Raw genomic sequence first — 105,368 nt, 5'->3', positions numbered from 1 at the left:
TTAAATCCGTGGTAGCTTATCTTAAATCCGATTTCTTTTAACCATCCTCTAACTTTTAACTGATTTCAGCAAAGCTTATCTCTTCATTTCAGCTACATCAGCAACATCTGTTGTTACCTGTAACCTGAGCTTTTCTCAAAGCTTCAAAATCAGTGTCTCACCCTGTCCCTTGTGTCGTGGGGACCGCAGGGGACATTCGCGGACATGGGTGCGACATCCCCCCTTCTCTTTTGGGGACCTCGTGTGGCACCCCCGCAGCCCACCCGGGCTCTGCGTGTCACCTGCGACCCACGGCACCTCTCACGGTGGCGCTCTGACCGCCAGTGACCCCAACCCCGGTGACACCGAGCCCTCGCCACCTCGGCATTGCGAAACCTCCGCCCCGAGCAAAGGGCGGCACCTGGCACGGAAAATAAAAAATAAAAAATAAAAAACAAACCCCGCGGTGCTGGGGGCGGTTTGGCAGCGGATCGGAGGCAGAGGTGAGGCCGTGCCCCACCTGCCGTGTTTGGAACGGGGACGAGGTGAACGACCCGCGCTCCAACACGCAGCTCGGCCCGGAGCTGGCACGGAGGGAAAGTCCCGTTCCTGCGGCCGGGGAGCGGCTCTGGGGCCGGGCCGGACCGGGGGAGCGGCCCCGGTGTCCCGGGAAACCGGAGAGGAAGGCTCGGAGCGGGGATTCCCCAGGAGAAGCAATAAAGGCCCAGGGGCTGATTCCCGGTGTTCTACCAAGGGGGATGTGCGGGGTCACCTGCGGGAATTTGGGGTCACCTGGGGGAATTTGGGGTCACCTGGGGAATTTGGGGTCACCTGCGGGAATTTGGGGTTCACTGGAGACATGAGGGGGGCCCAGCTGCCCCCGGGGGTGCCTGGAGCTGCTCCCAGAGCCCCCAGTGCCCCCAGCCCAGGAGGGACAGAGGGACGGATGGCAGTGGACAGACGGACAGAAGGATAAACGGACGCGGTGACAGATGAGCCGAGCGTGCCTGTGGGAGGATGGACACACAGCTGATGGGCACATGGACACACGGACACACACACAGACACAGGGATGTGCAGACAGACAGACAGAGCCTGGTTTGGCAGCTGTGCTGTCCTGCTGAGCAGCCAGAAGGATACGAGTGGCCAGGCCGGATGGCCGGACAGACAGACGGACAGCTGGGGTGGCAGAGGCTGGATGGCTGGACAGACAGACAGACAGCTGGGGTGGCAGAGGCTGGATGGCTGGACAGACAGACAGACAGGATGGCAGAGGCTGGATGGCTGGACAGACAGACAGACAGCCGGGGTGGCAGAGGCTGGATGGCCGGACAGACAGACAGACAGGATGGCAGAGGCTGGATGGCCGGACAGACAGACAGCCGGGCTGGCAGAGGCTGGATGGCTGGACAGACAGACAGACGGACAGCCGGGGTGGCAGAGGCTGGATGGCCGGACAGACAGACAGACAGCCAGGGTGGCAAGCCCTGCAGAAGCACTTGGCAGTGGGAGCCTCAGGTTGCCGAGCCACACCTTGGGGCGGGGAAGGGAGAACAAAAAAAAGGAAAGAAGAAGCTCCAGAGGGAAGGAAAGCAAACAAACAGCAGAGCCCCAAAGAACAGCGAACTCCGGACCCCGGCAACGCCGCAATCCCGGCACGGCCAGGCCAAAGGGCGGCCAGTGGACCTTGGTCACCGGCGCAGCGGGAGCCACCGGTGCCCCGTGGCCATGGCGGTGCTGGGGGCCGCGGCGGCGGCCGTGGCCGGGCTGCTGCTGCTGCTGGTGCTGGTGCCGGCGGCCGCAGCCCGGCTGGCTCCCCTCCTGTGGGCAGACGCTGCGCTTCCAGGACGAGGTTTACACCTTCGAGGACGTGGACCGGCGCAGCAACCGCGCTGCCTGGGCCCTGTGCCGGCGGCTGGGGCTGCAGAGCGGCCGCACGGTCGCCGTGTTCCTGCCCAACGAGCCGGCGTACCTGTGGACGTGGCTGGCGCTGGCCAAGCTGGGCTGCCCCATGGCCTGCCTCAACTGCAACGTGCGGGGCCGGGCGCTGCGGCACGCGCTGGACGCCGCCCAGGCCACCCTGGTGCTGGCCAGCCCCGGTGAGAGGGGACAGCAGGGTGTCAGGGGCCGTGGGGGACACAGGGAGTTGTGGTCACCAAGATCTCACTGTGGTCACCAAGGCCACTCTGGTGCTGGGCAGCCCCGGTGAGAGGGGACGAACAGAGCGTTCAGGGGGCTTTGGGAGCTTGGTGGGGTTGTGGTCACCAAGGCCACCCCAGTTGCCACCAGCCCCGGTGAGAGGGGACAGAGGGGTGTCAGGGGGCGTGGGGGACACAGGGAGTTGTGGTCACCAAGGCCACCTCGGTTGTCACCAGCCCCGGTGACAGGGGACAGCACAGTGTTGGAGGGCTTTGGGAACATGGGGAGTTGTGGTCCCCAAGGCCACCCTGGTTGTCACCAAGGCCACCCTGGTGCTGGCCAGCCCCGGTGAGAGGGGACAGCAGGACGTCAGGGGGCACAGAGGACATGGGGAGTTGTGGTCACAAAAGTCACCCCAGTTGTCACCAGCCCCAGTGAGAGGGGACGGCGGGGTGTCAGGGGGCATGGGGGACACGGGGAGTTGTGGTCACCAAGGTCACACTGTGGTCACCAAGGCCACCCCAGTTGCCACCAGCCCCGGTGAGAGGGGACAGCGGGGTGTCAGGGGGAGTGCGGGACACGGGGAGTTGTGGTCACCAAGGTCACCATGGTTGTCACCAAGGTCACCCCAGCTGTCACCAGCCCCGGTGAGAGGGGACAGCACAGCATTGGAGGACTTTGGGAGCTTGGCAGGGTTGTGGTCACCAAGGCCACCCTGGTGCTGGCCAGCCCTGGTGAGAGGGGACAGCAGGGCGTCAGGGGGCACAGAGGACATGGGGAGTTGTGGTCACAAAAGTCACCCCAGTTGTCACCAGCCCCAGTGAGAGGGGACGGCGGGGTGTCAGGGGGCGTGGGGGACACGGGAAGTTGTGGTCACCAAGGTCACTGTGGTTGTCACCAAGGCCATCCTGCTGCTGTCCAGCCCCGGTGAGAGGGGACAAACAGAGCGTCCAGGGGGCTTTGGGAGCTTGGTGGGGTTGTGATCACCAAGGCCACCCTCGTTGTCACCAGCCCTGGTTACAGGGGACAGCAGGGCATCAGTGGGGACTTTGGGAATGTGGGGAGTTGTGGTCCCCAAGGCCACCCCGGCTGTCACCAGCCCCGGTGACAGGGGACGAACGGAGCGTTCAGGGCACTGGGGAAACCTGCCCTGCACAGGGTGGTCAGGGGGGCTGTGGGGACAGGGGGGGCACAGCCACCAAGGCCACCCTTGTCCTTGCCAGCCCCGCTGAGTGCACGTGTGGTGGAGAGTTTGCATGTGTGTCACTGTCCCTCCATGTGTGTCACTGTCCCTTCATGTGTGTCCATGTGTGTCACTGTCCCTTCATGTGTGTCACTGTCCATTGTCCCTTCACGTGTGTCACTGTCCCTTCCCGTGTGTCCATGTGTGTCACTGTCCCTTCGTGTGTGTCACTGTCCCTTCCCATGTGTCCGTGTGTGTCATGGCCTGGATGTGCCTGTGCACATGTGTCACTGTCCATTGTCCCTTCACGTGTGTCACTGTCCATTCATGTGTGTCGCTGTCCCTTCCCATGTGCCTATATGTGTCACTGTCCCTTCATGTGTGTCACTGTCCCTTCACGTGTGTCACTGTCTCTTCCCGTGTGTCCATGCGTATTACTGTCCCTTCATGTGTGTCACTGTCCCTTCCCATGTGTCTGTGTGTGTCACGGCCTGCACGTGTGTCACTGTCCCTTCATGTGTGTCACTGTTCCTTCCCGTGTATCCATGTGTGTCACTGTCCCTTTGCGTGTGTCCGTGTGTGTCACTGTCCCTTCCCGTGTGTCACGTGTGTCACTCCCTGGGGCCCCCGTGGGATCGGGGCTCCCCTAGGGGTGATTGGGGCCCCCCTTTGGGGTTACCGTGGGGCCCTGACTGATCGGGACCCCCCTTTTGAGGTGCTCAGGGCACCCCTCGGGCAGGTTGGGGGGACCTGGGGAGCAGGGACCCCCTTGGGAGGCTCAGAGCGCCCCTGGGGGGGTGTGGGGTGGCTGGAGGGGATCACGGGACCCCCTCTGGGGTGCTCAGGGGGCTCCCCAAAGTGTGGGGGTGTCTGGGCAACCAGGGACCCCCACTGGGGCACACAGGGTGCGCCTGGGGAACCTCGGGGTGCCTGGGACCCTTGGGTTCCCCATCCTGGACCTTTGGGGTGCCCGGGACCCTTGGGTCCCCCATCCTGGACCTTTGGGGTGCCCGGGACCCTTGGGTGCTCCATCCTGGACCTTTGGGGTGCCCAGGACCTTGGGTCCCCCATCCTGGACCTTTGGGGTGCCTGAGACCCTTGGGTCCCCCATCCTGGACCTTTGGGGTGCCCGGGACCCTTGGGTCCCCCATCCTGGATCTTTGGGGGCCCACACGATCACAGCTCACACTTGTGACGTGTCTGGTGCCCACCTGGGGTGCTCTGGGTGCCCATTTGGGATGTCTGGGGCGCCCACCTGACCAGGTGCCCACCCGGGGCCCTCAATTCATGATTCTGAGGGTGCCCACCTGGCCGGGTGCCCATTTGGGGGCACCTTGGAGTGCCCACCTGGGGACGCCATCCACGATTCCCACAACGCCCACCCCACTGCCGTCCCTATTCAGGGCATGCGTCCCTATTCAGGGCATGCTGGGCGCCCGTTTGGGATACCTGGGGTGTTCACCTGGGCGCCTTGGCCCATCTGTGACTCCGAGGGTGCCCACCTGGCCGGGTGCCCGTTTGGGGCCCCCTTGGGTGCTCCCCTCTGTGTCCCCTCCCACACTCTCACCCCCGTGGGACCTCCCCCGTGTCCCGCAGAGCTCCACGAGGCCGTGGAGGAGGTGCTGCCGGACCTGCAGCGCGACGGCGTCCGCGTCTTCTACCTGAGCCGGGCGTCGCCCACGCCGGGCGTCGAGGCGCTGCTCCCCGCCATCGAGGCCGCGCCCGATGAGCCCCCGCCCGCCCGGCACCGCGCCGGCGTCACCGGCGACTCCAAGGCCATGTACATCTACACCTCCGGCACCACCGGTGAGCCGGGCGATCTCGCCGCGCCTGGGCTGGGAGGAGCTTGAGTGGGTGGGTGAGGATGGGCAGCTTGGAGGGGTCCTGGGGGGTCTTTCTCCAGCCCTGACCACCACGGGTGCACCTGGGCCAGGTGTGTGCCGGGTCCACAGGAGGGTCACTCATTGGGGTGGGGTGGGACATCCCTGGTCAACCCCCAAAGCCAACCAGACCCAACTCCCGGCCATGGTGGCTCCACCTGGGCCAGGTGTGTCCCGGCCGTGCCCACACAGGCCGGTCAGCACGGGCAGGTTGGAGGAGTCCTGGGGGGCTCTTCCTCCAGCCCTGACCATGGTGGCTCCACCTGGGCCAGGTGTGTGCCGTGTCCACAGGAGGGTTGGGCGTCACTCACTGGGTGACAACCACAGGGATGACAGTCCAGGAGGGGTGCGGGGAGCACCCAAGGGAGCCCTAAGTGGGCACCTGGACAGGTGGGCACCCTCGGAAGCGTGGATGGGTGGGCCCAGGTGTCCAGGTGACACTGGATGACCACCTGGATAAGGTTCCTCCGACGAGGGACAGACACCCCCAGCTGCAGAGGGCTTTGCCGCCCACTCCCCGCCCCGGAGCCCCCATCCCACCCGGGATTTGTCCCCCCAGGGCTGCCCAAGGCCGCGGTGATCACGGAGATGAGGCTGATGATGATGGCCAGCCTGGCCCGGATCTGCGGCCTGCGGCGCGACGACGTCGTCTACACCACGCTGCCGCTCTACCACTCTGCCGGGCTGCTGGTCGGGCTCGGGGGCTGCCTCGAGGTCGGTACGTAACACCGGGAACGGACGGGAACGGGAACGGGAACGGGAGCGGGAAGAGGAGTGGGAATGGGAACAGGAACGGCCGGGAGGGGAGGAGGGAACGGGAGGGATGGATGGGGAGGGATGGATGATGGATGGATGATGGATGATGGATGATGGATGATGGATGATGGATGGATGATGGATGATGGATGATGGATGGATGATGGATAGATGATGGATGATGGATGATGGATGATGGATGGATGATAGATGGATGATGGATGATGGATGATGGATGGATGATGGATGGATGGATGATGGATGATGGATGATGGATGGATGATGGATGGATGATGGATGATGGATGGATGATGGATGATGGATGATGGATGGATGATGGATGATGGATGGATGATGGATGGATGATGGATGATGGATGGATGATGGATGATGGATGGATGATGGATGGATGATGGATGGATGATGGATGATGGATGGATGATGGATGGATGATGGATGGATGATGGATGATGGATGATGGATGATGGATGATGGATGGATGATGGATGATGGATGGATGATGGATGATGGATGATGGATGATGGATGATGGATGATGGATGGATGATGGATGGATGATGGATGGATGATGGATGGATGATGGATGATGGATGGATGATGGATGATGGATGATGGATGATGGATGATGGATGGATGATGGATGATGGATGATGGATGGATGATGGATGATGGATGATGGATGGATGATGGATGGATGATGGATGGATGATGGATGATGGATGATGGATGGATGATGGATGGATGATGGATGGATGATGGTTGATGGATGATGGATGGATGATGGATGGATGATTGATGATGGATGATGGATGGATGATGGATGGATGATGGATGATGGATGATGGATGATGGATGATGGATGGATGATGGATGATGGATGGATGATGGATGATGGATGATGGATGGATGATGGATGATGGATGATGGATGGATGATGGATGATGGATGGATGATGGATGATGGATGATGGATGATGGATGATGGATGGATGATGGATGGATGGATGATGGATGGATGATGGATGGATGATGGATGGATGGATGATGGATGGATGATGGATGGATGATGGATGGATGGATGATGGATGGATGATGGATGGATGATGGATGATGGATGATGGATGATGGATGATGGATGGATGGATGATGGATGATGGATGATGGATGATGGATGATGGATGATGGATGATGGTGATGGATGATGGATGATGGATGGATGATGATGGATGATGGATGATGGATGATGGATGGATGATGGGATGGATGGATGATGGATGATGGATGGATGATGGATGATGGATGGATGATGGATGGTTGATGGATGATGGATGGATGTTGGATGGATGTGGATGGATGATGGATGATGGATGGATGGATGATGGATGATGGATGATGGATGATGGATGGATGATGGATGATGGATGGATGATGGATGATGGATGGATGTGGATGGATGATGGATGGTTGGATGATGGATGATGGATGATGGATGATGGATGATGGATGGATGGATGATGGATGATGGATGATGGATGATGGATGATGGATGGATGATGGATGATGATGGTTGGGATGATGGATGGATGGATGGATGGATGGATGATGGATGATGGATGGATGATGGATGATGGATGATGATGGATGATGGATGGATGATGGATGGATGATGGATGATGGATGATGGATGATGGATGATGGATGGATGATGGAGGATGGATGATGGATTGGATGTTGGATGATGGGATGATGGATGGATGATGGATGATGGATGGATGATGGATGATGGATGATGGATGGATGGATGGATGATGGATGGATGATGGATGATGGATGATGGATGATGGATGATGGATGGATGATGGATGATGGATGATGGATGATGGATGATGGATGATGGATGGATGATGGATGGATGGATGGATGGATGGATGGATGGATGGATGGATGATGGATGGATGGTTGGATGGAGACAAGGGTGAAAGGGAACAGTGGTGGGGTCACCGTCCCCCCGTGCCGTGTCCCCCAGGTGCCACCTGTGTCCTGCGGGCCAAGTTCTCGGCCTCGCAGTTCTGGGCCGACTGCCGGCGCTACAACGTCTCCGTCATCCAGTACGTGGGCGAGCTCATGCGTTACCTGTGCAACACGCCCAAGGTGAGACCCCGCCCGCCCCAAACCCCCCCGCGGGGGTCAGCGGCCCTCTGGTGACACCCCGGGGTGGCCCCTGTGCCCGTGTCACCCGCAGCGCGCCGATGACCGGGAGCACGGCGTGCGCATGGCCATGGGCAACGGCCTGAGGGCGGAGGTGTGGCGCGAGTTCCTGCGGCGCTTTGGGCCCGTGGCCGTCTGGGAGTTCTACGGCGCCACCGAGGGCAACGCCGGCTTCATCAACTACACCGGGAAGGTCGGGGCCGTGGGTAGGGCCAACAGGTTCCTCAAGGTGAGGCCGCACTCATCGGGGTGGGGCGCTGGGGACGGCGCCGGTGACGAGGGGACGATGCCTTGAGGGGCCCAAGGTGGCGCCTCAGGTTGGGTTTCAGCCAAGGAAAGGGGTCTTGGGTGCACCTCTTGGTGGTGGAGCCAACAGTGACACCCCTGGGGAAGTGAACGCCATCCTCAGGTTGGGCTGGCACAGAAGCAGAGTCCCCAGAACCCCCTTTTCACACCCAAAATGAGTCCTCTCCACCTGGCTGGCCAACGTTGACTCAACAGTGGTGATTTGCAGCCTGGTTTTGGGGTGTCCATGGGGCCTGGTCATCTTTGGTGCCTCTTTGGTGCCAGGTCTCAGCCCTCATTCACCTGTTGAACAAAAGCTGCAAAAAATCAGATTTTCTCCCCACTTTTTCCACATCATGTTGTCCCACAGCTCCTGAAGTTGGAAGATGCCACCATGAGCTCATTCACAGCTTGAATCAATCAGATTAACCCTAATTTAAACAGGGTCGAGATAAGATTTAACGATTCTAACTAAAAGGTTTAAAATTAAAAACAAATAAAACCAGATGGTTTTTAATCCCCAGAATGTTGGGGATGGGGGGGACACACCCAGGTGGGTTGGAACAAACCAATCACAGCAGACCAGTGGAAGGAAATCCTCCTCCCTGTTTTTAATCCCACGTTTCTCCCTCCCCTGCAGTTCTTCGCCCCCTTCGAGCTGGTCAGGTACAACGTGGAGGAGGACGAGCCCGTGCGCGACGAGCGGGGGCTCTGCATCCCCGTCAGGCCCGGTAAGGGACGCGCCTCGCCGGGGCTGACACACCCCAAAACCACCTCTCAGCCCTGGCCACCACCACCCTGCGGGCTGGAAGCCACCAGGAACCCCTGGGAGAAGCCAAAGCAGGGCTTGGGCAGTCTCCAACCCTCCTCTCCCTCCCCGAAGGCGAGACGGGGCTGCTGGTGATGAAAATCACCACCAACACCCCGTTCCACGGCTACGCCGGCGACTCGCAGAAGACGGAGAAGAAGATCCTGAGGAACGTCTTGGCCAAGGGCGACGTCTTCTTCAACAGCGGCGACCTGCTCATGATGGACGCCGAGAAGTTCATCTACTTCCAGGACCGCGTCGGGGACACCTTCCGGTAACTCCCGAAGCCTCCCCGAGCGATCGGGGACAGCCCAAATCCGCCCCGGTCACAGCCCCGTCCCTTCTCCTCCCCAGATGGAAAGGGGAGAACGTGGCCACGACAGAGGTGGAGGCCACGCTGGGCTTGGTGAGCTTCATCCAGGAGGTCAACGTCTACGGCGTGGCTGTGCCGGGTGAGTGCCGCCGAAATGAGGGACCGGGGGGTGTCTGAGGCAGGCGACGCGTCCCCGGCAAGGAGGTTCAAAAGGGACTTCAAACATCCAGAGCTGTTTTGAGCACAAAACCTCCCCCACAACGGCCCCAAGGATCCCCCTCCCAAAAAAAGTTACAACGGGACTTGGTTGCCCAAAGCAAGTGCCAGGTGCGGGGTCCGTGTGGCAGCAAAGGAGGCAAAAATAGGAAAGATTCACCCAAAATGAGCAGCCGGCATCGTTCTGGTGCCTCCACCACCATCACAGAGGCCTCTGCGGCACCAAAACTGGGACAGACCCACCCAAAACACGTTTGGCCACACAAGACCCCCCACAGCAGCGCAGGGCGCCCCGAGAAGGCTCCAGGGAGGTGGAGATGGTCACCTGCCCCAGGTGACCGCAGGCGGTGTCCGCAGGGTGCGAGGGCCGCTGTGGCATGGCCGCCGTGTGCCTCAAGGACGGGGCCACCTTCGACGGTGACAAACTCTACGCCTTCACGAGGGACACGCTGCCCGCCTACGCCGCGCCCCGCTTCGTCCGCATCCAGGTCAGCGGGACCCCCACCCTGTGGGGCGCCGGGGGGGCTTCGGGGGGCTGGGGTGGGGCTTTGGATGAGGATGGTCGAGCTCTGGAGGACCTGTCAGGCCAGGTGGAATCGTGGAATGGTTTGGGTTGGACTTTGGAGCTCTCCCAGTTGGGTCCTGGCAGGGTGGAATCACGGAATGGTTTGGGTTGGAAGGGACTTTGGAGCTCTTCCAGTTCCAATCACAGCCAAGTGGAATCATGGAATGGTTTGGGTTGGACTTTGGAGCTCTCCCAGTTGGGTCCTGGCAGGGTGCAATCATGGAATGGTTTGGGTTGGAGGGGATTTTGGAGCTCTCCCAGTTGGTTCCAGTCACGGCACTGGTGCCCCCTCAGTTTCCAGTGACGCCGGGGGTCACCCTGTGCCAGTAACGGTGCCCTGGGGACAGTGTGGGGGAGCCACCCCATTGTTGGTGGCACTGTCCGGTCATTCCTGGTGACGGTCACTTGGTCAGGGGTCACTCTGTGCCGATGACGGCGTCGTTCGGACGATGGCCTTGAGGTCCCCCCTTTCCCATGACAGTGGTGGTCACTGTGCCAACGGGGGTCACCCTGTGCCTACAGGGGTCACCTGGTGCCAATGGGGGTCACCTTGTGGCAACGTGGGTCACTCTGTGCCAACGGGGTTCACCCTGTGTCCATAAGGGCCACTCTGTTCCAACAAGCATCACCCTGTGCCAACGAGGGCCACCCTGTGCCAATGGGGGCCACTCTGTGCCAACGGGGGGCACCCTATGCCAAGGGGGTGTCACACTGTGCCAACAAGAGTCACCTTGTGCCTACAGGGGTCACCTGGTGCCAACAGGGGTCACCTGGTGCCAATGGGGGTCCTTGTGTGCCGATGGGCATCACCTGGTGCCAACAGGGCTCACCCTGTGCCAACGAGGGCCACCATGTGCCAATGGTGGTCACCTGGTGCCAATGGGGGGCACCCTATGCCAAGGGGGTGTCACACTGTGCCAACAAGAGTCACCGGGTGCCAATGGGGGTCCCCGTGTGCCAACGGGGGTCACCCTGTGCCAATGGGAGCCACCTGGTGCCAATGGGGGTCACCCTGTGCCAACGAGGGCCACCCTGTTCCAACGGTGGTCACCTTGTGCCAACAGGGGTCACCCTGTGCCAACGGGGGTCACCCTGTGCCAACCAGGGCCACCCTGTGCCAACAGGGGTCACCTCGTGCCAATGGGGGTCACCCTGTGTCCACAAGGGCCACCCTGTCTCAATGGTGGTCACCTTGTGCCAACAATGGTCACCTTGGGCCAATGGGGTTACCCTGTGCCAATGGGGGTGACTCTGTGCCAAAGGCGGTCACCCTCTGTCTACAATGTGCACCCTGTGCCAACGGTGGTCACCTTGTGCCAACAATGGTCACCTGATGCCAACGGGGGTCACCCCACACCAAAGACCCCCACACGTCCCCCAGTCCCGGCGCCCCCGCCTGCGGCTCCGCGCCAACGCCGCCGAGGTCGCCGCTGCCGCGGCCGCGGCGCTCCCCAACGCCGCCGTCCCTGTCCCCAGGACGCCCTGGAGATCACGGGCACCTTCAAGCAGTGCAAGAGCAACCTGGTCAAGGAGGGCTTCGACCCCGGCGTGGTGCAGGACCGCCTGTTCTTCCGCGACGACGCGCGCCGCTCCTACGTGCCGCTGACCCGCGACACCTTCGACGCCATCCGCGACATGAAGATCAGTCTGTAGCGGCTCTTCCGCGGCGGCCCCGGGGCGCTGATGGCCTCGGGGTGATTAGCAAAGGCTAATTTGGGGCTAATCAGGCACTTTGGGCTTCCTCCAGGGAGGTTTGGGCCGTGTCGGAGCAGGAGGAGGGCGGTGGATCGGCATCACCCCGCCCCGGTGCCTCCAGGCTGTGGAAATTAAACCTTTAATTCCCATTCCAGGCTGCTTTTGGGGGTTTTCCCCTCATTTTTCCCTTCCAGAAGGGGCAGATGATGCCCCCAACCCTTCCTTGACCTGCAGATCCCAAACCCTCGTCCTGTTCCTGCCCAGGGAATGAATCCCTGGGAATTCCAAGCCCACAGGGAGGAGTTTCTCCCAACCCCACAGGGAGGAGATTCTTCCAACCCCACAGGGAGGAGTTTCTCCCCAACACCGCACCCCAATCTCCCCATTTCCAGCACGACTCCATCCCACCCCTCACCGAGGGGCGACTCCCTAAAACCCCCTCTGCTCCCAGCTCCACCGGTCCCCACCTGTCCCGCGTTAGAAAAACCCGAAATCTCTTCTGTTTTTATTTACAAACCTCCCCCGAGGGTCTCCTCACTGCCCTGAGCTAACTCCACCCCAGCCCCTCACTGAGGGGCGCCTCCCTAAACCCCCCCAGCTCCCAACTCCACGCGTTCCGCATTAAAAAACCCAAAATCTCCTCTGGTTTTATTTACAAACCTCCCCGGGCTCTCCTCACCGCCCTGCACTAACTCCATCCCACCCCTCACTGAGGGGCGCCTCCCTAAACCCCCCAACCCCACCAATCCCCGCCCGTTCCGCGTTACAAAAAGCCGAAATCTCTTCTGTTTTTATTTACAAACCTCCCCGGGCTCTCCTCACCGCCCCGCTCCGTCCGGCGGCGGCTCGCGGGCGCTGCGGCGCGGCTCCGGCGGTGCCCTGCGCTCCCTCTGCAGCTCCGCCAGCCGCAGCCGCAGCCGCTGCTCGCGGCGCTTGCCGGCCTGCAGCTGCCGCTGCGCCTTGTCCAGCGCGTCCAGCGCGGCCTCGGCGCGGCGCTTCCAGAGCAGCGCGCTGCCCACCTGGTAGCTGTGCTCGCTCTGGATGTAGGAGCCGGCGCGCGGCGGCAGCCGCAGCATGAACAGCGACGGCGACGGCGGGCCCGGCGCTGCCGCCCTCGCCGCGGCGGCCGCGGCGGCCGGGGGAGCTCCCTCGGGCAGCGCCGGGGTGGTCGTGGCTTCCTCGTCGCCCGTGGCCACCAGGAGGGTCTCCGGGACGGAGCCCGAGGGGCCGGGCAGCGCCGGGACGCCGCCGGGGGCGCCGGCAGGGGCCGGGCCGGGGTCCTTGGTGTCCCGTGGGAAGCAGGAGGCGTCCGAGGGGAACGGGGGGTCCGGAGGGGTCGGGAGGGGCTCGCGCCTGGCGGGAGGGGAGAGGGGTTAGCCCGGAGAGACCCCCGGAACGGGCACGGGGAGAGCGGGCAGGGGGAGCTCAGGGGGGATGGGGGGTCCCAGGGGTGGGGGAGGTCAGGGGATGGGGGAGGTCAGGGGGGAATGGAGGGACCCAGGGGTGGGGGAGGTCGGGGGAAATGGAGGGTCAAGGGTGGGGGAATGGGGGTCTGGTGGGGAATGGGGGGTCCTGGGGAATGGGGGAGGTCAGGGGGGATGGGGGGGTCAAGGGTGGGGGGAATGGGGGGTCCCAGGGGTGGGGGAGGTGAGGGGAATGGGGCGTCTGGTGGAGAATGAGGGGGTCCCAGGGGTAGGGGGTCCCAGGGCATGGGAGAGATCAGGGAAGAAGAGGGGGTCCAGTGAGGAATGGGGGGTCCTGGGGGGTGGCGGGTCTTGGGGAATGGGGGGTCCCAGGGAATGGGGGGTCCCAGGGAATGGGGAGTCCTGGGGGATGGGGGGTCCTGGGGGATGGGGTGCTCTGGGGGATGGGCGGGTCCCATCCAGATGCAGAACACACTGGGGAGCCCCCTCACCCTGGGAGCCCCCAGAAGCCCCCCAGGACTGCCCAGATGCTGAGGAGGGGTCCGGGGGGAGGGGTCCCGGTGGGAGGGGAGGGGTCCTGGGGGAGGGGTCCCGGGGTGCCCCGGCAGGGCAGGGGGAGGGGAGCAGAGCGGGGAGCCCCCCCCAAAGCCCCCAGACTCACTTCCACCTGCGGGCGCTGCGCAGCGGCTTCGGGGGGTCACTGTCCAGAGGGGGGGGCCGGGGGGGCCGGGGGGGCCGGGGGGGGCCGGTGGCGAACACGGTGGGCACGGCGCCCTCCTTGAGGCGGTGGTAGCCACTGCGGGGGACACGGGGGACAGGGGGACACAGGGGTCAGGGGGGACCCCAGAACTGCGGGGGGACACGGGGGTCAGGGGGACATGGGGGTCAGGGGGGACACGGGGGGACAGGGGGGACCCCAAGGCTCGGGGGGGACCCCAGAACTGCGGGGGGACACAGGGGGTCAGGGGGAACCCTGGGGTCAGGGGGGACCTTGGGGTCAGGGGGCACCCCACAGCTCGGAGGGGACCCCGGGATCAGGGGGGACCCCAGAACTGCAGGGGGTCCTCCAACCCAGGGGAGTCAGGGGGGACCCCAGGGCTCAGGGGGACCCTGGGCTCGGGGGGGACCCCGGGGGTCAGGGGGAACCCCAGAACTGCAGGGGGTCCTCTAACCTAAGGAGGGGTCAGGGGGCACCCCGGGGCTCAGGGGGAGACCCCGGAACAGCGGGGGGTCCTATAACCCAAAGGAGGGGTCAGGGGGGACCCCAAGGCTCAGGGGGGACCCCGGGCTCGGGGAGGACCCTGGGGCTCAGGGAGTTCCTCCAACTCAGGGGGGTCGGGGGCAGCCCCTCTCCCCAAAGTCCTGGGGGGGCCTGAGCTCCAGGGAAGGTGCTGGGACACCTGGGAATACCTGGGGGGGGGGGGCTGAAATACCTGAGGGTACCTGAAATACCTGGGGGGTCCTGAAATACCTGGGGGGGGGCTGAAATACCTGAGGGTACCTGAAATACCTGGGGGATCCTGAAATACCTGGGGGGTGCTGAAATACCTGGGGGGGCCCCTGAAATATCGGGGGGGGAGGTTCCCTGAAATACCTGAGGGGGTCCTGAAATACCTGAGAAATCTCTGAAATACCTGGGGTGCCCCCTCAACTGCAGCCCCCAGTCTCACCTGGAGCCAAACCCAGGTCACACCTGGAGCACCCCAGATTCACCTGTAGCCCACCCCAGCTCACCTGCAGCCCCTGGTCTCACCTGTAGCCCCACCTGGAGCACCCCAGCCCCACCTTTGCCCACCCAAGCCCACGTGCACCCAGCTCAGCTCATCTGCAGCCCCTCCCTGACCCCTCCACCTGTCCCCAGTCTCACCTGTAGCCCACTAGCTCAAAGCAGGAGTCCTCGAAGTGCTGGGAACAGAAGTAGATACAGCCCCCCCAGTCTCGCCTGTCCCAGTCTCACCTGTCCCCACTCTCACCTGTCCCAGTCTCACCTGTCCCAGTCTCACCTGTATCCCACTAGCTCGAAGCAGGAGCGCTCGAAGTGCTGGGAACAGAAGTAGATACAGCCCCTCCAGTCTCACCTGTCCCCAGTCTCACCTGTCCCAGTCTCACCTGTCCCCACTCTCACCTGTCCCCAGTCTCACCTGTACCCCATTAGCTCGAAGCAGGAGCGCTCGAAGTGCTGGGAACAGAAGCTGGGAACAGCCCCCCCAGTCTCACCTGTCCCCAGTCTCACCTGTCCCACTCTCACCTGTCCCCAGTCTCACCTGTCCCACTCTCACCTGTAGCCCACCTGTTCTCACCTGTCCCCAGTCTCACCTGTAGCCCACTAGCTCAAAGCAGGAGTGCTCGAAGTGCTGGGAACAGAAGTAGATACAGCCCCCCCAGTCTCACCTGTCCCAGTCTCACCTGTCCCCACTCTCACCTGTCCCAGTCTCACCTGTAGCCCACCTGTCTCACCTGTAGCCCACTAGCTCGAAGCAGGAGCGCTCGAAGTGCTGGGAACAGAAGTAGATACAGCCCCCCCACTCTCACCTGTCCCAGTCTCACCTGTCCCAGTCTCACCTGTCTCCAGTCTCACCTGTCCCAGTCTCACCTGTCCCAGTCTCACCTGTGCCCAGTCTCACCTGTAGCCCACCTGTCTCACCTGTATCCCACTAGCTCGAAGCAGGAGCGCTCAAAGTGCTGGGAACAGAAGTAGATACAGCCCCTCCAGTCTCACCTGTCCCACTCTCACCTGTCCCACTTTCACCTGTCCCAGTCTCACCTGTCCCAGTCTCACCTGTCCCACTTTCACCTGTCCCAGTCTCACCTGTCCCAGTCTCACCTGTCCCCACTCTCACCTGTCCCAGTCTCACCTGTCCCCAGTCTCACCTGTCCCCAGTCTCACCTGTACCCCATTAGCTCGAAGCTGGAGCGCTCGAAGTGCTGCGAACAGAAGCTGGGAACAGCCCCCCCAGTCTCACCTGTCCCACTCTCACCTGTCCCCAGTCTCACCTGTAGCCCACCTGTTCTCACCTGTCCCCAGTCTCACCTGTACCCCAGTAGCTCGAAGCAGGAGCGCTCGAAGTGCTGGGAACAGAAGTAGATACAGCCCCCCCAGTCTCACCTGTCCCAGTCTCACCTGTCCCAGTCTCACCTGTCCCCAGTCTCACCTGTAGCCCCCCAGTCTCACCTGTAGCCCACCTGTCTCACCTGTCCCCCCAGTCTCACCTGTCCCAGTCTCACCTGCATCCCACTAGCTCGAAGCAGGAGCGCTCGAAGTGCTGGGAACAGAAGCTGGGAACAGCCCCCCCAGTCTCACCTGTCCCAGTCTCACCTGTCCCCAGTCTCACCTGTCCCCGGTCTCACCTGTCCCCACTCTCACCTGTCCCAGTCTCACCTGTAGCCCACTAGCTCGAAGCAGGAGCGCTCGAAGTGCTGGGAACAGAAGTAGATACAGCCCCCCCAGTCTCGCCTGTCCCAGTCTCACCTGTCCCCAGTCTCACCTGTCCCCAGTCTCACCTGTCCCAGTCTCACCTGTCCCAGTCTCACCTGTCCCCACTCTCACCTGTCCCAGTCTCACCTGTCCCAGTCTCACCTGTAGCCCACCTGTCTCACCTGTATCCCACTAGCTCGAAGCAGGAGCTCTCGAAGTGCTGGGAACAGAAGTAGATGTATTTGGAGCTGGGGTCCCAGCGCCCCCCGCCCGCCGGGTCGCGGCGCCGGCTGTTCTCCAGCCACTGCGCACGGCGGGGGTCGTCCCTGCGCGGCAGCCTGCGGGGACAGGGGACACAGGGGACACAGGGGACACAGGGGACACACGGGGACAGGGGACACAAGGGACAGGGACAGGGGACACAGGGGACACAGGGGGACAGGGACAAGGGGACACAGGGGGACCAGGAACAGGGACAGGGGACATAGGAACAGGGACAGGGGGACAGGGGTCAGGGGCCACAGGGGACACAGGGGACACAGGGGGACAGGGACAAGGGGACACAGGGGGACCAGGAACAGGGACAGGGGACATAGGAACAGGGACAGGGGGACAGGGGTCAGGGGACACAGGGGACACAGGGGGACAGGGGACAGGGGGACACAGGGGGACAGGGATAGGGACAGGGGCAGGGACAGGGAACAGGGGACAGGGACACAGGTGTCAGTGACAGGGACACAGGGACACGGGGACACCACAAACAGGGACAGGAACAGGGGACACAGGGACAACAGGGACAACAGGGACAACAGGGACAGGGGACACAGGGACACCAGGGACAGGGACAGGGGACACAGGGTACACGGGGACAGGGACAGAGGGAGATAGACAGGGACACAGACAAGGACAAGGACAAGAGAACACAAACAGGAACAGGGACACAGACAGGGACAGAGGGGACAGGAGAGACAGGGGACAGGAGGGACACAGACAGAGGAGAGGGACAGGGGGACAGGGGGACACAGGGGACAGGGACAGATAACAGGGACAGGGGGACAGGGACGGGGACAGGGGGACACAGGGGACAGGGACAGAGGACAGGGACAGGAGGACAGGGACAGGGGACAGGGGAACAGGGGGACATGGGGACAGCGGGACATAGTCAGGGGGACAGGAACAGGGACAACAAGGGAACAGGGAGACACAGGGGACAGGGACAGATAACAGGGACAGGGGGACAGGGACGGGGACGGGGGACACAGGGGACAGGGACGGATGACAGGGACAGGAGGACAGGGACAGGGGACAGGGGGACATGGGGACAGGGGGACATGGTCAGGGGGACAGGAACAGGGACAACAAGGGAACAGGGAGACACAGGGGACAGGGAGACATGGGGACAGGTGACAGGGATACAGACAGACAGGGAACAGGGACAGGTGTCAGGAGGACATGGGGACACAGGGACAGGGACATGGGGACATGGGGGGACAATGGCGGGGACAGAGGGACACAAGAACATGGACGGACACAGTGAGAACACAGAATGGGGGACACAGGTGACACAGGTGGCACAGGTAACACAGGTCACAAAGGTGACATAGGTGACACAGGGGGCAGAGGTCACACAGGTGGCACAGATGACACAGGTGACACAGGGGACACAAGGGACACAGGTCACACAGGGGGCACAGGTGAGACAGGTGACACAGGGGACACAGGTCACACAGGGGGCACAGGTGACAAAGGTGACACAGGTGAGCCACAAGGCTGCAATTCCCACCCTCCCAAATTCTGCCGGGCCGAATGACATCTTCCTCCCCCCGTGCACCTGGAAATGGAACAGTCCAACCTGGCCTGCTAAAGGGGGACAGGGCTGAGCCACCCCTCAAATGGGGGGGGACAGACACACCTGGGACAGCCCATTGCTAAGGGGGTGACACCTGTCCCAGCCCGTTGCTAAGGAGGTGACACCTGTCCCAGCCCATTGCTAAGGGGGTGACACCTGTCCCATCGCGTTGCTAAGGTAGGTGACACCTGTCCCAGCCCATTGCTAAGGGAGGTGACACCTGTCCCAGCCTGTTGCTAAGGTAGGTGACACCTGTCCCAGCCTGTTGCTAAGGGAGGTGACACCTGTCCCAGCCCGTAGCTAAGGTGGGTGACACCTGTCCCAGCCCATTGCTAAGGGGGTGACACCTGTCCCAGCCCGTTGCTAAGGGAGGGGTGACACCTGTCCCAGCCCGTTGCTAAGGGAGGTGACACCTGTCCCAGCCCATTGCTAAGGTGGGTGACACCTGTCCCAGCCTGTTGCTAAGGGAGGTGACACCTGTCCCAGCCCGTTGCTAAGGGAGGTGACACCTGTCCCAGCCCATTGCTAAGGGGGTGACACCTGTCCCAGCCCGTTGCTAAGGGAGGTGACACCTGTCCCAGCCCGTTGCTAAGGGAGGTGACACCTGTCCCAGCCCGTTGCTAAGGTAGGTGACACCTGTCCCAGCACATTGCTAAGGGAGGTGACCCCTGTCCCAGCCCGTTGCTAAGGGAGGTGACACCTGTCCCAGCCCGTTGCTAAGGGAGGTGACACCTGTCCCAGCCTGTTGCTAAGGGAGGTGACACCTGTCCCAGCCCGTTGCTAAGGTGGGTGACACCTGTCCCAGCCCGTTGCTAAGGTGGGTGACACCTGTCCCAGCCCATTGCTAAGGTGGTGACACCTGTCCCAGCCCATTGCTAAGGGAGGTGACACCTGTCCCAGCCCGTAGCTAAGGTGGGTGACACCTGTCCCAGCCCGTTGCTAAGGTGGGTGTCACCTGTCCCAGCCCGTTGCTAAGGGGGTGACCCCTGTCCCAGCCCGTTGCTAAGGGGGTGACCCCTGTCCCAGCCTGTTGCTAAGGTGGTGACCCCTGTCCCAGCCCGTTGCTAAGGTGGGTGTCACCTGTCCCAGCTCGTGTCCGAGGGCTGCCCGGGCCCAGGCCATGCCCTGGGGTCTCTCCCCTCCCGGGGGTCTCCCCATCCCTGGGGGTCTCTCCCCTCCGGGGGTGTCCCGGCTCTCACCGGTGGAAGGAGATGCCTCTGCCGCGGGTGTCTCGCGTGTCGCGGGTGCAGCAGCCGGCGGCGGAGCAGTGCCGGGGCATCTGCGGGGTCAGGGGGCTCCCCAAAATCCCGCCCGGGCTTCACCCACACCGCAAGCCCCCTTCCCACGGCCGGACCCCTCCCCACCATTCCCCATCTCAGCCGGACCCCTCCCCACCATTCCCCATCGCAGCCGGACCCTTCCCCACCATTCCCCATCTCACCCGGACCCCTCCCCACCATTCCCCCCTCACACCCGGACCCCTCCCCACCATTCCCCCCTCACACCCGGACCCTTCCCCACCATTCCCTTCACACCCGGACCCTTCCCCACCATTCCCCCCTCACGGCGGGACCCTTCCCCACCATTCCCCCCTCACACCCGGACCCTTCCCCACCATTCCCCCCTCACACCCGGACCCTTCCCCACCATTCCCCCCTCACACCCGGACCCTTCCCCACCATTCCCCCCTCACACCCGGACCCTTCCCCACCATTCCCCCCTCACACCCGGACCCTTCCCCACCATTCCCTTCACACCCGGACCCTTCCCCACCATTCCCCCCTCACACCCGGACCCCTCCCCACCATTCCCCCCTCACACCCGGACCCCTCCCCACCATTCCCCCCTCACACCCGGACCCTTCCCCACCATTCCCTTCACACCCGGACCCTTCCCCACCATTTCCCCTTCCCCACCATTCCCCCCTCGCCCCCATTCTCCCTCACCCGCGGCCTGCCCCGCTGCCCCCACCACCGCCCCTCCGCGGGCTGACATCTCCCCGCAATGGCCGGAGCCCCCTCCCCGTGTCCTCCCCGCACCCCGGAGCGCCTTTTTTCCCTCTTTTCCCCGCTTTTTCCCCGTTTTTTTCCCCCCGTTCCGGCCCCACCTCGGCGCTCCCATCCCGCCGCCGCCGCGGCCTCCCCGGAACTCTCGCGAGATTTCCGATATCCGCGAGAACAACCCCCCTACACCAGCTGGCCCCGCCTCTTATTCCTCATTGGCTGAGACTCCGAGGTGGGCGTTAAACCGCGCCCCCTGAGCCCGCGCTTAATTTGCATTCTGCGCTGTGATTGGCCGGCCGAGCCGCGCCCCGCCTCCTTCGCCGTCAAGCCCCGCCCCTCGCCGGGGGCGTTCTGCGGCCCCTTCCCGCGGCTTTGGGCGGATTTGGGGGGATTTGGGGGATTTGGGGGATTTTGGGGGGTTTTGGGGCGTTTTGGGGATTTCACCCCTTCAATTGAGGTTAAAAGGGTTTTGCGGACACCCCCGAGCAGACTGCGGGGGGTTTGCAGAGACTGTGCGGGTTTCTCGGTGGGGTTCAGCCCCCCCAATCAGGTTAAGACGCTTTTGGGGTGTCCCGGCGGGTTTTGGGGTGCCTTGGGGGGTTTGGGGGCTTTCAGCACCCCCAGGGGGTGTAGGGATGGTTCTGAGGTCCCTCCGGACGTGTTTTGGGGGATCTCGGGGCTTTCAGGACTCCGGAACGTTTTAAATTCCCCCAAACGCGGTGCGGGATCCCCCCAAAGGGGCCTGGGGAGGTTTTCGAACTCCCCCGTCCCCAAATTCATTTTTGGGGCACTTTTGGGGACCCCCCCGGGGCCTCCAGGGCCACTCACGAGCGAGACCCTCTCAAGGCACTTTAATGAGTTTGGGGACCCCCGCCCCAAAACCCCACAGGAGGGGTGGGGGGGGCCCGGGCGGGTTTTGGGGTCCCGGGGGGGTTTAGGGGGTGCCCCCGGCGCTGGGGGGGGCAGGGGCGGTCCCGCTGTCCCCGCTGTCCCCGCTGTCCCCGCTGTCCCCGCTGTCCCCGCTGTCCTCGGAGTCGTCCCCGTCCCGCAGCATCCTCCGGACGGTGCGGGACAGGTTCATGGGGTCACACCTGGGGGGCAAAGGGGCGGTGAGAGCCCGGCACCCCAGAGACCCCCGGGACCCCATAGAGACCCCCCCCAAAGCCCCCAAACCCCATAGAGACCCCCCAAACCTCATAGAGACCCCCCCAAACCCCATAGAGACCCCCGGGACCCCGCAGAGGCCCCCGGGACCCCATAGAGACCCCCCAAACCCCATAGAGACCCCCGACACCCCAGAAACCCCAGGGACCCCACGGAGACCCCCGGGACCCCATAGAGACCCCCCCAAACCCTATAGAGACCCCCGGGACCCCATAAACCCCCCCAGAGACCCCATAGAGACCCCATAAACCTCATAGACACCCCCAGCACCCCATAAACCCCGCAGAGACCCCCAGCACCCCATAGAGACCCGCAGCACCCCATAGAGACCCCCCAAACCCTATCGAGACCCCCCCACACCCCATAGAGACCCCCGAGACTCCAGAAACCCCAGGGACCCCACAGAGACCCCCCCAAACCCTATAGAGACCCCCATAAACTCCATAGAGACCCCCGGGACCCCACAGAGACCCCATAAACCCCATAGAGGCCCCCGAGACCCCATAAACCCCATAGAGACCCCCGGGACCCCACAGAGACCCCATAAACCCCATAGAGACCCCCGGGACCCCATAAACCCCATAGAGACCCCCGGGATCCCAGGAACTCCAAAGAGACCCCCAGCACCCCATAGAGGCCCCCAGGACCCCATAAACCCCATAGACGAGACCCCCAATACCCCATAAACCCCACAGTGACCCCATAGAGCCCCCCCATCCCATTGGGAGCCCACAGGGGATCTGTAGCGGTTCCATGGGGTCTATAAGGATCCATAGGGGTTCTATGGGGTCCATAGGGTCTGTAGGGGTCTGTGGGGTCCATAGAGGTTCCATAGGGGTCCTATGGGGTCTATGGGATCTATAGGGATTCTATGGGGCCCACAGGGGTTCTATGGAGTCCATAGGGGTTCCATAGGGTCTGTAGGGGTCCTGTGGGGTGTATGGGGTCCATAGGGGTTTTATGGAGTCTAAGGGGGGTCTATGGGGTCTAAAGGGGTTCTATGGGGTCTATAGGGGTTCCATGGGGCCCATAGAGTTCTATGGGGTCTATAGGGGTTCCATGGGGCCCATAGAGTTCTATGGGGTCTATAGGGGTTCCATGGGGCCCATAGAGTTCTATGGGGTCTATAGGGGTTCCATGGGGCCCATAGAGTTCTATGGGGTCTATAGGGGTTCCATGGGGCCCATAGAGTTCTATGGGGTCTATAGGGGTTCCATGGGGCCCATAGAGTTCTATGGGGTCTATAGGGGTTCCATGGGGTCTATAGGGTTCTATGGGGTCTATGGGGTCTATAGGGGTTTTATGGAGTCTAAAGGGGTTCTATAGGGTCTATAGGGGTTCTATGGGGTCCATAGGGGTTCCATGGGGCCCATAGGGTTCTATGGGGTCTATAGGGGTTCCATGGGGTCTATAGGGGTTCTATGGGGTCTATAGGGATTCCATGGGGTCTATAGGGGTTCTATGGAGCCTATAGGGATTCTATGGGGCCTATAGGGTTCTATGGAGTCCATAGGGGCCCATAGGGTTCCATGGGGTCTGTAGGGGTTCTATGGGGTCCATAGGGGTTCCATGGGGTCTATAGGATTCTATGGGGTCTATGGGGTCTATGGGGTCTATAGGGGTTTTATGGAGTCTAAAGGGGTTCTATAGGGTCTATGGGGATTCTATGGGGTCCACAGGGTTCTATGGGGTCCATAGGGTTCTATGGGGTCTATAGGGATTCTATGGGGTCCATAGGGTTCTATGGGGTCTATAGGGGTTCTATAGGGTCCATAGGGCCCACAGGACCTGTCCCCACCTGAGGCGCGCCCTCAGCACGGCCACGTGCCGGGCGGTGGCTGCGGCGCCGTCTCCGACGTCCTCGAGCTCCCGGCGCAGGAGGTGGCCCTGGGCCAGCGCCCGGGCCGTGCCCGCGGCCACCGCGGCCACCTGCTGAGCCAGGAGCCGGCCAGCGGCCTCGCTGGCACGGGCCTGGGGACAGCGACAGGGACACTGGGGACACTGGAGACTCTGGGGACATTGGGGACAGGGACAGGGGACATTGGGGACAGGGGGACAGCAGGGACATTGGGTACAGTGGGGACACTGGGGGATATTGGGGACATTAGGGGATTGGGGACATTGTGGACAGAGACAGGGGACATTGGGGACAGGGGGACAGCAGGGACAGAGAGGACAGTGGGGACAGGGGGACATTGGGGACAGTGGGGACTCTGGGGACATTGGGGGATATTGGGGACAGGGGGACAGTGGGGACAGTGGGGACATTGGGGACTCTGGGGACAGTGGGGACAGCGGGGGATATTGGGGACATTGGGGGATTGGGGACATTGGGGACAGGGACAGGGGACATTGGGGATACTGGGGACATTTGGGACAGGGGGATGGTGCCATCGGGCATTGGGACATGGGGACGTGGGGGCACAGAGAGGGCACATGGGGACACGGAGGCTCTAGGGTGACAGTGGGTGACAGTGGGTGACAGTGGGTGACAGACGACAGCAGGTGGCAGAGGTGACAGCGAGTGACAGCAAGTGAAAATGGGTGACAGGAGGTGACAGCGGGTGACAGCAGCTGACAGGAGGTGACAGGAGATGACAGCGGGTGACAGCAGGGGGCAGTAGGTGACAGAGGTGACAGGAAGTGACAAAGGTGACAGGCGATGACAGCAGGTGACAGCAGGTGACAGAGATGACAGCGTGACAGCAGGGGGCAGTAGGTGACAGCAGGTGACGGAGATGACTGGAGATGACAGCAGGGGGCAGCGAGTGACAGAGGTGACAGGAGGTGACAGCAGGTGACAGTAGGTGACCCAGGTGACCCAGGTGACCCAGGTCCCCGTGTCCCCGCACTGTCCCCACCTGCAGCCGGTGCCGCTCCCCCTGCAGCCGCTGCTCCTCGGCCTCGGCCGCCAGCGCGCGCAGGCGCCGGCCGGTGACACGGGCGGCCCGGGCCAGGGCCAGGCGCGCCCTGCGCGGGGACAGCCGTGTCACCCCCCGGTCACACCCCCTGGCACACCCCTGTCACCCCCCGTCACACCCCCTGGCACCCCCCGGTCACCCCGTGTCAACCCTGTCACCCCCCATCACCCCGTGTCACCCCCCATCACCCCCTGTCACCCACAGAGTGACACCCACACTGGTGACACCTCTGGGATGGGGCTGTCCTGGGACCCCCCTGTGCCACCCCGAGCCACCCTGGGACCACCTGGGACCACCTGGGGACCACCCGGGGACCACCCTGAGACCACCTGGAACCACCTGAGTACCCCCGGGGACCACCTGGGACCCCCCTGTGGCACCCTGGGGCCACACAAACCAATCTGGGACACCCTGGGACCACCCTGGGACCACCTGGGACCACCCGGGGACCATCAAGAACCACCTGGCACCACCAAAGACCACAAAGAAGCACCCTGGGACCACCTGGGACCACCCTGGGGCTACCCTGGGACAACCTGGGACCACCCTGGGACCACCTGGGGACCATCTGGGGACCCCCAGGGACTACCCGAGACCACCAAGAACCACCCGGGGACAACCCTAGCACCACCTGGGGAACATCTTGGGACCATCTGGGACCACCTTGGGACCACCTGAGACCACCTGAGACCACCTGGGACCACCAAGAAGCACCTTGGGACCACCCTGAGACAACCTGGGACCATCTGGGACCACCTGAGACCACCTGGGACGACCTTGGAACCACATGGGACAACCTGGGATCACCCTGGGCCACCCTGGGACCACCCAAAACGACTCGGGGTAACTCTGAGACCCTCATGGACCAGCCTGAGACCACCCGGGACCACCTGGGGACCACCTGGGGACCACTTGGGACCATCTGACACCACGAAGAACCACCCTGGGACCACCTGGGACCACCCTGGGGCTACCCTGGGACAACCTGGGACCACCCGGGGACTCCCGGGGACCACCAAGAACCACCCTGGGACCACCTGGGACCACCTTGGGACCACCTGGGACCACCTTGGGACCATCTGGGGACCCCCAGGGACCACCCGAGACCACCAAGAACCACCCTGGGACCACCTGGGACCACCAAGAACGACCCAAGGACCACCCTGTGTCCCCCCGGTCCCCCCCCGATCCCCCCCCCGGTCCCCCCCGTGTCCCCCCGGTGCTGACCCCGCCTCCCGCCGCAGCAGCTCCTGCAGGTGGGCGCAGCGGGCGCGCAGGGCGGGCTCGGGGGGCGCGGGTGGGTCCCGGGGGTCCCGGGGGTGCCGCAGCCGCTCCCGGAGCCGCCGCTGCTCCTGCGCCAGGCGCGCCCCCGCCGCCCCCGCGTCCCGAGCGCGCGCGCCCGCGGCCGCCAGCGCCCGCCGCAGCTCCTCCACCTGCGGGACGGACAGGTGAGGGGACGGGCACCCATGGGTGCACCCACGGCACCCACGGGTGCACCCACAGCACCCACAGCACCCACAGCACCCACACCTGTCCCCATAACCGCCAGCGCCCGCCGCAGCTCCTCCACCTGCGGGACGGACAGGTGAGGGGACGGGCACCCATGGGTGCACCCACAGCACCCACGGGTGCACCCACAGAACCCACAGCACCCACACCTGTCCCCATAACCGCCAGCGCCCGCCGCAGCTCCTCCACCTGCGGGACGGACAGGTGAGGGGACGGGCACCCATGGGTGCACCCACAGCACCCACGGGTGCACCCACAGCATCCACAGAACCCACAGAACCCACACCTGTCCCCATAACCGCCAGCGCCCGCCACAGCTCCTCCACCTGTAGGATGGACAGGTGAGGGGACAGGCACCCATGGGTGCACCCACGGCACCCACGGGTGCACCCACAGCACCCACAGCACCCACACCTGTCCCTGGGTCACCCACAGCACCCACATCTATCCCCATAACCGCCAGCGCCCGCCGCAGCTCCTCCACCTGCGGGACGGACAGGTGAGGGGACAGGCACCCATGGGTGCACCCACGGCACCCACGGGTGCACCCACAGCACCCACGGCACCCACGGGTGCACCCATGGCACCCACATCTATCCCCACCCACACCTGTCCCCATAACCACCAGCGCCCGCCGCAGCTCCTCCACCTGCGGGGGGAACAGGTGAGGGGAGGGGCACCCATGGGTGCACCCACGGCATCCACAGAACCCACACCTGTCCCTGGGTCACCCACACCTGTCCCTGTGGGACCCATGGCACCCACCCCTGTCCCCGTGGCACCCACGGCACCCACAGGTGCGCTCACACCTGTCCCTGTGGAGCCCCAGGTGCACCCACAGCCTCCTCACCCTCCCACCGCCACCCCCAGGGGTGTCCCACCTGTCCTGTCCCACCTGTCCCACCTGTCCTGTCCCACCTGTCCCCTGCATGTGTCACCAGCCCCCCAGACACCCCCACGGCCACCTCCTGTCACCCACCTGCCCCCCCGTGTCCCCCCATGTCCCCCCGGTGTCCCACTCCCACCTGTCCCCACCTGTCCCAGATGCTGGCTCAGGTGTCCCCCCGTGTCCCCCATTTCCCAGGTGTCCCCCCGCTGTCCCCAGTGTCCCCGGTGTCCCCAGTGTACCCCCATGTCCCCCCATGTCCCCCAGGTGTCCCTGGTACCTGTTCCAGCAGCTGGCTCAGGTGTCCCTGGTGTCCCCCCATGTCCCCCTGGTGTCCCCCGTGTCCCCACTTGTCCCAGCCGCTGGCTCAGGTGTCCCCCCTGTCCTTCCATGTCCCCAGTGTCCCCCGTGTCCCCAGTGTCCCCCCATGTCCCCAGGTGTCCCCATCTGTCCCAGGCGCTGGCTCAGGTGCTCCCCCCGTGTCCCCCCGTGTCCCCTCATGTCCCCAGGTGTCCCCGGTACCTGTCCCAGGCACTGGCTCAGGTGTCCCCCCATGTCCCCGGTGTCCCCCCCATGTCCCCAGGTGTCCCCAGGTGTCCCCACCTGTCCCAGGCGCTGGCTCAGGTGCTCCCCCCGTGTCCCCGGTGTCCCCCCGTGTCCCCAGGTGTCCCCACCTGTCCCAGGCGCTGGCTCAGGTGCTCCCCCCATGTCCCCCCGTGTCCCCAGGTGTCCCCAGGTGTCCCCAGGTGTCCCCACCTGTCCCAGGCGCTGGCTCAGGTGCTCCCCCCGTGTCCCCGGTGTCCCCCCGTGTCCCCAGGTGTCCCCACCTGTCCCAGGTGCTGGCTCAGGTGCTCCCCCCGTGTCCCCGGTGTCCCCCCGTGTCCCCAGGTGTCCCCACCTGTCCCAGGCGCTGGCTCAGGTGCTCCCGCAGGTCCCGGTTGTGCTCCCGCAGCTCCTCCAGTGCCGCCTGCAGCGCCGCGGGGTCCCCAGCGGGGGCGCTGGAGGGACACACGGGGACATGGGGACACCCAGGGGACACAGGGGACACATGGGACATGGGGACACCCAGGGGGACATGGGGACACACGGGGGACACCGAGGGGGACATGGGGGACACCCAGGGGACACGGGGACAACAGGGGACACACAGGGGACACACAGAGGACACACAGGGGACACACAGGGACATGGGGACACCCAGGGGACATGGGGACACAAGGGACACACAGGGGACACACAAGGGACATGGGGGCATGGGGGACACACAGGGCACACAAGGGACATGGGGGACACATGGGACTCAGGGGACACAGGGGACACATGGGACACACACGGGACACACAGGGACGCACAGGGGATATAGGGGACACAGGGGCTAGAGGAACACACAGGGGCTAGAGGGGCTATAGGGATCTATAGGGATCTATAGGGGCTACAGGGCTATAGGGGCTATGGGGGCTATGGGGGCTATGGGGGCTATAGGGGCTATGGGGGCTATGGGATCTATAGGGGCTATAGGAGCTATAGGGACACACAGGGGCTTTAGGGGCTATAGGGGCTATAGGGGCTATAGGGATCTATAGGGTTCTATAGGAATCTATAGGTGCTATAGGGGCTATAGGGGCTATGGGGACTATAGGGACTATAGGGTTATAGAGGCTATAGGGACACACGGGTTATAGGGGCTATAGGGGCTATAGGGGCTATAGGGGCTATGGGGTTATAGGGGCTATAGGGACACACGGGCTATAGGGGCTATGGGGTTATAGGGGCTATAGGGACTATGGGGTTATAGGGGCTATAGGGGCACACGGGCTATAGGGGCTATGGGGGCTATAGGGGCTATAGGGGCTATAGGGGCTATAGGGGCTATGGGGGCTATAGGGGCTATAGGGGCTATAGGGGCTATAGGGGCTATGGGGGCTATAGGGATCTATAGGGACTATAGGGGCCATAGGGGCTATAGGGGCTATAGGGACACACAGGGGCTTTAGGGGCTATAGGGACTATAGGGACTATGGGGGCTAGAGGGGCTATAGGGGCTATAGGGACTATAGGGATCTATAGGGGCTGTAGGAATCTATAGGGGTCTATAGGGTCTATGGGGGCACACAGGGGCTATAGGGGACACATCCATTGGGGACTCTAGGGACCTGTAGGTTCTATAGGGGCTATAGGGGTTATAGGGGATAGATGGGGGCTATAGGGGCTATAGGGGCTATAGGGGCTATAGGGGCTATAGGGGTTATAGGGGATAGATGGGGGCTATAGGGGCTATAGGGGCTATAGGGGCTATAGGGGCTATAGGGGTTATAGGGGATAGATGGGGGCTATAGGGGCTATAGGGGCTATGGGGGCTATAGGGGCTATAGGGGCTATAGGGGCTATAGGGGCTATAGGGGTTATAGGGGATAGATGGGGGCTATAGGGGCTATAGGGGCTATAGGGGCTATAGGGGCTGTAGAGGCTATAAGGATCTATAGGGGCTATAGGGGCTATAGGGGCTATAGGGGCTATAGGGGCTATGGGGGCTATAGGGGCTATAGGGGCTATAGGGGCTATAGGGGCTATAGGGGCTATGGGGGCTATAGGGGCTATAGGGGCTATAGGGGCTGTAGAGGCTATAAGGATCTATAGGGGCTATAGGGCCACACAGAGTCTATAGGGGCTATAGGGACTATAGGGACTATAGGGGCTATAGGGACTATAGGGGCTATAGGGGATGTGGGGACAAGAGGGACACACAGGGGCTATAGGGGACACATCCATTGGGGACTCTAGGGACCCGTAGGTTCTATAGGGGCTATAGGGGACAGATGGGGGTCACAAAGGACATGTCGGAGTTATAGCGGCTGTAGGGGACATTGGGACTATAGGGGACACACTGGGGGGACACGCGGCCAGCCAGGGGGCGTGGCCGTGCTCACCTGGGCCGGGGGGCGTGGCCCACCTTCGCAGCCACCTGGTCACGCTCCTGCTCCGCCCGGCGCCGGGAATGCTGGGCCACCTGCACAGCCTGTGGGCGTGGCCAGCATGGACACACCCCGAGCCACACCCACCTCCAGAGCCACGCCCACAGGCTGCTTTAGCCCTGCCCACTTTCCCACAGTCCCACCCAGCCGCAAAAGCCCCGCCCATTATTCTGTAGCCCCGCCTCCTGCCGAAATAGCCCCGCCCACTGACATTAGCCCCACCCCAGCTGCATTAGCCCCTCCCATTTGTCCTTAGCCACACCCATAGGCTGCTACAGCCCCGCCCACTGTCCATAGCCCCGCCCCTCCCCTTAGCCCCGCCCACCTGGCGCAGCCGCTCCAGCTCCGCCCCCCGGGCCTGGCACTGAGACTCCGCCTCCTGTGCCCGGAGCTCCGCCCCCGCCTTGGCAGCACGAGCGGCCTCCAGCTCCGCCCACAGCAGCTGCCCCGCCTCCTGCAGAGGGGCGGGGTCAGCGGCAGGCCACGCCCACGCACCTGGCCTCGCCCACTGCTCCACCACCCATTCACAGCCACATAACCTCAGACCACGCCCCCTTTAGCCCCACCATGGCCACACCCCCACCCTGACTCCACCCATGTCAGAGGCTCCACCCCCTCCGGCCACGACCCACCATGGCCCCACCCCCAATCTCGAGCCCTATAAGCCCCGCCTCCTTCACAGACCACACCCCCGGCCAGAGGCTCCTCCCCCACAGGCCACACCCCCTGAGCACCACCTCTCTCCCCCACACCTGTCAGAGGCTCCGCCCCCTCCACCCCTGGCCCCGCCCACCTGCTGCAGGCGCAGGCGCTCCTTGGCCCGGTCCAGGGCCCGACAGGCTCCGCCCACCCGGGCCTGGGCTCCGCCCACCGCGATCTCCAGCGCCCGCAGGGTCCCGCCCTCCATCAGGCTCCGCCCACGCTCTGCCGCCAGGCTCCGCCCCAGTGCTGCCACCTGATTGGTCAGGGGGTGATTGACAGCCCCAGGGCCCGCCCCGATGATTGACAGCTCCAAGATCCGCCCCCATAGTGATGGATGCTCCCATGCCCAGCCCACTTGGGTGATTGACAGCCACACGCCCCACCCCTCTCCTCAGTGAGAGGCGGGGCCAGGCTGTGACTGACAGCTGCCGGCCACGCCCCTCCCCGCAAGCCCCGCCCACCTGGTTGCTGAGGTCCCGCAGTTCCTCCTCCAGGTCCCGCCGGTGCTGGGCCTGTGGGGGGGGAATTTTGGGGGGACCCAAAATCCCGAGGGTCCCGGAGCAGCCCCAGGTGCTGCGGGGTGCTGGGGGCCCAGGGAGACCCCCAAAGTCTGGGGTGCCCCAAGAGCTGGAGGCTCCCAGGGGTCCGAGCGGTCCCAGGTGCCCCCAAATGCCCCGGGGGGTCCTGGGGGCCCAGAGGGTCCCGGGGGTCTGGGGGATCCCCCAGTGTCCTGGGGGTCCCAGAGGTCCGGAGAGTCCCAAATTCCCGCGGAGTCCCGAAGTGTGGAGGGTCCCAGCTCTTGGGGGGGTGCCAGGTTTTTGGGGTCTCAGGAGTCCGGGGGGGTCCCAAAGTCTGGGGGTCCCCAGGGTCCGGGGGCCCAGGAGGCTCCCAGGAGTCCGGGGGGGAGGGGGGGGTCCTGTCTGTTTGGGGGGGGTCCCAAAGTGCGGGGCGGGATGAGGTCCTTGGGGTGCCCAGGGGGGCCCGGGTCTGGACACCCCCAGAAGTTTGGGGGTCCCAGGAGTCCGGGGTGGGTGGGAGTCCCAAAATCTGGGGAGTCCCCGGAGTCCGGGGGTTCCCGGGAGTGCGGAGGGACCCGGATGTCCCGGGGGTCCCAGGAATCCGAACAGGGGGAGGAATTTGGGGGGGGTCGGGGGGGGCTGGGCCGGGATGGGGGGGATGTGCCCGTTCCCACGGGGGGGGAGGGGCGCCCAGGGCTCCCGGCCGCCGTGTCCCTGTCCCCGCCCCGTGTCCCAATTCCAGCCCGGGGGCTGGCGGGGGGCCAGGGGGGCCACGCAGAGGGCCCGGGGGTCCCCAGCCAAGCGGGGGGAGGGGCTGGGAGCCCCCGAATGTCGCCACCCCTGCGCTCCTCCACCCCCGGGGACCCCCTCGGTTGGGGTCGAGGCTTTCCCGGGTGCCTGGGGGTCCCCAGCATCACCTGAGTCCCCCCGCGCCATCACCTGGGGGTCCCCAGCATCACCTGAGTCCCCCCGCGCCATCACCTGGGGGTCCCCCCCACTCACCTGTGCCAGCCGGGGGGGGCTGCACCCTCTCCTGTCCCCCGTGTCCATCATGGAGCAAACTGGGGGGGCTCTGGGGCAGCAGAGACCCTGGAGGGACCCCTCCCCTAAATTAAACCGCATCAGCGCCGGGCTGGGACCCCCGACAGCTCCGAGCCCCTTTTCCGTGGGGGAAGGTCGGGGACGCCCGGACTCTGGGGTCCTCTGCCCACCCTGGGGGGTTTTGGGTCCCCCCTGCCCACCCTCGGGGGGTTTTGAGTCCCCTGCCCACCCTGGGGGGTTTTGGGTCCCCCCTGCCCACCCTGGGGGGGTTTTGAGTCCCCTGCCCACCCCGGGGTTGTTTTGGGTCCCCTGCCCACCCCGGGGTTGTTTTGGGTCCCCTGCCCACCCCGGGCTGAGTTTCGGGTCCCCTGCCCACACCGAGGTAATTTTGGGTCCCCTGCCCACCCCGGGGTTGTTTTGGGTCCCCTGCCTACCCTGGGCTGAATTTTGGGTCCCCTGCCCACCCCGGGGTTGTTTTGGGTCCCCTGCCTACCCTGGGCTGAATTTTGGGTCCCCTGCCCACCCTGGGGTAGTTTTGAGTCCCCTGCCCACCGCGGGGTGGGATTTTTGGGTCCCCTGCCCACCCCGGGGTGCTCCGGAGCCCGGTCCCTCACCTGTCGCTGCCGAGCCCGCGGGTCCGGGGCGCTGCCGGTGCCGCCCCCGCCGCGGGCACGGGAGGACCCGCGGGTGGCACCGCGTCCCTCCCCGGGGCTGTCCCCACGGGGAGGGGACAGCGCCCGCCCAGCGCCCCGGGCCGGTGTCCGGGCGGGCCCGCTCGGCTCCGAGCGCCGGTGCCGCCCTCGCCCGAGGGGCCGCGGGTTTCGGGGCGCCGCCCCGGGGCACCGGAATCGGGGTGGCGCCCCTGTTCTCGCCCAGGGCACTGAGGAATTCAGGTGGCAACCCCGCCCCAGGGGACGCGGGTGTCCCGGGACATCCCAGAATTTCGGTGTCATCCCTGTTGGGGACAGGTGTCCCTGGGCACTGCAGAATTCAGGTGTCACTCTCACCCAGGGGACACAGGTGTCCCAGGACACCCGAACTTGGGTGTCACCTCTGTCCTTGCCCAGGGAACAGGTGTCCCAGCACAGAGGAATTTGGGTGTCACCCTCCCCCAAGGGGATGCAGATGTCCTGGGACACCCCAAAATTCTAGGGTCACCCCTGCCTGGGGGGACACCCCGAGATTTGGGGGTCACCCCTACCCAGGGGGCACAGGTGTCCCAGGACACCCCAGAGTTTGGGTGTCACCCCTGCCTGACGGGGCACCCCAGATTTTGGTTGTCACCTCTGCCCAAGGGGACACAGGTGTCCCAGGACACCCCAGAATTTGGGTCTCACCCCTGCCCGAGAGGACATCCCTGGCCTTGGGGGTCACCCCTGCCTGGGGGTGTCCCAGGACACCCTGGGATTTGGGTGTCACCCCTGTCTGGGGGGACACAGGTGTCCCAGGACACCCTGGGATTTGGGTGTCACCCCTGCCTGGGGGGAGCACAGGTGTCCCAGGACACCCCAGGATTTGGTGTCACCCCTGCCTGGGGGGACACCCCAGAATTTGAGTGTCACTCCTGCCCAAGGGGATTCAGGTTTTGGGGCACCAACCCAGGGCACCCCAGAATTCGGGAGCCACCCAAGGGAGGAATGTTGGGTGGGTGGGAACCACAGTGGTGTCACCTGTGACGTCACCTGTGATGTCACGGTGCCGGCTGCGATGGGGGCGGGGCATGGCAGCACTGGTGACGTCACGGTGCTGGGTGTGACATCACGGTGCTGAGTGTGACGTCACAGTGGTGGGAGCACTGGTGATGTCACGTGAGTGACTGACCCTGTGCGTGGGCTGGGGCTGGGGGGGTCAGAGGGGACAGCAGTCACAGTTGGGGGTCACGGGGTCATACAAGGCGCCATTGCTGGGGTCACCTGTACAGTGGGGTCAACCTGGAGAGAGCAGAGTGGCACAGGACACCGTGGGTCACCACGGGTCACCACGGGTCACCATGGGTCACCCTGGGTCACCATGGGTCAACAGGGAGAGACACAGAGTGACACAGGACACCGTGGGTCACCACGGGTCACCCTGGGTCACCACGGGTCAACAGGGAGAGACACAGAGTGACACAGGACACCGTGGGTCACCATGGGTCACCACGGGTCAACAGGGAGAGACACAGAGTGACACAGGACACCGTGGGTCACCATGGGTCACCACGGGTCAACAGGGAGAGACACAGAGTGACACAGGACACCATGGGTCACCATGGGTCACTACGGGTCACCACAGGTCACCACTGGTCAATGCTGCTCAACAGGGAGAGACACAGAGTGACACAGGTCACTGTGGGTCACCATGGGTCACCGTGGGTCACCGTGGGTCAACAGGGAGAGACACAGAGTGACACAGGTCACTGTGGGTCACCATGGGTCACCGTGGGTCACCGTGGGTCAACAGGGAGAGACACAGAGTGACACAGGTCACTGTGGGTCACCATGGGTCACCCTGGGTCACCCTGGGTCAACAGGGAGAGACACAGAGTGACACAGGACACCGTGGGTCACCATGGGTCACCACAGGTCAACAGGGAGAGACACAGAGTGACACAGGACACTGTGGGTCACCATGGGTCACCGTGGGTCACCGTGGGTCAACAGGGAGAGACACAGAGTGACACAGGTCACTGTGGGTCACCATGGGTCACCGTGGGTCACTACGGGTCACCATGGGTCAACACTGGTCAGCATGGAGACACAGAGTGACACAGGTCACTGTGGGTCACTGTGGGTCACCACAGGTCACCATGAGTCACCACTGGTCAACACAGACCAAACTGGTGAGACACAGAGTGACACAGGTCACCACGGGTCAACACGAGCCAACATGGGCCAACATGGAGAGGCCTGGAGTGACACGGGTCAGTCCTGGTCAACACCGGACACCTGGGATCAACATGGGCCAGCATGGGTCAACATGGGTTAACACGGGTCACCATGGGCCAGCATGGGCCAGCATGGATCAACACGGGTTAACACGGGTCACCACGAGCCAACACAGCCCAGGAGCCTGGACCAGCAGAGTTCAGCGTGTGTCCGCACAGGTGAGTCCACGGTGATGTCGGTCACGTCAGGTCAACGGCGATGTGGGCCAGCATGGATTGGCCTGGGTCAATGTGGGTCAGTGTGGATCAACATGGATCAACGTGGGCCAACATGGATCGGCCTGGATCAATGTGGGTCAACGTGGGTCAACCTGCATCAACGTGGGTCAACCTGCATCAACGTGGGTCAATGTGGGTCAATGTGGTCAATGTGGACCAACATGGATCAACGTGGGTCAATGTGGGTCAGTGTGGTCAGTGTGGTCAGTGTGGTCAGTGTGGGTCAGTGTGGGTCAATGTGGGTCAGTGTGGTCAGTGTGGGTCAGTGTGGGTCAGTGTGGGTCAGTGTGGGTCAGTGTGGTCAGTGTGGGTCAGTGTGGTCAGTGTGGTCAGTGTGGTCAGTGTGGGTCAGTGTGGTCAGTGTGGTCAATGTGGGTCAGTGTGGGTCAGTAGAGGTCAGTGTGGGTCAGTGTGGGTCAGTGTGGGTCAGTGTGGGTCAGTGGGGTCAGTGTGGTCAGTGTGGGTCAGTGTGGTCAGTGTGGGTCAGTGTGGGTCAGTGTGGTCAGTGTGGGTCAGTGTGGGTCAATGTGGGTCAGTGTGGGTCAGTGTGGGTCAGTGTGGGTCAGTGTGGGTCAGTGTGGGTCAGTGTGGGTCAATGTGGGTCAGTGTGGGTCAGTGTGGTCAGTGTGGGTCAGTGTGGTCAGTGTGGTCAGTGTGGGTCAGTGTGGGTCAGTGTGGGTCAGTGTGGGTCAGTGTGGGTCAGTGTGGGTCAGTAGAGGTCAGTGTGGGTCAGTGTGGGTCAGTGTGGTCAGTGTGGTCAGTGTGGGTCAGTGTGGTCAGTGTGGTCAGTGTGGTCAGTGTGGGTCAGTGTGGGTCAGTGTGGGTCAGTGTGGTCAGTGTGGTCAGTGTGGTCAGTGTGGTCAGTGTGTGTCAATGTGGGTCAGTGTGGGTCAGTGTGGGTCAACCTGGATCAACATGGATCAACCTGGATCAATGTGGATCAGCATGGATGTGGATAATTGATCAATGTTGATCAATGTGGGTCAACATGGATCAATGTGGGTCAACATGGGTCAATGTGCATCAATGTGGATCAATGTGGGTCAGCACGGATGGACACGGACCGTCATGGGCCAAGAGGAGTCAACATGGATCAACATGTATGGACACGGATCAACACGGGCCAAGAGCAATCAGTGTGGGTCAACATGGATGGACACGGACTATCATGGGTCAACATGGATCAGTGTGGATCAACATGGATCACCACAGATCAACAGGAGTCAGCAGGAATCAACATGGATCAACACAGATGGATACGGATCATCATGGACCAAGAGAAGCCAACACGGATGGACATGGACCATCATGGGCCAAGAGGAGTCAAGGTGGGTGAACATGGATGGACACGGATCAACAGGAGTCAGCAGGAGTCAACGTGGGTTAGCATGGATGGACACGGACCAAGAGGAATCGGTGTGTGTCAACATGGATGGACACGGATCATCATGGGCCAGGAGTCAACGTGGCTCAACATGGATGGACACGGATCAACATGGGCCAAGAGGAGCCAACATGGATCACCACAGATCAACAGGGGTCAGCAGGAATCAACGTGGGTCAACATGGATGGACATGGGTCATCATGGGCCAAGAGGAGTCAACATGGGTCAACATGGATGGACACGGATCAACATGGACCAGGAAGAATCAGTTGGGTCAACATGGATGGACACGGATCATCATGGGCCAAGAGGAGCCAACACGGATGGACACGGATCAACAGAAGCCACCAGGGGTCACCGTGGGTCAGCACGGAGGGACATGGACCAACACGGACCAAGAGGAGTCAGTGTGGGTGAACATGGATGGACATGGACCAACACGGACCAAGAGGAGTCAGTGTGGGTGAACATGGATGGACATGGACCAACACGGACCAAGAGGAGTCAATGTGGGTGAACATGGATGGACATGGACCAACACGGACCAAGAGGAGTCAGTGTGGGTGAACATGGATGGACATGGACCAACACGGACCAAGAGGAGTCAATGTGGGTGAACATGGATGGACATGGACCGACATGGGCCAAGAGGAATCAGTGTGGGACAACATGGATGAACAGTGGACCACGAGGAGTCAACATGGGTCAAACGGATCACCACGGATCACCACGGATCACCACGGATCACCACGGATCACCACGGATCACCATGGATCACCATGGATCACCATGGATCACCACGGATCACCACAGATCAACAGGAGTCAGCAGGAATCAACTTGGGTCAGCATGGATGGACACGGACCAACACGGACCAAGAGGAATCGGTGTGGGTCAGCACAGATGGACACAGATAAACATGGACCAGGAGTCACCGTGGCTCAACACGGATGGACACGGATCAACATGGGCCAACATGGATCAGTGTGGATCAACATGGATGGACACGGATCAACACGGGCCAACATGGATCAGTGTGGATCAACACAGATGGACACGGATCAACATGGGCCAACATGGATCAGTGTGGGTCAGCATGGATGGACACGGATCAACATGGGCCAACATGGATCAGTGTGGATCAACACAGATGGACACGGATCAACATGGGCCAACATGGATCAGTGTGGATCAACACGGATGGACACGGATCAACATGGGCCAACATGGATCAGTGTGGATCAACACGGATGGACACGGATCAACATGGGCCAACGCGGGTCAAGGAACATGGGGGAGCACAGACTGACACAGGCCAAGAGGGGCCAGTTTGACCCTTTGGGGTCTTTAGGGGATCCCTGGTGGGTCTGGGGACACTCGGGGGTCTCCATGGGGGTCTCTGGGGACACTCGGGGGTCTCTGTCTCAAACCCGGGGGTCTTTGGGGACACTCGAGGGTCTCTGTCTCAAACCCGGGGGTCTTTGGGGACACTCGAGGGTCTCTGTCTCAATCCCGGGGGTCTTTGGGGACACTCGGGTGTCTCTGTCTCGGTCTCGGGGGTCTCTGGGGACACTCGGGGGTCTCTGTTCCCCTCCCCCTCCCCCGGTCCCTGTGGATGAGCCCTGAGGAGCCGCGGAACCCCCGCCCCGCCAGGTGGCGCCATCCCGCCGGCGGCCGCTCCTCCCCGTCTCTATGGCCGGGAGGGGGCGCGCTGTGCTCCTCTCTATGATCCACGATGGCTTCCGGTGCGGTCTGGCGGAAGTGACGTCAGAGCGCGGCGGCGGCGGGAGCAGGAGCGAGGTGTGGGGGAGGGGCCGGGGGTCCCGGGGGTTTTGGGGGTGCGGGGGGCCAAGGGTCGGGTCGGGAGGGCCCGAGGGGTGCCGGGAGGGGCAGGAACTGGCTCGGGTGCTTCCGTTTGTCGTGACAGGTCGGGGACATCCCGCCCGGTGTCCCCCGGGCCCCCGTGATGTCATCGGCGCCGTGCACGGCGCGCCGTGACGTCACACGGAGCGTCCGCGTCAACCCTGCCAGGCCCTGGTGACGTCACGCGGGGTGTCCCCAGCCCCCCGTGACACCGCGCAGAGCGTCCCCAAGCCCGTCTGTCCTTCCGCAGGGCCCGCCGGCCTCGCCGCTGTCCCGCTGTCCCCACCGGCCTCTGGCGCTGTGGGACCGCTGTGTCCCCGTGTCCCCGTGTCTCTGCTGTCCCCGTGTCACTGCTGTCCCCGTGTCCCTGTGTCCCCGTGACCCCGCCATCCCGGTGTCCCTGCTGTCCCCGTGTCCCCGCCATCCCGGTGTCCCTGTGTCCCCGTGACCCCGCCATCCCGGTGTCCCTGGGTCCCCGTGTCACTGCCATCCCGGTGTCCCCATTGTCCCCGCCATCCCGGTGTCCCTGTGTCCCCGCTGTCCCCGCCATCCCGGTGTCCCTGCTGTCCCGGTGTCCCTGTGTCCCCATTGTCACTGCCATCCCTGTGACCCCGCCATCCTGGTGTCCCCATTGTCGCTGCTGTCCCTGTGTCCCTGCTGTCCCTGCTGTCCCCACCACCTCCGTCTCTTGCCGTGTCACTGCCATCTCTGTGTCCCCCGTGTCCCCTCTATCCCCACAGTGTCCCCAGAGTCCCAGTGTCCCCTCCGTGTCCCCAGTGTCCCTGTGTCCCCAGTGTCCATCTCCCCAGTGTCCCCTCTATCTCCAGTGTCCCCAGTGTCCCCAGTGTCCCTGTATCCCCAGTGTCCATCTCCCCAGTGTCCCCTCTATCTCCAGTGTCCCAGTGTCCCCAGTGTCCCTGTATCCCCAGTGTCCATCTCCCCAGTGTCCCCTCTATCCCCACAGTGTCCCCAGTGTCTCCGTGCCCCCGTGTCCCCTCTAACTCCAGTGTCCCCGTGTTCCCTCTATCCCCCCAGTGTCCCCTCTAACTCCAGTGTCCCCGTGTCCCCCTGTGTCCCCCCGTGTCCCCAGTGTCCCCAGTGTCCCCCCGTGTCCCAGTGTCCCCGTGTCCCAAGTGTCCCCAGTGTCCCCCCGTGTCCCCGTGTCCCCCTGTGTCCCTGTGTCCCTGTGTCCCCGTGTGCCCCTGTGTCCCCGTGTGCCCCTGTGTCCCCGTGTCCCCGTGTCCCCAGTGTCCCCCCGTGTCCCCGTGTCCCAGTGTCCCCCCGTGTCCCCGTGTCCCCGTGTCCCTGTGTCCCCGTGTCCCCCCGTGTCCCTGTGTCCCCGTGTCCCCCCGTGTCCCCGTGTCCCCGTGTCCCCGTGTCCCCAGTGTCCCCAGTGTCCCCAGTGTCCCCAGTGTCCCCCCGTGTCCCCCTGTGTCCCGGTGTCCCCGCGGCCATGCCGGAGGCCGTGCACTACATCCACCTGCACAACTTCAGCCGCTCTCTGCTGGAGACGCTCAACGGGCAGCGCGCGGCGGGGCAGTTCTGCGACGTCACCGTGCGCATCCGCGAGGCGTCGCTGCGCGCCCACCGCTGCGTGCTGGCCGCCGGCAGCCCCTTCTTCCACGACAAGCTGCTGCTGGGCCACTCGGCCATCGAGGTGCCGCCCGTGGTGCCCTCGGCCGCCGTGCGCCAGCTCGTCGAGTTCCTCTACAGTGGCAGCCTGGTGGTGGCGCAGTCCGAGGCGCTGCACATCCTCACGGCCGCCTCGGTGCTGCAGATCAAGACCGTCATCGACGAGTGCACGCAGATCATCTCGCGGGGCCGCAAGGCGCCGGCACCGCCACCGGCACCGGCACCGGCACCGTCGCCGCCCGCCGGGCACAGCCGCAAGCAGCGGCAGCCGCTGCGCCTGGCGCCCGCGCTCAAGGAGGAGCGGCGCGGCGAGGATGAGGAGGAGCGGGCAGGGGATGAAGGCGTTGCCCCCCCGGCCGTGGCTCCCCCAGCCTTTGCCGCGCCGGAGCCGCCGTTTTTTCGGCGCCCCCGAGGTTTTCCACGACGCTTTCCTGCCGCCCTGGCCCGGTGATGACGGTGCCGCCTTCGGGGCGCAGCGCGGCCGGGACGCGCCGGGAGGGGACGGATTCGGCTTCGGGTCGCCCCCGCCATTGCCAGCGCCCTACGAGGGCGGCGTGGAGGGGGCTCCGGTGGCCATGGCCCCCCCGGCGCCGCCAGCCGCGCCGCCCCGCGGGCCCCAGCCCCCGTACCAGTGCGGGCACTGCCAGAAGAGCTTCAGCTCCCGCAAGAACTACACCAAGCACATGTTCATCCACTCAGGTGAGCGGGGACACGGCGGGGACGGTGACACGCGTGGGTGTCGCGTCGGGTCACGGTGGGGCCCTGTGTCCCCCTGAGCTGGCCTGGATCTGTCCCTGCTGGCCTGGCCTGGATCTGTCCCTGCTGGCCTGGCCTGGATCTGTCCCTGCTGGCCTGGTCTGGATCTGTCCCACGCTGGCCCGTGCTAATCCACCGGTCCATTTTGGATCCATGTTGACCTGTACTGATCCATGTTGGCCCACATTGGTCTGTATTGATACATGTTAACCCACATTGATCCATGTTGGCCCATGTTGACCTGTATCGATCCATGTTGACCCACGTTGATCCATTTTGGGCCCATGTTGATCTGTATTGATCCATGTTGGCCCGTGTTGACTGGTATTGATCCCCACTGATCCATTTTGGGCCCATGTTGACCGGTATTGATCCACGTTGACCCACATTGATCCATGTTGACCCACGTTGATCCATGTTGGCCCATGTTGACCTATATCGATCCATGTTGGCCCATGTTGATCCATTTTGGCCCACGTTGACCAGTACTGATCCACGTTGACCCACGTTGATCCATGTTGGCCCATGTTGACCTGTATTGATCCATGTTGGCCCATGTTGACCTGTATTGATCCATGTTGGCCCACACTGATCCATGTTGGCACATGTTGACCAGTATTGATCCATGTTGATCCATTTTGGGCCCATGTTGACCTGTATGAATCCACATTGATCCATTTTGGGCCCATGTTGACCCGTATCGATCCATGTTGGCCCATGTTGATCCATGTTGGCCCACACTGATCCATGTTGATCCACGTTGATCCATGTTGGCTCATGTTGACCTGTGTTGATCCATGTTGATCCATTTTGGGCCCGTGTTGATCTGTATGGATCCCTGTTGACCCATTTTGGCCCATATTGATCCATGTTGACCCACACTGACCCATGTTGGCCCATGTTGACCTTTATCAATCCATGTTGACCTGTGTTGATCCATGTTGGCCCATATTGATCCATGTTGGCCCATGTTGACCTGTATTGATCCATGTTGGCCCACACTGACCCGTTTTGGCCCGTGTTGACCTGTATTGATCCCCATTGATCCATTTTGGCCCGTGTTGACCTGTATTGATCCCCATTGATCCATGTTGGCCCGTGTTGACCTGTATTGATCCCCATTGATCCATTTTGGCCCGTGTTGACCTGTATTGATCCATGTTGACCCTTTTGACCCACATTGACCCATGACCCACACTGACCCACACTGACCTCTACTGACCCACACTGACCCACACTGACCTCTACTGACCCACACTGACTCACACTGACCACACTGACCACACTGACCCGCACTGACTCACACTGACCACACTGCCCACACTGACCCACACTGACCACACTGACCCACACTGACCCACACTGACCCGCACTGACCCACACTGACCACACTGACCCACACTGACCCACACTGACCCACACTGACCTCTACTGACCCACACTGACCTCTACTGACCCACACTGACTTCTACTGACCCACACTGACCCACACTGACCAATACTGACCCACACTGACCCACACTGACCACACTGACCCACACTGACCCACACTGACCCACACTGACCTCTACTGACCCACACTGACCTCTACTGACCCACACTGACCCACACTGACCCACACTGACCCACACTGACCTCTACTGACCCACACTGACCCACACTGACCCACACTGACCCACACTGACCTCTACTGACCCACACTGACCTCTACTGACCCACACTGACCCACACTGACCCACACTGACCCACACTGACCCACACTGACCCACACTGACCCACACTGACCCACACTGACCACACTGACCCACACTGACCCACACTGACCACACTGACCCACACTGACCCCCACTGACCCACACTGACCCACACTGACCACACTGACCCACACTGACCTCTACTGACCCACACTGACCCACACTGATCTTTACTGACCTGTACTGACCCACATTGACCAGTACCAAACCACACTGACCTGTACTGACCTGTACTGACCTACACTGAACTCTGCTGACCCACACTGACCAGAACCAATCTGCACTGACCCACACTGACCAGTACCAATCCATGCTGACCCACACTGACCCGCACTGACCCATATTGATCCCTACTGACCCACACTGACCCACACTGATCCACACTGATCTATATTGATCCCTACTGACTCACACTGACCCACACTGACCACACTGACCAGTACCAATCCACGCTGACCCCCACTGACCCCCGCTGTCCCCGTTTGCCTCCCCGCAGGCGAGAAGCCCCACCAGTGCTCGGTGTGCTGGCGCTCCTTCTCCCTGCGCGATTACCTGCTGAAGCACATGGTGACGCACACGGGCGTGCGCGCCTTCCAGTGCGGCGTGTGCTGCAAGCGCTTCACGCAGAAGAGCTCCCTCAACGTGCACATGCGCACGCACCGCCCCGAGCGCTTCCAGTGCCGCCTCTGCACCAAGGGCTTCTCGCACCGCACCCTGCTGGAGCGCCACGCCGCCACCCGCGCACCCCGCGCCCCCGCCGGGGCCGCCGGCAGGGCTGCCACCGGGGCCATCGACACCGGGGCCGTCGCCGGGGCTGACACCGGCGCTGACACCGGGGCCACCGCCACCACCAGGGCTGACAACGGGGCCAGTGCTGGGGCCACCTCCGGGGCCACCTCCAGGGCCACCACTGGGACTGCCACCAGAGCTGACACCGGGGCCACCTCCAGGGCCACCACCAGGGCCACCACCGGGGCTGCCACCAGGGCTGTCACCAGGGCTGACACCAGGGCTGACACCAGGGCTGACACCAGGGCCACCTGCAGGACCATCTCCAGGGCCACCACTGGGACTGCCACCAGGGCCACCACCGGGACTGCCACCAGGGCTGCCTCCAGGGCCACCTCTGGGGCCACCACCAGGGCCACCACCGGGACTGCCACCAGGGCCGCCTCCAGGGCCCCCTCTGGGGCCACCACTGGGGCTGCCACCTGGGCCACCACCGGGGCCACCACCAGGGCCGCCACCGGGGCTGCCACCAGGACTGTCACCAGGGCCACCAGTAGGGCTGCCACCAGGGCCACTGCCAGGGCCAGCGCCGGACCCCGGCCTGGGCACGTGGCCGGACGCCGCGGGCGCCGGCCCCGCTCACACGGCGTGAGGGGGTCCCTGCCCCTCGGAGGGCCTGGAGGGTGACCCGGGGGCTCCGGGGTGCCTGCGGGTCCGGCGGAGCGCCCGCGGTGAGGCCGGGGGAGGCGGCTGAGGCGCCGGCCGAGGATCCGGGAGGACGTCCCTGGTGACGGGAGGAGAGGAACGGAGCGCCCCGGTGGGGACGGGGGACGTGGGGAGTGCCCGGGGCCCCGAGCAGTGCCGGGATCACCGAACAAACCCCGCCGGGCACCGCGCCAAGGCAGCCAGGATCTGGGAGGAGGCTGAGGTGCTGTCTGTGGGATTCGGGAGGACGTTCCTGGCAACGGGAGGAGAGGAGCGGAGTGCCCAGGGCCCCGAGCGGCGCCGGGATCACCGAACAAACCCCGCCGGGCACCGCGCCAAGGCAGCCAGGATCTGGGAGGAGGCTGAGGTGCTGTCTGTGGGATTCGGGAGGACGTTCCTGGCAACGGGAGGAGAGGAACGGAGCGCCCCGGTGGGGACGGGGGACGTGGGGAGTGCCCGGGGCCCCGAGCGGCGCCGGGATCACCGAACAAACCCCGCTGGGCACCGCGCCGAGGCCGCCGGGACCCGGGAGGAAGCTGAGGTACTGTCTGTGGGATTCAGGAGGACATTCCCGGTGACAGGAGGAGAGGAACAGAGCGCCCCGGTGGGGATGGGGGGCGTGGGGAGCGCTTGGGACCCTGAGCAGGGCTGGGATCACCGAACAAACCCCGCCGGGCACCGCGCCGAGGCCGCCGGGACCCAGGAGTGTTGGAGTCCAGGGTATCCCTCTGGCCGCCCTGGAGGGTTTGGAGACTGTACAGGGTGGTCTGGGATCTGTCCAGGGGGGTCAGTCAGACCCACACAGATCCCAGGAGGACACTGCCTCTGATTCCTGTCCATGGGAGTGAACACTCACATGCAGGAAGAATCACAAATCCTAAGAATTTAAAATAAGTAGTGAATAAGGAGAATCTCAGGGAATCAACAACCCTGAGACAGGAGGAGACACCGAGGGTGCCTGGTGGCCCTGGCGGTGCAGAGTGGCGGCAGCATTGACCTGGTGCCACCTGTAGAACATTCTGGAACTGAGCTGGGCGCGGGGATTTGAGGCACACACCGCGCCGTGAGTCCGGAGCTCGGCGGGCTGGACAGGTGGAGCTGTCCCAGCTGGAGCGGGGCAGGACCCAGGGACACCTGAGGGCCGCTCCCGGTGCTCCAGGGGCTGCAGGGGGCTCGGGAGAGGGGCTCGGACACGGCAGCGGCTCCCCGTGGGAGATTTTGGGGGAAAGCCCTGCCTGGGGCGGCGTTCCCAGAGGAGCTGGCTCCACGGAGCTCCGTGGAGCTGTGACTGACCCCAGGGGACCTGCAGGGACACAGGGTCCCTCCCTTGTCCCCTCCCCGCCACGGTGACGATGGCCTCGGGCTGCATTGACCGTTTCGGTGCCGTTTTTGCTGTTTTTACACTAAAAGTCTCCAATGGTCCCGTGATGTGTCCCTGTGTCAGCTCTGGCAGGGCCGGGGCCGTCCTCGGCCAAACCCGTCCCTGCGGCCACCGGCCACGTCCTCGGCCACCGGTCCCAGTGCCACCAGTGTCCCCCCAGCATCCTCGGCAACCCTCCCAGTAACGCCCAGTGTCCCCAGTGACCCCCTTGCTGCACTCCCCAGTGCTCCCACTTCGACCCTGCAGCTCTCCCAGTCCCTTCTTAGTGTTCCCAGTCCCTCCCCAGTTCAGCGGCTCAGCACTCCCCGGCCCCTTCCAGTGCTCCCGGTGATTCCCAGTGATCCCAGTAGCCCCCCCCCAGTGCTGCCAGTGATTCCCAGTGATCCCAGTAACCCCCCCAGTGCTCCCTGAGCTCCCAGTGACCTGCAGTGATCCCAGTAACTCCCAGTGATCCCAGTAACCCCCAGTGATCCCAGTAACGCCCCTCCAGTGCTCCCTGAGCTCTCAGTGATCCCAGTAATTCCCAATGATGCAAATAATTCCCAGTGATCCCAGTGATTCCCAGTGATCCCAGTAACCCCCCCCCAGTGCTCCCTGAGCTCCCAGTGACCCGCAGTGATCCCAGTGATTCCCACTGATCCCAGTAACCCCCAGTGATCCCAGTAACGCCCCCCCAGTGCTCCCTGAGCTCGCAGTGATCCCAGTAATTCCCAATGATGCAAATAATTCCCAGTGATCCCAGTGATTCCCAGTGATCCCAGTAACCCCCCGTGCCTCCCCAGTGCTCCCTGAGCTCCCAGTGACCCGCAGTGATCCCAGTAATTCCCAGTGATCCCAGTAATTCGCAGTGATCCCAGTAACTCCCAGTGATCCCAGTAATCCCCCACGATCCCATTAATCCCCAGTGACCCCAGTAACGCCCAGTCCGTCCCCAGTGCTGCTTTCCATTGGTCTGCCCAGCTGTCAATCACAGCCTCGGCCCCGCCTCCCCATGGAACGCCGATGGCGATTGGCCAGTGTGTCCAAGAAGTCCCCGCCTTCCCCGGGGCTCTTCTGCCGCTGATTGGTTTAGCACCGGGCGCCGTGCGCGCTGATTGGTCTGTTCACGTCCACGTGCCAGAGGCGTCTTCCCGCCCTTTCCCACCTGCTCTTCTCCCGCTGCTCCCTGCCCTGTCAGTGTCCGCCTTTCAGTTCTTCTATTGGTTCTCCCCGCTGTCAATCTCGCGCAGCGGGCGGTGATTGGCTGCTCCCCGGGCGGGGGCGGGAGCAGACGGCTGTATGGCGGCTGAGGGGGACGCGGCAGCCATGGCGGCGGCGCTGCCGGCGGCGGTCGGGGACGGTCCCGGGGCGAAAGGAGCGGAGCCGCCGGAGCTGCTGGAGCTGCTGGAGCTCTGCGGGGCCTGCCGGGAGCGGCTCAGCCCCCAGCGGGAGCCGCGGCTGCTGCCCTGCCTGCACTCCGTGTGCCGGGGCTGCCTCGGGGCCGCGCCGGGAGCCGCCGGCGCCGACGGGCAGGGTGAGGGGAGGCGGGAGCACGAGGAGCTACCGGGGCTTACTGGGGCTTACTGGGAGCTCGGGGAACACTGGGGAGGCGCCGGGAATTATTGGGATCAGTGGGGGTCGGTGCGGTTTTAGGGTTTGCTGGGAATGCTGGGGATTACTGGGATCGCTGGGCTAAGGAGCACATTGAGGGTTACTGGGGAAGCACTGGGAATCACTGGGACCACTGGGAGTTACTGGGATCACTGGGAGTTACTGGGGAGGCACGGGGGTTACTGGGATCACTGGGAGTTACTGGGATCACTGGTGGGGCACTGGGAGTTACTGGGATCACTGGGAGTTACTGGGATCACTGGGGAGGCATGGGGAGTTACTGAGATCACTGGGAATCACTGGGATCACTGGGAGTTACTGGGATCACTGGGAGTTACTGAGATCACTGGGGAGGCACGGGGGTTACTGGGATCACTGGGAGTTACTGAGATCACTGGGGAGGCACGGGGGTTACTGGGATCACTGGGAGTTACTGAGATCACTGGGGAGGCACGGGGGTTACTGGGATCACTGGGGGTTACTGGGATCACTGGGGAGGCACGGGGGTTACTGGGATCACTGGGGGTTACTGGGATCACTGGGAATCACTGGGGAGGCACGGGGGTTACTGGGATCACTGGGGGTTACTGGGATCACTGGGGAGGCACGGGGGTTACTGGGATCACTGGGGGTTACTGGGATCACTGGGAATCACTGGGGAGGCACGGGGGTTACTGGGATCACTGGGGGTTACTGGGATCACTGGGGAGGCATGGGGAGTTACTGGGATCACTGGGAGTTACTGGGATCACTGGGAATCACTGGGGAGGCACGGGGAGTTACTGGGATCACTGGGAATTACTGGGATCACTGGGGAGGCACTGGGAGTTACTGGGATCACTGGGGGTTACTGGGATCACTGGGGAGGCATGGGGAGTTACTGGGATCACTGGGAGTTACTGGGATCACTGGGAGTTACTGGTGGGGCACTGGGAGTTACTGGGATCGCTGGGCTAAGGAGAACATTGAGGGTTACTGGGGAAGCACTAGGAGTTACTGGGATCACTGGGGAGGCACGGGGGTTACTGGGATCACTGGGGAAGCACTGGTGGGGCACTGGGAGTTACTGGGATCGCTGGGAATCACTGGGGAGGCACGGGGAGTTTCTGGGATCACTGGGAGTTACTGGGAGCACTGGGAATCACTGGGAGTTACTGTGGTCGCTGGGAATCACTGGGAGCACTGGGACTTACTGGGACTTACTGGGGGCTCTGCGGGGAGGGTGGGACCCCTCTGTCCGTCCCGGGGGACACTGTGACCCTGCCCCAGGGGACACTGTGACCCTGCCCCGGGGGACACTGGGCGCCACCCGTGGGTGGCTCCTTGTCCCTGTCCCTCTCCGGGGAGGTTTAGGGGACACTGTGACCCCGTGGGTGGCTCCTTGTCCCTGTCCCTCTCCGGGGAGGTTTAGGGGACACTGTGACCCCGTGGGTGGCTCCTTGTCCCCGTCCCTCTCCAGGCAGGTTCTGGGGACTCCAGGGACCTCTCTGAGGTGACATCAGTGGCCCTGGTGGCCCTTGGGCTCCGTGTTGGAGGTCCCCAGCCCCCACCCCGCTGATGAGCCGGCCCTTGGTGACAAGGGGAGGTGACAGAGGAGGACGGGGGGTGACTTTGTCCCCTCCCTGTCCCCGCAGTGTTCAACTGCCCCGTGTGCCACCAGCAGTGTCCCCTCGGGGACATCACGGACAACTTCTTCCTGCAGGACGGGCCGGCGCTGGGCCAGGCCGGCGGGCAGGTACTGCCTCGTTAGCGCTAATTAGCGTTGATTGGGGGGGAGGGAGGGCCCCCCAGCGTGTCCCTTGTCCCCAGAGCTGCACCAGCTGCGAGGACAACGCGGCGGCCACCAGCTTCTGCCAGGAGTGCGCGGAGCCGCTGTGCGGGACCTGCGTGGAGGCGCACCTGAGGGTCAGGTACACCCGGGAGCACACCGTCAGGGCACTGGGTGAGTCTGTGCCACCCTCCTGTCACCTCCCTGTCCCTTCTGTCACCTCCTGTCTGCTCCCTGCCACCTCCGCCCTGTCCCCATCACTGTGTGACACCTGTGTGAAAGCCCATCAGAGGGTCAGGTACACCCGGGAGCACACCGTCAGGGCACTGGGTGAGTCTGTGCCACCCTCCTGTCACCTCCCTGTCACCTCCCTGTCACCTCCCTGTCACCTCCTGCCACCTCTGCCCTGTCCCCATCACTGTGTGACACCTGTGTGGAGGCGCACCACAGGGTCAGGTACACCTGGGAGCACACCATGAGGGCACTGGGCGAGTCCCTGTCACCTGTGCCACCTTCCTGTCCCCTCTGTCCTCTCTCTCATCTCCTGTCCCTGCTGATGCTGTCAGTGGATCCGTCCCGGTGCCATTCTCGGTGCCATTTGGGGCCCTGTCCCAGTGCCATCCCAGCACTGTCCCGGTGCCCTCCCAGCCCCGTTCCCAGTGCCATCCCCTGTCACCATTCCCAGGCCCATTCCCAGTGCCATCCCCTGTCACCATTCCCAGTGCCATCCCCTGTCACCATTCCCAGGCCCATTCCCAGTGCCATCCCCTGTCACCATTCCCAGTGCCATCCCCTGTCACCATTCCCAGTGCCATCCCCTGTCACCATTCCCAGCTCCGTTCCCAGTGCCATCCCCTGTCACCATTCCCAGTGCCATCCCCTGTCACCATTCCCAGCTCCGTTCCCAGTGCCATCCCCTGTCACCATTCCCAGTGCCATCCCCTGTCACCATTCCCAGCTCCGTTCCCAGTGCCATCCCCTGTCACCATTCCCAGTGCCATCCCCTGTCACCATTCCCAGCTCCGTTCCCAGTGCCATCCCCTGTCACCATTCCCAGTGCCATCCCCTGTCACCATTCCCAGGCCCATTCCCAGTGCCATCCCCTGTCACCATTCCCAGTGCCATCCCCTGTCACCATTCCCAGTGCCATCCCCTGTCACCATTCCCAGCCCCGTTCCCAGTGCCATCCCCTGTCACCATTCCCAGTGCCATCCCCTGTCACCATTCCCAGTGCCATCCCCTGTCACCATTCCCAGCCCCGTTCCCAGTGCCATCCCCTGTCACCATTCCCAGTGCCATCCCCTGTCACCATTCCCAGGCCCATTCCCAGTGCTGCCCCATTCCCCCTCCCAGTGCTGTTCCTGGCCCTGTTTCAGTTCTATTCTCGGTGCTGTTCCCGCTGCCACCCAATCCCCATTCCCATCCCCATTCCCATCCCCATTCCCATCCCCATTCCCATCCCCATTCCCATCCCCATTCCCATCCCCATTCCCATCCCCATTCCCATTCCCATCCCCATTCCCATCCCCATTCCCATCCCCATTCCCATTCCCATTCCCATCCCCATTCCCATATCCCCATTCCCATATCCCCATTCCCATATCCCCATTCCCATATCCCCATTCCCATATCCCCATTCCCATATCCCCATTCCCATATCCCCATTCCCATATCCCCATTCCCATATCCCCATTCCCATATCCCCATTCCCATCCCCATCCCCATCCCCATCCCCATCCCCATCCCCATTCCCATCCCCATTCCCATCCCCATTCCCATTCCCATTCCCATCCCCATTCCCATCCCCATTCCCATCCCATTTCTGTTTGCTCGTTCCCATTTTCCCGTTCGCATTCCTGTTCATGTTCCTATTCCCCCATTCCTGTTCCCATTTTCCCATTTCCATTCCCATTCCCCCATTCCTGTTCTCATTTTCCCATTTCCATTCCACTGTTCCCTTTCCCATTCCCCCATTTTCCCTTTTTCCCATTTTCCCTTTTTCCCATTTTCCCTTTTTCCCATTTTCCCTTTTTCTCATTTCTCCTTTTTCTCCCATTTTCCCCTTTTCCCATTCTCATTCCCCCATTCCCCTTTTCCCCTTTTCCCCTTTTCCCTTTTTCCCTTTTTCCCTTTTTCCCTTTTTCCCTTTTTCCCTTTTTCCCTTTTTCCCGTTCCCCTTTTCTCGTTCCCCTTTTCCCGTTCACTTTTCCCCCCTTTTCCCCCTTTTCCCTCCATTTTCCCATTCCCCCATTTCCCCCCATTTTCCCTCCTTTCCCCATTTCCCCTATTCCCATTTTCCCATTTTCCTCTTTTCCCATTTTCCCGTTCCCCCATCCCCATTCCCCTTTTTCCCCGTTTTCCCCCATTTCCCCCATTCCCATCCCCATTCCCTGTTTTCCCCCATTTTCCGCCATTTGCCCCTGATTTTTCCCCCATTTGCCCCCCATTTCCCCCATTTCCCATTCCCTTTTCCCCCATTTCCCCCATTTTTCCCTGCTTTCCCCTATTTCCCCCCATTTTCCCCCCATTTTCCCCCCATTCTTCCCCATTTTCCCCCCATTTTCCCCCCATTCTCCCCCATTTTTCCCCCATTCTCCCCCATTTTCCCCCCATTCTCCCCCATTTTCCCCCATTTTTCCCCTTTTTCCCCCATTCCCATTTTCCCGTCCCCGTTCCCATTTTCCCATCCCCTTTTTCCCATCCCCATTTCCCCCCCATTCCCCCATCCCCATTCCCATTCTTCCCCCATTTCCCATTCCCATTCCCCCCCCTTTCCCCCCCTTTTTCCCCACTTCCCCCCATTTTCCCCCATTTCCCCCCATTTTCCCTGTTTTCCCCCCCTTTCCCCCATTTTTCCCCCCATTTTGCCCCCATTTTGCCCCCATTTTCCCCCATTTCCTCTCCCCATTTCCCCTCCCCATTTCCCCCATTTTCCCATCCCCTTTTCCCCCCTTTTCCCCCATTTCCCCCATTTTCCCCCATTTTCCCCCATTTTCCCCCCTTTTCCCCCATTTCCCCCTTTTCCCCCATTTTCCCATTTCCCCCATTTTCCCATCCCCTTTTCCCCCATTTCCCCCATTTCCCCCATTTTCCCCCATTTTCCCATTTTCCCCCATTTCCCCCATTTTCCCCATTTCCCCATTTCCCCCATTTCCCCCATTTTCCCCCCTTTTCCCATTTTCCCCCATTTCCCCATTTTCCCCCATTTTCCCCCATTTCCCCTCCCCATTTCCCCCATTTCCCCCATTTTCCCATTTTCCCATTTTCCCCCATTTTCCCATTTTCCCCCATTTTTCCCATTTCCCCTCTCCATTCTCCCCGTGCTCTCTCGGCAGCCGCCCCGTGCCCGGCGCCGTGCCCGGCGCACCCGGCGCTGCCTCTGGCGCTGTTCTGTGGCACCTGCGACGCCCTCACCTGCCACGAGTGCCACCACCGGGGCACCCACCGCCACCACCCGTGAGTGCCGCCCCCCGCGGGGCTAATTACCGCTAATTAACGCTAATTACCGCCGCAATCGCCGGGGCGGGAGAGCGGGAATGGGTCTGGGTGGGGGAAGGGGCCAGCCCACCCTTAAAGGTGGATTTAATTAATTAATTAAGCTAATTGATTACTGAAAAACACCCGGAGTTGGCCTGCAGGTTAATTACCCGTGCTAATTAATTAGTGATTTTATAAACAAAGTCATTAGCTGGGCAATCTGCCAGCCTGGGAAAGGGAATGGGTCTGGGTGAGGGAAGGGGCACTTGCTCGGCCAGCCCACTTTTGAAGGTGCTTTAATTAATTAATCAAGCTAATTGATTACTCCAAAACACCCGGAATTGGCCTGCAGGTTAATTACTCCTGGTAATTAATTACTGATTTTATAAACAAAGCTCGTTAGCGCAGCAATCTGCCAGCCCAGGAAAGGGAATGGGTCTGGGTGAGGGAAGGGGCGCCTGCTCAGCCAGGTAAAGCACCCTTGAAGGGGCTTTAATTAATTAATTAAGCTAATTGATTACTCCAAAACACCCGGAGTTGGCCTGCAGGTTAATTACTGCTGCTAATTAATTACTGATTTTATAAACAAAGCTCGTTAGCTGGGCTGGTTCTGAAGGGTTAAAATGAGAATTCATGAGCAGAGGGGGTGGCTGGAACTGGAGAGAGCTGATTAGTGACTGTTCAATTAGTGATGTTATTGATTGTTCCAATTAATTGCGTTTTTAATCAGTCTTAGTTGAGCTTTGTTTATGATTTTGCCGGGTTTTGCTCAGTTTTTTTCAGTTTTGCTCTCAGAGTGGTCAAACTTTTGGGGGAATCAATAATAGTTCGATTACTTAGCTGAAAATATATTTAATTATCTGCTTATTTCACTAATTAATTTACTTGATCGTTAATGGTATTAAACACATTTTTGTTAGGCAGGATCTTAAAGTAACTAAGGATTAAATGATAGAATCTGTAATCTGAGGCATCTTGTTAACTAAAACTTCTTAGTGCACTAACCTAATTAATTAGATAATCGATGCCTAATGAGGGCTAATTAGCTTATTAATGGTTAATGAGTTTATAAGATTAATTGTTCTTTTTTCTTTCTCTTTTCTCCTGTCTTTTCCTCCCTTTTTCCGCCCCTTTTTCCCCATTTTCCCCTTTTTCCATTTCCCCCTTTTTCCATTTTCTCCTTTCCCGCCTTTCCCCCCTTTTTCCATTTTCCCCTTTTTCCATTTTCCCCTTTTTCCTTTTTCCCCTTTTTCCTTTTTCCCCTTTTTCCATTTTCTCCTTTCCCACCTTTCCCCCCTTTTTTCTCTCCCCTGCTTTTCCCTTTTTTATTTTCTCCCTTTCTCCCTGGTTTTGTGCTCCCTGTCCTGTCCCTTTTCCCTCTTCCCTTCTCTTTTCCTTCTCTTTTCCACCTCTTTTTCCTCTCCCATTTTTTCCATTTCCCCTCTCTTTCCCCGTTTTTTCCCCATTTTCCCCCTGTTTTTCCCCCGTTTCTCCCCGTTTCTCTGTTTTTTCCATTTTCTCCTCGGTTTCTCCCCACTTCTCCCTGGTTTCTCTCTGGTTTTGCCCCATTTCTTTGTTTATCGCCATTTTCTCCCCATTTCTCCCTGGTTTTCCTGTTATTTCCCCTCGTTTCTCCCCATTTCTCCCTGGTTTGCCCCCCTTTCTTCCCATTTTTCCCGCCATTTTTCCCGCCATTTTTCCCGCCATTTTTCCCGCCATTTTTCCCGCCATTTCCCTCCCCATTCCCTCCCCATTTTCCTCCCCATTTTCCCCCCCATTCCCTCCCCATTCCCTCCCCATTGCCCCCCCATTCCCCCCCATTCTGCCCCCATTCTCCCCCCGTTTTCCCCCCATTTTCCTCCATTTCCCCCCATTTCCCCCCATTTCCCTCCCCATTTCCCTCCCTATTTCCTTCCCCATTTTCTTCCTCATTTTCCTCCCATTTTCACCTCCCATTTTTCCCCTCCCATTTTTCCCCTCCCATTTTCCTTCCCCATTTTCCTTCCCCATTTTCCTTCCCCATTTCCCTCCCCATTTCCTTCCCCATTTCCTTCCCCATTTCCTTCCCCATTTCCCTCCCCATTTTCTTCTCCATTTTCTTCCTCATTTTCCTCCCATTTTCCCACCATTTCCCCCCATTTTCCCCCATTCTCTCTCCGTTTCCCCCCCATTTCCCTCCCCATTTCCTTCCCCATTTCCCTCCCCATTTCCTTCCCCATTTTCCCCCCATTTCCCCCCCTTTTCCCCCCCTACCCCCCCATTTTCCCCCATTTTCCCCCCTTTCCCCCCCATTTCTCCCCATTTCCCCCATTTCCCTCCCCATTTTCCTTCCCCATTTCCTTCCTCATTTTCCTCCCATTTCCCACCCCTTTCCCCTCCCATTTTTCCCCCCCATTTTCCTTCCCATTTCCTTCCCCATTTCCTTCCCCATTTCCTTCCCCATTTCCTTCCCCATTTCCTTCCCCATTTCCTTCCCCATTTCCTTCCCCATTTCCTTCCCCATTTCCCTCCCCATTTTCCTTCCCCATTTTCTTCCTCATTTTCCTCCCATTTTCCCACCATTTTCTCTCCCATTTTTCCTCCCCTTTTCCCTCCCGTTTTCCCCCATTTCCCCCCTTCCCCCCCATTTCTCCCCGTTTTCCCCCATTTCCCTCCCCATTTTCCTTCCCCATTTCCTTCCTCATTTTCCTCCCATTTTCCCACCATTTTCCCCTCCCATTTTTCCCCCCCATTTTCCTTCCCATTTTCCTTCCCCATTTCCTTCCCCATTTCCTTCCCCATTTCCCTCCCCATTTCCCTCCCCATTTTCCCTCCCATTTTCCCTCCCATTTTCCCCCCGTTTTCCCCCATTTTCCCCCCATTTTTCCCCCATTTCCCCTCCCATTCCCCCCATTCCCCCCCAGTTCGCAGCCCCTGGACGACGCCGTTCTCCAGCAGCGCTCGGTGCTGGCGGCGCTGCTGCAGCGCCTGGGGGAGCGGCACGGGGCGCTGCAGCGCTCTGCACGGGAGCTGCGCAACTCGTGGGTGTCCCAGTGCTCCCCAGTGCCCCCCAGTGCCCCCCCAGTGCCCCCCCAGTGCTCCCCAGTGTCCCCAGTGTCCCCCAGTGCCTGGGGGAGCGGCACGGGGCGCTGCAGCGCTCTGCACGGGAGCTGCGCAACTCGTGGGTGTCCCAGTGTCCCCCAGTACCCCCCAGTGCCCCCCAGTGCCCCCCCAGTGTCCCCAGTGCCCCCCAGTGCCTGGGGGAGCCGCACGGGGCGCTGCAGCGCTCTGCACGGGAGCTGCGCAACTCGTGGGTGTCCCCCAGTGCCCCCCCAGTGTCCCCCAGTGCCCTCCCAGTGCCCTCCCAGTGCCCCCCAGTGTCCCCCAGTGCCTCCCAGTGTCCCCCCAGTGTCCCCAGTGTCCCCCAGTGCCTGGGGGAGCGGCACGGGGCGCTGCAGCGCTCTGCATGGGAGCTGCGCAACTCGTGGGTGTCCCAGTGCTCCCAGTGCCCCCCAGTGCCCCCCAGTGCCCCCCCAGTGTCACCCAGTGCTCCCCAGTGTCCCCAGTGCCCCCCAGTGCCTGGGGGAGCGGCACGGGGCGCTGCAGCGCTCTGCACGGGAGCTGCGCGCCTCGTGGGTGTCCCCCAGTGCCCCCCAGTGCTCCCCCAGTGTCCCCAGTGCCCCCAGTGCCCCCCCAGTGCCCCCCCAGTGCCCCCCAGTGTCCCCAGTGCCCCCCAGTGCCCCCCCAGTGCCCCCCAGTGCCTGGGGGAGCGGCACGGGGCGCTGCAGCGCTCTGCACGGGAGCTGCGCGCCTCGTGGGTGTCCCCCAGTGTCCCCCCAGTGTCCCCCAGTGCCCTCCCAGTGTCCCCAGTGTCCCCAGTGTCCCCCAGTGCCTGGGGGAGCGGCACGGGGCGCTGCAGCGCTCTGCACGGGAGCTGCGCAACTCGTGGGTGTCCCAGTGCTCCCAGTGCCCCCCAGTGCCCCCCCAGTGTCCCCCCAGTGCCCCCCAGTGTCCCCAGTGCCCCCCAGTGCTCCCCAGTGTCCCCAGTGCCCCCCAGTGCTCCCCAGTGCCCCCAGTGCCCCCCCAGTGCCCCCAGTGCCCCCCCAGTGCCCCCCCAGTGCCCCCCAGTGCCCCCAGTGCCCCACCAGTGTCCCCAGTGCCCCCCAGTGCCCCCCAGTGTCCCCAGTGCTCCCAGTGCGCCCCCAGTGCCCCCCAGTGGCCCCCACAGCCCTGAACCGCTGTGTCCCCAGTGTCCCCCAGTACCCCCCCAGTGTCCCCCAGTGTCCCCCCAGTGCCCCCCAGTGTCACCCCAGTGCCCCCCGCGCCCCCCAGTGCCCTCAGTGTCCCGCCAGTGTCCCGCCAGTGTCCCCCCAGTGCCCCCCGCCATGCCCCCCCAGTGCCCCCCCAGTGTCCCCAGTGTCCCCCAGTGCCTCCCAGTGCCCCCCAGTGCCCCCCAGCGCCTGGGGGAGCCGCACGGGGCGCTGCAGCGCTCTGCACGGGAGCTGCGCAACTCGTGGGTGTCCCAGTGCTCCCAGTGCCCCCCAGTGCCCCCCAGTGTCCCCCCAGTGCCCCCCAGTGCCCCCCAGTGCCCCCCCAGTGTCCCCAGTGTCCCCCAGTGCCTGGGGGAGCGGCACGGGGCGCTGCAGCGCTCTGCACGGGAGCTGCGCAACTCGTGGGTGTCCCAGTGCCCCCCAGTGTCCCCAGTGCCCCCCAGTGCGCCCCCAGTGCCCTCCCAGTGCCCCCCAGTGCCCTCCCAGTGTCCCCAGTGTCCCCCAGTGCCTGGGGGAGCGGCACAGGGCGCTGCAGCGCTCTGCACGGGAGCTGCGCAACTCGTGGGTGTCCCAGTGCTCCCAGTGCCCCCCCAGTGCCCCCCCAGTGCCCCCCCAGTGCCCCCAGTGCCCCCCAGTGCCCCCCAGTGCCCCCCCAGTGCCCCCTGCCATGCCCCCAGTGCCTCCCAATACCCCCCAATACCCCCAGTGCCTCCCAGTGACCCCCCAGTGCCCCTGACCCACGGTCTCCGCAGTGTCCCCAGTCCCCCCAGTTCCCCCAGTGTCCCTGACCCGCGGTGTCCCCAGTGCCCCCCAGTGCCCCCCCAGTATTCCCCAGTGCCCCTGACCCGCGGTGTCCCCAGTGCCCCCAGTGTCCCCCAGTATTCCCCAGTGTCCCTGACCCGCGGTGTCCCCCAGTGCCCCCCAGTGCCCCCCCAGTATTCCCCAGTGCCCCTGACCCGCGGTGTCCCCAGTGCCCCCAGTGTCCCCCAGTATTCCCCAGTGCCCCTGGCCCGCGGTGTCCCCAGTGCCCCCAGTGTCCCCCAGTGTCCCCCAGTGCCCCTGACCCGCGGTCTCCGCAGTGTCCCCAGTCCCCCCAGTCCCCCCAGTCCCCCCAGTGCCCTGAGCCCGGTCTCGGCAGGCTCCGGCGCGCGGCGGACGCGCAGCAGCGCGTGCAGGTGCAGGTGAAGACGGCCATCCTGCAGGTGATGCGCGAGCTCAACCGGCGCGGCCGCGCGCTGCTCGGCGACGCCCAGGTGAGCCCGGGGACACCGCGGTGACGCCACCATCGCCACGGTGACGTCACGGCGGTGACGCGGCGGCGTTGTCCCCGCAGAGGGCGACGGAGCGGCGGCAGCAGCGGCTGCAGCGGCAGCAGCGCGCGCTGGGCCGGGCGCAGCGGCTGCAGGAGCACGTGCTGCGCTTCACCGCCCGCGCCCTGCGCCGCCCCCACGGCGCCGCCATGCTGCGCTGCAGGAGCCTGGTGAGGGCTGCACCCCGGAACGCCCGCGGGGAACCCCGGGGAGACCCCAAAATACCCACGGGGAGCCCCGGGGAGACCCCAAAATATCCACAGGGACCCTCGGGGAGACCCCAAAATACCCACAGGGACCCCCAAAATACCCGCGGGGAGCCCTGGGGAGACCCCAAAAACACCCGCGGGGAGCCCCGGGGAGACCCCAAAATACCCATGGGGAACTCCAAAATACCCACGGGGAGCCCCGGGGAGACCCCAAAATACCCATGGGGAACCCCAAAATACCTACGGGGAACCCCAAAATACCCGCGGGGAGCCCCGGGGAGACCCCAAAAACACCCGCGGGGAACCCCGGGGAGACCCCAAAATATCCACGGGGAACCCCGGGGAGACCCCAAAATATCCACAGGGACCCCCAAAATACCCACAGGGACCCCCAAAATACCCGCGGGGAGCCCCGGGGAGACCCCTGGGACCACCCAAAATACCCGTGGGGAACCCCGGGGAGACCCCAAAAACACCCGCGGGGAGCCCCGGGGAGACCCCAAAATATCCACAGGGAACCCCGGGGAGACCCCAAAATACCCGCGGGGAACCCCAAAATACCCACAGGGACCCCCAAAATACCCGCGGGGAGCCCGGGGAGACCCCAAAAACATCCGCGGGGAACCCCGGGGAGACCCCAAAATATCCACAGGGACCCCCAAAATACCCACGGGGAGCCCCGGGGAGACCCCAAAATACCCGTGGGGAACCCCGGGGAGACCCCAAAATACCCACAGAGACCCCCAAAATACCCGTGGGGAACCCCGGGGAGACCCTGGGACACCTCTGGGACCACCCAAAATACCCGCGGGGACCCCCTGGGACCCCCCTGGGACCCCCCAAATCCCCACAGGGACCCGCTGGGACACCCCCCAAAATACCCACAGGGAACCCCTGGGAGACCCGAGAGACCCCCTGGGACACCCAAAATACCCACAGGGACCCCCCTGGGACCCACAGAAACCCACAGGGACCACCTGGGACCCCCCAAATCCCCACAGGGACCCCCTGGGACACCTCTGGGACCCTCCAGAATATCCACAGGGACCCCCCTGGGACCCCCGAGAGACCCACAGAGACCCCCTGGGACACCCCGAAATACCCACAGGGACCCCCCTTGAACCCCCCAGAGACTCCCCTGGGACCCTTCAAATCCCCCTCAGAACCCCCTGGAACCCCCCAGATCCCCTCAGAGCCCCCCCAAAACAGCTCCTCGGGCTGCAGGTGGCACTTGGGGACACTTGTGTCCTTTGGGACTCTGGCTCTCAGAGTGAAGCCGTGCCCAGGCTGTGCCCCTCAGACCCCCCTGGACCCCCCTGGAACCCCCCAAACCCCCTCAGAGCCCCCAGACCAGCACCTCAGTGTGGGACCTCCAGGGGTGGCGCTTGGGGACACTTGGGGACAGTTGTGTCACCAGGACTCTGTGCTCTGGGAGCGAAGCCACCCCTGGGCTGTGCCTCATCTCACCTGGGCCCAGGTGTCCCCTGTGTCACCTGCTTGGGGCTCAGGGGGAACAATTTGTCCCCAGTGTCCCCTGTGTCCCCTGTTTTGGGGCTCAGGTGGTCACAGGGCAGTCCCCAAGGGATGGTTTGTCCCCAGTGTCCCCTGTGTCCCCTGTTTTGGGGCTCAGGGGGGACAGTTTGTCCCCAGTGTCCCCTGTGTCCCCTGTTTTGGGGCTCAGGGGGGACGGTTTGTCCCCAGTGTCCCCAGTGTCCCCTGATGCCACTGCTCGGTGTCCCGTGGTGCTGTGGCCGGGGGTTGTCCCCAGCAGGTCCCCTCGAAAGCCCTGGGAGGTGACAGGTGCCACCAGGGTGCCACATCCTGTCCCCCTGAGTCCCACTGTGGTCCCACACGTCCCTGGGGTGCTCTGGCTGTCCCCACGCCACCGTGCCACCCCCGGGCAGTGTCCCTGTGTCCCCACACCGCCGTGCCACCCCTGGGCAGTGTCCCTGTGTCCCCACACTGCCGTGCCACCCCTGGGCAGTGTCCCCACGCCACTGTGCCACCCCCGGGCAGTGTCCCTGTGTCCCCACACCACCGTGCCACCCCCAGCAGTGTTCCCATGTCCCATGCCACCCCAGGCAGTGTCCCCATGTCCCCGTGTCCCTGTCCCTGTCCCAGCTCCAGGCCCAGCTGCTGAGGGCACTGGCAGTGTCCCCATGTCCCTGTGTCCCATGCCACCCCAGCAGTGTCCCACGTGTCCCCATGTCCCCACATGTCCCCTGTCCCTGTCCCAGCTCCAGGCCCAGCTGCTGAGGGCGCTGGCAGCGTCCCCATGTCCCCTGTCACCCTGGCAGTGTCCCCATGTCCCCATGTCCCCTGTCCCTGTCCCAGCTCCAGGCCCAGCTCCTCCGGGCTCTCCGGGTCACCGTGGAGCCCCCCGAGCCCCAGGGGGACCTGAAATTCCAGTGGGACCTGCAGGCCTGGACCCGCAGCGCCGAGAGCTTCGGTGAGGGGACAATGGGGACAGTGGGGACACCCGGGGGACAACGGGGACAGCGGGGACAGGGGGGACAGAGGGGACACCCACAGCGCCGAGAGCTTCGGTGAGGGGACAATGGGGACACCCGGGGGACAGTGGGGACACCCGGGGGACAGCGGGGTCAGGGGGGACAGAGGGGACACCCGCAGCGCCGAGAGCTTCGGTGAGGGGACAATGGGGACAGTGGGGACCCCCGGGGGACAATGGGGACACCCAGGGGACAGTGGGGACAGGGGGGACAGAGGGGACACCCGCAGCGCCGAGAGGTTCGGTGAGGGGACACCTGGGGGACAATGGGGACACCCGGGGGACAGCGGGGACAGGGGGGACAGAGGGGACACCCGCAGCGCCGAGAGCTTCGGTGAGGGGACACCCGGGGACAGTGGGGACACCTGAGGGGACAGAGGGGACACCCGCAGCGCCGAGAGCTTCGGTGAAGGGACACCCGGGGGACACCCCAGGGGACAGCGGGGGACAGTGGGGACAGGGGGCAGTGGGGACAGCAGAGACAGCGGGGACAGCCTAGGGGGCACCCTGGGGTCAACCCGGGGGACAGCCCAGGGGACAGCCCAGGGGACAGTGGGGACAGGGGGGATAGCAGAGACAGCGGGGACACCCCAGGGGACAGCAGGGACAATGGGGACAGCAGAGACAGCGGGGACAGACAGGGGGGATCGGGACGGCAGTGGCGAGAGACAGGGGGTGTCAGGGAGGGGTGACAAGGGACAGGATATCCCAGGGTGGGGGGTGACAAGGGACAGGATGTCCCAGGGTGGGGGTGACAAGGGACAGGAGGTGTCAGGAGGGGTGACAAGGGACAGGGGGTGTCAGGGAGGGGTGACAAGGGACAGGATGTCCCGGGTGGGGGGTGACAAGGGACAGGGGGTGTCAGGGCCCCCAGGGCCACCCTGACCCCTCCCCCCGCAGGCACCATCATCTCGGAGCAGCCCCTCCCCCCCTCGCTGAGCCCCCCGCCCTCGCTGAGCCCCCCGGCCGCCAGCCCCCGGGACCCCTTCCCCGCCTCGCAGGTACCGTGGGGGGTCCCAGCCCCCGGGACCCCTTCCCCGCCTCACAGGTACCGTGGGGGGGCTTTGGGGGGTCCTGGGACCCCTTCCCCGCCTCGCAGGTACCGTGGGGGGGCTTTGGGGGGTCCCAGCCCCCGGGACCCCTTCCCCGCCTCGCAGGTACCGTGGGGGGACCCTGGGGGGTCCCGGGACCCCTTCCCTGCCTCGCAGGTACCGTGGGGAGACCCTGGGGGGTCCTGGCCCCCCGGGAGCCCCCCGGTGACACCCCCCTGTCCCCAGGGCCACCCCCAGGCCATGGTGGTCAGCGGGGGACAGGTGACCCCCGAGCTGCTCCTCGGGGAGCAGGAGCCCCCCTGGGCGCCCCTGGGCGGGGCCGAGGGGCCGGACTGTCCCCCCCAGCTGTCCCCACCCCACCTGGACCCGCGGCCGGCCGAGACCCCCGAGCTGGGTGAGTGGGGGGACACAGAGGGGACACGGGAGGGGACACGGGAGGGGACACGAGGGGACCCCCTGACGCCGTGTTTGTCACCAGCCACCAGCCCCCCTGAGAGCGCCGGCACCGCAGCGAGGAGGTGAGGGGGGGTGGCCCCTGTCCCTTGTCACCCCCCTGGACCCCCTGGATCTCCTGTCCCTTGTCACTCCCTCTGGGACCCCTGTCCCTTGTCACCCCCCTGGACCCCCTGAGACCCCCTGTCCTTTGCCACTCCCCCTGGACCCCCTGTCCCTTGTCACCCCCCTGGACCCCCTCTCTTGTCACTCCCCCTTGACCCCCTGTCCCTTGTCACCCCACCTGGACCCCTGGGACCCCCTGTCTTTTGTCCCCCATGTCCTGCTCTGTTCTGTCCCTCGCCACCCTCCTGTCCTGCTCCCTCCTGTCCTTGTCACTTCATGTCCTGCCATCCCCTGTCCTGCATTGGCCTTCCCCAAGAACCTCCTGTCCCCTGTCACCCCCCTGGGACCCCTGTCCCCTGTCACCCCCCCTGGACCCCTTCTCTTGTCACCCCCTGGACCTCCTGTCCCTTGTCACTCCCCCTGGATCTTCTGTCCCTTGTCACCCGCCCTAGACCCCCTGTCACCCCCCTGGACCCCTTCTCTTGTCACCCCCCTGGACTCCCCTGTCCCCTGTCACCCCGTGTGGTGGCCCCTTGTCACAGGGGTGACATTTGGGGCTCCCTGGAGCCCCCCGGCTGCCCTGACCCCCCCCTTCCCTGTATCCAGGAGGAAACCCGGGAGTTCTCCCTGGGAGGAGAAGTTCGTTAAGAAGCTGCTCATTAAGCGGTAATTAGAGGGGAGGGAAGGAGAGATCCTGGGACCCCTCTGTCCCTTGTCACCTCTGTCCAGGGCCACCTGCAGCCCCTCCTGTCCTAAAGGTCCCTTGGCCAGGACGTCCCTGTCCCCTGTTCCGGGGTCCCCCCGTGCCACCCTTGTCCCCAACACCCCTGACCTTGTCACTGTCCCTGGGTGTCCCCAACACTCCTGACTTTGTCACTGTCCCCAACACCCCTGGCCTTGTCACTGTCCCTGTGTGTCCCCAAGGCCCCTGCTCTTGTCACTGTCCCTGGGCTCCCCCTGTCCCCAACACCCCGACCTTGTCACTGTCCCCCGTACCCTGACCTTGTCACTGTCCCCAACACTCCTGGCCTTGTCACTGTCCCTGGGTGTCCCCAACACCCCTGACCTTGTCACTGTCCCTGGGCTGCCCCCATCTCCAATTCTCCTGCCCTTGTCACTTTCCCTGGGTGTCCCCAACACCCCTGACCTTGTCACTGTCCCTGGGCTGCCCCCATCTCCAATTCTCCTGACCTTGTCACTGTCCCCAGTGCCCCTGACCTTGTCACTGTCCCTGGGTGTCCCCATCACTCCTGCCCTTGTCCCTGTCTCTGGTCCCCCTGTCCCCAATGCCAGGGACTCGCAGGCCCCCGAGCTCCTGGGCTCTGTCCCCTGGCAGTCCGGGTGTCCCCCAGCCCTGTCCCCTGGCTGTCTGGGGGTCCCCCAGCCCTGTCGCCTGGCTGTCCGGGGGTCCCCCAGCCGTGTCCCCTGGCTGTCCGGGGGTCCCCCAGCCCTGTCCCCTGGTGGTCCGGGGGTCCCCCAGCCCTGTCCCCTGGTGGTCCGGGGGTCCCCCAGCCCTGTCCCCTGGCGGTCCGGGGGTCCCCCAGCCCTGTCCCCTGGCAGTCTGGGGGTCCCCCAGCCCTGTCCCCTGGCAGTCCGGGTGTCCCCCAGCCGTGTCCCTGTCCCCAGGCGGGGCCCCCCCGGGGCGCAGGGCAGCCCCCGGCTCCCCAAGGTGCCGCGGGTGAGCCTGGAGCGCCTGGAGCTGGACCTGGAGCTGGACCCGGCGCAGCCGCCCGTGTTCCGCATCTTCCCGGGGCCCTCGGCCGAGGAGTTCAGCGTCATTGTCATCGAGCAGGGGACAGCGGGGACAGCAGAGCCACACGGAGCCCTCCCTGTCAAGGTGAGCGTCCCCCGGTCCCATCCGGGTCCCCCTGTCCCACTGCCACCGTGTCCCCCTCCCTGTCCAGATAAGGGTGTCCCGTGTTCCCCTCCGCTGTCCCCTTCCCCATCCAGGTGAGTGTCCCCCGTCCCTGTCCCCATCCAGGTGAGTGTCCCCAATGTCCCTCCCCGTCCCTGGTGTCCCTCCCATGCAGGTGAGTGTCCCCTGTGTCCCTCCCCATCCAGGTGAGTGTCCCCAGTGTCCCTCTCATGCAGGTGAGTGTCCCCAGTGTCCCTCCCCATCCCCAGTGTCCCTCCCCATCTCCAGTGTCCCTCCCATGCAGGTGAGTGTCCCCAGTGTCCCTCCCATGCAGGTGAGTGTCCCCAGTGTCCCTCCCCGTCCAGGTGAGTGTCCCCTGTGTCCCTCCCCATCCAGGTGAGTGTCCCCAGTGTCCCTCCCCATCCCCAGTGTCCCTCCCCATCTCCAGTGTCCCTCCCCATGCAGGTGAGTGTCCCCAGTGTCCCTCCCCATGCACGTGAGTGTCCCCAGTGTCCCTCTCATGCAGGTGAGTGTCCCCAGTGTCCCTCCCCATCCCCAGTGTCCCTCCCCATCTCCAGTGTCCCTCCCATGCAGGTGAGTGTCCCCAGTGTCCCTCCCATGCAGGTGAGTGTCCCCTGTGTCCCTCCCCATCCAGGTGAGTGTCCCCAGTGTCCCTCCCCGTCCAGGTGAGTGTCCCCAGTGTCCCTCCCCGTCCAGGTGAGTGTCCCCTGTGCTCCTCCCTTGCCCAGGTGGGGGTCTCCCCTCCCTGACCGTGTCCCCCTGTGCAGGAGGAGCAGCAGGAGTCGCCCATCGGGGACATCGGGGACATCGGGGACACCAAACCCGTGGGGCTGCCGCCGCCTCTCCCGGGGGAGCCGGGCCCTGCCCCGGGCTCCTCCCCTGGCCCGGGGCTCCCGGTGGTCCTGGCGGGGCTCCCGGGGGTCCCGGGAGGGCTCCCGGTGGCCCCGGGGGAGATCCCGGTGGTCCCGGGGGGGCTCCCGGGGGTCTCGTGCTGCCGCGTGTGCGGCCAGGCCGGGGCCGTGGTGATGTGCGACCGCTGCCAGCGCTGCTTCCACCTGCACTGCCACCTGCCCGCCCTGCAGGACGTGCCCAGGTACGGGACCCGCCGGGATCCGCTGGGATCTGCCGGGATCCGCTGGGATCTGCCAGGATCCGCTGGGATCTGCCGGGATCCGCCGGGATCCGCTGCCCCTCAGTGCCTCCCTGGGCCCCGGGATCCACTGCCCCGTGTCACCTCCCTGAGTCCCCCAATGTCCCCAGGATCCACTGCCCTGTGTCACCACCCTGAGTCCCCCAGTGTCCCCAGGATCCTCTGCCCTGTGTCACCTCCCCGAGTCCCCCAATGTCCCCAGGATCCACTGCCCCGTGTCCCCTCCCTGAGTCCCCCAATGTCCCCGGGATCCACTGCCCTGTGCCACCCCCCTGAGTCCCCCAATGTTCCCGGGATCCACTGCCCTGTGCCACCCCCCTGAGTCCCCCAATGTTCCTGGGATCCACTGCCCTGTGTCCCCTCCCTGAGTCCCCCAGTGTCCCCAGGATCCACTGCCCTGTGCCACTCCTAAGTCCCCCAATGTCCTCAGGATCCACTGCCCTGTGTCACCTCCCTGAGTCCCCCAGTGTCCCCAGGATCCACTGCCCTGTGTCACCTCCCCGAGTCCCCCAATGTCCCCAGGATCCACTGCCCTGTGTCACCATTGAGTCCCCCAATGTCCCCAGGATCCACTGCCCCGTGCCACCTCCCTTGGATCTGTTGGGATCCAGTGCTCCAGTGTCACCTCCCTGTAGATCAGCTGGATCTGAGATCTTTGACCTCCTGGATCCTGGGATCTCCTATCCCTGATCCTCTGGGAATCCCCCTACCGACCCCAAATCTCATGGGATCCCCCCTCCCCACCCCCAGCAGCCCCTCCCCCTCAATCCCAGACCTGTAGGGTCTCACGGGATCCTATTCCCGATCCCGGACCCCTGGGGGTCTCTGGGCTCTGATCCCATGGGATCCCATTCACAATCCTGGACCTCTTGGGGTCTCTGGGCTCTGATCCCATGGGATCCCATTCCCGATCCCGGACCCCTGGGGGGTCTCTGGTCACCGATCCCATGGGATCCTGTTCCCATTCCCAATCCCAGACCCCTGAGGGTCTCTGGGTGCTGATCCCATGGGGTCCTGATCCCAGACCCTTGGGGGTCTTTGGGTGCCGATCCCATGGGATCCAATTCCCAATCCCGGACCCCTGGGGGTCTCTGGTCACCAATCCCACTGGATCCCATTCCCGCAGCCCCGAGTGGACGTGCCTGCTGTGCCAGGAGCTGTCCCCGCCCGGCCCGGACGCGGGGCAGGGCCCCTCGCACAAGCTGAGCCCCCAGGACCAGCAGGTGAGCGCGGGGCGGCGCCACGGGGCCCTTGGGTGCTCTCTCCCCACCGCGGGGCCCTCGGGTGCTCTGTCACCACTGTGGGGCCCTCGGGTGCTCTGTCACCACCACGGGGCCCTCTGGGGTGCTCTGTCACCGCCGCGGGGCCCTTGGGTGCTCTCTCCCCACCGCGGGGCCCTTGGGTGCTCTGTCACCGCCGCGGGGCCCTCGGGTGCTCTCTCCCCACCGCGGGGCCCTCCGGGGTTCTGTCACCGCCGCGGGGCCCTTGGGTGCTCTCTCCCCACCGCGGGGCCCTTGGGTGCTCTGTCACCGCCGCGGGGCCCTCCGGGGTTCTGTCACCGCCGCGGGGCCCTCGGGTGCTGTGTCACCACCACGGGGCCCTCGGGTGCTCTGTCTCCACCGTGGCGCCCTCGGGGGCTCTGCCACCACCGCGGGGCCCTTGGGTCGCTCCCGGTGTCACCTCAGTGTCCCCACCCCGCAGAGGTGCGAGTTCGTCCTGCTGGAGCTGCTGTGCCACGAGCCCTGCCGGCCCCTGCAGCGCCTCTGCAGCTCCCCGGTGAGCCCGGCGGGGGCACGGCGGGGCCAGACTGGGAACAGCGGGGGTCAGACTGGGAACAGACTGGGAACAGACTGGGAACAGACTGGGAACAGCGGGGCTCAGACTGGGAACAGACTGGGAACAGCGGGGTCAGACTGGGAACAGACTGGGAACAGACTGGGAACAGACTGGGAACAGACTGGGAACAGCGGGGTCAGACTGGGAACAGACTGGGAACAGACCGGGAACAGACTGGGAACAGCGGGGGTCAGACTGGGAACAGACTGGGAACAGCGGGGGTCAGACTGGGAACAGACTGGGAACAGCGGGGTCAGACTGGGAACAGACTGGGAACAGCGGGGGTCAGACTGGGAACAGACTGGGAACAGCGGGGGTCAGACTGGGAACAGACTGGGAACAGACTGGGAACAGCAGGGTCAGACTGGGAACAGACTGGGAACAGACTGGGAACAGCGGGGTCAGACTGGGAACAGACTGGGAACAGACTGGGAACAGTGGGGCTCAGACTGGGAACAGACTGGGAACAGACTGGGAACAGCGGGGTCAGACTGGGAACAGACAGGGAACAGCAGAGGCACAGACTGGAAACAGCGGGGGTCACAGACTGGAAATAGTGGGGAGCATGGCGGGGGTCAGACTGGGAACAGACTGGAAACAGTGGGGGGCACACACTGGTCCCAGTAGGGGTCACAGCAGGGGTCCCAGACTGGTCCCAGTTTGGTCACAGACTGGTCACAGTGGGCGTCACACACGGGTTCCAGTTGTGTCCCAGACTGGTCCCAGACTGGTCCCAGTGGTGTCACAGACTGGTCACACACTGGTCCCAGTTGGGGTCACAGACCGGTGCAGACTGGTCCCAGCTGTGTCACAGACTGGTCTCAGACCGGTCCCAGCTGTGTCACAGACTGGTCTCAGACCGGTCCCAGGTGTGTCACAGCCTGGTCCCAGACTGGTCCCAGTTGTGTCACAGACTGGTCTCAGACCGGTCCCAGGTGTGTCACAGCCTGGTCCCAGACTGGTTCCAGTTGTGTCGCAGACTGGTCTCAGACTCGTCCCATTTGGGGTCACAGACTGGTCCCAGTTGGGTCACAGACTGGTCCCAGGCCGGTCCCAGTGGTGTCACAGCCTGTCCCCTGTCCCCTGTCCCCAGGACAGCCGCGACGCCATCGACCTGACGCTGATGCGGGCGCGGCTGCAGGAGAAGCTGAGCCCGCCCTACGGCAGCGCCGAGGAGTTTGCCCGCGACGGCTGGCGCCTGCTGCAGCAGTTCCACCGCCTCACCGAGGTCAGGCCGTGCCCGGGGGTCCGGGGGGGGTCCCGGGGGGCTCCAGCCCCCCTGAACCCCCCTGTGCCCCCCAGGACAAGGCGGACGTGCAGTCCATCCTGGGGCTGCAGCGCTTCCTCGAGAGCCGCCTCAGCACCGCCTTCGGAGACCAGAAGTTCTCGCGGCTCCTGCTGGATCCCGAGGAGGCCCTGGAGGGGTCCCCGGGGTGCTGAGCCCCCTCCCGGGACCCCCGTGTGCCCCCAGCCCGGGGTCCTGGAATGTCCCTGTCCCCCGTTATCGCGGGGTCACCTGGGGAAATAAAGCCCTGCTCGTGCTCCTGGTGCTCCCTCATTTCAGTGCCTGGGGCTCCGGGACCCTCCCTCGTTTCAGCGCCTGGATTGGACCTGCGGCTCCGGGACCCTGCCTCATTTCAGGGCCTGGCTGCACCTGCGGCTCTGGGACCCTCCCTCGTTTCAGGGCCTGGCTGCACCTGCGGCTCCGGGACCCTCCCTCGTTTCAGGGCTGGATCCCCCCCAGTGCCCCCCATCTTCCCTTCTGCCGCCCCCTGAGCCCAACTGGGAGCGGGTGGGGCGGGGGCGGGCAGCACTGGGAGGGGAGGGAGCGGGCCCGGGATGGCCCCGCGGGCGGGACCGGGGCGGGAAACCGGGCCCGGTACGACCCCTGGGCCCGGTACGGCCCCTGGGCCCGGTAAAGATGGCGGCGCCCATGAGGAACATGGCGGCGCCCATTGGGAGAAAGGGCCGCAAGCTCCGCCCCCGGCACGCGATTGGCTGGTGGGAGCCGGGGAGAGCCGAAGTGTTCCGGAAATAGCCGAGTGTGCGGCGCGGGAGAGAGGTCCGGGGAGATACGAAGTGGGGGCCGGAAAGAGCCGAAGAGTTCCGGAAAGAGCCGAGGGACGGGAATCGTTACTTTTCGGAGCGCCTCGTTCCTTTTCCGGAAGAACCCGAAGCGTTCCGGAAAGCGCCGAAGGAAGGGGGGCGGGACGAAACACCGGAACGAGTCGATTTCTTCCGGAAGAAGCCGAGGCGCCCTCGGGCCCGCCCGAGCCTTTGCAGACAGTGCTGAGGGGCCCCGGGCCGCCCCTCCCGAGACCCCCGAGCCCCCCCGGCCTCCCTCCCTCCCTGCGGAGACCCCCGAGGCGACTCCCGAGCCCCCGGGAGCGCCCCCAGAGCGGCGCCGGCGAACCGCGAGCCCGCTCCGAGAGCCCCAAACGGTTCCCGAAGGTGCCCGGCCACTCCGGAGGTTGCCGAGAGATTCCGAAGCCGTCCGGAGGTGCTCGAAGCGATCCCGGACACCCACGGAGCGGCCCCGGGGATCGCCCCGCGGTTCCGAAGCGGTTCCGGAGAGCCCCGAACCTCCTCCCCCTGTCCGGAGATCTCCGGAAGGGTTCGAGCGGCTCCGGACGGCCCCGAGACCGTTCGGCGAAGTCCCGGAACGGTTCCGAGGCGGTTCCGGAAGTTACCAAGCGACACCGGCGCTTCCCGAAGCGGTTCCGGAAACTCCCGAACTGGTTCCGAAGCGATTCCGGAAGTTCCCGAACCATCTCCGGAGCTTCACGAGGAGATCCCGGAAGTAGCCGAGCGGTTGTGAAGCGGTTCCGGAGAGCCCCGAGCGGCTCCGGAAGTTGCCGAGCGGCTCCGGAAGTTGCCGAGCCGGCCGGCCCTCAGCGCTCGCCCCCGGCCCGCGGAGCCCCCGGAGCCCGAACCGGAGCCGCCCCCGGCGCCGCAGCCTCGGCCCCGGGGCGGGCCCGGACCCGCGCCGGCCCCGCCGCCCCGGCCCTCAGGATGATCAAGCTGTTCTCGCTGAAGCAGCAGAAGAAGGAGGAGGAATCGGCGGGCGGCACCAAGAGCTCCAGCAAAAAGGCCTCGGCCGCGCAGCTCCGCATCCAGAAAGGTGCGGCGGGAGCGGGCCCGGCCCGGCCCGCGGGGCCCGCGGGGGGCGGGGGCCGCGCTCGGTAACGGCCCGGGGGGGCCGGACCGGGGCCGGGGGGGCTCCGGGACCCGCAGGGACCCGCGGGGCTCCGGGACCGGGGCCCGAAAGGCCCGGGGGAGGGGCAGGGACTGGTCCCAGTACGGATCAGGGACTGGTCCCAGTAAGGCCAGAGTGAGGGGCAGGGACTGGGCCCAGTGGGGATCACGGACTGGTCCCAGTTAGGCCCCAGTAGGGGGTCACATGCTGGTCCCAGTGGGGGTCCCAGACTGGTCCCAGTAGGGCTTCAGTGGGGGTCACATACTGGTCCCAGTAGTGGTCATGGACTGGTCCCAGTGGGGGTCCCAGACTGGTCCCAGTTAGGTCCCAGTAGAGGTCACATACTGGTCCCCGTTACACCCCAGTAGGGGGTCGCAGACTGGTCACAGTAAGGGTCACATACTGGTACCAGTTAGACCCCAGCAGGGGTCATATAGTGGTCCCAGTGGGGGTCACAGACTGGTCCCAGTGGGGGTCACAGACTGGTCCCAGTAGGGCCTCAGTGGGGGTCACGTATTGGCCCCAATAGGGAGCAGGTACTGGTCCCAGTAAGAGTCACACACACTGGTCCCAGTTAGGCCCCAGTAGGAGTCACAGACTGGTCCCAGTAAGGCCAGAGTGGGGGTCACAGACTGGTCCCAGTATGGGTCAGGGACTGGTCCCAGTAGGAGTCACCCCAGTAGGGGTCACACACTGGTCCCAGTAGGGCCTCAGTGGGGGTCACATACTGGTCCCAGTAGGGGTCACAGACTGGTCCCAGTAGGGCCTCAGTGGGGGTCACAGACTGGTCCCAGTAGGGGTCACACACTGGTCCCAGTAGGGCCTCAGTGGGGGTCACATACTGGTCCCAGTAGTGGTCATGGACTGGTCCCAGTGGGGGTCACACACTGGTCCCAGTAGGAGTCAGAGACTGGTCCCAGTAGGGCCTCAGTGGGGGTCACAGACTGGTCCCAGTAGGGGTCACACGCTGGTCCCAGTAGGGCCTCAGTGGGGGTCACAGACTGGTCCCAGTAGGGGTCATGGACTGGTCCCAGTGGGGGTCACAGACTGGTCCCAGTAGGAGTCAGAGACTGGTCCCAGTAGGGCCTCAGTGGGGGTCCCAGACTGGTCCCAGTAGGGGTCACAGACTGGTTCCAGTGGGGTTCAGGTACTGGTCCCAGTTAGCCTCCAGATGCAGGCACAGGCACTGGTCCTAGTAGGAGTCATATACTGGTTCCAGTTAGGTCCCAGTAGAGGTCACATACTGGTCCCCCTTACACCCCAATAGGGGTCACGGACTGGTCCCAGTTAGGCCCCAGTAGGATCATGGACTGGTCCCAGTAGGGGTCACAGACTGGTCCCAGTAGGGGTCACAGACTGGTCCCAGTTGGGTGTCAGACTGGTCCCAGTAGGAGTCACATACTGGTCCCAGTTAGACCCCAGCAGGAGTCATATACTGGTCCCAGTTAGGCCCCTGTGTGGGTCATATACTGGTCCCAGTGGGGGTCACGGACTGGTCCCAGTAGGGCCTCAGTGGGGGTCACATATTGGCTCCAGCAGGAAGCAGGTACTGGTCCCAGTTAGGCCCCAGTAGGAGTCACAGACTGGTCCCAGTAAGGCCTTGGTGAGGGGCAGGTACTGGTCCCAGTAGGAGTCATATACTGGTCCCAGTCGGGGTCACAGACTGGTCCCAGCAGGGACTTAGTGGGGGTCAGGTACTGGTCCCAGTGGGGGTCACATGCTGGTCCCAGTAAGAATCATATACTGGTCCCAGTTAGGTCCCAGTAGGGTTCAGGTCCTGGTCCCAGTTAGGTCCCAATAGGGCTCAGGTGCTGGTCCCAGTAGGGGTCACACACTGGTCCCAGTAAGGCCCCAGTAGGGGGTCACATGCTGGTCCAGTAGGAGTCAGAGACTGGTCCCAGTAAGGCCTTGGTGAGGGGCAGGGACTGGTCCCAGTAGGGGTCACAGACTGGTCCCAGTAGAGGTCACAGACTGGTCCCAGTAGGGGTCACAGACTGGTCCCAGTAGGGGTCAGGTCCTGGTCCCAGTAGGGGTCACAGACTGGTCCCAGTAGGGGTCAGGTCCTGGTCCCAGTACGGTCCCAGTGAGGGGTTGGGCCCGTGGGGTTGTTGTGGCCGTGTCCCCTGTGTGTCACCCTGTGTGTCCCTGTGTGTCCCTGTGTGTCACCCTGTGTGTCCCCTGTGTGTCCCTGTGTGTCACCCTGTGTGTCCCCTCTGTGTCCCCTGTGTGTCCCCTGTGTGTCCCTGTGTGTCCCTGTGTGTCCCCTCTGTGTCCCCTGTGTGTCCCCTGTGTGTCACCCTGTGTGTCCCCTGTGTGTCACCCTGTGTGTCCCCTGTGTGTCCCCTCTGTGTCACCCTGTGTGTCACCCTGTGTGTCCCCTCTGTGTCCCCTGTGTGTCACCCTGTGTGTCACCCTGTGTGTCCCCTGTGTGTCACCCTGTGTGTCCCCTGTGTGTCCCCTCTGTGTCACCCTGTGTGTCACCCTGTGTGTCCCCTCTGTGTCACCCTGTGTGTCCCCTCTGTGTCCCCTCTGTGTCACCCTGTGTGTCCCTGTGTGTCCCCTGTGTGTCACCCTGTGTGTCCCCTATGTGTCCCCTCTGTGTCCCCTGTGTGTCACCCTGTGTGTCCCCTCTGTGTCCCCTGTTTGTCCCCTCTGTGTCACCCTGTGTGTCCCTCTGTGTGTCCCCTGTGTGTCCCCTCTGTGTCACCCTGTGTGTCCCCTTGTGTTCCCATTTGTCCCCATTTGTCCCTACTGTCCCATTTTCCCCAGCTGTCCCTGTGTGTCCTCATTTGTCCCCAGTGTCCCCATGTCCCCCCTGTGTCCCCAATGTCCCCACTGTCCCCTGTCTGTCCCCAGTGTCCCCAGTGTCCCCATTGTCCCCTGTGTGTCCCCAGACATCAACGAGCTGAACCTGCCCAAGACGTGCGAGATCGACTTCTCGGACCAGGACGACCTCCTGCACTTCCGGCTGCTCATCTGCCCCGACGAGGTGGGGACACCTGGGGACACCTGGGGACAACACCTGGGGACACACCTGGGACACCTGGGACACCTGGGACACACCTGGGGACACACCTGGGGACACACCTGGGACACCTGGGACACCTGGGGACACCTGGGACACACCTGGGGACACACCTGGGACACCTGGGGACACCTGGGGACACACCTGGGGACACCCTGGGGACACCTGGGACAGCTGGGACACACCTGGGGACACCTGGGGACACCTGGGACAGCTGGGGACACCTGGGAGCACCTGGGGACAGCTGGGGACACCTGGGACACACCTGGGGACACATGCGGACATCTGGGGACACACCTGGGACAGCTGGGAAACACCTGGGGGTACCTGGAGCACCTTGCTCAGTCTGCTCTGACAGGATGGGCACCGCCCCCCTCCTGTCCCTCTGTCTGTCCCTCTGTCCCCCCTGTCCCCTCTGTCCCTCTGTCCCTCTGTCTGTCCCTCTGTCCCCTCTGTCCCTCTGTCCTCTCTGTCCCTCTGTCCCCTCTGTCCCCCTGTCTGTCCCTCTGTCCCCTCTGTCTCCTCTCTGTCCGTCTGTCCCTCTGTCTCCTCTGTCCCTCTGTCCCCCTGTCTGTCCCTCTGTCCCCTCTGTCCCCTCTGTCCCCTCTGTCCCCTCTGTCCCTCTGTCCCCTCTGTCCCTCTGTCCCCTCTGTCCCCTCTGTCCCTCTGTCCCTCTGTCCCCTCTGTCCCCTCTGTCCCTCTGTCCCCTCTGTCCCCTCTGTCCCTCTGTCCCCTCTGTCCCTCTGTCCCCTCTGTCCCTCTGTCCCCTCTGTCCCTCTGTCCCCTCTGTCCCCTCTGTCCCTCTGTCCCTCTGTCCGTCCCCTCTGTCCCCTCTGTCCCCTCTGTCCCTCTGTCCCCTCTGTCCCTCTGTCCCTCTGTCCCTCTGTCCCTCTGTCCCTCTGTGACGTTTTTCTCTCCCCCAGGGTTTCTACAAGGGCGGCAAATTCGTCTTCAGCTTTAAGGTCAGTGCTGGGCCACCAAACCTTCCCTGGGGCCACCAACCCCCTGCCATGGCCACCAACCCTCCCTGTGGCCACCAAACCCCTGCCATGGCCACCAACCCCCCCTGTGGCCACCAACCCCCCCCCTGTGGCCACCAACCCCCCCCCTGTGGCCATCAACCCCCCCGTGGCCACCAACCCCCCCTGTGGCCACCAAACCCTCCCTGGGGCCACCAAACCCCCTGTGGCCACCAAACCCCCCCTGTGGCCACCAACCCCCCCTGTGGCCCCAAGGGTGACCCTGGTGACCCCAGGATGACCCTGGTGGCCCCAGGGTGACCTTGGTGGCCCATGGGTGGCCCTGGTGGCCCCAGGGTGACCCTGGGTGCCCTGAGGTGACCCTGGGGTGACCCTGGTGGCCCTGAGGTGACCCTGGTGGCCCCGGGATGACCCTGAGGTGACCCTGGTGGCCCCCAGGTGGGCCAGGGCTACCCGCACGACCCGCCCAAGGTGAAGTGCGAGACCATGGTGTACCACCCCAACATCGACCTGGAGGGCAACGTGTGCCTCAACATCCTCAGGTGGGCTACCAGAACCCTCAGGGGGGCTACCAACACCTGGGGGGGCTATGGGATACCTGGGGAGGCAAGGTGTGCCTCAACATCCTCAGGTGGGCTACCAGAACCCTCAGGGGGGCTACCAACACCTGGGGGGGCTATGGGATACCTGGGGAGGCAACGTGTGCCTCAACATCCTCAGGTGGGCTACCAGAACCCTCAGGGGGGCTACCAAAACCTGGGGGGGCTATGGGATACCTGGGGAGGCAAGGTGTGCCTCAACATCCTCAGGTGGGCTACCAGAACACTCAGGGGGGCTACCAAAACCTGGGGGGGCTACCAAAACCTGAGGGGGCAACGTGTGCCTCAACATCCTCAGGTGGGCTACCAAAACCCTCAGGTGGGCTACCGGCACCTGGGGGGGCTACCTGCACCTGGGGGGGCTACCTGCACCTGGGGGGGCTACCTGCACCTGGGGGGGCTATGGCTTACCTGGGGGGGCTGTGGCTTACCTGGGGGGGCTACTGAACACCTGGGGGGGCTGTTGATATTTGGGGGGGCTGTGGCCACCTGCTGCTGGCCGTGGTGGCCACACTGACCACTGGCTGTAGTGCCCACACTGACCGCTGGCCATGGTGGCCGTGGTGGCTGCGCTGACCGCTGGCTGTGGCCATGGTGGCCATGGTGGCCGTGGTGACCGCTGGCTGTGGTGGCCGTGGTGGCCATGGTGACCGCTGGCTGTGGCCATGGTGGCCATGGTGGCCGTGGTGACCGCTGGCCATGGTGGCCGTGGTGGCTGCGCTGACCGCTGGCTGTGGCCATGGTGGCCATGGTGGCCGTGGTGACCGCTGGCTGTGGTGGCCGTGGTGGCCATGGTGGCCACACTGACTGCTGGCCATGGTGGCCGCGGTGGCTGTGGTGGCCGTGGTGGCCATGGTGGCCACACTGACCGCTGGCCATGGTGGCCATGGTGGCCGTGGTGGCCATGGTGACCACTGGCCATGGTGACCACTGGCCATGGTGACCGCTGGCTGTGGTGACCGCTGGCCATGGTGGCCGTGGTGGCCGTGGTGGCCGCGGTGGCCATGGTGACCACTGGCCGTGGTGGCCGTGGTGGCCGTGGTGGCCGCGGTGGCCATGGTGACCACTGGCCATGGTGACCGCTGGCTGTGGTGACCGCTGGCCATGGTGGCCGTGGTGGCCGTGGTGGCCATGGTGACCACTGGCCATGGTGACCGCTGGCTGTGGTGACCGCTGGCCATGGTGGCCGTGGTGGCCGTGGTGGCCATGGTGACCACTGGCCATGGTGACCGCTGGCTGTGGTGACCGCTGGCCATGGTGGCCGTGGTGGCCACACTGACCGCTGGCCGTGGTGGCCGTGGTGGCTGTGGTGGCCGTGGTGGCCATGGTGACCACTGGCCATGGTGTCCGCTGGCTGTGGTGGCCGTGGTGGCCGTGGTGGCCACACTGACCGCTGGCCGTGGTGGCTGTGGTGGCCGTGGTGGCCATGGTGACCACTGGCCATGGTGTCCGCTGGCTGTGGTGACCGCTGGCCCTGGTGGCCGTGGTGGCCGTGGTGGCCACACTGACCGCTGGCCGTGCCCGCAGGGAGGACTGGAAGCCGGTGCTGACCATCAACTCCATCATCTACGGCCTGCAGTACCTGTTCCTGGTGAGGGACACCTGGGACACCTGGGGACACCTGGGACACACCTGGGGGGACCTGGGGACAGCTGGGACACCTGGGGACAGCTGGGACACCTGGGGACAGCTGGGGACACACCTGGGACACCTGGGGACACCTGGGGTCATACCTGAACACACCTGGGTACTTGGGGACACAGCTGGAGGGGCTTGGGGACACCTTGGGGACACACCTGGGAGTGTTTGGGGACACACCTGGGGACACGGGGACACACGGGGGGGGGCTTGGGGACATGGAGGGAGCACCTGGGGGGTGTTTTGGGACACCCTGGGGACACCTGGGGACATGGGGACACAGCTGGGGGGTGTTTGGGGACACCTTGGGGACATGGGGACACACCTGGACACACCTGAGGGGGCTTGGGGACACAGGGACACAGCTGGGGGGTGTTTGGGGACACCTTGGGGACACACCTGGTGGCCTTGGGGACACCCCGGGGGTGTTTGGGGACACCTGGGCGGGCTCAGGGGTCCCTGGGGCCGTTCAGGGGTTCTGGGGTTCCCCCCCCCCAAATTTCGGGGTCACCCCAAACCCCGGGGGGCTTCAGGGTCCCCCCGAGGCCCCCCTAAACCCGGGGGTGTCCCCAAGAACGGGGCTTGGGGTCCCCTAAAGCCACCCCAAACCCTGAGACCCCCCCGGGACAAAGGGGACCCCAAAATGGGACCCTGAACAAGGGGGCTGAGGGGGGGGGAGGGGGATTTTGGGGTGTCCCCCCCAAAATTTTGGGGTGCCCCCAACCCTAAATCTTCCCCTAAAAGGAGCCAAACCCCAAACAAGGGGTCCGGGGATCTGGGTGGGTTTTGGGGGGTGTGGGGGTTTCTCCCCAAATTTTGGGGTCCCCCAAACCCCAAATCTTCCCCCCAAAGGAGCCAAACCCCAAAGTCGCCCCCAAAAGAGGAGCCACACCCCAAACAAGGGGTCCGGGGATCTGGGTGGGTTTTAGGGGGTTCAAGGGTTTCTCCCCAAATTCTGGGGTCCCCCCAACCCCAAATTTTCCCCTATAAGGAACCAAACCCCAAAGACGCCCCCCAAAAAAGAGCCAAACCCCACATGAAGGGTCCTGGGATCTGGGGGGTCTTAAAGGGTTTTGTAAGGGATTTTTGGGGTCTTTTCCCGTATTTTGGGGTCTCCCCCCTCTTTTGGGGTCCCCTCCAACCCACAAATCTTCCCCCCAAAGGAACCGAACCCCAAAGACCCCCCCCAAAAAAGGAGCCAAACCCTAAATAGGAGGTCCTGGGATTTAGGGGGTGTTCAAGGGTTCTGTAATGGGTTTGGGGGTCTCCCCCCCGTATTTTGGGGTCCCCCCAACCCCGAATTTGCCCCGAAGGAGCCAAACCCCAAAGACCCCCAAAAAGAGGAGCCAGACCCCAAATGAAGGGTCCTGGGATCTGGGGGTTGTTAAAGGGTTTTGTGGCGGGTTTTGGGGTCTCCCCTGGTACTTTGGGGGTCTCTCCCCGTATTTTGGGGTCCCCCCAACCCCGAATTTCCCCCGAAGGAGCCGAACCCCGAGGACCCCCTGAACAAGGAGCCAAACCCCAAACAAGGGGTCCTGGGATCTGGGGGGTCTTCAAGGGTTGTGTAAGGGATTTTTGGGGTCTCCCCCGGTATTTTCGGGTCTCTCCCCGTATTTTGGGGTCCCCCCCTACCCCCAAATTTCCCCCCCAAGGAGCCGAACCCCAGAGACCCCCACAAAAAGAGGAGCCAAACCCCACATGAAGGGTCCTGGGATCTGGGGGTGTTCAAGGCTTTTGTAAGGGATTTTTGGGGTCTCCCCTGGTATTTTGGGGTCCCCCCAAGCCCAAATTTCCCCCGAAGGAGCCGAACCCCAAAGACCCCCAAAAAGAGGAGCCAGACCCCAAATGAAGGGTCCTGGGATCTGGGGGGTCTTCAAGGGTTGTGTAAGGGATTTTTGGGGTCTCCCCCCTATTTTGGGTTCTCTCGCTGTATTTTGGGGTCCCCCCCGGTATTTTGGGGTCTCTCCCCAAATTTTGGGGTGCCCCCAACCCCGAATTTCCCCCCCCAAAGGAGCCGAACCCCAAATGAAGGGTCCTGGGATCTGGGGGTTGTTAAAGGGTTTTGTGGCGGGTTTTGGGGTCTCCCCTGGTACTTTGGGGGTCTCTCCCCGGTATTTTGGGGTCTCCCCCAGTATTTTGGGGTCTCTCCCCGTATTTTGGGGTCTCCCCAACCCCGAATTTCCCCCGAAGGAGCCGAACCCCGAGGACCCCCTGAACAAGGAGCCAAACCCCAAACAAGGGGTCCTGGGATCTGGGGGGTCTTAAAGGGTTGTGTAAGGGATTTTTGGGGTCTCCCCCCTATTTTGGGGTCTCTCGCTGTATTTTGGGGTCCCCCCCGGTACTTTGGGGTCTCTCCCCAAATTTTGGGGTGCCCCCAACCCCGAATTTCCCCCCCCAAAGGAGCCGAACCCCAAATGAAGGGTCCTGGGATCTGGGGGGTCTTCAAGGGTTCTGTAAGGGATTTTTGGGGTCTCCCGCGGTATTTTGAGGTCTCTCTCTGTATTTTGGGGTCCCCCCAACCCCAAATTTCCCCCGAAGGAGCCGAACCCCAAAGACCCCCAAAAAGAGGAGCCAGACCCCAAATGAAGGGTCCTGGGATCTGGGGGTTGTTAAAGGGTTTTGTGGCGGGTTTTGGGGTCTCCCCTGGTACTTTGGGGGTCTCCCCCGGTATTTTGGGGTGCCCCCAACCCCGAATTTCCCCCGAAGGAGCCGAAACCCGAGGACCCCCTGAACAAGGAGCCAAACCCCGAACGAAGGGTCCTGGGATCTGAGGGGTGTTCAAGGGTTCTATAAGGGATTTTTGGGGTCTCCCCCGGTATTTTGGGGTCTCTCGCTGTATTTTGGGGTCCCCCCCGGTACTTTGGGGTCTCTCCCCAAATTTTGGGGTGCCCCCAACCCCGAATTTCCCCCCCCAAAGGAGCCGAACCCCAAATGAAGGGTCCTGGGATCTGGGGGGTCTTCAAGGGTTCTGTAAGGGATTTTTGGGGTCTCCCGCGGTATTTTGAGGTCTCTCTCTGTATTTTGGGGTCCCCCCAAGCCCAAATTTCCCCCGAAGGAGCCGAACCCCAAAGACCCCCAAAAAGAGGAGCCAGACCCCAAATGAAAGGTCCTGGGATCTGGGGGTTGTTAAAGGGTTTTGTGGCGGGTTTTGGGGTCTCCTCTGGTACTTTGGGGGTCTCTCCCCGTATTTTGGGGTCTCCCCCAGTATTTTGGGGTCTCTCCCCGTATTTTGGGGTCTCCCCAACCCCGAATTTCCCCCGAAGGAGCCGAACCCCGAGGACCCCCTGAACAAGGAGCCAAACCCCAAACAAGGGGTCCTGGGATCTGGGGTGTCATAAAGGGTTGTGTAAGGGATTTTTGGGGTCTCCCCCGGTATTTTCGGGTCTCTCCCCGTATTTTGGGGTCCCCCCTACCCCCAAATTTCCCCCCCAAGGAGCCGAACCCCAGAGACCCCCACAAAAAGAGGAGCCAAACCCCACATGAAGGGTCCTGGGATCTGGGGGGTCTTCAAGGCTTTTGTAAGGGATTTTTGGGGTCTCTCCCCATATTTTGGGGTCCCCCCAACCCCAAATTTCCCCCGAAGGAGCCGAACCCCAAAGACCCCCAAAAAGAGGAGCCAGACCCCAAATGAAGGGTCCTGGGATCTGGGGGGTCTTCAAGGGTTCTGTAAGGGATTTTTGGGGTCTCCCGCGGTATTTTGAGGTCTCTCTCTGTATTTTGGGGTCCCCCCAAGCCCAAATTTCCCCCGAAGGAGCCGAACCCCAAAGACCCCCAAAAAGAGGAGCCAGACCCCAAATGAAAGGTCCTGGGATCTGGGGGTGTTCAAGGCTTTTGTAAGGGATTTTTGGGGTCTCTCCCCGGTATTTCGGGGTCCCCCCAACCCCAAATTTCCCCCGAACAAGCCGAACCCCGAGGACCCCCTGAACAAGGAGCCAAACCCCACATGAAGGGTCCTGGGATCTGGGGGGTCTTAAAGGGTTGTGTAAGGGATTTTTGGGGTCTCTCCCCGGTATTTTGGGGTCCCCCCAACCCCGAATTTCCCCCGAAGGAGCCGAACCCCAAAGACCCCCAAAAAGAGGAGCCAGACCCCAAATGAAGGGTCCTGGGATCTGAGGGTTGTTAAAGGGTTTTGTGGCGGGTTTTGGGGTCTCCCCTGGTACTTTGGGGGTCTCCCCCGGTATTTTGGGGTGCCCCCAACCCCGAATTTCCCCCGAAGGAGCCGAACCCCGAGGACCCCCTGAACAAGGAGCCAAACCCCAAACAAGGGGTCCTGGGATCTGGGGGGTCTTAAAGGGTTGTGTAAGGGATTTTTGGGGTCTCTCCCCTATTTTGGGGTCTCTCCCCGTATTTTGGGGTCCCCCCAACCCCGAATTTCCCCCCCCAAAGGAGCCGAACCCCGAGGACCCCCTGAACAAGGAGCCAAACCCCAAACGAAGGGTCTGGGGATCTGGGGGGGTCTTCAAGGGTTCTGTAAGGGATTTTTGGGGTCTCCCCCGGTATTTTCGGGTCTCTCCCCGTATTTTGGGGTCCCCCCAACCCCGAATTTCCCCCGAAGGAGCCGAACCCCGAGGACCCCCTGAACAAGGAGCCAGACCCCAAATGAAGGGTCCTGGGATCTGGGGGGTGTTCAAGGGTTGTGTAAGGGATTTTTGGGGTCTCCCCTGGTACTTTGGGGGTCTCCCCCGGTATTTTGGGGTGCCCCCAACCCCAATTTTGCCCCAAAAGGAGCCGAACCCCGAGGACCCCCTGAACAAGGAGGCGGCCGAGGTCCTGCAGAGCAACCGGCGCCTCTTCGAGCAGAACGTGCAGCGCTCGCTGCGGGGCGGCTACGTGGGCGCCACCTACTTCGAGCGCTGCCTCAAGTGACCCCCAAAGGATAAAAACCCCAAAACTTCCCCCAAAAAACCCCAAAAACCCTCCCCAAAAAAACCCCAAATTCCCTGAATCCCCCTCAAAAAAAATCCCCCCCAAATAAACAGGTGGGATCCGTCTGGGGGGATTGTGGGGTTTGCTGAGCCCTGAGCGGTGCCTGGAGTGACCCCCCCAAAAAACCCCAAAACCTCCCCAAAAAACCCCAAAATTCCCTGAATCCCCCCCAAAAAAACCCCCACAAAAATCCCCCTCAAAAAAATAACTGGGATTTGTTTTGGGGGGGTTTGTGGGGTTTGCTGAGCCCTGAGCGGTGCCTGGAGTGACCCCCCCCAAAAAACCCCAAAAACCTCCCCCAAAAAATCCCCGAAATTCCCCCAAAAAATCTCCAAAATTCCCTGAATCCCCCCCCAAAAATATCCTGGTGGTCTTCTGCCCCCCAAAACCCCAAAATCCCCCCCAAAAATCTGCTGGGATCCGCCTGGGGGGGTTTGTGGGGTTTGCTGAGCCCTGAGCGGTGCCTGGAGTGACCCCCCCAAAAAAACCCCAAAAAACCCCAAAACCTCCCCAAAAAACCCCAAAATTCCCTGAATCCCCCCCAAAAAAACCCCACAAAAATCCCCCCCAAATAAACAGGTGGGATCCGGCTGGGGGGGGTTTGTGGGGTTTGCTGAGCCCCAAGCGGTGCCTGGAGTGACCCCCCCAAAAAACCCCAAAAACCCTCCCAAAAAAAACCCAAAAAACCCCAAAATTCCCTGAATCCCCCCCCAAAAAAACCCCAAACCTGCCCGAGCCCCCCCCAAACCAACCCTGGAGACCCCAAATCAATTTTGAATCAATTTTGGGGGATTTCTCTGGGGGGGTTTGGGGGGGCCGCTGAGTGAGACCCCCCAAAAAACCCCAAAATCCCCCAAAGCCACCGTGGGGAAGGAGGAGGGCGCTGACCTCGAGTGACCCCCCCAAAAAACCCCAAATCCCCCCCAAAAAACCCCAAAATCCCCCTGGGGGTGTGAGGGGGTCACTCCCTTCAGCGCTGCCTTGAGGGACCCCCCCAAAAACCCCCCAAAAATCCAAAAAAATCCCCCCAAATCCCAAAACCCCCCAAAAATCCCAAAAAACCTCAAAATCCCCCCAAAAATCCCAAAATCTCCCCAAAAAAACCCCTGGGTGGGGGGTGGGGGTCGCTCCCTTCAGCTCTGCCTTGAGGGACCCCCAAAATCCCCAAAAAAACCCAGAAATCCCCAAAAAATCCCAAAACCCCCCAAAAAATCCAAAAAAATCCCTCAAAATCCCAAAAAAATCCCAAAATCCCCCCAAAAAATCCAAAAAAATCCCCAAAAATCCCAAAATCTCCCCAAAATCCCCCTGGGGGGGGGGTGGGGGTCGCTCCCTTCAGCGCTGCCTTGAGGGACCCCAAAAATCCCAAAAATCCCAAAAAACCCCAAAATTCCCCCCAATTCCCCCAACCCCTCCCCCCCCCTATTTATTCCCCCCTGGGGGTGGGGGGGCCCCTCCCCCCCTGCCCCTCCCCCCCCCCCCCCCCCCCCCCCAGCACCGCTCGGGCCCAGATTAAAGAGCCAAGGGACTGGTTTGGACTGGTTTGAACTGGTTTATGCTGGTTTGGGCTGGGTTGGACTGGTTGGACTGGGTTGGACTGGTTTGAACTGGTTTATGCTGGTTTGGGTTGGTTTGGACTGGTTTGAGCTGGGTTGGACTGGGTTGGACTGGTTTGAACTGGTTTATGCTGGTTTGGGTTGGTTTGGACTGGTTTGAGCTGGGTTGGTTTGGGTTGGACTGGTTTGAACTGGTTTATGCTGGTTTGGACTGGTTTGAGCTGGGTTGGTTTGGGTTGGACTGGTTTGAACTGGTTTATGCTGGTTTGGACTGGTTTGAGCTGGGTTGGTTTGGGTTGGTTTGGGTTGGACTGGTTTGAACTGGTTTATGCTGGTTTGGGCTGGGTTGGTTTGGACTGGTTTGAACTGGTTTATGCTGGTTTGGGCTGGGGCGGGTTGGACTGGTTCCAACTGGTTGGGGGTGGTGTGGATTGGTTTGGGCTGGTTTGGACTGGTTTGGACTAATTTGAACTGGTTTAGGCTGGGTTGGACTGGTTTGAACTGGTGTGGATTGGTTTGAGCTGGGTTGGGCTGGTCTGGGCTGGTTTGAACTGGTTCTGGCTGGTTTGAACTGGTTTGGACTAGTTTGAACTGGTTCTGGCTGGTTTGAACTGGTTTGGGTTGGTTTGAGCTATTTTAGGCTGGTTTAGGCTGATTTGGGCTGGTTTGGACTGGTTTAGACTGGTTTGGACTGGTTTGTGTTCGAAGGGGGATGGGAGTGGTTATACTGGTTTGTACTGGGTTATACTGGGTTATACGGGGGAGGGTGACTGGTTATACTGGGTTATACTGGGAGGGACCCAGTGGGTGTTATTGGTTTATACTGGGTTATACTGGGAGGGGGGTGTGGGTGTCACTGGTTAAACTGGGATGGGCCCAGTTCCATTCCTCAAAGTCCCCAGTATGCCCAGTTCCCACTCCCATCATTCCCAGTATGCCCAGTTCCCACTCCCAGCACTCCCAGTAAGCCCAGTTCCCAATCCCAGCGCTCCCAGTATGCCCAGTTCCCACTCCCAGTATGCCCAGTTCCCAATCCCAGTGCTCCCAGTATGCCCAGTTCCCACTCCCATCATTCCCAGTATGCCCAGTTCCCACTCCCAGTATGCCCAGTTCCCAATCCCAGCGCTCCCAGTATGCCCAGTTCCCCCAGCCCGCCTGACACCTCCACGCCGCCAGGTGTCGCTGTCCCGGGCGGAGCCGCTCCGGCCGCTCCTCTCGCTGCCCCCACCGGAAATGGCCGCTCTGGCCGCTCCTCTCGCTGCCCCGCACCGGAAGTGGCCGCTCCGGCCGCCCCGCCTGCTCTCTGTGGTTCATCCCCTCCCTCCTGGAGCTGCCGTCACGTGACCGAAACCCTCGCGGCGTCACGTGATCGGAACCGCGCGTGACGTCACTGTTTGCGGAAGTGCCCGGGCGGAGCCGGGTGAGGGCCGGGGGCGTCCGGGGGGATTTAGGGACATTTGGGGACATTTGGGGACAATTTGGGGACAGGTTTGGGATCTCCGGGGGGAATGAAGGGGCCCGAGGGTCCTGGGGGGTTTCAGGAGGTTCGGGCGGGTCTCGGGGCCGGGAGCGGCTCCGGGGCGGGCGCTGAGGGGCGGCGGGGCCAGGCCGGGCCGGGTGTCCCCGTGTCCCCCCCGTGTCCCCCCCTGTCCCCTGTCCCTGTGTCCCCCCCGTGTCCCCCCCGTGTCCCCCCCTGTCCCCCCGTGTCCCTCCCGTGTCCCCCCCGTGTCCCCCCCATGTCCCCCCCTGTCCCCCCGTGTCCCCCCGTGTCCCCTGTCCCTGTGTCCCCCCCGTGTCCCCTGTCCCCGTGTCCCCCCCGTGTCCCCCCATGTCCCTCCCGTGTCCCCCCGTGTCCCCTGTCCCTGTGTCCCCCCGTGTCCCCCCATGTCCCTCCCGTGTCCCCCCCGTGTCCCTTGTCCCGGTGTCCTCCCCCTCCAGGTGCCACCGCGTCCCGCCGTGTCCGTGTACCCCACCTGTGTCCCCGGTGTCCCACAGGTGTCCCCAACGTCCCATCAGTGTCCCCAGTGTCCCACAGGCGTCCCCAGTGTCCCCTTCACTGTCCCCAGTGTCTCGTCACTGTCTCCAGTGTCCCATCGGTGTCCCCAGTGTTCCCCAGGTGTCACACAGGTGTCCCCAATATCCTCTCGCTGTCCCCAGTGTCCCCTCAGTGTCCCCTCAGTGTCCCCAGTGCTCCCCAGGTGTCACACAGGTGTCCCCAATATCCTCTCGCTGTCTCCAGTGTCCCATCAGTGTCCCCAGTGTCCCCTCGCTGTCCCCAATGTCCCATCAGTGTCCCCTCACTGTCCCCAGTGTCCCACGGAGCTGCTGCGGCAGAACCAGCGCACCCTGGGCCCTGTGCCATCGGTGTCCCCTGTGTCCCATGGGTGTCCCCAATGTCCCCAATGATGTCCCCTGCTGTCCCCAGGTGTCCCTGTCCCCATGGAGCTGCTCTTTGGGCGCCGGCGCACGCCGGAGGAGCTGCTGCGGCAGAACCAGCGCGCCCTGGGCTGTGTCCCCTCGGTGTCCCCTGTGTCCCATGGGTGTCACTGATGTCCCCTCCCTGTCCCCAGGTGTCCCTGTCCCCATGGAGCTGCTGTTCGGGCGCCGGCGCACGCCGGAGGAGCTGCTGCGGCAGAACCAGCGCGCCCTGGGCTGTGTCCCCTCAGTGTCCCCTGTGTCCCATGGGTGTCACTGATGTCCCCAATGTCCCCTCACTGTCCCCAGGTGTCCCTGTCCCCATGGAGCTGCTGTTCGGGCGCCGGCGCACGCCGGAGGAGCTGCTGCGGCAGAACCAGCGCGCCCTGGGCCGCGCCGTGCGCGAGCTGGACCGGGAGCGGCAGAAGCTGGAGGCGCAGGAGAAGAGAATCATCGTGGACATCAAGAAGATGGCCAAGCAGGGACAGATGGTGAGGGGACATTGGGGACAATGGGGACAGTGAGGGGACAGGGGGACATGGGGACATGGGGACAATGGGGACATGGGGACATGGGGACAATGGGGACACAAGAGAATCATCGTGGACATCAAGAAGATGGCCAAGCAGGGACAGATGGTGAGGGGACATTGGGGACAATGAGGGGACAGGGGGGGACAGGGGGACATGGGGACATGGGGACACAGGAGACATGGGGACAATGGGGGGACATGGGACAGTGAGGGGACATGGGGACACGAGAGCAGAGAATCATCGTGGACATCAAGAAAATGGCCAAGCAGGGACAGATGGTGAGGGGACAGGGACAGGGGGACACGGGGAGACACAGGGACACGGGGACAATGAGGGGACATGGGACAGCGAGGGGACATGGGGACAATGAGGACAATGGGGACATGGGGACATGGGGATACGGGAGAAGAGAATCATCGTGGACATCAAGAAGATGGCCAAGCAGGGACAGATGGTGAGGGGACATTGGGGACAATGGGGACATGGGGGGACACAGGAGACACAGGAGGACACGAGGGGACAAGGGGGACAATGAGGGGACACAGGAGAATCATCGTGGACATCAAGAAAATGGCCAAGCAGGGACAGATGGTGAGGGGACATTGGGGACAATGGGGACAGGGGGGGACACAGGGACATGGGGACAATGGGGACAATGGGGACAATGGGGGGACATGGGACAGTGAGGGGACATGGGGACACGAGAGCAGAGAATCATCGTGGACATCAAGAAAATGGCCAAGCAGGGACAGATGGTGAGGGGACATTGGGGACAATGAGGGGACAGGGGGGGACACGGGGACATGGGGACAATGGGGACAATGGGGACAATGGGGACATGGGGACATGGGGACACGAGAGCAGAGAATCATCGTGGACATGAAGAAAATGGCCAAGCAGGGACAGATGGTGAGGGGACATTGGGGACAATGGGGACATGGGGGGACACAGGAGACACAGGAGGACACGAGGGGACAATGGGGACAATGAGGGGACACGGGAGAAGAGAATCATCGTGGACATCAAGAAGATGGCCAAGCAGGGACAGATGGTGAGGGGACATTGGGGACAATGAGGGGACGGGGGGGGACATGGGGACATGGGGACAATGGGGACAATGGGGACAATGGGGACATGGGGACATGGGGACACGGGAAAAGAGAATCATCGTGGACATCAAGAAAATGGCCAAGCAGGGACAGATGGTGAGGGGACATTGGGGACAATGGGGACAATGGGGACATGGGGACACGGGAGAAGAGAATCATCGTGGACATCAAGAAGATGGCCAAGCAGGGACAGATGGTGAGGGGACATTGGGGACAATGGGGACAGTGAGGGGACAGGGGGACATGGGGACATGGGGACACAGGAGACATGGGGCCAATGGGGGGACATGGGGACAATGGGGACATGGGGACACGGGAGAAGAGAATCATCGTGGACATCAAGAAGATGGCCAAGCAGGGACAGATGGTGAGGGGACATTGGGGACAATGAGGGGACAGGGGGGGACACAGGAGACACAGGAGGACACGAGGGGACAATGGGGACAATGAGGGGACACAGGAGAATCATCGTGGACATCAAGAAGATGGCCAAGCAGGGACAGATGGTGAGGGGACATTGGGGACAATGGGGACATGGGGGGACACAGGAGACACAGGAGGACACGAGGGGACAATGAGGGGACACAAGAGAATCATCATGGACATCAAGAAAATGGCCAAGCAGGGACAGATGGTGAGGGGACATTGGGGACAATGGGGACATGAGGGGGACACAGGGACACGGGGGGGGTCACAGGGACATGGGGGGCACACCAGGGACAGGGGGACAGTGGGGACATGGGGACACAGGAGGATCATCGTGGGCATCAAGAAGATGGCCAGGCAGGGACAGATGGTGAGGGGACAGGGACAGGGGGACAATGGGGGACATGGGGGGACATGGGGACAATGGGGACACAAGAGAATCATCGTGGACATCAAGAAGATGGCCAAGCAGGGACAGATGTGAGGGGACATTGGGGACAATGGGGACATGGGGGGACACAGGAGACACAGGAGGACACGAGGGGACAATGGGGACAATGAGGGGACACAGTAGAATCATCGTGGACATCAAGAAGATGGCCAGGCAGGGACAGATGGTGTGGGGGGACGGGGACACGGACAGGGTGGGGACAGCGGGGGATGGGAGAGGGGGAAGGGGGACAGAGGGACATGGAGGGGTCTGGGTGACACGGAGGGGACAAGGGGACAGGCAGGGATTGGGGACATGGGACAGGGACAAGGGACATGGGAGGGGACAAAGGGACAGACAAGGACTGGGGACACAGAGGGGACAAAGGGACACAGAGGGGACAAAGGGACACGGAGGGGACAAGGGGACACGGAGGGGACAAGGGGACAGGCACAGACTGCAGACATGGGGCAAAGGACACAGGAGACAAAGGGACATGGAGGGGACAAGGGGACACAGATGGGACAAGGGGACACAGACGGGACAAGGGGACACAGATGGGACATGGAGACAGGCAGAGATTGGGGACACAGGACAGGGACATGGAGGGGACAAGGGGACAGACAGGGACTGGGGGACATGGAGGGGACTGGGGACACTGAGGGGGACTTGGGGTGTCCCCTGTCTCTTCCTGCTGTCCCCTCTGTCCCTGTTTGTCCTTCTCTGTCCCCGCTGTCCCTGTCCATCCTTGGGGCATCCCTGCTGTCCCCAGTGTCCCCTGTGTGTCCCCCTTGTCCCCTGTTCCTGTCCCTGTCCGTGCTGTCCCCTGGTGTCCCTGCTGTCCCCTAATGCTGCCCCCAGTGTCCCCTGCGTTTCCCTCCTGTCCCTGACCCTGTCCCCGCTGTCCCTGTCCCTACTGCTGTCCCTGTCCCCAGGACGCTGTCCCTGACACTGTCCCTGATGCTGTCCCTGTTGTCCCTGTCCTCTATTCCTGTCCCTGTCCCTGAGACTGTCCTCTGTCCCCTTTCCCTGTCCCTGAGGCCGTCCCCACTGTCCCCTCTGTCCCCTGTCCCTGAGGATGTCCCCTGTCCCTGCTGTCCCTGTCACCCTGTCCCTGTCCTTGTCCCTGCTATCCCTGTCCCCGCTGTCCCTGTCCTTGTCCCTGTCCCCATCCCTGTCCTTGTTTTCCCTGTCCCTGTCCCTGTTGCCATCCCTGTCCCCTGTCCCTGTCCCTGTTGTCCCTGTCCCTGTTGTCCCTGTCCCTGTTGTCCCTGTCCCTGTCCCTGTTGCCATCCCTGTCCCTGTCCCTGTTGTCCCTGTCCCTGTTGCCGTCCCTGGTGTCCCTGTCCCTGTCCACTGTCTCCGCTGTCCTGGCTGTCCCTGTCCCTGACACTGTCCCCTGCCCCTATCCCTGCTGTCCCTGTCCCCGCTGTCCCTGTCCTTGTTGTCCCTGTCCCTGTTGCCATCCCTGTCCCCTGTCCCTGTCCCCTGTCTCTGTCCCCTGTCCCCATCCCTGTTGTCCCTGTCTCTCTCCCTGTCCCTGACAGTCCCTGTCCCCTGTCAGTGACCCTGACACTGTCCTTGTCCCCTGTCCCCTGTCCCTGTCCCCATGTCCCCAGGACGCCGTGCGTGTCATGACCAAGGACCTGGTGCGGACACAGTGCTACGTGTGTGTCCCTGTCCCTGACGGTGTCCCTGTCCCTGTCCCCTGTCCCTGTCCCCTGTCAGTGTCCCTGTCCCTGTCCCCTGTCCCTGTCCCCTGTCAATGTCCCTGTCCCTGACGGTGTCCCTGTCCCCTGTCCCCTGTCCCTGTCCCCTGTCAATGTCCCTGTCCCTGTCAGTGTCCCTGTCCCTGTCCCCTGTCCCTGTCCCCTGTCAATGTCCCTGACACTGTCCCTGTCCCCTGTCCCTGTCCCTGACGGTGTCCCTGTCCCCTGTCCCTGTCCCCTGTCAGTGTCCCTGACACTGTCCCTGTCCCCTGTCCCTGTCCCTGATGGTGTCCCTGTCCCTGACGGTGTCCCTGTCCCTGTCCCCTGTCCCTGTCCCCTGTCAGTGTCCCTGACACTGTCCCTGTCCCCTGTTCCTGTCCCTGATGGTGTCCCTGTGCCCTGTCCCTGTCCCCTGTCAATGTCCCTGACACTGTCCCTTGTCCTCTGTCCCCTGTCCCTGACACTGTCCCCTGTCCCTGTCCCCTGTCAGTGTCCCTGACACTGTCCCTGTCCCCTGTCCCTGTCCCTGATGGTGTCCCTGTCCCTGACGGTGTCCCTGTCCCTGTCCCCTGTCAGTGTCCCTGACACTGTCCCTGTCCCCTGTCCCTGTCCCTGATGGTGTCCCTGTCCCTGACGGTGTCCCTGTCCCCTGTCCCTGTCCCCTGACACTGTCCCCTGTCCCTGTCCCCTGTCAGTGTCCCTGACACTGTCCCCATGTCCCCAGGACGCTGTGCGTGTCATGGCCAAGGACCTGGTGCGGATGTCCTGACACTGTCCCTGATGGTGTCCCTGTCCCCTGTCCCTGTCCCTGACACTGTCCCTGTCCCCTGTCCCTGTCCCTGACACTGTCCCCTTGTCCCCAGGACGCCGTGCGTGTCATGGCCAAGGACCTGGTGCGGACCCGGCGTTACATTCGCAAGTTCATCGCCATGAGAGCCAACGTGCAGGGGGTGGCACTGAGAGTGCAGACCCTGAAATCCAACAGCGCCATGGCCAGCGCCATGCGGGGGGTGACACGGGCCATGGCCACCATGAACAGACAGGTACGGACACCTGTGTGTCACCTGTGTCACTGTGTGTCACTGTGTGTCACTGTGTGTCACTGTGTGTCACTGAAATCCAACAGCGCCATGGCCAGCGCCATGCGGGGGGTGACACGGGCCATGGCCACCATGAACAGACAGGTACGGACACCTGGGGACACCTGTGTGTCACTGTGTGTCACCTGTGTCACTGTGTGTCACTGTGTGTCACCTGTGTCACTGTGTGTCACTGTGTGTCACCTGAGATCCAACAGCGCCATGGCCAGCGCCATGCGGGGGGTGACACGGGCCATGGCCACCATGAACAGACAGGTATGGCACCTGTGTGTCACTGTGTGTCACTGTGTGTCACTGTGTGTCACTGTGTGTCACTGTGTGTCACCTGTGTCACTGTGTGTCACTGTGTGTCACTGAAATCCAACAGCGCCATGGCCAGCGCCATGCGCGGGGTGACACGGGCCATGGCCACCATGAACAGACAGGTACGGACACCTGTGTGTCACTGTGTGTCACTGTGTGTCACCTGTGTCACTGTGTGTCACTGTGTGTCACTGTGTGTCACCTGTGTGTCACCTGTGTGTCACCTGTGTCACTGTGTGTCACTGTGTGTCACTGTGTGTCACTGTGTGTCACCTGTGTGTCACTGTGTGTCACCTGAGATCCAACAGCGCCATGGCCAGCGCCATGCGGGGGGTGACACGGGCCATGGCCACCATGAACAGACAAGTATGGACACCTGGGGACACCTGTGTCACTGTGTGTCACCTGTGTCACCTGTGTCACCTGTGTGTCACCTGGGCTGTCACCTGGTGTCCCCAGGCCATGCCCCCATGGAGTCACAGGTGAGGGACACCTGGCCTCACCTGGCTCACGGTGACACTGCGGCCACAGCTGGGGGTGCCACCGTCCCCTGGGTGTCCCCAGTGCCACAGCGGTGTCCCCGTGCCACCCTGTGGGCCCCTGGGTGTCCCCATTGTCCCCATTGTCCCCATTGTCCCCATTGTCCCCTCGTTCTCCTTGTTGTCCCTGTTGTCCCCACACTGTCTTCATTGTCCCTCTGTCCCTGATGTCCCCAGTGTCCTCTCTGTCCGTCACTGTCCCCAATGTCCTCTGTGTCCCCAATGTCCCCTGTGTCCTTCCTGTCCCGAATGTCCCCTGATGTCCCCTAATGTCTCCTGTGTCCCCAGTGTCCCCGATGTCCCCAATGTCCCCTGTGTGTCCCCAGCTGAAGCTGCCGCAGATCCAGCGCATCCTGCTCGAGTTCCAGAAGCAGCTGGAGCTGGCTGTCCCCAATGTCCCCAATGTCTCTGATATCCCTGATGTCCCCGTTGTCCCCATTGTCCCCTGATGTCCCCTGATGTCCCCACTGTCCCCGCAGCTGAAGCTGCCGCAGATCCAGCGCATCCTGCTCGAGTTCCAGAAGCAGTCCCAGCTGGCTGTCCCTGTGTCCCCTGTGTCCCCTGTGTCCCCAATGTCTCTGATATCCCTGTGTCCCCAATGTCCCCGATGTCCCCAATGTCCCCTGCTGTCCCCTGTGTGTCCCCAGCTGAAGCTGCCGCAGATCCAGCGCATCCTGCTCGAGTTCCAGAAGCAGCTGGAACTGGCTGTCCCCAATGTCACCAATGTCCCCAATGTCTCTGATATCCCTGATGTCCCCTGATGTCCCCAATGTCCCCTGATGTCCCCTGCTGTCCCCTGTGTGTCCCCAGCTGAAGCTGCCGCAGATCCAGCGCATCCTGCTCGAGTTCCAGAAGCAGTCCGAGCTCATGGACATGAAGGAGGAGCTCATGAACGACGCCATCGACGACGCCCTGGGGGACGAGGACGACGAGGACGAGAGGTGGGGACACCTGGGGACACCTGGGGACACCTGGGGGATAGCCTGGGGACAGCCTGGGACAGCCAGGGGACACCTGAGGACACGGGGGGACAGCCGGGGGACACCTGGGGGACACCTGGGGACACCTGGGAACACCTGGGACACACCTGGGGACACCTGGGGACACACCTGGGGACACCTGGGGACACCTTGGGGACACCTGGGGACAGCCTGAGACACCTGGGGACAGCCAGGGGACACCTGGGGACACTGGGGGACAGCCGGGGGACACCAGGGGACACCAGGGGACAGCCAGGGAGAGCCAGGGAGAGCCTGGGGACAGCATGGGGACACCTTGGGGACACCAGCGGACAGTCAAGGACAGCCTGGGGACAGCCTGGGGACAGCCAAGGGACAGTTGGAAACACCCAGGGACAGCTTGGGACAGCCTGGGGACACCGGAGGACACCAGGGGACACCAGGGGACAGCCTGGAGACAGCGGGGGACAGCCAGGGGTAGTCAGGAGACACCTGGGGGCTGCCAGGGGACACCCAGGGGATACCTGGGGACACCTGGGGACTTCAGAGGACAGCTGGGGACACCTGGGCAATACCTGGGGACACCCAGGGGCACTTGGGGACACCCTGGGGACACCTGGGGACAGCCAGGGGACACTCAGGACCACCTGGGGACACACTGGGGACACCTGGGGAATACTCAGAGACACCCAGGGGACACTCAGGGACCCCCCGGGGGGACACTTGGGGACACCCAGGGACACTCGGGGACACCCTGGGGGTGCTCGAGGACACTCCTGGGACCCCTGGGGACATGGAGGGGATACGGGGACAGAGCAAGTCTCAATGTCCCCAGTGTCCCCCAATGTTCCCAGTGTCCCCTCATTGTCCCCCAGTGTCCCCTCATTGTCCCCCAGTGTCCCCAATGTCCCCCAGTGTCCCCAATCCCCCCAACATCCCCAATGTCCCCACTGTCCCCAGTGTCCCCTCACTGTCCCGCTGTCCCCTCACTGTCCTCACTGTCCCCTCACTGTCCCCGCTGTCCCCTCACTGTCCCCAATGTCCCCACTGTCCCCCCAGTGTCCCCTCTGTCCCCTCACTGTCCCTGCTGTCCCCAATGTCCCCAGTGTCCCCAGTGTCCCCAGTGTCCCCAATGTCCCCTCACTGTCCCCGTGTCCCCAATGTCCCCAGTGTCCCCGCAGTGTCCCCAGTGTCCCCAGTTTCCCCAGTGTCCCCAGTGTCCCTCAATGTCCCCTCACTGTCCCCGTGTCCCCAGTGTCCCCAATGTCCCCTTATTGTCCCCTCTGTCCCCTGACTGTCCCCAATGTCCCTGCAGTGACGCCGTGGTGTCCCCTCACTGTCCCCAATGTCCCCTCAGTGTCCCCTCTGTCCCCTGACTGTCCCCAATGTCCCCAATGTCCCCAGTGTCCCCACTGTCCCTCACTGTCCCTGTGTCCCCAGTGTCCCCGCAGTGACGCCGTGGTGTCCCCTCACTGTCCCTGTGTCCCCTCAGTGTCCCCAATGTCCCCAATGTCCCCAATGTCCCCGCAGTGACGCCGTGGTGTCCCCTCACTGTCCCTGTGTCCCCTCAGTGTCCCCAATGTCCCCAATGTCCCCAATGTCCCCGCAGTGACGCCGTGGTGTCCCCTCACTGTCCCTGTGTCCCCTCAGTGTCCCCAGTGTCCCCAATGTCCCCAATGTCCCCGCAGTGACGCCGTGGTGTCCCCTCACTGTCCCCACTGTCCCCAATGTCCCCTCAGTGTCCCCAATGTCCCCAATGTCCCCGCAGTGACGCCGTGGTGTCCCCTCACTGTCCCTGTGTCCCCTCAGTGTCCCCGCTGTCCCCTCATTGTCCCCAATGTCCCCGCAGTGACGCCGTGGTGTCCCCTCACTGTCCCCAATGTCCCCAGTGTCCCCAATGTCCCCTCAGTGTCCCCAATGTCCCCAATGTCCCCGCAGTGACGCCATGGTGTCCCCTCACTGTCCCTGTGTCCCCTCAATGTCCCCAATGTCCCCGCTGTCCCCTCAGTGTCCCCAATGTCCCCAATGTCCCCAATGTCCCCACTGTCCCCGCAGTGACGCCGTGGTGTCGCAGGTCCTGGACGAGCTGGGGCTGAACCTGACGGACGAGCTGGCCAGTGAGCGGGGGAGGGGCCGGGGGGATTTGGGGGAAATTTTGGGAATTTGGGGAATTTTGGGAATTTTGGGAAGATTTAAGGGACATTGGGGGGGATTTTGGAGAAATTTTGGGGAATTTTGGGGGGGATCTGGGGGGATTTTGGGGGATTTTGGGAGGATTTAAGGGACATTTGGGGGGATTTTGGAAGGATTTTGGGGGAATTTTTGGGAATTTTTGGAGGGTTTAAGGGATATTTTGGGTATTTGGGGAATTTGGGGGGGATTTTGAGGGATTTGGGGGAGTCTGGGGGGAATTTGGGAGGATTTTGGGAATTTGGGATATCCTGGGCAGGATTTTGGGGGATTTTTTGGGGGATTGTTTTTGGAATTTTTTTTGGATTTTGGGGGACATTTTTTGGGATTTTTTTTATTATTTTGGGGGGATTTTGGGGGGAACTTCTGGGGATTTTTGGGTGGATTTTATTTGGGGATTTTGGGGGGATTTTTGTGCCGTTTTGGGGGGAATTTGGGGGATTTTGGGGGGACTTGTTGGGGATTTTTTTGGGATTTTTGGTGGGATTTTTTGGGGGATTCTGGGGGGAATTTTGGGGATTCTGGGGAGATTTTGGAGGGATTTTTGGGGGGAATTTTGGGGGATTTTGGGGGGAATTTGGGGGATTGGGGGGGGATTTTTTGGGGATTTTCAGGGGATTTTTTTGGGATTCTGGGTGGAATTTGGGGGATTTGGGGGGGATTTTGGGGGAAATTTTGGGGATTTGGGGGGGGTTTGGGAGGATTTTTTGGGGATTCTGGGAGGAATTTGGGGGATTTTTGGGGGGAATTTTGGGGGGAATTTTCCAGGATTTTTGGGGGGATTTTGGGGGGATTTTTTGGGGATTCTGGGCGGAATTTTGGGGATTATTTGGGGGATATGGGGTGGGATTTTTTGGGACTTTTGGGGGGATTTTTTGGGGATTTTGGGGGATTTTTGGGAGAATTTTGGGGATTTTGGGGGGGAATTTTTTTGGGGATTCTGGGTGGAATTTTGGGGATTATTTGGGAGAATTTTGGGGGATTTTGGGGGGAAATTTTGGGGATTTTGGGGGGATATTTTTGGGATTCTGGGCAGAATTTTGGGGATTATTTGGGGGATTTGGGGTGGGATTTTGGGGGGGATTTTTTGGCATTTTTTGGGGATTTTTTTGGGATTCTGGGGGGAATTTGGGGGATTCAGGGGGGATTTTGGGGAGGATTCTGGGCGAAATTTTGGGGATTATTTGGAGGATTTGGGGTGGGATTTTGGGGGATTTTTTGGGGATTTTCAGGGGATTTTTTTGGGATTCTGGGTGGAATTTGGGGGATTCGGGGGGATTTTTTGGGGGATTTTGGGGGAAATTTTGGGGATTTGGGGGGGGTTTGGGGAGGATTTTTTTGGGGATTCTGGGAGGAATTTTGGGGATTATTTGGGGGATTTGGGGGGATTTTCTGGGGGGATTTTTTGGCATTTTGAGGGGATTTTTTGGGGATTCTGGGTGGAATTTGGGGGATTATTTGGGGGATATGGGGTGGGATTTTTTGGGATTTTTGGGGGGATTTTTTTGGGATTCTGGGAGGAATTTTGGGGATTCTGGGGGGATTTTGGAGGGATTTTTGGGGGAGATTTTTTGGGGATTTTGGGAGGAATTTTTTGGGGATTCTGGGTGGAATTTGGGGGATTATTTGGGGGGGATTTTTTGGGTGATTTTTTGGGATTTTTTGGAGATTTTGAGGGGGATTTTGGGGGTGGATTTTGGTGGAATTTTTGGGATTTGGGAGGATTTTTTGGGTGATTCTGGGTGGAATTTTTGGGTGATTCTGGGTGGAGTTCGGGCCATTCCGGTGCCACCCCCTGACCGTCCCCGTGTCCCCCCCGTGTCCCCAGCGCTGCCACCCCCGGGGGGGTCCCTGGCGGCGGGGGAGGGGCGCGGGGGCGCCGAGGGCGCCGCGGCCGCTTTGGCCGACGCCGACGCCGACCTGGAGGAGCGGCTCAAGAACCTGCGCCGGGACTGAGCCAGGGCTTGGCATTTCTCCTCATTTCCTGGGATTTCCCCCTTTTTTCGGGATTTCTCCCCTTTTTGGGGGGATTTCCCCAAATTTTCTGGGTTTTTCCACCATTTTCTGGGATTTTTCACCATTTTTCTGCGATTTTTCACCATTTTTTTGGGATTTTTCTCCATTTTCTTTGGGATTTTTCCCTTTTTTGGGGGGTTTTTTCTCCATTTTTTTGAGATTTCTCCACAATTTTTCGGATTTCTCTCCATTTTCTGGAATTTCTCCACATTTTTTGGGATTTCTCCCCTTTTTTGGGATTTCTCCCCTTTTTTGGGATTTCCCCTCATTTTTTTGAGATTTCCCCCCATTTTTTTGGGATTTCTCTGCATTTTTTGGGATCTCTCCCCTTTTGGGGGGATTTCCCAAAATTTTCTGGGATTTTCCCCCATTTTTTTGGGATTTTTCTCCATTTTCTTTGGGATTTTCCCCATTTTTGGGGGTTTTTTTCTCCATTTTTTTTGAGGTTTCTCCACAATTTTTCGGATTTCTCTCCATTTTCTGGGATTTCTCCACATTTTTTGGGATTTCTCCCCTTTTTTGGGATTTCCCCCCTTTTTTGGGATTTCCCCCCATTTTTTTGAGTTTTCTCCCCTTTTTTGGGGTTTTCTCCACATTTTTTGGGATTTCCTCCTTTTTTTAGGATCTCTCCCCTTCTGGGGGGATTTCCCCAAATTTTCTGGGTTTTTCCACCATTTTCTGGGATTTTTCCCCCTTTTTTTGAGATTTTTCTCCATTTTCTTTGGGATTTTCCCCATTTTTTGGGGTTTTTTCTCCATTTTTTTGAGATTTCTCTCCATTTTTTTGAGATTTCTCCACATTTTCTGGGATTTCTCTCCAATTTTTTGGGATTTCCCCCCATTTTCTGGGATTTCTCTCATTTTTTTGGGATTTCTCTCATTTTTTTGGGATTTCTCCCTTTTTTTTTTGAGCTTTCTCCCCTTTTTGGGGGGATTTCCTCCTTTTTTGGAATTTCCCCCCCTTTTTTGCCATTTTTTTGGGGATTTTTCCCCTTTATTCTGATTTTTGGAGGGGATTTTCTGTCTCTGCCCTGGGACCCCCCAAACTCTGACCCCCTTTATTTGGGATTTTCCCCCTTTTTTTGGGATTTTCCCCCTTTTTTTGGGATTTTCCCCTTTGTTCCTCATTCCCCTCCATTTCTTCAGATTCTCATCCTTAATTTGGGATTTTCCTCCTTTATTTAGGATTTTTTGGATTTTGGATTTTGGATTTTTTCCCCTTTTATTCCGAATTTTGGGGTGGTTTTTGGACTCTGACCCCCAATGGGATTTTCCCCCTTTTTTTGGGATTTTCCCCTTTTTTTTTGGGATTTTCCCCCTTTCTTTGGGATTTCCCCCTTTTTTTGGGATTTCCCCCTTTATTTGGGATTTTCCCCCCTTTTTTTGGGATTTTCCCCTTTATTTGGGATTTTCCCCCTTTTTTTGGGATTTCCCCCTTTTTTTGGGATTTTCCCCCTTTTTTTGGGACTTTCTTTTTTTGGGATTTCCCCCTTTTTTGGGGACTTTCTTTTTTTGGGATTTTCTCTTTTTTCCGGGATTTTGGATCCCCCCGGGGGTCTTTGCCCTCCTTTTGGGACCCTGACACTACTTTGGGGTGAATTCCCCTTCCCTGGGGTCTCTCTCCCATTTTTGGGGTTTTTTTTCCCCATTTTTGGGGTTCCCCCCTCCCCCAATAAAATTTCCTCTCACCTGCGGCTGCTCCAGTTCCTTCCCAGTCCGGCACTGGGAGCACTGGGGGGGTGGGGGAGGGGCCGTGGGGGGTTTTGGGGTCATTTGGGGAATTTTGGGATTTTTGGGGTCGATTTGGGAACTTTGGGGGGTGAAAGGGGAATTTTGGGGTGGGAAAAGAACCCAAAATTTGGAATTTTCAGCCTCTCCTGGGCTGATTCTCCGGGGTCTCCGGAGGGATTTGGGTTCATTTTGGGGGGTTTTGGTTCATTTTGAGGGGATTTTGGTTCATTTTGAGGGGATTTTGGTTCATTTTGAGGGGATTTTGGTTCATTTTGGAGGTTTTTGGTTCATTTGGGGGGATTTTGGTTCATTTTTGGGGATTTTCGTTCATTTTGGGGGTTTTGGTTAATTTTGAGGTATTTTGGTTCATTTTTGGGGTGTTTTTGTTCATTTTGGGGATTTTGGTTCATTTTTGGGGATTTTGGTTCATTTTGGGGGGTTTTTATTCATTTTGGGGTATTTTGGTTCATTTTGGGGGATTTTGGTTCATTTTGGGGTATTTTGGTTCATTTGGGGGGATTTTGGTTCATTTTTGGGGGTTTTGGTTCATTTTGGGAGGTTTTTATTCATTTTGGGGTATTTTGGTTCATTTTGGGGGGTTTTGGTTCATTTTTGGGGATTTTGGTTCATTTTGGGGGGTTTGGTTCATTTTGAGGTATTTTGGTTCATTTTTGGGGGGTTTGGTTCATTTTGGGGGTGTTTTTGTTCATTTTGGGTGGTTTTGGTTCATTTTGGGGGATTTTGGTTCATTTTGGGCGGTTTTGGTTCATTTTTGGGGGATTTTGTTCATTTTAGGGAGTTTTGGTTCATTTTTGGGGGTTTTGGTTCATTTTGGGGTGTTTTTGTTCATTTTGGGGGGTTTGGTTCATTTTGGGGGGTTTTTGGTTCATTTTTGGGGATTTTGGTTCATTTTTGGGGATTTTGGTTCATTTTGGGGGATTTTGGTTCATTTTTGTGGGTTTTTGGTTCATTTTTGGGGATTTTGGTTCATTTTTGGGGATTTTGGTTCATTTTTGGGGGTTTTTGGTTCATTTTTGGGGTGTTTTAGTTCATTTTGGGGGATTTTGGTTCATTTTGGGGTGTTTTTGTTCATTTTGGGCAGTTTTGGTTCATTTTGGGAGGTTTTTGGTTCATTTGGGGGGGATTTTGTTCATTTTAGGGAGTTTTGGTTCATTTTTGAGGTTTTTCTTCATTTGGGGGGGTTTTGGTTCATTTTTGGGTGTTTTGGTTCATTTTTGGGGGACTTTGGCCTCGTTTTTGTGGCATTTTGGGGTGTTTTTTTTTTAACCTTTTCAGAACTTGAATTAAAAAAAAAAACCAAACCGTGAGAAACGAAGTGAAAAATCCCCGAAAAGCGGAAAAATCCCCCCCAAAAAAATCCCACTTCCCTTTTTTTGGGTGGTTTTTTTTTTGGCTTTTTGCATTTTTGACGTTTTTCCTGAGGGGGTTGGGGCGGTTTTGGGGCTTGGATCTCACAAAAAGCACCAAAATCGGCTGAGAACCCCAAAAAAGGAGAGCAGGTGAGGAGGGGCCCCAAAATTTGGAGTTTGGGGGGTCCCAAAAATTGGATTTGGGAAGGAAAACCCCAAAATTTGGATGTGGGAGCTGGAGAACCCCAAAAATGGAGTTTGGGAACACCAAAATGGGGATTTGGGAAGGAGAGCCCCAAAATTTGAAGGGGGAACACCCAAAATGTGAATTTGGGGAGAGGGAACCCCAAATTTGAGCTCGGGAATCCCAAAATTTGGATTTGGGGTTTGGGAACCCTAAAATTGGAGCTGAGGATCCCAAAATTTGGAGCTGGGAGTGGAGGAGCCCCAAAATTCGGAGTTTGGGATTTGGGGAACCAAAATTTGGAGCCCCAAAAATTGGGGACGTTTGGAGGGGGAACTCCAAAATTTGAAAAGAGGAACAAAAAATGGGGATTTTGGGGAAAAGAGACCCCAAAATGCCTCAAAATGTGGATTTTGGGAAGGGGAACCCCAAAATTTGGAGCTGGGGAGTCCCAAAATTTGGATTTTGGAAAGAGGGGAACCCCAAAATTGAAAATCGGGGCCCTTGGAAACCCCAAAATTTGGAACTGGGAATTGGAGGACCCCAAAATTTGGGGGGTTCAACCCCAAAATGCGAATTTGGGGAAGAGGGGGGACTTCAAAATTTGGGGGGTTGAACCCCAAATTGTGGATTTGGGGAGGGAAAACCCCAAAATGTGGAGCTGGGAGTGGAGGAGCCCCAAAATTCGGAGTTTGGGATTTGGGGAACCAAAACTTGGAGCCTCAAAAATGGGGAAGGTTTGGAGGAGGAACCCCAAAATTTCAGAAGAGGAACAAAAAATGGGGATTTTGGGAAAAGAGACCCCAAAATGGGGATTTGGGAAGGGGAACCCCAAAATTTGGAGCTGGGGAGTCCCAAAATTTGGATTTTGGGAAGAGGGGAACCCCAAAATTGAAAATCGGGGCCCTTGGAAACCCCAAAATTCGGAACTGGGAACTGGGGGAGCCCCAAAATTTGGGGAGGTTCAACCCCAAAATGCGAATTTAGGGAAGGGGGGGACCTCAAAATTTGGGGGTGGAACCCCAAATTGTGGATTTGGGGAGGGGAAAACCCAAAATTTGGAGCTGGGAGTGGAGGAGCCCCAAAATTCGGAGTTTGGGATTTGGGGAACCCCAAATTTGGAGCCCCAAAAATGAGGAAGGTTTGAGGAGGAACCCCAAAATTTCAAAAGAGGAACAAAAAATGGAGATTTGGGGAAAAAGAGACCCCAAAATGCCTCAAAATGTGGATTTGGGGAAGGGGAACCCCAAAATTTGGAGCTGGGGAGTCCCAAAATTTGGATTTTGGAAAGAGGGGAGCCCCAAAATTGAAAATCGGGCCCTTGGAAACCCCAAAATTTGGAGCCCCAAATTTGGAGTTTGGGGACAGGACCCCAAAATGTGGGAGTGGAGGAGCCCCAAAATTTGGAAGGGTTGAACCCCAAAATTTGAAAAGAGGAACAAAGAATGGGGATTTGGGGAAAAGGGACCCCAAAATGCCCTAAAATGTGGATTTGGGGAGGGGGAACCCCAAAATTTGGAATTGGGGAGTCCCAAAATTTGGATTTTGGAAAGAGGGGAACCCCAAAATTGAAAATCGGGGCCCTTGGAAACCCCAAAATTCGGAACTGGGAATTGGGGGAGCCCCAAAATTCGGAGTTTGGGATTTGGGGAACCAAAATTTGGAGCCTCCAAAATGGGGAAGGTTTGAGGAGGAACCCCAAAATTTGAAAAGAGGAACAAAAAACGGGGATTTTGGGGAAAAGAGACCCCAAAATGCCCCGAAATGGGGATTTTGGGGGGCGTTGACGCAACTTTTGAGGCCAATCCCGGATTTCTCCGCAGGCTCCGGAGCGATGCCGCCGCTCCAGGTACGGCTGGAATCCTTCGGGAAAATTTTGGGAATTCTGAACCTTTTTTGGGGCCAAAAAAATTTAACAAAAAGGGGGGGATTTTTTTTTTCCCAAAAAATCGCAATTTTTAAAACAAAAATAATCGGTGAAATAAGGGAATGAACGGAATGAATCCAGGAAAAAAATCAGGAATGGGGCGGATCCGGGGGGTTTTGGCGGGAAAAGGCGAATTTGGGGTCGGGGGTTGGGTTTGACCCCCCCGGGCCCTCCCCAGGTCCTGGCGCTGCTGCTCCTCGGAGCTGGAATCTCCGGGATTTCGGGAATTCCCAGGATTCTGGGGATTCCAAAAATTCCGGCGATTCCAAAAATCCCGGAGATTCCAAAAATCCCGGGAATTCCGGGGATTTCGGGGATTCCGGAGGCGCCGGCCCCGGGAAGGAGCCCCAGGGAGCTCCCGGGTGAGTGCAGGCACAGAGCCCCAGCCAGAACGGCCCAGTATGGACCAGTATGGACCAGTATGGACCAGTTCCATCCCAGTCCATCCCAGAATATCCCAGAATATCCCAGTCAATCTCAATCCCATCCCAGTCCATCCCAGAATATCCCAGTCCATCCCAGTCCCTCCCAGTCCCTCCCAGTCCCTTCCCAGTCCCTTCCCAGTCCCTCCCAGTCCATCCCAGTCCCTCCCAGTCCCTTCCCAGTCCCTTCCCAGTCCCTCCCAGTCCATCCCAATCTTCTCCCAGTCCATCCCAATACATCCAAATCCCATCCCAGTCCATCCCAGTCCCTCCCACTCCCTCCCAGTCCCTCCCAGTCCATCCCAGTCCCTCCCAGTCCATCCCAGTCCATCCCAGTCCTTCCCAGTCAATCCCACTCCATCCCAGTCCATCCCAGTCCCTCCCACTCCATCCCAATCTTCTCCCAGTCCCTCCCAGTCCATCCCAGTCCATCCCAATCTTCTCCCAGTCCCTCCCAGTCCATCCCAGTCCATCCCAATCTTCTCCCAGTCCATCCCAGTCCATCCCAGTCCCTCCCAGTCCATTCCACTCCCTCCCAGTCCCTCCCAGTCCCTCCCAGTCCATCCCAGTCCCTCCCAGTCCATCCCAGTTCCCTCCCACTCCATCCCAGTCCATCCCAGTCCCTCCCAGTCCCTCCCAGTCCATCCCAGTCCATCCCAGTCCCTCCCACTCCATCCCAATCTTCTCCAAGTCCCTCCCAGTCCATCCCAGTCCATTCCAGTCCATCCCAGTCCATCCCAATCCCTTCCAAGTCCCTCCCAGTCCATCCCAGTCCATCCCAGTCCATCCCAATCTTCTCCCAGTCCCTCCCAGTCCATCCCACTCCCCCCACTCCTCCTTTCAGCCCCGGCCCGGCCCCTTCCCCGCCGCCGGCGCTCGGATCCGGCGCCGTCCTGGCTGCGCTGGGTCCCGTTCCGGGGCCGGGTCCCGGCGGACGCCGTGTCCAGCCGGAACGGCCGCTCCGGCCGCGCCGAGTTCGTGTGCGCCACGCCGGCCTTGGGCTGCAACGTGGGCGCCTTCGACCCCGCGCGCGGGCCGCGGCTGCGTCTTCCCCTGGGCCGAGCAGGAGCTGAGCAGCGCCGACTTCCAGCTCCTGGTGAACCCCGGCGGCTTCGAGGCGCTCGACTGGGCCGACACCTCCTTCGGCCGCGCGCCCGCTGGCGCCGTCGAGGGCTGCCCGCGCTCCGACCTCTTCGTGGGCCGCAGCCGCGACGGGCTGGGCAAGGCCAGCAAGGAGCAGCAGGCGCTGTTCGTGGCCGTGGACGGGCACGAGGTTTGGTACAAGTGGTACCAGGTGCTGGTGGTGCGCCAGGGCGCGGCCGACGTCTCCATCGCCGATGTGGTCTACGACGGCAGCGCGGCGCTGGACAGCTCCCGGCCGGAGGAGCTGGCCGCGGTGCTGGCGCGCAACGCCGAGTGTTGGCCGGTCACCGAATCGGTCACCCTGGAGGAGGCCACCGAGGTGGAGCACGGCTGGAGCGCCGAGCTGCCGGCGCTGGCGGCGGCGCACGGGGCGCTGCGGGCGGCGCCGCTGGTGCTCACCGAGCCGGCGGGGTGGCACCCGGGCAATGTCACCACCGTGCCGTGGGCGGGCGGCGCCAGCGCCACCGAGTTCGTGTCGCGGCTGCACCGCGTGCGCCCGGTGATCCCGGCGCGCTCCGAGTGCGCCGTGGTTCTCCGCGGGCTCCGCCGCGAGCTCCGCGTGCCCTTCGCGGCCCGGCTCACCCGGGAATTCCTCTCGGGGCCGCCGCACCGCGTGGGCATCGTTGGCACGGCCTGGAGCCGCGCCGTCACCGGCGTCCGCGCCGGCGTCGAGCGCTGCCGCCCGCTCGCCGAGCTGCCGCCGTGCCCGCCGTAGCCGTGGCTCCGCTCCCGGAATTCGGCTTTTCCCCAAAAAAAATCCCCCAAAAATCCTCCCTAAAACCCCCCTCAAATCCACGGCAAGGCGCGGCTCCGGCGCGGTTTTCCCGAATTTTCGGCTCTTACGGCATAAACTTCACCCCAGAATGCAGGGAATTGTGGTTTTCCGGCTGCCTTTCCTTTTTTCTCCCCCCAAACCCAGCACCGCCGTGAATCCCAGGAAAACCCTCAGGTTTTAGGGATTTTTTCCCAAAATTATTCGGTTTCGAGGCGTGACCACCGTCCCTGTCCGGAACGGCGCTGGGAAATCTGGTGGGATTTGGTGTTTTCTACCAAAAATCCCTCAAGTGCCACCACGAAATCCGGGAAAAACTAAAAACCGCCGCCTTTGTTGGGTGTTTTTCCCGGTTTTTCTCATTCCCATGGCAGAACCTTCTCCCGTGTCCGAAACTACAAGAAATTGTGGCCTTTTCCAGTTAAATTTTGTGTTTTCTCCCCAAAACCCCTCCCAGTGAGGGTGCGGAACCCAGTTTGGGTTTCCCAGTTTGGGCAATCCCCGGGTTTGGGTTTTCTCTGTGGTTTTGGGTTTCTGTGGCAGAACCTCCATCCCTGTCCAGAACCATTCAGCGTTTTCCACCCGAATTCCCCGTTTTCCGCCAAAAAGGGATTTTGGAAGCGAAGGGATAAGGAAAAATGGGGGAAAGGCTGAAATAGGGGAGGCAAAGAGACCTCAGGGATCCATGGAGAACCCGGGAGTGGGGAAAATCCCAAAATTCAAGGAATAAACCCCGTTCCAGGCCGAGGGGTGTGGGGGGAACGTCCGGGATTTGGGGGGCGTCTC

General features: G+C 61.9%; 8 protein-coding genes and 1 long non-coding RNA gene across 12 annotated transcripts; 6 read left to right on the top strand and 3 right to left on the bottom strand.

Moving 5' to 3' along the window:
• The first annotated feature begins 831 nt into the window (after positions 1 to 831).
• On the top strand, positions 832 to 12,008 carry SLC27A5 (solute carrier family 27 member 5). The gene is given in 11 exon segments (XM_063425011.1): positions 832 to 1,811; positions 1,813 to 2,078; positions 4,898 to 5,107; positions 5,741 to 5,899; positions 7,983 to 8,107; positions 8,199 to 8,393; positions 9,090 to 9,180; positions 9,333 to 9,531; positions 9,612 to 9,709; positions 10,144 to 10,274; positions 11,828 to 12,008. Coding segments are annotated over 11 exon segments (2,466 nt in total). The 5' UTR covers positions 832 to 996; the 3' UTR covers positions 12,005 to 12,008.
• A 25-nt stretch (positions 12,009 to 12,033) lies between these two features.
• THAP7 (THAP domain containing 7) lies at positions 12,034 to 20,934 on the bottom strand. Of its 2 annotated transcripts, XM_063425012.1 has the most exons (6): positions 20,842 to 20,934; positions 19,934 to 20,013; positions 17,068 to 17,223; positions 14,132 to 14,266; positions 12,850 to 13,399; positions 12,034 to 12,168 (listed from the first exon to the last, which is right to left on the bottom strand). In XM_063425012.1, exons 2-5 carry the CDS (start codon positions 20,011 to 20,013, stop codon positions 12,865 to 12,867), a joined length of 906 nt encoding a protein of 301 aa, XP_063281082.1. In that variant the 5' UTR covers positions 20,842 to 20,934; the 3' UTR covers positions 12,034 to 12,168; positions 12,850 to 12,864. The 2 variants fall into 2 exon arrangements, with proteins under 2 accessions (XP_063281082.1, XP_063281083.1); XM_063425013.1 differs by lacking the exon at positions 12,034 to 12,168 and having other exon boundaries at positions 12,823 to 13,399.
• On the bottom strand, positions 15,341 to 16,232 carry LOC134565427 (uncharacterized). Its single transcript, XR_010083912.1, has 3 exons — positions 16,033 to 16,232; positions 15,459 to 15,703; positions 15,341 to 15,427 (listed from the first exon to the last, which is right to left on the bottom strand). It is a non-coding gene; the product is annotated as an uncharacterized LOC134565427 (long non-coding RNA).
• A 737-nt stretch (positions 20,935 to 21,671) lies between the features above and the next one.
• On the bottom strand, positions 21,672 to 32,635 carry LOC134565430 (myosin heavy chain, embryonic smooth muscle isoform-like). The gene is made up of 10 exons (XM_063425016.1): positions 32,412 to 32,635; positions 31,353 to 31,403; positions 30,983 to 31,144; positions 30,515 to 30,643; positions 30,145 to 30,233; positions 28,116 to 28,215; positions 26,050 to 26,255; positions 24,763 to 24,871; positions 23,700 to 23,872; positions 21,672 to 21,828 (listed from the first exon to the last, which is right to left on the bottom strand). Exons 1-10 carry the CDS (start codon positions 32,529 to 32,531, stop codon positions 21,672 to 21,674), a joined length of 1,296 nt encoding a protein of 431 aa, XP_063281086.1. The 5' UTR covers positions 32,532 to 32,635.
• Positions 32,636 to 40,215: 7,580 nt separating this feature from the next.
• On the top strand, positions 40,216 to 45,845 carry ZBTB45 (zinc finger and BTB domain containing 45). The gene is given in 3 exon segments (XM_063425015.1): positions 40,216 to 40,866; positions 40,868 to 41,174; positions 43,482 to 45,845. Coding segments are annotated over 3 exon segments (1,797 nt in total). The 5' UTR covers positions 40,216 to 40,296; the 3' UTR covers positions 44,402 to 45,845.
• Positions 45,846 to 47,050: 1,205 nt separating this feature from the next.
• TRIM28 (tripartite motif containing 28) lies at positions 47,051 to 68,929 on the top strand. 2 transcript variants are annotated; one of them, XM_063425020.1, is made up of 18 exons: positions 47,051 to 47,313; positions 49,025 to 49,125; positions 49,200 to 49,332; positions 52,494 to 52,614; positions 55,539 to 55,655; positions 58,024 to 58,138; positions 58,219 to 58,365; positions 60,739 to 60,853; positions 61,814 to 61,914; positions 62,191 to 62,359; positions 62,444 to 62,483; positions 63,130 to 63,189; positions 64,150 to 64,360; positions 65,167 to 65,492; positions 66,676 to 66,772; positions 67,251 to 67,325; positions 68,479 to 68,613; positions 68,688 to 68,929. In XM_063425020.1, the coding sequence occupies exons 1-18, from the start codon at positions 47,079 to 47,081 to the stop codon at positions 68,823 to 68,825; spliced, it is 2,436 nt and encodes an 811-aa protein (XP_063281090.1). In that variant the 5' UTR covers positions 47,051 to 47,078; the 3' UTR covers positions 68,826 to 68,929. The 2 variants fall into 2 exon arrangements, with proteins under 2 accessions (XP_063281090.1, XP_063281089.1); XM_063425019.1 differs by having other exon boundaries at positions 49,182 to 49,332.
• A 766-nt stretch (positions 68,930 to 69,695) lies between these two features.
• On the top strand, positions 69,696 to 81,931 carry UBE2M (ubiquitin conjugating enzyme E2 M). 2 transcript variants are annotated; one of them, XM_063425028.1, is made up of 6 exons: positions 69,696 to 70,506; positions 73,476 to 73,570; positions 74,530 to 74,568; positions 75,025 to 75,128; positions 76,713 to 76,776; positions 78,305 to 78,406. In XM_063425028.1, exons 1-6 carry the CDS (start codon positions 70,398 to 70,400, stop codon positions 78,389 to 78,391), a joined length of 498 nt encoding a protein of 165 aa, XP_063281098.1. In that variant the 5' UTR covers positions 69,696 to 70,397; the 3' UTR covers positions 78,392 to 78,406. The 2 variants fall into 2 exon arrangements, with proteins under 2 accessions (XP_063281098.1, XP_063281097.1); XM_063425027.1 differs by lacking the exon at positions 78,305 to 78,406 and adding an exon at positions 81,549 to 81,931 and having other exon boundaries at positions 69,700 to 70,506.
• Positions 81,932 to 84,677: 2,746 nt separating this feature from the next.
• CHMP2A (charged multivesicular body protein 2A) lies at positions 84,678 to 102,548 on the top strand. Its single transcript, XM_063425026.1, has 8 exons — positions 84,678 to 84,725; positions 86,030 to 86,211; positions 90,791 to 90,970; positions 92,680 to 92,810; positions 94,884 to 94,945; positions 96,847 to 96,981; positions 102,142 to 102,167; positions 102,424 to 102,548. Exons 2-6 carry the CDS (start codon positions 86,044 to 86,046, stop codon positions 96,972 to 96,974), a joined length of 669 nt encoding a protein of 222 aa, XP_063281096.1. The 5' UTR covers positions 84,678 to 84,725; positions 86,030 to 86,043; the 3' UTR covers positions 96,975 to 96,981; positions 102,142 to 102,167; positions 102,424 to 102,548.
• LOC134565445 (natterin-3-like) lies at positions 102,153 to 104,525 on the top strand. The gene is made up of 4 exons (XM_063425035.1): positions 102,153 to 102,167; positions 102,424 to 102,607; positions 103,512 to 103,675; positions 103,734 to 104,525. The coding sequence occupies exons 1-4, from the start codon at positions 102,153 to 102,155 to the stop codon at positions 104,523 to 104,525; spliced, it is 1,155 nt and encodes a 384-aa protein (XP_063281105.1).
• The last annotated feature ends 843 nt before the right edge of the window (positions 104,526 to 105,368 follow it).

The sequence above is a fragment of the Prinia subflava genome, unplaced genomic scaffold (genome assembly GCF_021018805.1).
Source record: "Prinia subflava isolate CZ2003 ecotype Zambia unplaced genomic scaffold, Cam_Psub_1.2 scaffold_48_NEW, whole genome shotgun sequence".
In the NCBI taxonomy this organism is placed as follows: domain Eukaryota; kingdom Metazoa; phylum Chordata; class Aves; order Passeriformes; family Cisticolidae; genus Prinia; species Prinia subflava.
Note: the sequence above shows the minus strand (reverse complement) of the source record. Positions and strands in the feature narration are given on the sequence as shown.

Bases quoted from the DNA above. Each gene is read 5' to 3' on its own strand.
- LOC134565445 (XM_063425035.1), top strand. The intron at 102,608-103,511 runs GTGAGTGCAGGC...TCCTCCTTTCAG, and splicing joins GAGCCCCAGGGAGCTCCCGG to CCCCGGCCCGGCCCCTTCCC. The intron at 103,676-103,733 runs GTGGGCGCCTTC...TGGGCCGAGCAG, and splicing joins CGCCGGCCTTGGGCTGCAAC to GAGCTGAGCAGCGCCGACTT.
- TRIM28 (XM_063425019.1), top strand. From the start codon at position 47,079: ATGGCGGCTGAGGGGGACGCGGCAGCCATGGCGGCGGCGCTGCCGGCG. The intron at 52,615-55,538 runs GTGAGTGCCGCC...ATTCCCCCCCAG, and splicing joins GGCACCCACCGCCACCACCC to TTCGCAGCCCCTGGACGACG. The intron at 61,915-62,190 runs GTACCGTGGGGG...CCCTGTCCCCAG, and splicing joins ACCCCTTCCCCGCCTCGCAG to GGCCACCCCCAGGCCATGGT.
- UBE2M (XM_063425027.1), top strand. From the start codon at position 70,398: ATGATCAAGCTGTTCTCGCTGAAGCAGCAGAAGAAGGAGGAGGAATCG. The intron at 70,507-73,475 runs GTGCGGCGGGAG...GTGTGTCCCCAG, and splicing joins GCAGCTCCGCATCCAGAAAG to ACATCAACGAGCTGAACCTG. The intron at 74,569-75,024 runs GTCAGTGCTGGG...GGTGGCCCCCAG, and splicing joins AATTCGTCTTCAGCTTTAAG to GTGGGCCAGGGCTACCCGCA.
- THAP7 (XM_063425012.1), bottom strand. From the start codon at position 20,013: ATGCCCCGGCACTGCTCCGCCGCCGGCTGCTGCACCCGCGACACGCGA. The intron at 17,224-19,933 runs GTGAGAGCCGGG...CTGTCCCCGCAG, and splicing joins AGAGGCATCTCCTTCCACCG to GCTGCCGCGCAGGGACGACC. The intron at 13,400-14,131 runs GTGAGTCTGGGG...CCCTCCCGCCAG, and splicing joins CGCAGCGCCCGCAGGTGGAA to GCGCGAGCCCCTCCCGACCC.
- CHMP2A (XM_063425026.1), top strand. From the start codon at position 86,044: ATGGAGCTGCTGTTCGGGCGCCGGCGCACGCCGGAGGAGCTGCTGCGG. The intron at 86,212-90,790 runs GTGAGGGGACAT...CCTTGTCCCCAG, and splicing joins TGGCCAAGCAGGGACAGATG to GACGCCGTGCGTGTCATGGC. The intron at 90,971-92,679 runs GTACGGACACCT...GTGTGTCCCCAG, and splicing joins TGGCCACCATGAACAGACAG to CTGAAGCTGCCGCAGATCCA.
- LOC134565430 (XM_063425016.1), bottom strand. From the start codon at position 32,531: ATGCGGTTTAATTTAGGGGAGGGGTCCCTCCAGGGTCTCTGCTGCCCC. The intron at 28,216-30,144 runs GTGAGCACGGCC...GTGTCCCTCCAG, and splicing joins GGCCACGCCCCCCGGCCCAG to CGCCCCCGCTGGGGACCCCG. The intron at 21,829-23,699 runs GTGGGGACAGGT...TTTGCCCCCCAG, and splicing joins GTGCTGAGGGCGCGCCTCAG to GTGTGACCCCATGAACCTGT.